Below are 144179 nucleotides of genomic sequence, written 5' to 3' on the forward strand. Positions count from 1 at the left end.
TTCTTGGTTGTCCTTTGCTTGATTTTAACTATGTTCTAATATTCATTTTTTGTTTATAACCAAAAAAATCGAAATTTTGATGTAAATCAAAAATTGTTATTTTTTAATTAAAGGCTATCTTAGATTTTTCTATATTTATCTCGTTTATGTTGTATTGTAAAATAAATTGTTTAGCATGAAGAAAATTTTAGATTGTTAAAAAGAGTGAAAATTTTTGCTACATATAATGGTATAAATTTATATATGTATCTACAATAATATTTGATTAGTTTTTGATGTAATTAAAAAAATCTATCCTCTCTTTTTATGTAAAAAAGCAATAATTACATATCCAGGATCCTCAAGTCTGTGATTTTTTTTCCATATTAATGAAAAAATCGAAATTTTGTAAATAATTTACATTTTAATATTTACTGTCAAAAATTTGTAATTCAGTTGGTTTTTATGCAAATTCCCCACTTACAGTTAAAAAATCACAGACACTGTTGATTAAACTCAAATCTAATATATAAACTGCTATTATGATAATGAATTTATATTTTATTAGAAAAGTAATTGTTTAACTATTAGTTTTTATCAAATTGATATTTTTGATAATGTGTAATGACTTAGAAATATATATGATGATCGTTGGAAGCTTAATATTTTTAGGATATTTTAGATATTTCATGTGTTTATTGAATGATAATTTTAATAACCTTTCAAATGAAGAGTTAAAACGTACAAATAATTGATCTAGATACTATAATATGCGGCTTCCGGTTATGATAGATCGTATTAGTTATTTAAACCATAACTCAAATTTTAATAATGATATGGAATGTAAATGTGATACGATTGTATAACTTTTATTCAACAATCTTTTTGTTGGTTTGTTTGTAATCATAGAAATCTCCCCACAAAATATTATTAAATATCACTGTACAAAATATTTTTTTAAAATCTTTATCTTTATACAAATTATTTTTGATTTTACCTCAAAAACTTTTTAAAGAAGATTTAAGTTAATTCAATAAAATATATTACAATGTATAATGTTGATTTTAAACATATTTAAAAATTTATATCTAAGGGTGAAATGAATTGTAATGACACCAAAAGTTCTTTTAGAGATTATATAATTTATATTATAAGACTATTTTCATTTTTTTGCCGATATTTTTGAGTCAGAAACCATAGAATATAGGTTTTTGGAGCAATATGTGCTTATTTCCACAAATATAGAAGCTTGATAACCACATAGGTGTAAGAGTTTATGTTAAAATTACTAAAATATGTATATAAAAATTTTTTACACGTTCGGCGTAGTATAATACTATCCCAATGAATATTGAAAATATCTAAAAAAGGTCCTTTCTAATTTAAACTTTTATTGTGCACAATTTTCACTTAACCTACAAACAAAAACCTCGTTTATTATTTAATGGGATGCAGCGCAAGAATTTACCGAGTTGACCCTGTATCATGGTGGTAAAGATTTGTTTTTGCTATATAATGACATTTTTACAATAATTTAACTTTATTATTAAGATTTATAGAAATATAATTACTTTAATATTCCACATGTTTAGTATATATTGTATGTATCGAGAAAAAATGATTATTAAAAAGCAGATGTACGGTTTTAAAAAAAAATTTTTTTGACACAAGGTATTTTATCTCTATTTAAGCTTAGAATCTGAATTATGTTGGGAATGGGGCTAAAGATATTATTAACATAGTTTTTTGAAGTTATCGATAATTTAAATTGCTTCAGTTATTGTTAACTTTGGTCACGTTTATTAAATTTAAATTTACTGTTAAACTGCGTCACATTGTATCATATTTATTTTATAATACTCTGATTTTAAACATTAAATAAAACTTTTACAGATATTCGACGGTGAAAACTAATAATTTCCAAGAAAAATTATTTAGACATCTAATGACTATATATATTCTTATCAGAGAAACATTGTTATAAATAAATCGGCGGAACTGATAACCGGGACTCAACTTTAATCATAAATATTATTTTACAAAAAATCTCTTTTTTAATTCGAAGAAAAATCATTGATTAAATATTTTTTTAAAATTACAAGAGAATGTTCTGAATTTTTTTATAATAACATATAGATGCTAGAAACCAACATAGATTTATAATGTTTTATTCTTTAAATATTCTGACCTATGCTCTATTGTCTATCTTTTTATATCAAAGAAATTTTTTTTAGAATTTTCAATAATTAAATTTATATTTAAAAACAGATAAAATCGATGGTAAATTAGGCACAAAAAAATTACTATCAGTAAAAGCTTTACGATTTATGAATATCAACAATTTCATTGACAAATATGATATAAAAATTCATAATGTTAATACTAATTTATTAATCTAGATGCGACGTAGAATTATATATATAAAGGATTTCGTTGAAGTTATTATAATTATTTTGATTTATGCACAATAATTTTTCTATTCGGAAATGTATCTTTACATTAAGTTATTACAGATAAATAAAAATATGAAGAAAACCCTTATTTTCATTCGCTTTCGTGATACTTAAAATTTTAAAGATGATACAGAAAAACATTTGATTGCCATTATTTTTTCATACTATGTATTTTTAGTACTAATATATACCTTCACTATAGAAAATCGAATAAAAATTAATAATATCTTTAAATGGGATTTAACTCTTGCACATATTTATATCGAACGACTTGATGCGGCTTTGCGCTGCGATCCTTAAGTTGTGACAATGCATGTATTACCTCATGCCTATAAAATTAACATCCAACGGCACAGAACTTTATACCAAACAATATTTAGATATATTTCGGCAATATAATATAAAAATTTTAAAAATAAATTACTGGCGGACATTTTAGTAGTAGACAAATTTAAGATATAAATTAATTCTAGATTTAACGAAGCATGTTATAAAAATTGACCGTGATAGAGACGGTAGGGATATAAACACGACTGTTGGCAAATATAATGTCTCTCTGATACTTCAAATTCAAGTGAGATTTTGCGGGATCACTCGTAACGGAAAACAAACCTCAAAAATCCTCACACACTACAGATCATTGATATAGACAATTATTAAAGTAATATTGTATTGAAACCATAATAATGATGCATCCTAGATGAGCACAGATGACATGGACTTATTACTGATCAGAAATGATGGTATGAATACAAAGTGTTGATAAATTTTCAAATATTTTATATTTTGCCCCTAATTTTATGAACAATAATAATAAACATATTAACATAGTGAGAATGAGATAGAACCATCGAATAAACAGATACATAGAAAGAATATTGTAAATGAGACACGAAGACTTGAGTTGATATCCTTCTTTAAGAATATGGAGTAAAATAAAGATTGAGTGGATTGTAAATAGAGCCAGTTACAATTTGATAGATTTGCACTACGATTTTATTAAAGATCGTGAATAAATTAGCTATGTGAAATAGGGACAGATTGTTTTAGGTGTATTCGGAAGTAAAACATTGTCTTTGGTAAAAATTTACCTAATGAAGCAGGACAAAGACAAAAGCATTAATTAGTACATCTAAAATGTAAAGTCTTTATCGCAATTGTTTAAACTTAACAAGAAGAAGTAATTGAGATTATTACAGGTGTGATAAGAGACGAATTTGGAAGAGTAAATCATTTTTTGAAAATAAGTTGATCTTTAGATGAAAAAATTATTAAAAAGTTGATAATTAATAAAGAAGAATGTTTAGAAGAAATAAAAAGAAAAGAGGAGATGTAACACTTACTCAAGAAACTTGAAATTTTAAAAATCGAAACAAATTAACAAGCAATTAAATGCTACAATTGTAAAAAATTTGAAACTGTCGTATGAAAACAAATTACAATCAACAAAGAAGTAAGAAGGAGAAAAATTAAGCACTGAACTATCAGACATCATTAAAAAAAAGAAAATTCAGTTTATTTTTATGGACAAGAGATTTATATTATTTTTGCCACTGGATCAACTTACAACTTTATCAGTAACGCAGTGGCTGCAAAGTTTAATCTACCATTTTAATGAAATTCCGAAGAGCAGTATTTGAGGCCTGCCTTGATGAGCCTTTCATTTTAAACAACTATACATTCATGAATTGACGTTCAAAGACCAAGTAAATCGTTATAAATTTTTTATTTTACCTAAAGTGAGAATTGAGAAGAATTGATCGGAAAAATGGAATGAGAGAGATGATGGAAAAGAAGATGGTGGTTTTGTATCGAAATTAAGACGGAACCGAGTAAAAAAGTAGTAGAGCCCGTATATACATTGTCAAATAACATGAAAAGGGCGTTGAAAAAGCGATTCAAAAGATTTTAAGCAAGGAATACATTCAGGAGTCTAAGTCTACGTGGCTTAATAATCTTCGGCCGATAATAAAACCAGATGGTTCTATTCGAGTGACTACAAATTAGTAGCGTTAAATAAAATAATTGAACTTGACAGGTTTTCCCTCCCCAGAATAGACGAGATTTTATACAATTTGCGTGGAATGAAATTTTTCTCAAAGTTAGACCTGGTAGATGTTTTTTTCAAATTATGTTGGTGGAAAGAGATAGATTCAAGACAGCATTTAGATTCAAACATAGACTGTATGAATGGAAGGTGATGCCACAAGGATTCAAAAATTCACCTGCAATATTCCAAAGGTCCATGGATTTTGCACTTAAAGAAGAAATAGGAAAGAGTTGTTTTGTTATGTGAATGATATATTAATTTTTGGCAGAGATGAAAAGGAAATCATGAGGCATATAAAAGAATTAGAGAAGCTTAATATAGAAACAAGCTTAAAATAAATGAAGACAAATCTAGTTTTAGACAGCGTGAAATTGACTTTTAGGACACCATATAGAAGAATAAGATACTCCCGTTAGTTAATAAATCACAAGGAATAGAAGATATAAAATCGCCAAGGGATAAGCAACAGCTACAGGAATTTTTAGGAACTATTAACTATTATAGAAAATTTATTAAAGACTGCTCCGGTATATGTAGTCCGCTGTACAAATTATTAAAGACAAGAAACAGTTCATTTGAACAGAGGAAGAAGAGAAAATTTTTAAAGAGATTATAGAGATTTTCAAAACGAACATTGGATTATTTAAACCAGATTATACTAAAAATTTTATTTTGACAACTGACGCTTCTAAGTATGGAGTCGCGGCAGTACTTAGCCAGATTATTGATAGAGAGGAGATACCCATTGCGTTTACTTCTAGGAAACAAAAAGGTCATGAAATTAATTGCGTATTACCGAGAAAGAGTGTTTGGCAATATTATCGGGCATTGAAAATTTTAATCACTTTTCATATGGAGCGAACTTTGAGATAATTACAGATCATAAAAGATTAGAAGTACTAATAAAGGAGAAATAATTTTCCCGAGAACTCAAAGATGGTTAGATAGAATGTCTAGATTTTGCTTTAAGGTGACGTACAGACAAGGCAAAGACAATTCCCACGTAGATTGTTTGAGCAGAAATTTTGATGTTCGTTGAAGATGAGGAAATAATGGATGATAGTAAACAACTGGAAGAAGACAAAGAAAACAGAAAGGATATAGAAATCAAGAAGTATGGGGTTGAAGAAAAAGAAATTGTGCGAGCTATTCATTTAGAACTATTATATATTAGGAAACATTCATTAGAGTATGAAATTACAAAAAGAGGACTCAAAATTAATAATGTAGAAAAACCAGTTAAGGAAGTAGTAAATGAATGTGAGATATGTTGTCAATATAATTCAAAAAAGAAAAAAAAGTTTATTTTTGTTACGGCGTTTGAAAGAGGAGAAAAGGTTGCGGTGGATATAATAGGCCCAATAGGGAAGCAATATATTATATCGGCTATTGATTATTTTACTAGAGAAGGTTTTGCAAAAGTTCTTAGTTCAAGAAACGATGAAAAGGTAGTAAGATTTGTAAAAGAAGTCAACGAAAAGGTTAAAGTAAAAACGCTTATATTAGATCAGTCAAAAGAAAATTATTGTAAAAGGATGTCAATTTTTGTAAGCATCATAATATTGAGTTACATTATACGTCTCCCCATTATCACCAATCCAATGGTAGAGTAGATAGATGAAATCGAACACTACAAGATCTAATTTTTAAGAATAAGGAAGACAGTTTTTATAAAACGAAGTTAAAAAGAGCTATAGAGATTTACAACAACACATTTCATACTGGAATCTTAATGACTCCCTAAGAAGCAACCTTGTTAATTGTACAAGAAAACTAAGACAGATTCAAATGGAAAATATTATATATATTAAAAAGAATGGATAAGATGAACAAGAACATTTTTTTAGCCAGGGAAGGTTGTATTAATCAGACAAGAAGGAAATAGAGGAATATGTTGCCCTAAGTTTAAGGCTTGAGGATGTGTTTATAAATCTTTAAAAAATAATGCGTATATAATTGAGATAAAAAAAAAGACACGCTTCTCAGTTAAAGAGTTTAGTTGATGAGCCAACTTTGTAGAGGAAGATGTTGATATATTTTTAAATATTTTAAATGTAACCCCTAATTTTAGGATTAGAACAATTAAAACATTAACACAAAGTAATAAAAATCTAAGTCTTGATGTCGTAATATAAGCGTATTCTACGAAAATATAAAAAGAATGAAAGTAATTGCAAATAATTAAGCATTACACTCTTACTTGTTGATAGTTATTAACTAAGCATCTAAAAATAAAAACTATATTATATTTAAATAATTATACAAAATAAATAAACCATGTTGAATGTAAAAAACATGTTTGATCCCTAGATATATTTTATCATCTAATATATTTATTATAAATTGATCTTTTTTGTTTAAACAGTAGAATTTACCCCACTAAATGATTTATTTTAAATTTTTTTTATCATTCATAAAAGGTTCTTTGTTTCAAGAATCAATCGACAATTTTGATTTATCTTTATTTGACAATAAAGTAAAAATTGAAAAAAATGTCGATCAAGAACCCTTAACGTATTCCCATCGATTGCCCAACTCCCATATTGATATAAAAAGTCATGAAGGCATCAAGTCCGAGTTTCCTACTAAAGTATGTGTGTCTAATAATGAGAACAAGCATATAGTAGAAAATGAAGGTTGTGCGTTAACAAGGCTATTGGATTATAAATCATGTGCGAACATTTTATGTGATTTCGAACATCAACTTTTGAACATTGTATCAGGAAAAGGGGACAAACTAATTAGTAGTCCTTCATCTGCCGAATGTAAAATGTATGAAAACTTGACATTTCCGTTGAGCGATTTAAAGATATTTATTAATAATCTTTTACGTAATATTTCAATAATTCCAAAACAAGAAATTGATGATAGTAAAAATAATGATCTTATTCAATGGCTAGATTTATTAAAAAATTTAATTTTATTTATTAGCAGATATGATGATATTAATCCAGATTCTCATAAAGTTCCTGCAGATACATTACTTAAAGTTAAAAGAAATAATAAAATTTTGGAAATATTGGAAATTATTAATGTACAATATATAATTAGTAAAATCGAGAGTATCGCCGACAAAAATAAGATTGAATCTCTGTTTATTATTAAAAATGAAATTGACGTTTTATATTTAAATATAAATATTTATAAAAAGAGATTGAATTTGATATATATTTTCTTAGTTGGACAGTTAATTTTTTAGTAATAAAATAATTGTATATTTGGTTTTTTATATTTTTAATCTCTATAAATATTGTATTTGGCTTAGATAAAAATTCAAAATCATAATTTAAACTCTTTTCTCTCATAGTTTAGCGAGTAAAGAGCTTATGTTGTCAAATAATGCAATATTTTAATGTATATTCGCAGTGATTTGACCTGAAACATCTTTTCAACTTTTTCACATGTCAGTAAAATCTTCGTTAAAAATTCTCTTCAAAGCTTAGAACAGGCTAGATCTTTCATGGTTAACGGCTCTCCAAGATGATATAATCAGTTATCGTACACGGACCCAATTTTGGTAGAAAATTCGTTTTGCGATTCTATACATATTCAAAGTTAAATCTTCGGCCATGAGCACTTGTCATTTTATCTGATGTTGTAAAAATATCTATGAAAGAGTATTATTTTTATAAAATTCATACTAAAATTTTTCTTCTAGTATTAAATTACATTATAAATTTATTTTTGAAATGATTTTTGCTTTAAGCATTGAAAACATAAATTATCATCATTGAAGTATGACAAGACGGTAAGCTCACCTCTGCTACTTGCAAGACTAAAACATATTCCGTAGAAAATCTAATAAAACAGTGGAACACCTAGCGTTCAGATGCGAAAAAAGTTAGGATCAGATTACACAGGAAACACAATGATGGCTTAACATGCATTCACATGTTACTGCGCAAAAATACAAACTAAAGCCGACAAAGAAACTCAAGGGTCATTTTATCCAGGAAGTAATTGCAAAATTGACTTGAAATGAGAACAGATCATTTATTAAGACAGATATAAAGATTAAACACCACAGACCAGCTCTTGTAGTTAGATTCAGAAAAAAAGAAAGAAATGCATATAATTAAAATCGGGATCACCTCAATCGATAATTTTAAGCTACGGAACTTAAGAAGCTTAAAAAATGATATTCTTGCCAATAAATTGTCAATGATGTTTGGATTTAATGTAATATTGTTCAGCATGCATTAAAATCGAACGGCGAATTACGAAATATCATGAAATGCAACGAAGAAGGCTTGATATACCAATATTCATCGAGGAGTATATCCGGTCTCTTGCTCCATAGAAGACTCTTGAAAGTTTATCTGTAGAATATATATAGATCAGGAGATCTCAGGAATGATTAGTAAAGACGAAGACAGAGAGTCTAATCATCTCTATTCATAAAAGGTGCATATGAGACTGTTAATCTAAGAATGGAAAAAATGCTTCATTTGATGTATTTAAGTTGAAGCATGAATTAAAAAATATTCAAAATGCACACCTTAGCGACGGGTAAGAACATAAATACGACTTGTTGTCAAGACACAACGCTTACTAGGCAAATACATCCAAAAAATCTACTTTAAGTACAATTTTGGATGATACTATAAATATTTTAAACCACACACATACAGCATTATCTATCAATTATAATCAGTTTAGAGGCATATATACAGGCATAATCATTAGATGGCAAAAACAATACAATGTATTATGAATGCATAGGATTGACACTTACTATGAAATATTACACGAGAACATAATGAGAGAATGCATGCCGAACACCAAGCTAATAATGAAGGAAATGCGCGCATTTTGTGAAAAAATATAAAAATGAAATGTATGTGCTAAAAATATCGAAATTTCATTTTTTTCAGATTTTTTTTCTTAATTATATTAGCTATACGTTAATGATGATAAAAAAAAAGTTTTAGCCGACAATGATTTTTCTAGTATAATTAAAAACTTTGTTGTTTGTATTTGGTGTTTTCGCTACAATCCCGCATCTTTTTTTTACTTAGGCTGTCATTCCTACAAGCTATCATATTCTTAATCCTGTAATGAGACACGCTTCAAAAATTTATGTGAAAGGTGGTTTTTTATATGATTTCTTTTTTGCAGTTCTAATTATGTTTTAATTTATTATGATGTACTTATAGAGCCAAAAAATTCATTTTAATGGCTCTGAGCTAGATTTATAATTCATATTTTTCAGATTATAATAACATATGAAAATTTTTATTTTCTCTATTGCATACATCTCAGACTGCAAAACTAATAAGGCATTGTTGTAATATTTAAAATAATCTTTATATTTAATTGTTTAAAACGTGGAGATGTTTAGTCATTATCAATATCCATACAAAAAAGATATAATTCATCATAAGCGGTAAATTGGAAAAAGACATTAACTAGACAAAAAGTATATCATGTTTTTATCATATGAAAGAATTTAATATTCACAATAGGATTATAAATAAATACAGAGAGTTAATTGTGTAATTAACACAATTTCTGTAAAATTTTAAAAAATATAAAATTGAAAGATTACAGAAGTAATTTGCACATTTTGAATTTTTTAAAATTAAACACTAAAATTTATTCATAGGTAGCCATATTAGGAGAAAATGGATCTTCTTTTTTCGTACACTTAAGTGTTAGTTCAACTAGAGTTGGTGATACGGCAGGAGTTTCGTCGTTTCCTGTATTTCCGTCTTCGGCAGGAGTTTCGTCGTTTCCTGTATTTCCGTCTTCGGCAGGAGTTTCGTCATTTCTTGTATTTCCGTCTTCGGCAGGAGTTTCGTCGTTTCCGGTATTTCCATCTTCGGCAGCAGTTTCGTCATTTCCTGTATTTCCATCTTCGGCAGCAGTTTCGTCATTTCCTGTATTTCCATCTTCGGCAGCAGTTTCGTCGTTTCCTGTATTTCCATCTTCGGCATGAGTTTCGTCGTTTCCGGTATTTCCATCTTCAGCGGGAGTTTCGTCGTCTTGCGCATCTCCATCACCATTTTCTCTAGGGTTTATATTAATATTAATATCAGATTTCCCATTTATATTTTTCGTAGAAATAATAAAACCTATTTTAAAAATTGCACTTAATTTTACTAAAAGCGATACCTTCATTGTGGGGTCCTCCAAAAAAAACCATTTATACTTTGGTACCCAAACAATAAAAAAAATAAAAATTTTAAAAAATAATTAGTAACACTAGTAATATTAATTTATAGAGTTTAAATCATTTGTTTATTTTTTTATATAAATAAATGTCATTTAATCAATATTTATTTTGACACATCAAAACAAAAAATTTTGAGCTAAAATTATTTTAGTCGTAGGTTATTACTCAAGTTCTATATCATATTTTACTTGCATATTTGTGTACAAAACAAACTTTAAATATATTAATTTTTGGGATCTAACAATATACAGAAAATACCTGCTACTTACACTATATAGAAGCTTATGTTAAGATCAGAATTGAGAAATTGTTACTGGAAAGTTATACTTTTGTAAGGCGCAAAAAATATAAGTGAAAAGATGCAGACAGTAGTTCTTTGCTTGAACTTAATAAGGTAAATGTCACAGATATGTCGAATAAAAAATGAAGAAACGACTCAAAAAATTGAGTGTAAAACATTACGTCATGATGTTTTTGACACATTTTCGATTGATTTTTTCATAATGATACAAACAAAATTTTTCAATACAAGAATATAAGCGGTTTTTGTAAATAACTAAAAGATACAAAAATATATAATCTTTCTTTTTCAAAATTATGTAGCGGTTATCGTGGACATTATCAAAAAAGCATAAAGCACGATATTCTTAACATAGAAGAAAAGCGTATGTATAATTACATTATGACAAATATTCTATCGGCGATACAGCAAATAGTTTTTATGTGCCATCTTTTTATTCATAGTTCTTTTAATGCCTAGAGTTTGCTTATTTACAAATACAACTAGTGTAAGCCACGTGGAATTTTATATGAAATAATTACCAATCTCGCAGTCCTTTTGTTAGTCAGTCTATTTATAAATAATTGCAGTAATGATCTTATATAATGAACTTAAAAATAGTTATAGATAATGAGATTTCTTTAGAGATATATCCCACTAAAGCCATTTGAGTATGGTTTTAAAAATATATGTCTCAAAAGTAACATTTATAAATGAACAAATATATTCATAAACAATAAGTTCTTACTAAAAATGAATATGGCGAGATTAAAGACAATTCTACAGAAAAATTATGTATGAGACCCTTGATCGAGTAGCAACAATTAAAGATTTATAATAGTACGACATGAAAAAATGCAAGCAGAAACGAAGCTTTACTCTGCGATTTAAGTACAAAAAGCATGTATGTGCAAGGACAATAAGAACTTTGAATTTTAAAGAATCATAAAAGTCTGCGTCAAAACAAAAACAATGTCTGAAAAGAGGAAATTTACACACAATATGGCATGATACAGGAAGTAACCCACATGTTTATATGATATAAGTTAAAGTACATTTTTTAGAATTTCGCATTGTGCAGGACGTCGTGTAAGATGAATAACTGATACAGATGGATACCATGTTAAAACAAATAAAAAATTTAGACTTACTGCAAATGCAAATTTTATACCCAAAAAAAAATTTACATCACAAAAATTGATCATTTTATGCTTATTTGTTTTTACAAAAAAAAATTTCAAAAGTAAAATTTGGCCGCAAAAAATTGATATCAAGACGTAAAAAAACTGTTCGATATTTGTAAATAATACTTCAATGACTTCACATATCATAAAATTATTGTTCCACGATTAAATCTTATACTTTCTAAATTTAAGTACATACCTTTGAATTCTTTTATTAACTTTACAGTTCATAACGCTTGACAAAGATATATTAGAATTGTTTTAGTTGATATTTGATGAAAAATAAACATTAACAAATACTTTTCTAACCAAAAAAAATGTTTGTTCATTTGTACATGAAGTAGCATGTATGGTAAAGACTTTTCATTCGAACTAATAATGGTTTTTTAAATGATATAATTCTAAACATAAAAATTAGGTATTATGTATGCTTTTATCATCATATAATTGAATTTTTAAAAATCGAATAATTGTTTAATACAAAATTATGTAACCATAAAAAATTTTGACACAGGCCTTTCTCATAAAAACGTTTACAACATAAAATATTACTTAGAAATTATTAAGATTATAACCTTTTACATATATATATGGAGTCATTTTAACATATGCTTTTTTTAGAAAAATATCGTAAGATAACATGCCCAATTATACGTTAGATATAAAAAATAATACCAAATGGGAAGTTTTTATTATCACAAAATTCAATTTATAAGCAAGAAAAGAAGTCTTTTGGCAGTTCTGACTTGCCAGAGTTTTGATCTGAGGCAAAGAAAGAGTACAAATAAACAATGTTTATTTATAATTTTTAATCTTTATTAAAAAATCATTTGATATAAGTTTTTTTTAACTTAATTAAATAAATACATAACATTCGAACACAAAAGAAAAAGAACAACAAGTGGGATTCGCGGTCAAGAGACAAGAAACTTACATAAAGAGAGGTAAAAAATAGGGGCGATAACAAGAATGAAGAATGTATTTGCGGAAGTGACATTAAAGCATGCGTTAAGACGAGCAAGTGTCGAACTGCATGATCTTTTTTTCTGAGAAAAGTCAAGTCAGCTTAAAAAATTGGAATGAAATTATATGAAAAATCGAAAACATGTGTAAGAAAAAGAAGAGTAAGAAAAAAAATAAGAAAGAGGAAATAGAAAAGTTAGTTAAAGGGATGAAAAAGATCCAACAAATGAGACTAAAGAAAAACTGATTAGAATAGTAGCAATACCAAGAAAAATAATCAGTATTAAATAAGATAAGAGAGGCAGTTTTTTTTATATGAGAAAATAGGACATATAGCTTAAAACTATATGCATCGTAAAGAAACACGAGAAGAGAAAAAAAGGATAAAAATTCAAAGTTTTAGGAATCTGTAATAATGTAAATAATTAATTATTTATTTAGGTATAACAAAATATCTTACTTACTAATTACTTTTCACAAGCTATACTCACAATTTCTTCTGGCAACCCCGAGTTCCTCCTGGAATTCACATATTGGGTCCTCGAATACCCCTTCCTGTTCAGTATCAAGCCCATGTCCGATTGACATAGTTAGGCTTGCTAAAGTCATTTTAAGGACTCTAGTCTGCTTATATGCTTCCGTTCTGGGTTCTAATCGGAGCAAAAGTACTAACATATTATAATTATTTTACCGTTACAATGTTTATAATGTGGGAAGTTTCTTCATTATTGTATTTTTCAATGCAAAAAAGGTATAAACCGATTGTTTGCATAAAATCGAAACATTTTATTAACCAGAATAAAGTATATCATGTTTTGATCATATGAAAATGAACAAAAATTATCAATAGAATTTTCAATAAATACTGAGACTAAATGTAATGTTTATACAATGACAGTCGGCTTTTTAAACTTTTGTTTTTAAAAAAGTTGAAAGAAAATGATACACAAGGAATTTTCTCAATTTAAATTTATTTACAATACAACACTAAAATTTATTCATAGGTGGCCAGGAAAGGGGAAAATGGATCAATTCTTTTCCCACACTTGAGCGTTAGTTCAACTGGGGTTGGTATTTCGTCTTCAGCAGGAGTTTCATCATTTCCAGTATTTCCATCTTCGGCGGGAGTTTCATCATTTCCAGTATTTCCATCTTCAGCAGGAGTTTCGTCATTTCCGGTATTTCCATCTTCAGCAGGAGTTTCGTCAGCTTGGTCATCTCCATTTCCATTTTCTCTAGGCTTAATATTAATATTTACATCTGCTTTTCCGTTTACATTTTGCGTAGCAATAATAATACCTAATTTGATTAATAAATTGAATTTTACTAAAAATGATACATTCATTGGGGGTTCTTCAAAAAAAATCTTTTATAGTTTGGTACCAAAACAACAAAAAGAATAAATATTTATAAAATATTGTTAGTAATACTAAAGACTATTAAATACAATAGAATTTGGTGCTTTTTGTTTGTTTTTTAATAAACAAATCGCATTTTATTGATATTAATTTTGACACATTGACACATAATTTAAAGCTAAAATTGTGTTTAGTCGTGGTTTATTACTCAATTTTTTACATAATATTCCCATATTGTGTACAAAACAAAATTATTAAATTTTTTTTCGCCTAACAATATGCAAAAAATAGCTGCTCCTTATACATCACATAGAAGCTTACGTTAAGATCAGAATTGATATATTGTTACTGGAAAGTTATACTATCGTAAGTCGCCAAAAAGAAGAACTGAATAAGATGACGATAGTACTACTTGCCTTAAACTTAGCAACGTGAATTTTATTAGAAATGACAATAAAAATGAAGAGATGACTAAAATAAACGTAAAGCATTACGTCATGATGGTTTTGACACTTTTTTGTTGAATTTTTTCATAATAATACAAAAAAATACAGAAATTTAAGGGAGCCTGTAAAAAACTAACATATACAAAGCTATAATCTTTCTTGTATAAAACTACATAACAGTTATCGGGGACATTATCAAAAAAAAACATATAACACCACCTTCCTGGCATAGATTGAAAATCAATGCCAAAGGTACTTCAATACAAATATTATATCATAGATGCAGAAAATAGTCTTTTACTGAAGCATATTTTTTCATAGCGCTAAATAATACCTAGAGTCTATTTATTTAGGACGACAACCAGTTTTATTTTTGTGAAAGTAAGTATAAAAAATTTAACCAAAAGGCAAGGCTTAAGCTAGACAGTCTAAAGATTTAAAAATTGCGAGATGTGATATATATATGATAAAATAAGTAAGGTTATAAATAATTTGTAATGTCTTAAGACATGTAAATCACTAAAAACTAATTTGAATATTACGTTAGGAATATAATACCTAAAAGTAACATAATATAATACAAATATATTTATAACTAATAAGCACAGAATAAGGTGAGTGTAGCTAGATCAAAGACAATCCTACACAAAAAATAAAATATGAGACTCAAACCGAAGTAGAAACAATTAAATATTCATCTTTAGTACGACATGGTAAAATGCAAGCTTTTATGAGGCTTTCTCTGCGATTTGAGCATAGAAAACATGATGTGAAAGGGAAATAAGAACGTTAATCGTAAAGAATCATTTGGTCTGCAGCTAAACGCCAACAATTTTTGGAAATATAAATGGATATTTTCACATAAGATGGTACGATACAGAATATACTCACGTGTTATATGATATATCTTAAAGTTCATATTTTATTTAGAAATTCGCACTGTGCAAGAATTCGTGTAGAATGAATGCCTTATAACAAACATATCAACTACTTTTACTTTAATGTGAATTTATAACCCAAAAAAATATTTTAAATTCAACAAAACAAATTCTTCTTTGCTTATTTGTTTATAAAAATAATAAAAAATTTCAAAAGTAAAATTAAACTGCAAAGATTGTTAGCGAGAAGTTTACAATAAATTGATCGATATTTGAATCTACTCCAATGACTTTCACACATTATCGAAATATTGTTTCTACTAATAACTCATATACCTTTCTTGGTTTTAGTACAAACATGAAATTCTTTAATCATTTTTACAATTCATACACTTAAAATTGACACATCAGAATTGTTTAATTTGACATTTGATGAAATTGAAATATAATCAAATATCTCCCTAATCAAAAAAAATTATTTATCGATTATTTACATGAACTAACTTGTATGATATCAACTATTTATTCGAACTAAAAAATGGTTTATAAAAAGGTTTTTTTATTTATTAATAAATCAGCTTTAAAATTTTTTAACTATATTATTTATATTTAGATGTTAAATGAATTTTTTCCCAAAATTATATAACCAAAAAAATTTTCTAAAATGACTTTCCCCTTTTAACACCTAAACATAAGATAAAACAATAAGAATTTTCAATTACAAATTTTTTATATATACGTAGTGTTATTCTTGAAATTATACGTTTTTAAAAAAAAAATAGTCGCAAGGTAACATGCCATTATACAATTAAATGTAAAAAGTTATAAAAAATGTCTCAGAGGAATTATTGTGTGAATTAAGTTCTGATATGAGTTTTAAATGGGTTTAAATTACAAATATATATCTAACATTTCTGGATCTCTGGTAAAAAATCATTTAATAATTTATTGATTAATTTTTATTAGCCAAAATACAGCCGTAGATACACATGTTATGTTTTTAGTAACATCAAATAATTGTATTGTTGTGTAAATAAGCTAACACTTCTATTTATTTAAGTAGACACATTAAAAAAAAAATTTAATATCAACTTTTGTCATCAAAAACGCTAGCATACCACATAGGTCTCGCTAAAGTATTTAGATCATTTTTTATCAATACAATTACATGCAAGGTCAATAAAAGGGACTGTGCTGCTTATAAAGTGTTTAATGTGGCTTATAGTGAAGTTTACGATATATAAATTTGAAATTACCGCGCCATTATTATAGTTTTACTCATTTTCTAAGGTAGATCTTCTGGTGTGATTTTCTTACTAAAGATCTCGAAAAAGGACCACGCAGTTCTTTTTACAAATACAGCATTTGTGGTGCTGATTTGATTTTACTATGCAAAATTATTACCTAGGTCAATTTGAAATCTCAAGGTGTTATATATACTAACGATAGAACTTAATTGCCGTTTCGCCTTTTTCTTTATCTGCTTAATTTTTTCTTGTGTATTATATAATTCAATGTATACTTAACCCTCTTTATAGATATGAACGAATTTTTAAGAGTTGATTTCTGTTTTTTAGAATGTATATTTTAAAATGAATCTAATTTAAATAATTAAAATATTATAATGATGTCAAGTAAAAAAACGCTATCGAAGTTCTACAGCTAATATAACTATTAATCTAAATAAATTGCACTGTTTTGTGGGTATTGTTTCAATTTTTTAATTTTTTTTTAAAAAATTTTTACTTTTTTGGGAAAAAGAAATAAACTGTCTAGGCTAGCCTCATATATTCATATTGTAAATAGAGTAAGCATAATAATAAATTATTTTATCTTTATTAAGTCTTTTTAAGAAATGTAGATAAAGCAAAGATTATATGTGTTAGTACGATGATATCATTCATGAAAGTGTATAAATTATGGCGCTAAGTGTATCTTTTGTAAATTTATTTGAATCCAGTATATATATCATAAATAAATAATTCTTATGCGACCAAAGAATGGGTGGTTTGTGGGATCTTATTGCTCCTGTTAGTTATATTAGTAGGTTTCAATGTTAAAGTTATAGAGAACAGTTGAAAGAAGTCCATATATATCAATACTATGAATTACTATGTAGGGTTCGCCCAATCATTTACTAGCAATAAAAAAATTTGGAGATTAAGCGTGCATCACCGATAATATGATTGTGACAGATGAGTTGAGTAAAAATAATACAACTAAGAATTATAAGATCGGTATATTTTATAAAGGCGCGACAAAATAGGCAGATTCTGGGCAAACGTAGAAAGCATGTTGAAATAGCTGACGTCGAAGAATAACAGATTTTATAGCGGTCAGATCTAAGAGAGGCAATATTTTTTAAGAGTGTCTAAAACCATAAGCCATGAAGTATACTAAAGTTTTAGTATAATAATCAAGAAATTATATTAGCCGGCTATCTAAATTCAAATTGAGAATATATCGAAAAATTGTAAGATTTTTCCGATAAATAATAAAAAGGCGAAAGAAGCTATTTTGTCTGGCTATTACATATTTTTAAATGTAAGTTAGGTCTTATGAAATTAGAGAAGAAATACGAGTAAGTCTTTTGGTTCCTGTATTCTTCACAATAGGATACCGTAAAGAGTTTTAGATAATAATATGCGTCAGGAATTGTAAGTTATACAAAATGTGTGTAAATATGATAAAGTTGAAAAGATAGCAAGTAATAACAAAACAGAACTCTATATTAAACATGATGATTGGAGTAAATTTATAGCGATAGCGCGCAGAAGGTAAACGAAGTACATAGGAGCAATGATAAGACTTATAAAATAATTTGAACATTAAGAGATGGCATTCAAAAATCATGAAAATGTTAATTTAGTAAAAGCTATACGAAACGATAAAAAAATTGGATTAAAATTCGCACACTGGAGTCAAAAGCATGCGAGTTAAAACCACAATAGATAAGATAGGAGTTTTACGAAGGTTAATAATCCATGGGTAACGTACACAGTATAATTTAGAGAAAAACTTAATATTAATCATATAGTGGAAATTATTAAAATAAAACCTCCTAATGTTGTATAAAAATAAATTAAAGGAAAATGTTCGATATAGTGGAATAATCAAAACTAGTTTGGTTTTTTCTTATATCGTAAAACATTGGAATGTCAATTTTTTAAAAAAAGACACAGAATTTGATAGACAAGGCGATTGAAACATTCTGAAGAAGATCGGTGAAAGAGAGTAAGATCATATTTTTTAAAAACATTCCTCAAGTTATGTTTTGACATAAATAATCTGTAATATATTTTATTAATAATATGTATGTGATGTTAACACATTTCAATTTTAACTTACAAGAACTCTTTTTTAGCTTTTTTGCATTTTGACATAAAATTTTTTTTTGCTTAAAATGATCTAATAACAAAAATAAATCAGACATTTTTATGATTTTTAAATCGTTCCAAAAAACTTATAATTTTTATATTTAATTATATGTGTTGAGAATATATAATTAAAATATCACCCTACTTACAATTATCTTTAACATGGTGGAGAATAAAATTATTGAACCCAACAAAAAACAAAAAAAGAGGTTGTAAGTTCCGTCGAGGCATGAGACGTAAGAAAATGCAGTTTAGGTTAGAATGGGATGGTTGGTTGTCTAATAGAAGAGAAGGGAAGACTTGCATCAGTCGAAGGACCCGGATAGGTGAAGACGTAGAGTAGCTATGAAGAGCTATGGAGAAAACAGTATTGACTGTAATAAAATCTGGCATAAGAGATGCACAGATTGAGTATAGTGGTAATCCTACTATATACATTTAAAGCTATCGTGGCAAGATAGCTGAACCGCCAGTGTATAAAAATCCAGAGAGATTTAAAAGAGAAGAAAATCAAAAATAAACTATGTTGTGGTAGAAAAATAAAATAGGCGGAAAAAATTAGATTTCATTGATGGGAAGACATGTGTAAAGAATAATCACATGCCCATGACTTTATGTATTTAACAGGAAAAGAAGTACCGTAAATACCAATACAAGAAGGGATAGTAAGACGCGAAAGGGTAAAACGCAGCCCATGGTCAATTAACTTAAAAAAATGCACTTTTATTTTGAAAGCCAAGTAGTAGGCGTTAGAAGTTGTAAAGATAATTAAATCACTCAGCTCTAAATTTAGCGCGGGGATGTTGAGAATATATATTTAATAAATTTAACCCCACTAACAATTATCTTTAACATTATTTAAACCATTTATTTGTTATGGGTTATAAATCCCACATTGTAAAAATTTATAAGAGAGATTAAAATTTAATTGTGTGTAATATAAATTAGTATAAAATCAAAGCATATTTCCAAATATCCATAGTCTATTTATTAAAATGTTAGATTTAATTTTACTGTAACAGTTTTCTTAAAAAGATCGTCTATTTTAATTGTTATATTGATTTCCACATAAACGCTTTTTGAATAAAGTTTATGATCACTTTATAGAAGAAACGTTCAATAAATTTTACAGTAATTTAATAGTAAGCTTTATATGTCAATTCCTGATATTATTTAGTAAAATAGCTAATTTTTACATAGATAGTTCTATTTAATGTATAAAAAATCCTAAAATTTTATAATTGATATAAACAATTGGCGTGTTTTATAAACAAACGCATGTGCAAACCATATTGCGGGACATGTTTAAAAATGGCAAAAGACCGAACTTTTGCAAATACCATCATATTGAACTATAAAAGAAGTAATATATTATCAATACACTATTAAAATTTATTCAGCTGTAGCTAGATAAGGAGAAAATTCACAATTTCTTTTTAGATTTTTAAGTTTTAGTTCAGCAGGAGTTGGTTTCTCAGCATCGCCATCTTCAGCAGGGGTATCACCGTCTTCAGCCGGAGTATCACCGTCTTCAGCCGGAGTATCACCGTCTTCAGCCGGAGTATCACCGTCTTCAGCCGGGGTATCGCCATCTTCAGCAGGAGTATCGCCATCTTCGGCAGGAGTATCACCATCTTCGGCTGGAGTATCTTCGCCCTCAGCCGGGGTATCGCCATCTTCAGCTGGAGTATCTCCGCCCTCAGCAGGAGTATCACCATCTTCAGCAGGAGTGTCACCGTCTGCTCTAGGTTTAATACCACTTTTCGCCATTATTTTTCGAGCATTTTGCTTATTTTGTGTAGCAATAACAAAAACAATTTTAGATAATAAACTAAATAACATCACAAAAGATACATTCATTGGGGTATACCTCAAAAAACCTTTTATACTCGAGTTTAAAAACAATAAACAAATACAATAAATTTAAATTATTGTTTTTTATCTAAATAATACTAATTTTAATGTGATTTTTTTTTGTTTGTTTATATTTTTTAATCATGGCATATCAATTATTAATCGTGATTCAATAAATACAAATAGTAGAGATAAACGCTTAAATATCTGAAATTTTTTTACTAATAGATTTTATGGGTTTATTTTTTTTAACAAAACGCAATCAATAGACATTAAAAATTTGAAAAAAATATATTAAAAGTTAAAATTTTATAATTAAAAATCTAAAAAAGGAGATTTTGTTTTATACATTAATCTTTTTAGTTTTTATATTTTTGTTTGTTTCGTAAACAAACGCAATCAATAAACATTAAAATTTGATAAGATTACATTAACTTTTAAATTTTTGATTTTTAAAAATCTAAGACGGAGTTTTTTGCTTTGAGTATAGTTTAATATTTTTTAAATTTTTGGTTTTAATGATATTAATAAAGAAAGTTTCTGCCTTTATTATTATTATTTATTAAGATATATCAAAGTTTAAAAGTTAATATTTAAAATATTGAAAATGTACTTCTGTTTTATATATCATTTATTAATTTTATAAAAATATAAAGAAATTCAATATGATAAGCCGTGTAATATTAAACTTGTGCAATGCATTCTCAGATGAAATATAAATATAAATATAAGTAAAACTGCTAAACAAGATATTAAGTGTAAATTTGCCAAAAACCTCTACATCTTACATATTATCTTGATGTTTTTACACATCATTGTTTATATCTAAATAAACAAAGAACTTATTTACTTCACATTATTTTTATTATAAAAAGAATCGAAACTTATGTAAACCTTCTTTATAAAGTAATAATGTTTTATATTTTCAGTCAATTTACTATATATATTAGATTGCTAATGTATTAACTAATATAATAAAACAACATATAAAGAACTCTTTTTCGAATTTTGTATTAAGATGCAAGACATGATACATATAATATAATTTTGGGAAGGAAAAAGCTTCAGACAGTCAATATATGTATCAAAAAATTTTATTTGGTTTTTTTCCTACCAAAAAGCAAAATAAAATAAATTAAATCTGTTGAAAATATTTATCTCTGATTTTCTCATTCATATTCATTTTTACTTCTAATTTTTTTTTCGTTTTATCATTGCAATATTTATCAATAAAAAATCATATTTTAGCCAATTAATATTTTATGTTTTAAACGCAATAGTATAGTTAGTTTGTAAATATTGTAAGACTTTCAAACAGTTTGGCGATCATTATGAACTTTTAAATTTTAGAAAATGAAAATCATAAGATTCTCTATAAGTTTTAAGATAGGAAATCATCTTAGAGTGCGAAATTTACGCTGTTAAAAATGCTAGCAGGAAATTAGACAGAGATCATATGATGACTTGATCAATATTAAGTTAAATGTTTAAAGTTCAGGTTTGAGCATTAAGCAAAATTACACTTAAATCAAGCTCATATATTTTGGCTTCTGAAAATATATATTTAGTTTGATATTGAAATTTGAAATGATAACATTGCTTGTTGTTGATGAATTATATGTATAGCAAATATAAATACTTAGAGTTTATTATATCAAAGATTATCAATTTTAGATAGAGGAACGAAAGACAAGGTGTGAAATGCATACAGTCTTATAATTTACTTGGAATTACATATATTAAAGATTATCAATATTAGATAGAGAAGCGAAGGACCAGATGTGAAATGCCTACATGGCATTTATCCTCATATTAAAAATAATGAAATGAAGATACTTCGTCTAGAATAAACAAGTCCATGTCATTTCATAGTGCCTTGAGTATAATACGTGAAATGACTAACATATTTAAAATTACGACGCTGAAACGAAAAAGACCTTTGAATTAATTTTTTTTTGTGATTTTTATTGTAAATAATATCACCATAAATTTAATTCTTCTTCAAGCCTCTTCCCCGGGCGATAAATTAAATTTGACATTACACCAAGTTAATATATAACACGTTATTTAAAAAATGGTCTCTACGTTCAATTATAGAATATAAAAATGTTAATTTTCATTTGTGACCTCCAGTGGTACTACTTTTCATATTAATAAATGTAGATATTCCCTAATCATCTTTTTTTAAGATATAACACACTTGTATATGTCGCCTAATAAGAATAAATCTTAAATACGCATACTTATTTTGTACATAACACACTTCTCTCACATATATTTACATACATTTTAACACATTTTTTATATTATAACTCACTTTTTATTTTAGTACTTTATCTTCTACCACTTTATAATATATACTTTCTCCCGCTGTTCTACTCTTCCTAGTTATTTCTATAACTTCTCCACTCTCAGCTCCATAAAACCTACACACAGGATCTTTCTTCAATATCTTAGGCATTTCTCCAATAGTCATTTTTTTTTCTTTCAACACGTTTCTAGTTTCTTCTTCACTCAGTATTCTATGTTTAGGCACACTTACATGTTTAGTAATATTAAATAATAATTCTTCATCTTTAAATATTTCTATCTTTAAATCGCTTATATGTACAATATTCTGACTTGTAGCACTCATCTTCTGATTTATTACGATTATAAGATGTGTTATATTCATGTTCTTGTAGTAATCTATACATTTCTCGATAGCGCTTTTACCAATTTTGTCTTCGTCTATAAAATGAATGGCTACTAAAGTTTGGTTATTTTTGCAGACGAAGTTTATAGAAGAGACGTCTTTATCGCAATTTGGGAAAAGGGAAATGAAAGATGGATATGGGAGAGGGAGTTGGTCAGAAGTGTAACCCCTTTGAGAAATCATTTCTAGAAGAGTGTTTCTACATAACCAGAATTTTCTCTTTTTTTCTATAGACATTCAAAAAAATGGGGATTAAATAAAACATATTTTAATTCTATTAGTTATAGTTTATATTACAATATATCATATGTGTAATTATAACATATTCTACACATGTCTTTAATACATTTGTATGCGTAATCACATTCTATTAACATTTACATCCCTTTTTTCCGTATGGGCACTAGACAGTCAAAGATCAAGTCCCCTTACGATATCCTACAAGTCACACCATTCCATTCTCTCTCCCAAATCAAGTCTTCATATCTTACTCTCTTCAGATCTAACAAGTCCTCTGACTACAATGTAGCCTACCAGACCATACTAGACAGTCCTCCTCCTCTTCATCTCTATTCTGATCTCACTGACGATATTATAGACAAGATCAACCAGTTTGCTAAGACCAGTGTGCCTAAAATGAATGAGAATAGAGAAATGTGTAAGAGTCTAAGTAAATTGAGAGTGAAATATTTCAAGAATGATAAAGAGAAGAATGAATTCTATTATCATCTCAATCGACTACTTAAGAAGCATAAAAGTCTAAATAATGATGTTAGTACTAGTAATGTATGTGTCAATACTAATATTATTAGTAAGTTTTGTGGACCTCTGTTGAAATGTAGAGATTGTAATAAAGATTTTAAGAGTCTCAATACACTCAGAGATCATTACAATAGTAAGAAGCACAAGGAGAAGAGTAAGGAGTCTCATATATTCCTTGTAGAAGAAATAAGACATGAAGTAGTAGTAGAAATCAAGACAGAGAAGAAGGAGACAGAGACAAGTGTCCCAGTAGAGAAGCCCTCGTCTGATTATAAATTAGACCATTTAGTATTCCGCACATGTCACCATTGTAAGGGGGAATTTAAGACGAGGACAGAACTACTTCAACATTTGAGATCCAAACACAACAGAAACTAATTAAAATGAAAATTATATGTATTATATGATATGTATTATTATAGTTTAGTTCTACTCCTTGTACTTCTTGTTATTTTTTTTTACACTAATGCTGATTTTAGCCGAATTTTATTCGTTTTATTTTTTTTTGTTTTCTCTCCTTTATGCTAATTCAAAATTTTATTTTTTTAAATATTAAAAAACTTTGTTTGTTTTATTTTATTTTTTTAAATATTTGACTTTGTTTGTTTTATTTTACTTAGATTTACACTAAATATTTGACTTAGATTTATTTGACTTTGTTTTTTGAGTTTATTTTTAGTTTTTTTTTACACCCTCCCTTTTAAATTATGAAGAGTCTACATTTGATTATGTCTTTATCTGTTGTTATTCCTCTTCTTTCTTTTTACCAATCTCGTTCTTCTTCTTTCTTCTCTTTAGTCTCTCTTATTAATACTAGTCCTTTACTCCATCTCCTTCACAGTGTTCTTCTCTGTTCTCTTATTTATTCCCTCTCTCAATCTTTCATTTTATTTTTTTATAAAGATATCAGATCTCAAGAAGTTTCTATTATTAATGATAATATTTATCTCTTCTTGACTGACATTTTATTAGTCTTGACTTTATTCAATAGAGATATTAATTATAGAAATTTAATCTTCTTCTTTTTAATCTTGTGTTTCAGGACTATTCAGTGGATTAATACTCTTAGATCTGATAATATTTATTCTAATTCATTAGTGTCACTAATGAGTTTTTTACTTGCTTATTATTTCTTAGATAAGATTGATTTACATTTCTTGTTTAGTTTCGAGTTTGTTACTATTTTTATATCAAGTATTAAGAATTTGTTTTATATTAAGATACAAGATAGAGATAATAAGTCTGTATATAAGTTTATATTAGAAATAGGTTATTTAGTATGTCTAGTGATAGTTTATTGTATATTCTTTTTGTTTTTAAGTTTTAAATATAAGATACCTTTAAATTTGTTTAGACCTGGTATTAATGTATTAGAGAAGCTTGTAATGAAAGTGAGGATGTTTTTAAGATATTTGAAGATTTGTAGAATGATAGATGAGATATCAGAGAGAGAAGAAGAAGGGGAGTGTATAATATGTCAAGATGAGAAGCCTAGTAAGAAGTTGAGATGTGGACATGTATTCCATGGGGAGTGTGTTAAGCAGTGGTGTGAGAGACAACATTTCTGTCCGATTTGTAAAGTGGATTTAACTAGTGATATTAATTATGAAATTGTAGATGATGATATTACAGATGATATTGTAGAAGATGATATTGTAGAAATATTAGAAGAATAAACTTAATATAAAATATATTATTAAATATGTAATATATTATATATATAGTATAATATTTATATATAGTATAATATTTATATTAGTGTAGTATAATTAAATATGTAATATATTATATATATAGTATTTTATTTTATTCTATACTGTTTATTATACCCCAGTTTATATGTTTAATACTCTGAGTAAACTAAATGGTCATTTTCTAGATAAGATGTATAGTTCATTTCTTAGAGTCATGGACTTAAAAGAAGCCCGCCTTGTCTTGGAAGTTTCTAAAGGAGACTCAGTACACAAGAAATATAAAGAATTAATGAGGATAAATCACCCAGACACAGGTGGGTCATCTTACATAACAAGTAAGATCAATGAAGCATACAAACTTCTAAAAAATAGTAACTAGTCTTTATTTCACTATGTAGTAGAGATATATGGAATATCCTAGTCCTACTAATATTACTGTGTAGATAATGTGCATCTTCATGATCTGAGACTCCTTTTCTTTTTATTTACATTTTCATCTACCAATAAGAATTTGTTTGTCAGATTCGGCATCAAAAAAATATCCGCATAAACTAGCATTAAATTTGATGTATTATATTAAATTTGATGTATTATATTTTCCCCCTTCTTTTTTAGATGAGTTCTTGTGTTTTCTGTTCTTTGATTGGTTCTTCTAGTGTCCTCTATGAGTCCCCTCATTCCTTCGTCCTCCTGGATAGATTTCCTCTCTCCAGTGGTCATCTTCTTGTCATCCCCAAAGTGCATCATCCTTCTCTCCATGAGTATGAAGATCATGAAGTCTCTGATATTCTGTCTGTGTGTATTAAGATGGTGAAGAAGTATAAGTTTAAGAAGTATAATATTCTCCAGAATACAGGGAATTATCAGAGTGTCTTCCATGTGCATTTTCATGTAGTCCCGTGTCATGAGACAGAGAGGCTTAAGATTGAGTGGAGTAGTAAGAAGATGACAGATGCAGAATATTCTGAGTACCATCAACAATATCAACAATGTCAACAATAAATAAAATAATATATATTAAATATATATTAAATATGTTTAATTAATATATAACTGTCTTGATCTTATTTACCCTTCTTATGTCCTTCTTAATTGTTAATGACTTGTCTCTTTCTGTCTCTGATCAAGATCATACACTTATAAATCCCCTGAAGCACATGATCTCCGCCTACAGCCCAGACTTGGACTTCTGTGGCTACACGATAGCCCACCCCAGTGAGAAGAGAGTGAACATAGTAGTCCAGTATAAAGAAGAAGAGAAGCAGACAGTAGAGAATGTAATAAAGAAGATAGAAGAAGGAATAGATAATTTACAAGGAGTCATACAGACCATATACAATAAACTCTAAAATATATAAACAATATTAATATAATATTAATTTAATACAATACAATATATATAAACAATACATTATTACAAATATATTTTATATTACAACTTATATTACAAATATAATACATTATTATTTTAAGTTAAACTTTATTCTTCTTAAATAAATTAGTGTAAAACTCTAACTTACTCCCTTGTAATATCTCCCCTTCTGCTTTCCCTACTTGTCCCGGCCTACTATTTATTACTGCATAGAGATACCCTTTCTCATACATTTCTTTAAGATCTTCTTCATCTTGGATCTTTATTCCTTCACTACTTATCTTCACCACACTGCTCTTAGTAATAGTATTAGTCCTTACATAATCATTATTAGTAGGATGATACATAACTTCAATAATCTTAGAAGAATTTATAATATTCCCAGATTTATAAAGAAACTCCCCTTCATTGAGTCTGAGAGCTTTATACTTCTTATTCCCGCCTCTGGCCCTTTTCTCTACTACTTTAGTAGAGCCGACTTTAGTGGCAGCCATCTGGCTGCCCCTTCTATTATTACGCTTCTTCCTGTGGAGGACAGATTTACCACCAGATTTCTTCCTTTTGTGTTCTCCTCTGTGATTTATTCCTAAGAAAATTATCAAAAGATTTCACTTACCCATTTGTGGGGTAAAAAAAAGAGAGAAATATAAAAAAAAAATATTTGATGTAAAATGTATTTGATATAATAGGTAAAATTTATATATTTGATATAATACTATATATTATAAGATGTTTTATTATATAAAAAAGTATAAAATTTTGGGCGATACCGGGATTTGAACCCGGGACCTCCTGCACCCTAAGCAGACATCATACCACTAGACTATATCACCTCATGAAACAAAAAGATATCTAAAATATATCTATATAATATATGTATACTACTATTATATTTATATAAAATAACTTAATTATATTACATAACTTATTTAATAAGTTTATTGGGGATTATCAAATAATGTTGTCTCATCTGATATACTATCTTCTAATAATAAATTCCTTGTCACACTCTGGAATCTTTTATACTCAATATTGGGAACAGGGAGAATCTTCTTCTTCTCTTCTAAACATACCAATCTACCACCAGTAACAGTCAAGGGATATTTAACCCCTTGTAAAATATTATAACTTAATTTCTTATATAATATAAATATATCTTCATCAATCTTATAATACACTACATCTTCATAAAAAGTCGCCCATTGGACTCTACCCGGTAAATATACCACTTCTTTATCTACTATATCAAATATACCAGTATATTTGATAATATGTAAATTATTAGAAAATATAAATAAATATTCATTATTATCTGAACATATATAAGAAACATCACTAATATAAAAATTAAATATCTCGTCACCTTTATAATTATAAATTCTTATAAACTTATCATAAATTATAACTAACTTATCTGTTATATCTACAATAATATCTCCTGATATTGGTTTTGACCACTTAAAAGTGCCATGGAAAAATATGGATTTATTATTGTAAATTAAGATGGTAGAATTGAGGAATTTGCCCATGTGGCAATTATTAAAATCATTGAATTCTATATTTTGAAGAGATCTGTCGTGAAATCGCAACTCGATTTTGTTGTAATCGGGAGCAGAGATTGATAGGAGATAACCTACGTTAGAATAGAAAAAAAGGGTGTCTGGGGGATTAGAAATGGGGAAAATTGAAATATAAGGAATTGAGTCAGTGTATTCTTCTGATTCGTCACTTAAGAGTGTTTTTCTGTATAAAAGTTTGTGATTATTTTTATCTGACTTATTAATATCGTAGATATTATTTTTAGTTTTATCGTATTTATTATTATCTGTATTATTATTGTTAAATAAATTTTTTAAATTTTTTTCTGTACTATTTTTATCAGACTTATTATTAATATTTAGATTTCTATCGGAGTTAATTTTCTTTTTAGGCTTCTTCACCTCTTCTAATTCATCCTCGTAGTATTCATCATCATATTCGTCGTAGTAATTTTCATCATTAAAATTATATTCCTCATCTTCTGTAATTTTAACTATTCTATTTTGTATTTTATTTTCTTCAAAAACTACATTCTCCATTTCTTCATACTCATCCATTAAAACATTCTCTATTTTCTCTTTACTTTTTTCATAAAACCCAACTATCCAATTATTTTTTTCATCATATAAAAAATCAATATAACTTTTTTCTATACTACGTATCTCTCGTTTATTATTAAAATCATAAACAATTATACTATCATACAACATTATAAACAATACACCACCATTATTAGTAAACTGATACTTTAATATTTTAGTATTTGTTTGTAAATACGAACTTAACGAATTATGTGTTAAACAATATAAAAAATTCTTTTCTGAGATGAAAATGTAATATTTATATACGAAAATCGGGTTAATAAGATCATAAACTATTTTTGACGGGTAACTTGTTACTTTACCAGACATGTCGCTTATTAATATTTGCTCGCCGTTACTAATAAGATTGAGAATAGGTAGAGTATGAGAAAAAGATTTGAAAATTGATAAATTAGAAGAATATTTAAATTTTATGATTGTGCCGTCAGTGTACCCGCAATAAATAAAATTATCGAGGACGAAAAGAGAAGAGAGAACATTTTTAGAAGAATGTAAGATATGTTGAGAAAAAGAATTTAGACAGAGTTTTATAAGGGAACCATTTTGATTACCGAAGAGTAAAGTAGAAGGATTTAAAAGGGAGAAACAAGTGACAGTTGGAGATCTGATGACATGGGACTCTTTAAGAGAAGAAGAGTTTAAGAATTGGAGTTTGGAATCAGTGAGTTTTATGATAAAAAGATCAGTGTATAAGACTTTCATTTAGAGGGTAAGAAAATATGACTAGTGAGAATCATAAGTGAAGTTTGTTAATTTGTTTAAATGTAAAACTTGTTATTTTGTTTAAAAGTAAAACTTGTTTTTTTGTTTAAAAGCAAAACTTGTTAATTTGTTTAAATGTAAAGTTAAAAGTAAAGTGTGTTAATTAGTTTAAAAGTAAAGTGTGTTATTTTGTTTATTTTTTTAACTATTGGGAAAACAAGAATCAAGTATATTTTTTTTGTCAAAGTATTGTAAAATGGACAAATTTCTAATAGTAAGTTTCATTAGTTAAATGTTTACCAATTAGTTGATTTGTCTGATTATTGGTCATGATATTATTTTCAGTAATAACTTCCTGTTTCTTATGAAACAACTCAGAAAATTATCAGTACGTCAAGTACAAAAAAGAACTAAACAAGAACATAGACGAGAAGTGTACAACATTGTAAGAAATAATAAGAAATATATTGAAGATCCCAATTATGAATATTTTATAAATGAATTATTAAAAGGACTACTTGAAGATGTAGAATATAAAACAGTAAATGAAGTAGTAAAAAGTTTACAGAAGATAAAACAAAAGAATAAGAAAATGTAAGGGAGATTAGCTCAGTGGGAGAGCATTAGACTGAAGATCTAAGGGTCCCGGGTTCAATCCCCGGATCTCCCAAATATTTTTATATTTTTTTAGGAGAAAAATGTTTTTGTAATTGTAAGTAAAAAGCAACTAAGTACAATAAAATTGGTATTGGAATATTTCGATCATCTTGTAGTAATTTATCAATATAATTAGATTTTATAAATATAAAATTGTACCTTTCAATTAAAAAAACATCTAGAGATTTTTAATGTGCAAACTCGTATAACAATATTTAAAACATCTAAACTTTTCTGCGTTTTTTATAAGCTTCAATAAATTAATTTAATAAATTAATTCAATAATTAATTCAATAATTTAATATTGTGATATCTAAGCATATGTCAGAACTTTTTGACTTGGTCCTGGAAAATTTAATTTCTCAAAAAAAAATAGACGATGAAGATTTATATAAACGAAATATTTACTTTTAATAAAGTTGAACCATTAAAATAATATAAAATTAGGCTTTAATATAATGTATAATTCAAAAGTCAGAAGTGATATTTTTTAAAAAAAATATAGATAATATGAAAATACAAATTTATCATGGATCATCTTTGAAATAATAAATGAGAAAAGAATTATTTAAAGGTCACGTTATCTGCGTCCAGTCTAATTACTTAAAAGTTATGGCTGTGCCACCAAATGTTTTTATCTCCGCAAGGCAGATAGAACAACTCGTATACTTAAAATAGTAACGAAAAATATAAAATCGACTTCATAGAACCTATAATTTTGGCCATAAAGAAGCTAGCATTTATTGTAAACGCATCTTAAGTAATAAAAAGCCTTTATCTTCTTTGGGTGAAATAGTGATGCATGTTAGTATCTACTGGGTACAACTTGGTTAGAGCCATAAAAATTAGTTCTAAGTTGGTGTCCCTTAAGTTGATTCTGAGATATGACGAAGTAGAGCAATATTGTCCTCGTGAACTTTATCCTGTAACACAGACGCCGAACCAGTGAACAATACAATAAAATGCCGAATGGTGGTGTATGAATCGAGTATGAGAAACGAGATGATGGTGAAGGCTAGTACGACGATGTCTCATTTAAAATTATCAGACCAATTTACAATTTATGTCTGCCATGAGGTTTCTTAGACGCGATTTGAGGTATAGATGTAAAATTATTTTTTAAAGCCCAATAGATACGGAGGATTTGATTCTTCTTATATTAAATGGAGGAGTTTTAGTGAGTAATAATATCACAGTACCAGTTGGATAAGGATCACATCCATCCTTTTGATCTATTTATAAGAGGTTTCCTACCTCTTGCTTTATTGATCTAAGGGAACAATTTTTTATTTTTTCACAGAATATGAATAATTATATAGACGAGAGGAACAATGTTACATCGTAGATCATTTAATTAACATTGTAATAGAATTTCTATATATGTTAAGATACATAATATAGGTTTATTTATAAATTTTTCATTATGTGTCAAGTATGGGCTAAAAAGTCATAGAAGATACTTTTGCACTAGATACATGAGATTGTGGAAAATATTCGAGCTGAAATAAGAGAGATGTTTAAAAAATATAAATATACAAGATATTCATAATAAGCATGAGGTTTGTTATTTAACAATAAGAAAAGAGAAATAATAATATATGAAGGTGGAACATGACCAGGATCGATTTACTATAGTCAAGTATGAAGGGTAAAAAAATATGATTTTTTACAAATTAACTGACACTAATATATAAAATTCAAAACATGGTAGGTATATGAAATGACATGGGACGGATTAGTGACTAAGTATTACATAAAGATATCAAGGGCCTCAAATCAACATTTCAAGGCAAACCACTTTTTAATTGACCAAAGAAGGAATTATATTCTGTCTCTCGAATTAAAGAAGAGGTTACGACCAGGAAAGCCGAGAGGATAGTTTGGTATAGCTGATAAGGTTTTTTGCCGAAGAAGTAGGTAGAGGAAGGAACTAAATAAGACAAGGAATACCGAAGAATTCATAAACTACGAAGAGCAAAATCCGATCCGCGACATAGGAATATATATGACAATAACATCTAAAAAACCATTTAAAATAAATATTTTTATAGCAAAAATGTCGTTCAAGAAGTATTATTTTGAAACATAATTTTTTAAAAATCAGAGTAAGTCATTATAGTAAGATAAGAAATATTAAAAGAATTAGCGCGGCAACTATATTGGGATATATAAACAATACTGTATTGCAGACTATATTTCTTACAAGATACAAACACATTTGTACCAAAAAAAATGTCTTTTTATTGTAATCAATTATAAAAATGTGAAATACATTACAACAAGTTATTAATTTTATGGTTTATGTATACATGAAGATAATAAATGAATAAACAATCATATATATAAAAGAATTTTATTTAATTTTTTACCCCTCTTTTTTGTGACTTTGAAATTTCTAAACGATACATTTTGTGCCTCTTCCGTTAATATATTATCAAATATAGATTTATTGCTTTAATTTGACTATTCTAAGTGTGTATGTTATTAGTTAATACTTTTTTGATTTAATTATTATTTTTGTAAAACTCAGTTCCAAAATATCGTCAAAATCGTTTTTTAGAATTTATTTAACCCTTCCACGAAAAATCCAAAAAACAATTAACCAAAGAAAAAGCTGAATGTAAGTGTCAAAAATTGAGCTTAGAAGTTCCCAAAATTATCTCATTGAGATTATTTAATGTTTTAAAACAACATAACTTCTTATATGTTGCTAAAAAGTTTTTTAAAAATCATGTTTTCTTTTTTTAAATTCATTATCCTTAAATGGAAACTTAACGAAAATTACCAATTAGGGACATATTAAAAAACTAAACTTTTAGATCCCGTTTTCAAAACGGGAAAGCATACGCTAGTCATATATATAAAAGAATTTTATTTAATTTTTTACCCCTAAAACTCAAAAAAAGAGAAAATTTAAAATGATATAATTTTTGTTTTAAAACAAAATTAAATGCTTTCACTGTATTTTATAGACAATTTTAGACCAGATACGTTATTTACATTTTATTTATAAATCATTTTCGAAATGCTTAGAAATATGATTTTCTCCCTTTTAATTTCTTCCTTTTAGAGAATGAAAACAAAAACAATATGAAACAAAATGTAGAAAAAATTTGTTACTAATGTGTGAAATTAACTCAATTGGATTAAAATTTGTTACTGAATTAACGTTACCACTGCTATGTTGATTCAATAATAATACTTAACTTCTAAAAATCACATTTGCTCCTTTTTAATTCTTCCTACCAGAAATGGAAAATCAAAAATCAAAAATCAAAAATCAAAACAAGAAACAAACACTAAAAAGATGATTTACAAACATTAGAAATTTATCAACTGAATAACAAACTCAATTAATTTTTATTTAGACTAATATCAATGCTATTTATTAAAAAATCATAGTCTCATTTTTGTTTTCTTCTTTCCCAAAATGGAATTTCAAAAACTATAAATAAATTTTTTTTCTTTACCCCTCATTATGTTTATGAAAAATCAAGCAAACAACGATTTGAATAAACAACCCAAAGCAACTGTTACTATCTCTCAGGAGATATGTAGTAATACAAAAAATAACAATGTTATTTTCTATGAGGCCAACACCTCTGTATATAATCAAAAAAATAAAAAAACAAATGCTGGAGAAACAAAAAAAAGGAATTCTATATTCAGTTTCTCTAGCGACAACAAAACACCAAGCAAACCAATAAACAACAAAAAAGAATTAGATGACTTAAAAGATAACAGAATAATAGAAGCTCTTACGGAAAGATTAGATTTAGCATGTAGAATCACAAGCAGAAACCATGCTGAACATTATTGTGGAGATCTGAAAGAAGAATGTGCCTTTTGTGGTGCATTACATTTTGCTGGAGAAGCAAGCAGCAATGGATTATACAAAAGCTGCTGTCATTTTGGGAAAGTTAAATTACAAAGAACAAGAGACTTCCCAGATGACATTAAGAATTTATATATAGGAAAAAATAAAGATGCAAAAAACTTCAGAGATAATATTAGATCCTACAATGCTGCTCTTTCTTTTGCTTCTCTTGGTGCTCAAATAGAAACTGTATCCAATGGACCGTATGTATTTAAAATACATGGTCAAGTGTATCATAACACTATAATGTAAATAATATGGACTCTAATGCACCAAAGAAGTATGCTCAATTATATGTAGTAGATAGTGATATGGCAAATGTTCAAAGAATGATGAATCCATCTAATAGAAATTGTGATATATATATCATGAGCAAATTAGATGGATTTATAAGATCTGCCAATCCATATTCCAATGCATACAAGAATATGTCTGAAGTAATAAAGGAGCAAAAGGAGATGGGAAAAGAAGTTAAAGACATTTCTATGGTCTTTAATAAGAATTTAGAAAGAGATCAGAGAAGATATAATGCTCCCTCTACAAGTGAAATCGCAATGATTTTTACTGATCCAAATGGAGAACCACCATTTGAAAGGGACATTAAAGTATATAGCAAGGGTCTTAGTTCTGATAATTTACATTTGGATATTTTAAGTCCACATTTAGATCCAATGACGTATACTTTGTTCTATCCACATGGCGAAGCTGGATGGAACGCAAATTTAAGGATTGAGTCTTATCATGGGGAATCACAGAAGATATCTTTACTACAATATAAAGTAGCACAAATATCTATAAGAAAAGATAAGTTCAATCCTTTACTCTATGGAGGAAAGTTATTTCAACAATGGATTGTAGATTCATATCTACAAGTCGAAGCAAATAACTTAAACTTCATAAAGTTAAATCAGAAGAAGTTGAGGGTAGATCTTTACAAAGGCTTAGTAGATTATGTGAACAATGGAATAGAAAGTAATGCTAAGCCTGTAATTTTACCATCAAGCTTCCAGGGATCTCCAAGAAATATGAGGGAAAGATACCACGATGCAATGTCTATCGTAAGAAATTTCGGCAAGCCCGATCTTTTCATTACTATGACTTGCAATCCAAATTGGAAGGAGATAAAGGAGAATCTATTTGAGGGACAAACTGCAGTTGATAGGCCTGATTTGGTAGCAAAGGTCTTCAACTTGAAATTAAAAAGCATGATGGGGGAGATTTTGTCAGGAAGAGTATTTGGGGAAGTTGTGGCTCATGTCTATTCTATTGAGTTCCAAAAACGTGGACTTCCCCATGCTCACATATTGATAATGTTAAAGGATAAGATTCGGGATGAAGAAAGAATAGATAAGTTTGTAAGTGCAGAAATACCATCGCCCATGGAAAATGAAGTGTTACACACCTGTGTAACAAAACATATGATTCATGGACCATGTGGACTAAATAACTTGACAAGTCCATGTATGGAAAATGGTCTCTGCACCAAGGAATATCCTAAGGAATATAATAACGAAACAAAGATTAATAATGACGGATATCCTGAGTACCGAAGAATAAGGGGTGTCGAGTACAATGTAAGAGGCAACATTGTTACTAATGCTAACGTGGTCCCTTATAATGCTTATCTACTTGAAAAATACAATTGTCATATCAATGTAGAAGTTTGTACTTCTATCAAGTCAGTAAAGTATATTTTCAAGTATATTTACAAGGGATTTGATTGTGCTGAAATGAGAATAACTGACAACAATGAAATTGATCATTTTGTGAATTCCAGATATGTCTCAGCACCAGAGGCTACCTGGAGATTAGTGGAATACAAGATGCATGGAAGATCTCATAAGATCCATAGACTTCCTGTGCATCTTCCACAAGAACAATTGATCACTTTCGAAGAAGGCAGAGAAGAGGAAGCCGTTAGATTGTCCGATCTTAGACAGACTCCTCTTTTAGCCTACTTCAAATTGAATGAAGTTGATGAAGGAGCACATCGATTTTCGTATAGTGAGATACCCTATCACTATACATATAAAAGGGGAGAATGGATTAGGAGAAAGAATAAGTATAGTAAGATAATTACTAGACTTTATTCTGTATCTCCAATAGAGAAGGAAAGATTTAGCCTCAGAGTTCTATTGATCAATGTAAAGGGGGCTAAGTCATATGAGGATTTGAGAACTGTAAATGGTGTAGTTTACAGTTCTTTCGCAGAGGCGGTGGAAGAAAGAGGACTTCTTCAAGATGATAAAGAATGGGAAAGGGCTTTGGATGAGGCCGTATCGACCGAGTCCCCATCAATAATAAGAGCATTGTTTGGATATATTTGTGCTTTTAATAAGCCTAAAAATACCAAAGAACTCTTTGAGAAGTATCTTGGAGATATGTCTGAAGATCTAGATCAGAATAGTAGAGACGAAATATTAAGTAGATTAAAAGATATAGTTAATGCTCATGGATGGAGCTTAAATGCTCTGGGTTTAGATGAGCCGATTAACTATATCAAGAATGAAAGAGCCGTCTCTGGCATTGAACATGATCTAGATCAGATGATATCCTCTTTGAACGAAAAACAGAGAAATGCATTTAATACAATAACAGATAGTATAGATGAAAAAGGCAATTTATTCTTTTTAGATGGACCAGCTGGATCAGGAAAGACATATCTATACAATGTCCTGATTGAATATCTAAATAAGAATAAAAAATCTTCAATACAGATGGCCACTACAGGAATTGCTGCAGATCTATTAAAAGATGGAAGAACAATGCATAGTTGTATGAAACTTCCTGTTCCTTTGACAGAGACCAGCGTATCTAGACTAAAGCAAAATACTCCAGAAGCAGAGAGAATAATAAAGGCCTCTTTATTGCTAATAGATGAAGTTTCGATGATGTCAAAACATGCATTGAACGCAATAGATGAGGTGCTTAAAAGACTCTGTGACAATGATGATGTCTTTGGAGGGAAAACTCTATTGTTGGGTGGTGACTTTAGACAGACATCAACCATTGTAATGAAGGGTACTCCAAATGATATCATCGAGAACTCATTAATTAGTTCAAGACTTTGGGTACATGTCTGTGTACTAAAGCTTGAAACGAACATGAGATCATATAATCAATTGGAGTTTAATAAGTGGTTGTTAGATATAGGCGAGGGGCGTACTAGAGATAGTAAAGGATGTGTGGAGATACCCAAAGAATATCTTGAAGAAGGGGACATAGTCGATAGCATTTTTGGAACAATCAAAATTGAAGCAGGTGATGATTCTTTGTTTGATAAGATTATCTTAACGAGCAAAAATGAACATGCAAATGAATTGAATGCCAAAGTGTTAAACCTACTTAATGGATCTTCGAGGGTATATGTGAGTTCTGATGCTATAGAATCAGAGGATATCGAAGAACAACTGAGATTTCCTCTTGAGTTCTTGAACATGCAACAGCCATCAGGACTTCCTCCACATAAGTTAGTATTGAAGATAGGGGCAATAGTGATGTTGTTACGCAATATTGATCCTAAGAATGGATTATTAAATGGGACCAGATTGAAGATAAAAGGTCTTAAAGATAATTACATCTTAGGTGAAATAATAACAGGAAGGGGAAGGGGCACCCTTGCTGTTATACCAAAGATAGACATGATGCCAAGTGACACTCTTCTTCCGTTTGTACTTAAAAGAAGACAGTTTCCTGTGGTATTGTCATATGCGATGACAATACATAAAGCACAGGGACAGTCTTTTGACAAAGTGGGAGTGTATTTGCCTGAGGATGTATTTTCTCATGGTCAATTATACGTAGCTTTGTCAAGAGTGAAGAAGAGTGAAAACTTGAGAGTCAAGTTGGGGACAAGAGGAAGCAATACTAAAAATGTAGTTCTACGTGAACTAATTGGCCCATAAGAGCCAAGAGATGAAGAAATGCGCCGTGAGCGTACAAGCACTATGCCATTTTTCTTCCAATAAGGATGAGATAAAAGATGATAAAATGCGCCGTGAGCGTACAAAAACTATGCCATTTTTTTAAAGAATAAATATAATGTGATAAAATTAAAACATGTACCCATGCAAACACAAACAACCCGTTCTCAGAACGGGTGTGCATACGCTAGTGTCTCTATATGTTATTATGTAATTTTTAGATTGTGTACGTATAATATAAAAACTAAATGGCATAGCTAAAAAAATCGTAAAAAAAATAGATTTAAATTGCTAAAAAATTGACTATATTGTGCCGGATATATTAGGTATATATTATATTCTTCAGAAATTTTGAAAAAAAAACTAAGAATCACATTGATTAACTACCTTTGACAAAAATAACAAAAAAAACTACCTTGATGGTCCATTGACAGTTAAACTTTAAATTTTTCGTAGACGAAAACAAAAATATTCCCCAATGCTGACCTGTGATCAGTGTCACTAAGTACCATGAAGAAGATTAAAGGAGGTTTAAATACTAGTCGAATATTTATTTTCTATCTAAAAAGACCTTTGAGAGCGCCTCGCTTGACTATCAGAAAGAGATCTGAAGTGTCGTCACGGAATAGAATTTACACTATCAAGCCTATTTCCTCTATATTATTTTTTGCAGAAATTACTTATCGATAAAAATTAACCTCTGAATAGATTTAATTGTAAAAATACATTTAAAATATAGAAATTAAAAATATTATTAATTTTGTTGGTTTTTGTATAAAAATAATTTATTCAAATAATTTTTCATGGTACCTACATATTTATAATAAGTTGGAAACCTTTTGCTTGTCTAGTGGCAAAGTTGCCTAAAGGTTGATTTTACAATCTTAATTAAACTTCCGTATCAGAAAATTTATTATTTAAGATACAAATATCGAGAGCAATATAGTTTACTGAAGATATATTGGAGAACATGTATATAATTAGATAAGACGGGCAAATGAAAATAAATTTTAGAAACAAACTATAATTTCCGTGGTCAAATGCTTTATTACATTGCTAAACCACTAGACCTGCTACTATGGATATGTACAAATCTTGTCTTTTACAACAAACGATTCGAGAAGAAATTTTCACATAAGGTGGCATCCCAAGCCTTTCTCGATTTGGTAAAACAAAAGTCTCAATATGTAAAACCCAGGAGGTTTGCCTTTTTATTGCCCTACGTAATTATACTTATCACTTTTATTTCTCGAGATGCGTTTTTAATAGATTTAATTCTGCTGTGACTAAATGCGCAGAATTTTACTAAAACACTTAAAGATTCGCCAAAGATAATTTTATAATTAAAGCGTAATACATTCTTAGTTTCAATTGAAACATCTTTGATAGCATTACCATTTGATTGTGTGCAAACATAATGGGTTTGTCGCCAAAACTTGCACCTTGATCTCATTATTCATATAATTAGACATATTCTAATCGGAAGATATCAATGAAGATAAACAATAGAGAAATGAATCTCAGCACAACATGTGGTTCAGGCACTCTGGTTCTTATTGTATGTAACATTTGAAAAATTTAATTAGGAAATATTAATGAAGATAATAAAAGAGAAATGGATCTTAGTACAACATGTGGTGCAATCAGCTCATCTTTTGCTGGCGTATTAAAACATAACGAATTTTATAAGTTAAATATATTCTATTGTCGCCCGTTTTTTATGAAAGTCTTAAATTTGCTCTTGTATATCTAATTTTTTGACTGTCATAAGTTGCATTTTTATTGTTAAAAGTAATTACCATCAAACCCTTCTATATTTATCATATTCAGATAGTGGACACTTTATTGATATCATTAATTCTTGAACCCGATGTTTATGTTTGTGACGGCAACTTGCCACTTGACACCTTAATACAGGGAGCTTTTTTAAAAAAGTCTGATTCTAGAGCCGAAAAATAATGTTTAACGACTTCATATAAAAACACTTTTTTATTAAAACGATTTATTAATTTTAATTTTCTGGATGTAGATATTTCCCCATAAAAATAATCTTTTTTGTACTTTCATTTTTATGATTAGTCACGATATACCATAAAAAAGGTTTATCAATTTTGAGCTCCTCATGTAATTCTCCTCCTCGCCTGGTACAGTGGTCAACAAAGTTATTGTTTGTGGTCCCAAATTCATTAACTTTAATATATAACTTCTGTTTGACCTTTATGTTATCAAAATCAACTCCAGGTATCAAATTTAGACTATTTAGTATACCCTCAAGTTCCAGGTCTCTAGTATAATCACTAAAATTCAATTCATCTTCATATTCAAATTTCGGAAATGTCAACTTTAAATGTTTCCATTCCATTTTAGACATTAGATCGTTTAATTCATCATTGTTAGAAATGCTACTTGATACTTCTTTCCAGTAGGAAATATCTTTAGGCATAACAGCTAAAAATGATAGCCCTCCGTAAGTATAATGATTGTTTATAACAATTTTTTTCTCGTCTTCATATGTTTCATATTCGTCCCAATTATAAATCATATCGTGTTCAATTGTACCCGTAAATGAGTTAAAAACATCTTTACATGTATAAAATTTTCGACTAAAATTAATATCTAAGTGTAAAACATTCATCAATAAAAGACAAGTATTTGGGGAGATAGTTTCGCAAGCTTTTTTTATATTATTGTCCGTAGATAAGCAAACAAATTCATTTAATCTTGATATTGCTTGATCTATATTTTTTGAATCGAAAGGAATAAATTTTACATCGTAAAATTTATTCAACTGAGTCTCAAATTTTTCTTCCATAGTAAATTTATTATCATAAAGTAAAAAATTTTGAACTCGTAAATTTCCTTCAATTTTATATCGTGGATCGGTAAGGTGCTTATTTTTATACGAATAATCGTTTAAGTACTTCTTATTATCTGAAATTAGCTTATCATAAAGTACGTATGAATTTTCATTATATTCAGTGATTTTGTTTGTAAATCCCAAATTTTTAAGAAATATACTCTGCATAGGTTCGTCTGCACCATTGGCAATGATTCCCAATGCTTGAGAAAATGAATATGGTGATATGGCTTGATTGGATACTAAATCTGGGTCCCGTGATAACATAATATTAAAAAACTTAAAAGATAAGTTCATCATTTCTTTAATAAAATTCTTCATGGGGTTAAATTTTTTTTTTTTATTTATATGAAAAAAATCAAACAAAATAATAAACCGCCTTTAAAAACAAATAATAATATTATTTAGATCGAAAATTTTATCCTTTTTTTGACAGGTAATTTGATATATTAAAAATTTAATTAATTTTTTGGGCATTTATATTATCATCTAGAATAGTTTTTTTATCAAAGTATATACAGAAAAAAAATTTTAATCTAAAGGATTAAACACAACAAATAATTATACGGTGAACTATTTATGATGATCTAAAATAAGCTTTTGAGCAATATGACGTCGTAACAAAAAATACAAATTTTGAACTTTTTGTCACGCAGATTTAATGAAAAAACAAATGCCCAAGGAGCACTTATAGATTCCTTTATGGGCGTTATTCTTTAAAAATTTCTAACCACAAAAATGATGTATAAAAAAGTGGGACAAGACATGGATAAAAATTGTTAAAAATCTAAATGAAAAGAACAAATACATAACTGAATAGTATAAATGTTTCTAAAGATATCTTTGTTGTACGCTAAACTGTTATTAGAAAACTCGAGTTTATTTATTTACTGCCTTTATAGCCCAAATGTCACCTGTCAAATATCTTGAGTCGAATGTCATTGATAAATAATTGGATGACATTTGACATGTTATACTCCAACATTCTTTATTTAAAAATCAATACTGATAAATTAATTCGTTTTAAATTTTTTACTAGTTAAAATGTTTTTTATCTTAAAACTGTTATTTTTCTGAAATAAAGTAAATGTTAAAAAAGGAGTAAATCAGATTTAAAACAATTTAATACATATTTTACGTCCATAAATTGTTTTACAATAAAATGAAATTTACAAAAAGTTGCATCAATTTAATCTATAAATGTTCTTATAAAAAACAGGATTAGAAAATAAATTTCAAAATATAACAAATATCAATTTTTTATCCTTATTAATAATAATGTGGCGTAATTTTTGTCTCTTTCTTGCTCCTTTTTTTAATTTTAATTTGTTGAGGCAAAAGCTAAAAAATAAACGACCAAAAGGAGAGGAGGGGAGAAATGCTTCCTCTAGAATAAAATGTTTAAATGAGACTATACAATTAACTCTGACACAAATAAAAGCAATTCCTGATTATTTGCGAAAAATACGTTGAGACGATTTATGAATTACTTTATAACTCAATATTGCATTTATATTATGATCTATCTGTTTAATTTATAATACAACGATAATGCTTATTTTTTATATCCTGCCTTTACTTAATAAAAACAGCTAGCAATGTTAAAACAATAATAAATAAAATTTTGTGACAAATTTAAACATTAGGCTTAATAATATCATTTAATTTTTCAATTTTTTTTTATAAATTGTAAAATTGCTTTTCTGTTAAAACTATATGTAAATTTCAAATTTGGTCTAATTATCTGACTGATGTATTTTCAAACCATCTTCATATATAATTTACATTTCTTTGGTTTGTAGCTTGTTCTGAAAATAGAAAAAGATAAATAAAAAATTAATATACTTTATTCACAAGTAATTTTTGGATGTAATTTTACTATATATAATTAGAATGACTTCGAAGTTTCTTTTAATAAAGCATATATTTAGAAACTAAGCAACATAGATGTATAAAAATGAATTATTTTGTTCCTCGTATTAACAAAGTCTTCGCGTTTATATTGGTTTAATAATTATTGTAATTTTTTCTTTTTATTTAATAAAGCTTATGTCAAAATTTATCTTTTATTAAAATTCGTTATTTCTATAAACAAATAATAAATAATATTTCATCTTTGAGGTTCCTCAACATTCTTTAAGTATTTATAGGATAGGTTTATTTAAAAAAGTAAAATAATATTTCAAAAACAAATTTCAATCTATTTGTAAAATAAATAATTTTTAACATACTAATAAATACAAAACAGTTTTAGAATATAAAAATTGATCAAAAAACTTCTTTATTATACTTCTTATTATGCAAAAAAGAAAAGTCATGAACTTATAAGTGACTAATGTAAACATTAATAAATTAAAATACAAAAAAATAAGGTTTTGCAATTTAGTTTGTTACTGTTGTCCCATCACTTGCGGCAACTATCATTTGACTGAAACATAATAATATGAACATTTCATCTTAAACATGATTTTACAGGTCATAAATATAACTTTTTGAAGAAATGAAAAAAGAAAAGATGTCTCTTAATAAAAAAAATTTATATCAAGTAATAAGCCTCGAATCGCCCGACCTTGTCCTAGGTAACAGTACTGGGCTTAGTATTTTTCTTCTAAGAATATGTTGTAGACTGTATTTCTACAACATTTATTTTATTTCACTCCCTGTCAAATCTATCATTGAATTTTCTAGAATTTTATTTGCTATAAATAAAATTCTAGAAAGGAAGGGTACAGAAGGAAGATGGAGAGACAAACACAAGGAGTGTTTAGACATAGTAACAAGACAGCTATGAGAGAGTCCAAAGGGACGTTTAAAAATAAAAGGCAATATATTAATTCTATTTTAGAGTGGTACTTTATCACCGGGAGAGCTTCCCCGGGATACCACAACTTGAATTCAAGAGCGAGTGTAGGAGTGCCAAGTGCGAGTACAAAATTACTTTTGAATGATAATAAAATTAATCATGGTGAAGTAAACCAAAAGAAAATAAAATTAAGTTACACTATTCCAGGAACGGAATTTAAAATTGAAGAAGAACTGAATATTATAGAAGATATTCAAAAATTTGATATGTATGAATGGTTTAAAACATTTGAGAAGATTACCACAAGAAACAAGTGGAATTCGGAGCAATATGAGCTCATACTAAGGGATTTGATTTCGGACAAATCCTTAGACGATAAAATATTTAAAGGAGATTTAATGAAAATACAAGAAAAAATCTTTAGTTATGTATACAGCGTGAAGAAAGCTGAAGGATGGATTAAGAAACTTGCTAATGCAAAACAAGTTGATTTTGTAACCATCAAGGAATACTATGAGTACATTAATAAGTACGTTAAATATTATAGTCTTGCATATAAGATAAGCAAGGACGAGTACAACAGAAAATTATGGGAGTACTTTAAGAACGGGTTAGGTGAAAACACTAGAAGAAAATTAATTGATAATATCAATGTTCACAACCTTGAGGAATATATGAATAAATTGTTAACGATGGAAGAAGAAATACTTAATTTAAATAATCCGAGAAATGATTCAAGAAAGTTCGAAACATCTGAACGAACACATAAGAACAATTCCTTTTCAATACAAAAGAAGTGGTGCAGATACCACAAGCACAACGGACATAATTCTGTTGATTGTTTCATGAATAAAGAAAAAGGAAATCAAAACCATAGGGATTTACCAAGAAGAAATGAAATGAATGTCATGGAAGAAGAAAAAGACAACATTAGAGAAATGGTTGTTAGAGCGAATATTAAGGAAAGTAACGTGAACATTTTGTTAGACAGTGGAGCAAGCAGAAGCTTTATATCTGAAGGATTAGCTAAAAGATTAAATTTAAAGCTTAGAGAAAACAAATCTATAAGAACGGTTATAGCCAATGGAGAAGTAATTACCACTAATATGTCAACCGAATTAGACTTTAAATTTGAAGGAGTAAACAAGAGTTACTCTATTGAACCATATGTCTTTGATAGATGCATGTATGATGTGATTCTAGGCAGCGATTTCTTGTTTAACAACAATTGCATTTTAGATTATAAAAATAAGGTAGTTATTGTGAACGAGAAGATTGTCAAAATCATTGGGTATGAAGAGGTAGCGGAAAAAACATTGGACGAAATAATGATTGAAAGACTATGCGTAGTGGAAGATGAAAAAATTGAAAATGAAGATCATAATAAAGTAAATAATTATACAGCCAAAACGAAAGATAGTAATGTGAAATTGGGTAGGAATAAACATAAGAAAGAAAGAAATACAGTATTTGGAAAACAAAATTGGGTTAAAAAGAATAAAAATAAGAAAGTAGTAACAGAATGTAAAACTGGTAAAATTATTAAAGATAAAACAAAAGATCAGGTTAACCCTGTAGTAAAATATCGAGATAAGATTTCAAAAATAAGATTTTATGATCCTTATAAAGGTAAGGTAATTTTTAATGCATCAGATCGGCCAAGAAAGAAAAAGACCAAGATAAAAATGTGTAAGCAGAAAAATAAGGTCGAAGTTCTATTCTATGCGAGGAACTTCTCGACAAACAAACTTAATAAAAAATTTATAAGTCCATACAGGGCGAATCTAAAGGAAAAAACTAAATTAAGGTATAAAGTATATAAATTATCAGGATGGTTTCACAGGAAACAGTTAAAGCTTTGAGAGGGGGCAGGATGTTGTAGACTGTATTTCTACAACATTTATTTTATTTCACTCCCTGTCAAATCTATCATTGAATTTTCTAGAATTTTATTTGCTATAAATAAAATTCTAGAAAGGAAGGGTACAGAAGGAAGATGGAGAGACAAACACAAGGAGTGTTTAGACATAGTAACAAGACAGCTATGAGAGAGTCCAAAGGGACGTTTAAAAATAAAAGGCAATATATTAATTCTATTTTAGAGTGGTACTTTATCACCGGGAGAGCTTCCCCGGGATACCACAGAATAAAAAAGGATTTATATTTTTATATACTTATCGTGGGGAAAAATTCAAAGATGCAAAACAGCAGAAGGAATTGAGTTTTACTTTACGAATAAATGATGCTTATCTTATGAAAACTTGTCGAAAAATTTTTAAATGATTTTTCTGGCATAAATCTACCTTACTGGCATTTAAAAATGATAAGAAAATAATAAAAAGACAAAAAAATTATTAAACAATTGATCTAGAATTTTTTTTACAAATGTAGAAAAAAAAGATGAATAATATTATAATATGAAACTAATTATTTTTTAATTTTCTCGACCTAGATATTTTCCTACGACGATAGGCAAATTACTATTTACTTTTACGTCGTGTCTTATTATATAAAAGAAAAAAGGCCTATTAATTATAATTGGTTGAGCATCCAGATAAGAACAATTCTCAATGTTTTGATTGACATAAGTACTATTTGTAGTTCCATATTCATTAACTTTGATAAAAACTTTCTGTTTTATAATTGTTTTTGTAATATCAACCTCTTCTATTACTGTTACGTCATTCATAATGTCGTTGCGTCCTAAATAAGGGAGATAATCGCTAAAATTTAGTTCATTTTCATATTCAAATTTTGGAAATGTCAATTTTGCTTCTTTTAATGTCATTAATGATAAAAAAAATCCAATCTATCTGAGCTAGAAATATTCTTTGCTACATCATTCCAATATTTAGCATCTTTAGGCATAATAGCTATGAAACTATAATCTTCATTACTATAGGGGATTTTTATAACAATCTTTTCGTCATCTTCATATGTGTTATATTCACCTGTATTAGTAAACATATCATGATTTGTTTTTTTGGGTAAAGGTTGTAAAATCCTCTTTACAATTTTCGTATTTATAAAGCCATTCAAAATCTAAATGTAAAACATTCAGTAATAAAACCGAAATATCGGAAGAAAGAGATTGTATCGCCTTTTTTATAGTATTATCCGTATTTAAAGCCACTAATTTATTGAACTTCTCTAGTGCTTCTTCTGTATTATTGGGATCAAATGGTATTATTGTTGCATTGTATACACGATTTGTTATAGACTTAAATATATTTGTTACTTCAAAGTTTTCGTCATAAAGTAAAAAATTTTTCACTAACAATTACCGTGCATGCTAAATTCCTTTCTTTCATTAGATGATTCGGCAGTTCTTTCATTTTCTACACATTTCTTTTTTGTTGAAATTAGCAAAGAATAATACTTTTTTGATTCAAGATTAAAATGGAATACGTCTTCATGAAACCCCATTTTATGAAGCCAAACATTCTTCATATTTTCGTTTGTACCGTTGGCAACAATGCCCATTGCTTGAGAGAATGAATATGGAGATATGGCTTGATTGGTTGCTAATTTTTTATCTTGTGATATCATGATATCAAAAAACCTAAAAGTTAATTTCGTAAATTCTAGCAAAAAGATTTCTCATGGGTATAATTTTTTTTGTGAGAAAAAATAATAAGCTAAAAAACTGTGTTTTATAAAGACACACATAAAAATAGTAGGAATCCGTGTAATTATTTTTTTTTATTTTGACATGCGTAATGAAAGGAAGTTATGTTTCAGATTACACGTCAAAATATTTAATATTTTTAGTAATAAAATGTTCTGTTTTTATTTTTAAAAATTGAAAAACATATGATTAGTGTCATATTTGAAATTAGTTTGGGGCGTGAAGGTTTAAACTACTTCCCCCTTAAAAAAAGTGTTCACTCTATTTTTTCGACACCAAAAATGAAGTGCAAAAAAAGGAGGAGCAAGCACTAGCGCACAAATTACTGCCATCTTTAAGTATTAAAAAAGCAATAAATATTTTTGCATATTAAATCTAATTTGAATGACCCGAACCTTATTAAACTATATATTCAAATAAATTCGCTTATTCGTTATTTTGGGGGATTCTACTAAATATTGTTAAGATTGAAGACTTTTTTATAATTAATATATGTCAGGGGACAAGCCCAGATGCATACTGAGATTTGCCCTGCCAAAGGAATGACGTGTTTTTTTACGGGCTTTTGATGTGACCAATAATATGGTTGAGATGGCGAAAAATACGTCAACCCCCAATTATGTTATAAAGGCCTAAAACTACCAGGTTTGGGCAAATAAATTTTTGTTGCAAAACATGCCAAAACTATCATGCTCAATTATTTATCCAAAAGCCCCCGAGGGGATGAAACTGAAAAGAAATTGAGATAAAAAACTCTGCAATATCAAGTTCTAATAAAAAATTTACTTATAAGAATCATTCAAGGCAGTCAGGCAGAATCCAGCCTCACAATATATCTGACTAGTATTCCTTTTTAAAAACTTGTTGATTCTAGAAGAAGATTGATGGAATTATACTATTCTATCAAAAACTGCATGTTAAAATGAAAAAATTTACTATATTTATCAAAACATAATCATTAAATCATAGTTATAACATAAAAAAAAAAAATATTTTTTGTATATAAAACTATGTTAATTCGCTATTTTTCTTTCCTTTGCTCCTCGTTTTTTTGCACTTCTTTTTTGGTGTCAAAAAAATAAATTAAACACCCACTGGGGGGAGTAGTTTGGTAGTTCCCTTTAAATTTCTAAAACACAGACCTTTCTAGATTTAATGTAAATATTTTATCATATTTAGCGACAATAAAACATTTTTGATTACAAACCATTGAAATTATAAATTAGGCAATCTACACAAAAACCAATTAGATTGTACAGAAGATTTGTAATAGTTAATGTAAGATTCCAATATTTTATTTTTTCAAATTATTTGCAATATTGTTTAATTTATAGGACTTAAAAATAGAGTCATTTGAGTCAAATGCGAACAATATCATATTAGTCTGTTTTTAAAATTATATATGCTTATTTTACTATCAACAAATAAATACAGACATTGGACATTGCAATTAAATATTTTTGATCCCAAGATAGATAATATATATGATAGCGCTATAATTACTGCATTAATTAAGTAGATCAAAGCGATTTTAGTATTATATATAAAAATCGAATTCATCTAGTAGTGAATAGATTGTATTCTGAGGTTTATTTTTTACTAAAAAATAGTCAAACAAAAAATATTTTATTAATGAAATAGACTTAGTACTATACTTTTATTTTAGTACTAGTCAGGGCCAATAGCTAAAGATCATATACTGCGCGCTGATTCCCATCGTTTGCTTGTCTAGTAAGTTGATATAAATTGTATTTGAAAGAGTCTTTATTTCCCCTCAAGCCTCAATATAATTTTTTTTTAATCTACTGTTCTTGAGCGCAAATATGTCGAATGGAAATAAAAACAAAGATAATTAACGTATAATCAAAAATGAAAAACAAAGTATTTCATGTGTAAATGATTTAAGGGATTAAATCTTGATTTTTTTGACAATGAAGATGGTTGTTTGTCGTTTGTCTCGAAGTATTAGGATAGATTTTACCCAATTAAATTTTTGTTAAAATATAAATAAAATGATATTAAAAGATTTCCGATCTAACTTTTGAAGGCAACAATAATTATGAAAGTTGCCGCGAAAAGAATATCTACCGTATCTAGTCTATAAATTCGTTTAATAATAATAAATTAAAGTACTTAAATATATTTTTTTAAATTATAGCCAACACATTTGTCCTATATTAATGGATTATTTTAATATTTTCTCTTTTATATTAATAAAATTAACTTTAAAAAGCTTACTATTATGAAAAATAATTATCAATTGTGTAAATTTTTTTTATGACTTTACCAATAACATCTAAAAACTTGATATGTGTTCTTTTCCCAAAACGATTTTTCATAAATTGAAATATATAATGAAAATCTTTCTACAAAAGGATCAAAAAATTCTTGAAATTTTACATTTATAAATATCATTAAGGATCGAGTGTAAATTTATATAAATATATTTACTATACTAAATAAATTAGAGAAAAAATAAATCAAAAAATCAAAATGAAAATTTTGTCACATAATATATAGCATCTATATGTATTTTTATTTAACTCTTTTAATAAAAAAAAAATCAACAAAAAAGCGCCGTAGAATGTGTTTTATTAGGAGACGCAATTATGAGAAGCTAACTCTAGATAAATATAGTTAGATTGAATTAAAAGTTTGTTTATTATTGTTCTAGGCTGTTTGACATCTCTGTCGGGGATCTGGTCCCTGGTTTTGTAGCACTTCGTTAGTCTTAAGTTCCAAAAAGATTGATTATCATATTTGTTTCTCATGACTTCGTTGAGGTTGGAGCTAAAACGACTAACTAGTTAATTTTTGCGGCGGAACGGCCGGATGATCTATTACAAAAAAGTGAAAATTTGCTTCAATAAAAAAAGTACTTTGCGGTATTTATAATATCACATTAAGCAAAGCTAAATATGGGATTAATGTTAAAATTTACTATTAGCATGAAAAGTAAAACAGTTAAAATTTATTTTTTTTTGTTGGCATTATATAAAATTATAAAATTAGACAATATTTCAATTATATTTATATTTATTACGATGGTGTCAGATATTGTCCCATAAAAATCGGTATGTTACACTTATTTTCAACATCTTTTTTCACAATGAACCATAGAAAAGGCTGATTGAATGAAAGATTAATACCCGACTTGTTCAATAAATTCGAAGCGTTTACATTAGGGATTTTATTGGCGATGTTTCCATTCATATTCATATCAATAATCATTTCATGCAGAATATACCAGGAAATACTAGATGACCCCGTTATTATATTATCTAATTTTAAGTTATTTACTAAGCAAATCAACCCTAAGCTTTTGATATAATCTTGATAATCATAAGCATGAAAATCTTTGAATTTGGGGAAACATAAATTTACATTTTTACATGTCATTTTACCCAATAAATCATCTAATTTTTGAGAAGAGAAAATGTTTTTAAGCGCCGTTTCCCAATAAACTAAATCCTTTGGCATCACAGCCACAAAACTTAAATCAGAATTCAGGTAAGGCATTTCTATAGAAATAATTTCCGAATCTTCATATGTATCGAATTCAGATGTTTGATACATCATCTCTTGTTTAACTGGACCTTTAAAAGTAGTAAAGTCCTCGATTCCGGATTTGTTAAATTTGTGAACCCATTCAATGTCCAAATGCATTATATTCAATACCAATAAATTAGTGCCTCTGGGAAATATATTATAAGTCTCATTTTTATAACCATTTGTAACATCAGCAACTAATTTATTAATCTCCTGCTTTATATTTTTGGGATCAAAGGCGATGAATTTTACATTATAAAATTCCTTGGTAACCTTTACAAATTTTTTTTTGATTTCTGCATCATTTTGATAAAGTAAAAAGTTTTCAACTTTTAAATTTTCTGTGCAATTCGAGATTAATATTTTAAAATACTTATTTGATTTCTCGTTAAACTCTTCAATGTTGTATTTAAATCCCAATTTTTCTATGATTTCGGTTTGTATATCTTTATTTACACCATTCAGAAGAATACTTACTGCTTGAGAAAATGAATAGGGAGATACAACACTATTCCAAAAGAAATCTCTATCTTCTGATACCATATAATTAAATAACTTAAATGAAAATTTTACAAATTCTTCAATAAACATTTTCATGGGGATAAAAATAATTGTTTATTTATAAGAAATTAAATTAATTTATATTGATATTTAATTAATCCTTTAAAAAATATAATATTTTTCGATATACTAATTATAACTGACGCCTTATCCTCCCTTCCTTCATAAAACAAAAAGAATTTAAAAAATAATACTGAGTCTTTATTGTCTAATTAAACGCGGATTATATCATAATTGTAAACAATGACGCCATGTAAATTATCTGTAATACAATAATACAGGATAATTACATAATACTTACGTATATCGATACAATTAGATTAAAATTATAATTCTGCAACATTATTAAATTTGATTCAATTTTGTGATAATAAATATTACAATGCAAACTCAATTACATTAAACGGATATAGACTAGAAAATATAATTTACAACATTTTGTAAATGACAAGAAATGACCGTTCTATCATATAGCTAGCTTAAAATAAAATTTATTTTATAGACCAGTGGGTTAAAAATATAAGCAGGGCAGAGTTATAGATAAAATATAAATCTTTTTGACGTAATTAAATGTTTATGATAACGCAATTTAATATTTTTAATAAACCTCAAACAATGATCAAAAAAACAATATCGATACAAGTTATTTCTAATTAATAAAACATACTTCCAAAAACATAACATGTTTGATGGTTTTAATATCTATCGGCCAATCACATTAAGATATTTTCAATGTTGCAACTAAAAAAGCATATACTATTTTGGAAAAAAATTTATTTTAATGACACTACAATGCCATACAACTTTAAAAACGTGGGGATTTTGTGGATTTATAAGAATGTTTTCTTTATATCAGAGGCGTAAATCTTAGCTGAGAAGTTATAAAAATACTTTATTTTATATTTGTATTGTCAAAGGAGCTATCTCTTTATCGTTATTTTATGCGCGTCAACAAAACACTATTGTTTGTCACAAGTTGAACTTAGGCATGCCAACTTTAGATTTGCTTTTAAAAATGTCTTCTGCGTAAAGAATTCGTGAAGATATCGAAAAATGTTCGAAAATAAAAGTATAGCGCTTTTGTTTATTTCGATTTTCTTTATATTGTTTTACCATTAATTATGACATCTACCTCACAATGAATAATATTCAGTATGTATTATAATCTATTAGCATATTATTTATTGTTTGGGCGAGCAAGTTTTTACACTAAAAATAGAATCTCTTGGGATATTCGACATTGTATTGCGTATTTTTTTGAACAAAAAAGAGGTTCTTATGTAAAAAAATCTATATATTGGTCGCATAAATATAATTTTTTTTTGGAAATATACAATTATAAAATTAATTACAGAAATATGTCACTGTTTTTTTCGATATAAATTATCGACAAAAATTTATTACGTAATAAAAACAATAAACAAACAAAACTCAAAATACAAATATAGTTAAATAAGATAAAGAGTATATAACGATTTTCTGTCAGAATTATATTTTATTAATTATTTTAGCTATAAAAAAAATTATTTTTTTATCCCACCATGAATTTTTTATTATTAGTAAATTTTATTTTTATAATTAGGACCTATTGTGTGTCGGAATCGGAGTTCGTGTTCAAAATAACATCTTTAATGGATTTAAAAAAACATGAACAACAGAAAATATTAAAAAACATATACCTTTGTTTCGATAAACAAGTTGATGAAAAGACTCTTTTATTTGTTGCCGCTGGATTACATAACACTTCTAATTTTACTGTGTTCTCTTTGCGCTGTGACTGTGACGAGTATCATAGCAGAGGATTATTGCAAATATGTTTCAAGGATAACTATCAAAGACTTACTGATTTATCACGTAAAATTAATTATGTTAAAAATCCAGAAATGCTTAACTCTACTGATAAAAATGTGATTCGTGATTGTGTAAGATTCTTTGAATGCAAATTGTCTGGTTGTTATACCTTTGAAAAATACGTAGGGGCAATGGGACTAGGTGATTATGACAGGATAAGGTGTAGACGTGACATCGCAAACTTTGAAAATATTTACATCAAGCTATGCAATGCTTTTTCAATAAATTTGTATAATTGTTTTTGTTTTCCAATTAATATTTTTTTTAACACTAATGCCTACATTGTAAAACATAAGAAATAAAATCTTAATAGCAACATAAAATGATTATATTTGTATATGAGAGATTATTTTATCGTCTTTGAATAAACAAAGTAGAATTTTACTTATTTTATGTGAAAAAATTGATTCTATAATATTACAATACTTCCCATAAAAATGATTTTTTTGTTATGTGTCTATTAAAATTTTATATATTTTCGTATATGTTAATATATTTTATATTTTTAGATTGCCTTGCATTGCACAATTTAAAAATGTATTATTATTATATGAAAGCTTATAAAGTATTTTTTGATAAAATACTGCTTTAATTCGTTTTAGCTGTACGTTGTAAGTGGCTATTTATAATTAATTCTTGCATATCATACTGCTAAACTATAAAATGCTAATATTTTTTTTTGAATTTTCCAGTTTTTTGCGAGTAATTTAAAAAAAAAACATTGAATAAATATCGTTATACTCGTGAATGTAATTTTTCGCAAGGCCGGAAGTGTAAGTTTACTATTCGATAGAATTATATCTGTTAAACTTTGTAGGCATCAACCTCTGCCGTATTTATTAGACCTTTTAGCAAGAGATTCTTACGTCTTGTATATATTTATATATATGTCTTATTTTGTATTATTACAGTAGAACTTGTATTATTTGGATAAAATACAGGGAAAGATATATTTGTATTTGCATACGATAATCCTAGTTCGTTTGGATCTTTTAGCCCATTTTATATTTGTTTACCACAATTTGCGGCCTGCTTATTTCAAAATTATGTCAGATAGAAAATTCAACAGCCTCTCTCGTTTAATTCTGTTAGTTTTCTGTGTTATGTGGAAAATACAAACGATAATATGCCAGCTAACAGTTTTTTATAATCAATCTAGTGCTCTATACATCTAAAGCAGCTTATCCTACATTGTATTTTTTACATGATGCATTCCAAGATAGATGTAAATTTTTTCATTGGGCAACAAAAGTTTTATGATTCATCTTAATAATTTCCTTGGACGATCCCATGGTTCTAGAAGAACCAACACATTAAGATAATTATAAATCAAATTTATACGTTAAATTTGTATCTGTTAATCTACATCAACCAACTCTTTCGGTTACTAAGCAACAAACTTCTTCCTTTTTGTGTGATATTTTACATTTTATCTTTGAGATCTTTCATTAATACAACAAGATAAGAAAATTCTTTTCGTTCTTTTAACTGTTAGAATAGCAATCCTATATATAGTATTTCCGAGTAATAAATTTTTTAGGTAAAAAAAGATTATATTGTATATTATATTAAACTTTATGCATTCGTTTATAAAAATCGTTAATTTAGGTTAAACATGGTCTATTTCTAACCATATCTTAAAGTTATAATTCTAAATCCTCAATATTTCATCAAAAATACGATGGTTTCAAGTAAAAAATAAAGAATCTTTGGCTTTTTTATAATAGCACAATAATTCTATAATTCAAAAATTAAGCATCATTTACAATAGAAATACACAATAATTTGTATATATTTTTTTATTTTGTTTAAGGTATTTCTGCTAGATAGAAAAGTTTAATGAATTGCTTAACGTTACATCGTTCAATGGAGGCATTTATTGTTTCTATATTTTGATTGTGTTGATCTCTAGATGCTATATATTTGCAGCAATCAAAGTAGAAATGATTCAGTATTAAAAAAATATTGTAAGTTATATCGGTTAAATCATCATACATTGTATTAAACAATCAATTAATTCTAATACATAACAAAACTGATGTAGGATCGTGATTTAACTTTAATCATCAATACCATTTTAATAATAAATGTACAACAACCTCGATATTTAATCTGTCTAAATATTACAACAAAGCATGTTTACTGTAAGTATTATGAAGTTTTTAGTTTTTTTCTCAGTTATATAATTTGTTTTAAGACTTATTACTAGTTATCTATAACATAATAAGTTTATGCCCTATTTTAAATTCTAAGCTTCAAGATATAGAAAATATTAAAAAAATTTAATTTATAAGTCTTAACGCTAAATTTTTGTTTAAAATAAATTAAAGATATAAATATGCCTTTAAAGTCTCTTACAAATCAATCAAACAATTGAAACAACTAAAAATAAAATTTAATATTTCTTTTTATGTAGGTTCTCGTTTTTCACCCGTTTATCAACGGGTAGTGCACAAAAGTTTTATTTAATATTCTTTGAATCCGTGAAACCGCTTAGCGCTGCAATGACCTTTAGATATTTTCGGGACCTTTGATGGTCTAAAGCTACACAAGTATGTTTAATGACAATGTATATAAACAGAAACAAATCGAATTGTATATGTATAAATGAAGATTCCGACAACCCCCCATTTACTAATATCTATTTCGCATATTTTTTTTTATAAAAACTTATAAGCAGCTGATAAGAAGTATGTCAAAAAATAATAAATGTACATTAAAAACAAATATTTGGCAAGCGAAAAGGCTAAATATCAAAAAATCAAATTTATATTGCAAAAAAATTAAAATGATCATTATTTGGTCGTATTATTACTAACCTCAAATATTGATAATAACTTGATTATTATTCTTTTTCCTAGACATAATAAGAAGAACCAATTGTAATCTTTTAGTTCATTTTATTATTTAGATATATTATATGTACATATAAAGTATTTGTGTTTTTCGGACAAGTTTTTGGTATCATCTCTAAACTTCAAGAGCAGCATCAAATGTTCCAGGTTCATCTCAGAATAATTTAAAGAGATTTTATTACTCAGTATAAGACATTAAGCTTACCATATACAGAATGCCGAAAATTGATGAATTTTAGATCTAAAATCATGTAGATCTAGAAAAAAAATTTAAAATATAAAACAAACTAACATCATATTTTTTTTTGCTAAAAAAAAGTATGTAGATAAGAAACAGGGCAAATTGTTGACTATCAGTAAAAGCAAATGTTTTTTTAGAATGTCTCATGTCTAGATCCAAGAACTATGATGGTAGGTTAAAATCGTAATGAATGTACAAAATTGTTGTGAAAAAACTAAAGTTTTAATACGAAATTAAAGTCGCTATTTGGAGTGCAATGTGCAGTTTTGTCGCAAAAACCCCCAAAACTTAGAAGTCAATAAGATTGAATATAATGGGCCATTTAGATATTTCTTGATATTAAAATTAAAAACGAAACAATCTGCATAATTTTTTTTGCACATGTGTTAGAAATTTTGTATAAGTTAAATAATAAATTTAATTATCTTGAAAACATTCATAATTACTGTCTAATAAAGCAATATGTTTTCAATCATGAAGTTTTTCCTTATAAATCTGTAAGGTTTGAGATAAAGACGTTGTAGTTCTTGGAGGATCAAATTATAAAAATTTGTTATTGTAAAAATATACGTCTAGAAATTATATTAATCGATAAGCCGTTAATTAAACGTTTTATGAGTATTGTCGAAATAATAAGGTAAAAATGATTTATTAATAGATATAATTAAACCGTAGAAAGTATTATTTAGAACTTGTGAATATCTCATCTGTTATGTGATACTTTTGACCTGATTTTGATTATTGATTTATAAAAAATAAATCCTTTTTCGAACAACAATAAAATTAATAAAAAAATAAAAGTAAAAGCTAGTGTTTTATTCATTTGTATTGGTTGTATATTTTTTTAAGCACTTTATAATATTACTTATTTAGTTTTTTAAAATATATATATATGTCCTTTTTGCATCCCATTATTATGAAATTATTGTTATTAGTAAAATTGCTAAAAATAGTCAAATCTATTGATGTACCAGGACCTATATTTGTGTCCAAAATAACATATATTATAGGATTGGAAACATACGAACAAAGGAAAATATTGAAAAATATATATTTATGTTTCAATGAAAAAGTTGACGAGAAAACACTTTTATTTGTCGCTGCAAGTTTACATAATACATCTAATTTTACTGTGTTTTCTTTGCCTCGTATGTGGGATAAGTATAAAAGTAGAGGATTATTGCAAATATGTTTTAAGCGTAATTATCAAAAACTTACTGATTTATCGAGCACATTTAATTATGTAAAAACACCAAATATGTTAAATAGTACTGATAAAATAGTGATTGGCGATTGTATAAGATTTTTTGAATATAAATTATCTAATTGCTATACTTTTGAAAATTACGTAGAATCTATGGGACTAGGTGAGTATGAAAACATAAAGTGTAGAAGTGATATATTAAACTTTAAAGGAATCTATATAAAACTATGTGAAGCTTTTTTGGTGAAATTGTATAATTAAATACTATTTATGATGTATATGAATATTATTCTTATGTGATGACTTTGGATGTATAGTAACTAATTTAGAGAGCGAGCATACCAAAGAGCTCTAATTAGGACACAGAATTGAAGCATATATACAAACAAGAGTCTTTTAAATAATTTTAGAATATTTGACCATATCAGTCAGACATGGGCTTGATACTGATCTGGAAGAAGTATTTGAGAGTCCATTGTGTGGGTTCCAGAAGGAACTCCGGGAACTGTCTAAGAGACTGTAAGCGTATCTTGTGAAGAGTAATTATCAAGTAAGATTTTATCTTATACCTAAATAAAGTATTTTTGTTTTTCCTTTAAAAGTTTATCTAAAGACAATTTTGTTAGTAAAAATTTTGCCATATTAAATCATAAGAGAGTTTTAATTAAAGTTCAACTGTATTTTTACATAATGAGAACCTCAATAAACGACAATTTAGCAAATAATTTAGGTCTATTGACAGACAAGTTTTTTAAATTATACGATCAAATTAGATCTTAATGATTACATTTTTTGTACTATGTGAATTTCTTTTCTTCTAACATTATAAAGAAGTTTTTATGTTCCTGAATCGTTAAAAACAATGAAGATATCGGTATTTTTTATGTATATAGATTCGTCTTCACGTTTTATGGTTCTTATTCTCTCTTTTTTAATTATAGCGTCTTATTTTTTAAAAATAGTTTTTTTTTACTGTTCCGTTAAGAAATCAATTTAACTCGTTATTTATTATTTTTTAGACTCCATTTTTATTGACATTTTTTATAAATTTTTTTTTGCAAGAAAACTAATACTATGGGCTAATATAGACGGTTAGATAGGTTGCTTTTTCATCAGCTTCACTTTTGAGCCTTTACATATTTTTCATTGAGATTTGACTACATAATAACTTAGTTCCAAAAAAAATAATAAATTTTTTCATTTATTTTTTCAGTTACAGAAAAAAAGAATTAAATTTATGCTAATTATTATTTTAATCCAATTATACATTAGCAGTACGTTTTTTATATGAATTTTACAATTACTTAGTTTATGCGAGTTAAACGACATTAAATACCCATATATGAGAAAAAACATCATGTATGTTTGTGTCTACATCACAAAAGTAGATGTTATTACAATCGCATGCCAAATGTTTCCTATTGATATTTCAGTGCGTTAAGAAACAAACAATAATATACTGTAGAAATATGTTTACAAATACAAAAGCAATAACCTTTTGTAAAATCGCGGAACAAATTTTAATCAAACACATTATATGAAAAATTTGTCAAAGAATAGTACGACGATATTGTAAAAACCATAAGAAAGATTCGCAATATAGTCCACATTAACAATTATATATATATATAAATATTAAAAAAGTTAATTTTTTATAAAACTATCATAAAAATAGTAAACTCTTTATGATAGGGACATATCATATAACAAAATTTAAATCATCTTTAAATATTTATTGAGTAGGTACTACACAGCTTTTTAAAAATATTCTCGAAATTTGATATGGCGATACTATATTTTTTTGACTCGTCTATAACTAGACCCATAGATTCTACATAATTTTTAATAGTAAAACATCCAAATAATTTATCATCAAAAAAATTTTATACAATCTTTAATAGTCTTTTTAGAAATACTACAAAGTTGGTTTGGAATTTTAAGATAATTACGTTTTCCAGATAAAATAGTAAGTTTTTTATAATTCTCCTCAGATCCTATTTTTAACAATCCTCTACATCGATATTCATCAATTTCGCCATTTGAAAACACAGTAAAGTTGGAAGTGTTATGTAAACTAGCAGCAAGAAATAGTAAAGTTCTCTGGTCTACTTTACCTTTAAAACACTTATAAATTATCTCTAAGATTTTTTGTTGATTTCTTGTTCTTAATCCAACAAGAGATGTTATTACAAAAATAAAATCAGATTTTGACACATGAATAGATTGTATTGATAGAAAAAATTTGAAAATAATTATAAATTTCATAAAGGGTGATTTTCGAAAATATCAAAAAGAAAATTATCGATCAAATATGTTATAAAGTTAAAATTTATTCAAAATTTATCGGTATGTTTTTTTATCTATGTATTTTTTTTGATGAGTTTTTTGTTTCTAAAAATATTTTTTTTACCGATAAATTAAATTATCAAAAAAAAAATCGTTTTTTATCAGTATTTAAACTAAATTATGTTAATAATTCATACTCCATTGAACTTTTCCTCTGTTTTCTATAGATTAGTTCTATACTCAAATTTAATATTTAGGAAGGGTTTATTAATATACAAGCACTTTCAAAAATGCATAATTACATATTAGATACCACAGAAAAAATTTTAATTGATCATATTATTAATCCTCTTAGTCGGTATTTTCGTGTGAAGTCAACGTTCAATCTAAAAATTTTTGCATCTTTCAGCAAAATATCAATGCTTTCTGTTTGACAAAAATTTCTACCCCATAAAAAATATTTGTTAGTTACTAAAAAATGACTTATATCGATTTGTTTATATAAATTTGACATGAGATATAATGGATGATAAATGATTAAAATCAAATATAATTTTATATTTGATGGGTAAACACGGATGTTATTTTTTATTTAAAATCTACAATTGAGATTGTATGCTTTCAAATTCTAAATTTTATTGTATAAAACTACAGTTCTATGCCTTTTCACTATTTATAACTCGTTTCAACCTAAAGAAATTATTATCAGATTTTTAATTGACTTACCGGGCACTGTAAACTTTGTTTTAATTAGTAGAATAAATCTCAATTATGCAAAGAAGTGTCAAAGTATAGTCACAATATTTTTTTTCAAGATAATACTAGGGAATTTTATTTATTGCAGTTGGTCGTGAAAGATCCCTAAATGTTTAAACAAAAGTTCTCTATATTGATTTAAAAGCTTAACAAAATATCATATTAATGCACAGTAAATGTATGGAATGTAAACCTTTCCTCTAAAATAATTCTGCTTCTTGTTATTTGTAATAATTTTTAGTTGAAATCATAAAAAAAACGAGAGTCAAATTGAGAGTATATTTGCAAATGTTACTTTTTTCAGAAGCGTAAGTACCAATTAGAGTCACAAAATAGTTTCAGTATTTTTTAGACAAATATACCTTAAAATTTAGCAGTCAAATCATTCTACATAAAAATTTGGGCTAAAAACAGCTTTAGTGTAAAAAAACTATTATTTTTCTATATTTAAATTCTCTTGGAACATGTTTTGTTTAATCAATATTAAAAAATGATTCAACAATAACAAGCATCTTTATTCATTTTATAAATGTCATCCAAACCAATTAAATTACAAATCTAGTTCTCCAAAACACATTATACATGATTAAACAAACATTCATTTTTTTTTATATAAATTTTAGTAGGTAAACAAAACAAATGCAAATATTTTTATTAATTTCGTTCATTTTCACAAAAACACAGATAAATTTCCCAGTTGAAGACAATAAACACTACGCCATAGTATTTTTCGAATCACCTATTTTTATACACGATTACTCAATAATGTATAGCAAACTAGATGGAAAAGAAGAAAATTTCGTGTGTGAAGTTAGAGAAGCAGTTGGAAAAACTTGTAGTGAGATTAAAGTACCACTATCATTAATACAAAATCCGAGAGTAGAAAGGATGTATGGTATAAAAATTACGTATGAAAAAGAAGGTAAACAAGATACAATGTATGCTGAATCTTTTAGGTATAATGAAAAAACAAGAACATGGTCTGTTAGTAGAGCATTTGAAGATGACCCTTGGTATATAAAAAATTTATATTATATAGTAGGTGGGTCTGCATTTTTAGCTGTTGCTCTTGGTGGATATCTTTTAATAAGAAAGAAGAGACAAGATAATATTGAAACAATGTAAATAAAGCAAAAAATTTTACACATCAAAAATATATTTTTTTATTTAAAAATGTTAAATTTAGTTTCTCTATTGAATTTTTACACATCAAAAATATATAATTTAGTTTCTACATTAATTTTTTCAAATAATATTAAACTTTCTGTATACGCTAAATGAGACATGATAAACTTATTATAAAAATTACCAATATGTTTCTAGCCATAATTTTTTTTATTATTATAACAATTATATTCATTATTTAGTTGTAATTAAAAAATATAAAAAGATATAATTGGCACTTTAAATACCAAATGTTTCTTTTTTTCATCATATTTTCGTAGGATATCTAATATTTATTTGTTTTAAACTTTTTTCAAAACACATATAATATATTTGAATCAGCAAATTCAGGCTTACATAAATTTACATGAACGCATAGAATTTTTCCATTCAAATCGCAGTAATGTCATTTTAAATTTAAATATCGAAAATATTAGAGTTGATTTAATGCAAAGAGTATTTGCAACAAAACTTATAATAAAATTCTTTTATATATGAGATAGTATAAGTAATTTAATATTCGAACATTATAAAATTACAAAATTTTTATTAATATCAAATTATTTTATTATAAATTCATTACAAATTCTTCTAGACATTCTTTATCTTTAAAATCCTTATTTATATTATGTAAAATATTATACGCTTCTTCTGAGTCATAACAATGCAGAAGATAAAAACTTCTAAATATTTCAAATATTTTATCTTGACTCTTAAGCACAAATGTGTTAAGGCCGAATCTCTTGAAATCCACTAGGAATTTCTTAAAGAAGTCATCTTCTTGGATTTCTTTATTTAGTATTACACATAGTGTGTACAATATTATCTTAATATTATGACTCTCTTCTTGTTTATATAAGAATATATAACATTGATATGACTCATAGTATTTCTTATTATTAAATAAATAGTCCGCATATTTATTTATATTATTTCTAAATATCTCATCATGACTTCCAGACAAGTTTAGAGATTTAAAAATCTCTAAACTGTCTTCAAGCCTGTTATTTTTTATTAAAAATATTATATTGAAATCTGGCTGGTCTGTCTCTATGAATTTATTATTAATAAAGTCTATCTCGAGACATCTTCTTTTATAAATATCTGGATTTATAATTTTGATCTTCTCTAGAATATTTTTATAATCTTCTCCTCTAAATAAATCCAAGTAGAAGTTCAGATTATTGTCAAGAAGATTCTTGACTTTCTGATTTTTATGAAAATCCAGGATTTTTATGAAAATATCATAAATCTTTTCTGTGTCCTTATCTTTCGTATACACAGAAAGAATATGAATTAGTAAATTAATCTTAATTTCTTTACTCTTTATTTCTTCAAGTGACTCGGTCATCTTTTTTATTCTTTCTTGTTTGTCTTTGATTTTTAACATATTTTCATAAATCGTATCTTCGTCTATTTCATTTATTACTGTATTGATTATTTGTATTTCTTCTTCTTGGTCATTTGTCTCAATATTCTTCTTTAAGAAATTGTCTATTAGATTTTTATTATTTTTCTGATATACTTTACTACTCAGTAGGAATTCCTCGATATATTGAGGAATATCCAATTTCTCATATTTCTTTAGATCAGAAATAAATTTTTTTATATTTTTTGGATTCTTAATTAATTCATTTACTCTCGTTTCAAATTCCATTTGTAATTTGTCTTTTTTTGATAATTTCTCGACTTGTTTTTGTGGAGTGGTGAATTTCTTCTTTATTTCTTTCTTTTCTTCTTCTAGATCATTGAAAAATCGAGACATGAGGGTAAGAAAATATTTTCTTTTTTGTCAAATATAAAACAAATTGAACTTGTTTCAAGGAAAATATCTTTAACTATAATTTTTTACAATACTATATACATTTTTTAATATTGTCATTACTATATAAAATATCTTTTACTATAATTTTTTACAATACTATATGATTTTATAATATCTGTAATGTTTTCTTCGTAGTATACATTACTATTAGATACTATTTATAGTTGATATTTTTATGTTTTCTTCATTATACCCTTCTATGCTTCCACCTCTAGAATATCTCACATTATTTCTTAACACTAAAATCCGTATACTCCTCAAAACTGGAGATATTTACTCTGGTATATTACAGGGAATTGATAGTCATATAAACATTCTACTATCAGAATATGAAGAATCAAAGGAAGACACTGTCTTGTTTATAAGAGGGGAAAATATCTGCTTGATTGGCAATGAAGCATAAATAAAAAATAAATGTTTTTTTTTTCATGGAGATTATGCAAAAAAAAATTTATTTATATTTTTAGAAATGAGTTTGTTTGTTAAAACAAACAAAGTGTTTTAAAGAAGCATTCACCCAAAATAAACTAAAATAAAATTAAACTAAAATTATTTATTACTACCCAAAATAAACTAAAATAAAATAAAATTATTTATTACTATAATATATATATCATATATATAAAATTATTTATTTCTATAAAATACACTGCAATATTATAATTTTATGCTTACAATACACATGTACAGTAAAATATCATATAATCCAATTTATATGTTAAGATTTAGTTTATATTTTCTTTCTTTTTTTTACCCCTTAAATGACTAGAATCCTTACAGAAAGAAAGATTTCTATCCCTGGAGAATGTCAAGTCGACTTAACCAAAAAGTGTTTTACTTTCACTGGTCCCAAGGGCAAATTAGTCCACGACTGTTCCAAATATCTCATGTATTTCACAGTCGAAGATTCAGAAATAGTCATCAGATTATGGCACGCCAAGAGGAAACAAATAGCCTTAGCTACTACAGTCACATCTCTATTAAGAAATTCTATTACTGCTGTTACTAAAGGCTTCTCTTATGTCATGAAAGCAGTGCATAAACATTTCTCTATAAATTTCGAGATAAAAGAAAATGGGAAAGTTTTACTAATTAAGAATTTTATGGGAGAAAAGGCGCCTAGAGAATTTAGAATGAAAGGACAAGCAGTAGTGAAAATGTTGCCTGAGAGGAAAGGGTGTATTAGTATTGAGGGGCCGTCTTTACCAGATGTGTCACAGACAGCGGGGGATATTACTAATGCTTGTAGGGCTAAGAAATTAGACGCGAGATTATTTTTAGATGGAATTTATGTAGTAGAAAAGACTACTATGGTTGAATAAACTTAATTTATTTAATCATCTTAGACATGTAGTTTATGCATTATATATAGTTTATTTATGCAGCTTACATGTAGTGTATTATTTTATGCAGTATAAAATATAGTTTATGTATTATAAAATATAGTTTATTTATGCAGTATTTACAAGTATTATAAAATATAGTTTATTTATGCAGCTTACGTATTTGTTTTAAATTTATGCAGTATATATAAGTTTTATTTGATATTACATTTTTATGCATTATAATATTATGATTAAATTATGTTTATTAGTTTGTCTCGGTTTGTTTTCTTTGTACTTTCTTTTTATTCTCATTCTCTTCTTCTTCTATTAATCCTCTATGCTTCTCAATAATCTTCATCTCATTCTCTTTATCTTTTTCTTTATTACTCAATATTCTATTTTTAATAAACATACTCTCTCTTTTACTTCTTATACATGATATCCTTGGTATAGCTTCTAGTGTCTTATTTACTACTTCTCTATCATAAATATTTGGTACTTGTAGTTTATGCTCAAATTCATATATTTTATCTTGTAGAAGTTCTTTCCCGCGTATTTTTCTGGAGATTTTTGTCCATTTGATTTTTCGTGGATTTTTACGCTTTTTAAATGCTTTTGAGCATTTTGATCTGCAGAATCTGAAGACAGTGGAGTCATTTCTGACGAAAACAGTGCCATGGCCGGGATAAATGTTACTTGAACAAAAGAAGCATTTTTCTATTCTCATTTTAACGGTAAGAAAAAAAAAATAAAATTTAAGAATTATGGATAATATTTAATAAGCATGAAATAATATTATGCATATTACATACAGAGACATAATATTATGCATAATTATATAATACATACAGAGATATGATATTATGCATAAATAAAAAATAAAAGAAGAGACAAATTAGATCAATTATAAGTCTGTATCTTTTTTATTTGTTTATGTCAGTGAACTTACTCTTAAAGAATGTCAATCTGTCAATTATCTTCATTCCTTTCAAAATTATAGTACTGTTCTTGACTTCACTAATTATCTTAATATTCCTCCCAAATACTAAGACACTGTTCTCTTCATATTTGTCTATAAGGATAATATAATTATATTCTGGGTATCTTCTCTTTCTATAAATTTCTATAAAAGACTGGGCGAATTTAATGTAGAAAACTAAATTATTAATCTTCTTACATTTTAATTTGTAAATTAAAATGTCATCTACCTTACTCACATTGGCTATACTGTCCTTAATATTATATACAATCTCATAAATACTACTAATAGTACTAGTACTTATATTATCCTTGAAATTATCTAATAATAAATAAGATCTAAGGCCCTTAGAAAGGAGACAATAATAACTCATAAGTAGAAAACAGTCTAAAGAAGACATTTTATAAGTGTGCCCTTTCTTTCTTATGAACTGTGTACTGAGATCTAATTTTCTATATATATATTTTCTGGATGTGTGGTCAAGATTCGAGTATCTCTCATTTGACTTGAGGAGACTCACCCCCTTTTTGGCCAGGAAACTTTTGATCTTCAGATCTTCTAAATCTTTCCTCTTCTTATAAATCAACTTATTATTAGAAATAAAGAATATGTCATGCTTGAGACTCTGGTATAAATTAGAATATTTCAAGAGAGGGAGATTTACATCTTTCTCTGTATGAATACCATCCTTGTCATGATATTCTATATTCCTTATCTCTATACATATCGTATTGTACATATCATTACACTCTGGGCATATTTCATTATTTATCTCATTCTCCTCTTCACTGTCTTCTTCTTTAATAGTCTGGTAAGGATATATCTTATAATAATTATAAACCACTATGAGAGCCCAAAGGGAACTCTCATCTAGAGAATTAGTCTGCTTTAATAATCTGAACATATTAAATATTAAATCTAGTCTATTTATATTACAAGTACATTTTACACTACTGAAAATAATTCTCTTATTATTTTCATCTTCTTTATTAAGAGTGTCTTTACTTGTTAAATATATGTAATCTCCTTCTAAATCATCAAGTATACTATTTGATATATCTGATCTAGATTTATTTATATCTGATCTAGATTTATTAAGATCTGATCTAGATTTATTTAAATCTTGTTTAGATTTATTTAAATCTTGTATATTCTTATTAGTGTCTAATCTTATATTTTGATCATCTATAAATACAATTTCATGTTTAATAACTTCTTTCTTAAGAAAACTTGTCAACATCCGCAAACTACATATAGAAATAACATCACACTCAACATATATCTTAATTGTACTTATCTTCTTGAGATAAGATAATAATTTCCGGGGGTCATTTGTAGTGAACATGGCCCTTGGTTTTAAGTTTTATAATATTTTTGATTTTCCCGCCAAAAAAATTCCCGCATGATTTGTGAGAAAAAATTGTCTATTTATAGTTTTAAAAATGACTTTGTTTGTTTAAACAAACAAAGTCATTTTTGCATTAATATTTATGCAAATTTAATCTGTAAAATGTCATAAGATATTAGACAGCGTGTGTTTGAGTTCAAGAAAGGCGCATGATATTTCATAGATAAGCTTTATCTGTGAAATGTCATACAAAATAGACAGAATGTATTTAAGTTCAAGAAAGACGCAAGATATTTCATAGATAAGATTAATCTGTCAAATATATAAGATATTAGCCAAAATTCTTTAAGTTTATAAAGGCGAAAATATTTCATATATAAGATTAATCTTTGAAATTTTATAAGATATTAGACAGAATGCATTCTAAATAAAACTTTGGCGATTTATATTTGGGCAAATTGAATCTTAGAAAAGATAAAGAAATTACACAATATTTTTGCAATTTTGATCAAGAATCTGTTAAGACACTTAAAGAGATATAATGTTTTATAGATCTCAAAATATATTTTAATCATAAAATTGTTCTTATGTAGATTTCTTTCATATATGAAGTTTATAAATTTGAAATCATAATTTTTAGTCGAATTTAATGACTTACAATGTGTCATCTGAGTGTACTAATTTATAATCATAAAATAAAGTAAACTCTAAAAATAATAAATGCATAAATTTAAAATGCATGAATTTAAAATGCATGAATTTAAAATGCATAAATTTGAAATGCATAAATTCCCATGGCCAAAGTTGTAAATAAAAAGAAGTCAAAAAGTAAAAAATATAAAATGGCTATGAAAATGTTAATTGATGATAGAGATAAAGGCTAAAATCAGCTTTAGTGTAAAAAAACTGGGGGGGTCAAAATTTTTAAAAAATTGCCCCTTTTTTTAAAAAACGAAGGGAATGCTGAGTAAAGAAGAAATTGAAGATTTTTATGAACATCTGCTAAGAAAGAAATATAAACAGAAATGTTCAATTTGTGGCTGGGATACATCTAGAGTATCTAACGAAACATTTTATTTGAGATGTAAATTTCCCAAATGCGGCCAAAGATTTTCAATTTGGAATAATACTCTATTTTCAAATAGTAAGATAGATCATATTCTTATGCTGAAAATTGTAAATCTATGGACAATGGGACTTAAAATAGCGCATATTTCTAAAATTTTGGACTGTAATATGCAAAATGTAAGTGCTACACTTGAGAAATTATATAAATTAAAAATTTATGAAAAATATATAAATAAAACAAAACAAATAGGAGGCGAAAATATCATAGTGGAGATCGACGAAAGTAAAATAGGTAAGAATAAATACCACAGGGGAAAATTAGTTAAAGGATTTTGGTGTTTTGGGATGGTAGAAAGAACAACAGAAAAGAAGATAATATTTGTCATAATAAATAAAAGAAACAAGGATACATTGCTGCCGATCTTATTTAAGCATGTAAATTTGAAATCTATCATTCATTCCGATATGTGGAAGGCCTATATAACGTTAAAAAGCCATTACGCGGACCATAGAACTGTAAATCACAGTCAAACATTTAGAGACAGAGAGACAGGTGTGCATACAAACACCATCGAAGGAAATTGGAGGTCTTTAAAAGCCTCTATACCCAATAGGTGTAGAACATATGAATTTGCTGAAATATATTTAGTTCTATATATGATTAAAAGAAATGAGAGCGAAGACATCTTCAAAGCATTATTAAAATTATGTTTTTGATATATTTTATTTATTTTAAAGTTAATTTTCATGCATTTTTATATCTTAATTATATTTTATTTTTTTTCTGAAGTTTTCTCTTCCCTTCGTTTTTTAAAAAAAGGGGCAATTTTTTAAAAATTTTGACCCCCCCAGTTTTTTTACACTAAAGCTGATTTTAGCCGAGATAAATTATTAAAGAGAATTGAAGAGATGGAAATTTATTATCTCGATAAGATTAAGTTTTATAAAGACCAGGAGATTTCTAAGATTCAAGGGATCCAAGAAGACAATGAAGAAATAAATCTAAGATATTTGGAACTTCTCAAAAAGACCCAAGAAAAACAGCCCAAATAAATTTACAAATATGCATTTTTTATATACTTATTATCATATATGTATTTATTATCATATATGTATTTATTATCATATATGTATTTATTATACATATTAAATACAATACATAAATATTTAATAATATACATATTAAATATATTAAATTAGTTTTTTTCTGTTTAGAAAAATATGTCACTTTTTTTTGATATTATCATTTACAATAAACTCCTTTAAAAAAAGGAAAAAAAATAAATTCATTTTGAATATTTAAATTTCTAAAAAAGAGGGGTTAGAAAATGGTAAGTGTAACTAACAGCGATTATAATTTACAGTTTAAAGAAGACAGTGAAGATGAATTTTTAGAAAAAGGGAATAATGAGAACGAAGTCAATTCTCTGAAGCTTAGTAAGTTCGTCGAGGAGGATTTTTACTCTCCCCACTTGAATCATAAAAATGACGATGATGGGAAATATCGTATAATAAATAAAAAGAAGAAAGATAAAAAAAGAAAAAAGAGAAATGATGAGAACAGAAGGCTGAGTACCAGGAAAATTGTAAATTTGCCTGCTTCTCAGCCTTACACAAGATTTATTGACGGGGAACATAGACTGTGTTTTAAATATAATACAAAGATAAGTGACGCAGTACTGAGTTCCATGCCTAAGACGGATCTGGAAGATAATGAATTCTGTATCAGATTTGATATTGAGAATGTGGATATTTGTAAGTTAAATGAGAAATTTAAAGCTGACAATTGTGTCTACCCAAGGGCGAATTTGCCCTATGAAATGTATGTAGGAAATAGGTGGGAATACGAGACTGAGTGTAACAGGCTGGCCTGGGCATTCGTCTCTTTAAATCCTGTACTTTTATATGGGAAAAAGGGACTAATACAAAGGGCTGTAGATTCTTATAGAAATATTAATAAACAAAATAGGAACAGGATCTTGACTAGTAATGATAAATTCCCTTCTGATTTCGACAAGAGGCGACATGCTTCTTTACCTCCTTCTTCTGTCACTATAAATTGGGTCACTAAAGGAATAAAAAAGAAGTGTAAAATCTTAGTGAACATTGACTGTGTGAACTATGAGAAGATTGACGAAGAGTTCAAGTCTAAATATTCCGTCTTTATGGATGATTTTGATGATCGATCTTTTGGTCTCAGTAAATACGAGAGTAAAAATAAAGACAACGAGTTGGCAGTCAAGATCGCCTTTCTTAATGTGGAAAATATGTCATTCTGGAATGCCATCAAGACACTGGACAAGACTACTGTACTAAAGCGGGCTATTGAAGCTTATAAAGCGAAGAAGGAAGAGTGTGTGTCATCTGAAGATGACACAGATGCATCTGATCTGGTAAGTAAAGCATTGGAAGAAAATAGTGATGATGTGGAGAACTTCCTTCTGATGGGTGATGAATTATAAAATATTGTATTATGCAATAATAAAAATTCTTAATTATTTATATTTAAATAAGATTACCCTTAATTTATTTACAGGCATTTTTAAATTATTATTGTCAAGAAAATTTACAATATATTAGATATTATAAATATGAGTATATACTATAAAAAAATTGCATCTTAATTTATTTAATTTTATTTTTTTTTATTAGATTTATAGTTATTCTGCTTTGGATATTTTATAAAAAAAAGGGGGCTTGTTTTAAAAAGAAATTTTATTTTGGGGGCAAATGAGTAGAAAATATGTTGAAGCCGATCCCCGATCCTGTAAAAATATAAATTTGGTTGTGCTTGAAACATTTAAAATTTACTATCATTTTCCATATTTACTTTTTTTCCATATTTGCTTTTTTTCCTTTTTTTTCCTTTTATTTTTTTTCACCCTCAAATGAAAATGAGTGACGACGAATTGATCGAATATCGTGAAGATCTACAAAATTTTAAGAAAACTCAACCTAAAATCAAGTCATCAGCCCAATTCAAAGATTTTTTACTACGTGACGAACTCATGGAATCTATAAAAGATGCCGCCTTTGAACACCCCAGTGAAGTCCAACAAATGGCCATACCAAAAGCAATTCTAGGCCAGGACATTTTATGTCAAGCAAAAAGTGGTACTGGTAAAACAGCCGTCTTTGTTTTGTCAACTTTACAACAACTAAAAGTTGTAGACAAAGAAACTGTCATTTTAGTAATTGTCCATACTAAAGAAATGGCAGAACAAGTCAAGATGGAATATTTAAGATTTGGTAAGAAAATGGAAAATGTCACTGTAGGAGCAGTTTATGGCGGGAATGATATCGAAGAAGATATCAAATTATTAAGCTCGTCTTCTCCTTCTGTACTAGTTGGTACTCCAGGGAGACTGGCAGAAATTGTAAGACGCCGTGCTTTGAATTTAAAACATGTCAAATATTTCGTAATGGACGAATGTGACAAAGTAATAGGAGATCTTGAAATGAGAAATGATACACAAGAAATATTTGTCAATACTCCGAGGAATAAACAGACACTAATGTTTACTGCCACTTTGAACGAATATACTACTGTAGAATGTAAAAGATTCCTTGATAATCCATTTATCGTCAAAGTCGACGACGAGTCAAAATTAACTCTTTACGGGTTAAAACAGTCTTATTTGGAAGTAGACCAGAAGGAAAAACTTAACAGACTCGCCGACTTACTAAATTCCACTACATACAATCAGGCAATCATTTTTACTGCTAGTAAAATTATGCCTGTTAAAATATGCGATTTTTTGAAAAATAAAGGACTAGTCGTCATGGACTTGCACGCAGGACTAAAATCTACAGAAAGAAAAGAGAGACTTGTTAAATTTAAGAAATATGAATATAGAATTATGGTCACTACTGACTTAATGTCTAGGGGGATTGATGTACAAGATGTGAATTTTGTGATAAATTATGATATGCCAGATTCGCCTGAAACTTATCTACATAGAGTCGGACGAGCTGGGAGATTTGAGACTGAAGGGCAAGCTGTGTCATTTATTTGTAGTGAGGAAGATAGTATAAAACTTAATGAGATACAAAGCAGATTTGAAATATCAATAAGTAAAATTGAATAAAAAATATTGAATTTTGACATATCATCATCATCATCATCATCATCATCATCATATATATAAAAGAATTTTATTTAATTTTTTACCCCTAAAACTCAAAAAAAGAGAAAATTTAAAATGATAAAATTTTTGTTTTAAAACAAAATTAAATGCTTTCACTGTATTTTATAGACAATTTTAGATCAGATACGTTATTTACATTTTATTTATAAATCATTTTCGAAATGCTTAGAAATATGATTTTCTCCTTTTTAATTTCTTCCTTTTAGAGAATGAAAACAAAAATAATATGAAACAAAATGTAGAAAAAATTTGTTACTAATGTGTGAAATTAACTCAATTGGATTAAAATTTGTTACTGAATTAACTTTACCACTGCTATGTTGATTCAATAATAATACTTAACTTCTAAAAATCACATTTGCTCCTTTTTAATTCTTCCTACCAGAAATGGAAAATCAAAAATCAAAACAAGAAACAAACATTAAAAAGATGATTTACAAACATTAGAAATTTATCAACTGAATAACAAACTCAATTAATTTTTATTTAGACTAATATCAATTCTATTTATTAAAAAATCATAGTCTCATTTTTGTTTTCTTCTTTCCCAAAATGGAATTTCAAAAACTATAAATACTTTTTTTTTCTTTACCCCCATTATGTTTACGAAAAATCAAACAAATTGCGATTTTAGTGAACAACCAAAAGCAACTATCACTATCTCTCAGGAGATAAGTTATAATACAGAAAATGACAATGTTATTTTCTATGGGGCCAATGCCTCTGTACATAACACAAAAAATAAAAAAACAAATGTCGGAGAAACAAAAAAAAGGAATTTTATATTCAGTTTCTCTGGCGAAAACAAAATACCATCCAACCCAACAAACAACACAGAAAAAACAGCTAGATTAACTGATAACACAAATATGGAAACTTTGACGGAGATTCTAGATATAGCTTGCAGAAAAAGAAAGAGAAACCATGCCGAACATTATTGTGGAGATCTCAAAGAAGAATGTGGCTTTTGTGGTGCATTACATTTTGCAGGAGAAGCAAGCAGTAATGGATTATACAAAAGCTGCTGTCATTTTGGGAAAGTTAAATTACAAAGAACAAGAGACTTTCCAGATGACATAAGGAATTTATTCATTGGAAAAGATAAAGATGCAAAAAACTTCAGAGAAAATATTAGATCTTACAATGCTGCTCTTTCTTTTGCTTCTCTTGGTGCTCAAATTGAGTCCATAAGTAATGGACCATATGTTTTTAAAATACATGGTCAAGTGTATCATAACACTTATAATGTAAATAATATGGACTCTAATGCACCAAAGAAGTATGCTCAATTATATGTAGTAGATAGTGATATGGCCAATGCTCAAAGAATGATGAATCTATCTAACAGAAATTGTGATATTAATATCATGAGCAAATTAGATGGATTCATAAGATCAGCAAACCCATATTCCGATGCATACAAGAATATGTCTGAAGTAATAAAGGAGCAAAAGGAGATGGGAAAAGAAGTTAAAGACATTTCTATGGTCTTTAATAAGAATTTAGATAGAGATCAGAGAAGGTATAATGCTCCCTCTACAAGTGAAATCGCAATGATTTTTACTGATCCAAATGGAGAACCACCATTTGAAAGGGACATTAAAGTATATAGCAAGGGTCTTAATTCTGATAATTTACACTTGGATATTTTAAGTCCCCATCTAGATCCAATGACATATACTCTCTTCTATCCACACGGGGAAGCTGGATGGAATGCAAATTTGAGGGCCGAATCTTATCATGGAGAGGCACAGAAGATATCTTTGTTACAATACAAAGTAGCACAGATATCCATAAGAAATGATAGATTCAACCCTTTGCTTTATGGAGGAAAGTTATTTCAACAATGGATTGTAGATTCATATCTACAAGTAGAAGCAAATAATTTAAACTTCATAAAATCAAATCAAAAGAAGTTGAGGGTAGATCTTTACAAAGGTTTGGTAGATTATGTAAATAATGGGTCAGAAAGTTCTGCCAAGCCCGTGATCTTACCATCAAGTTTTCAAGGATCTCCAAGAAATATGAGAGAGAGATACCATGATGCAATGTCAATTGTAAGAAATTTCGGCAAGCCCGATCTTTTTATAACTATGACTTGCAATCCCAAATGGAAGGAGATTAATGAGAATCTATTTGAGGGACAGACAGCAGTTGATAGACCAGATTTGGTAGCAAAGGTCTTTAACTTAAAGTTGAAAAGTATGATGGAAGAGATTTTGGCAGGAAGAGTGTTTGGGGAAGTCGTGGCTCATGTCTATTCTATTGAGTTTCAAAAACGTGGACTTCCTCATGCACATATATTGATAATGTTAAAGGACAAGATTCGGGATGAAAATATGATAGATAAGTTTGTAAGTGCAGAAATACCATCGCCCATGGAAAATGAAGTGTTACACGCCTGTGTAACAAAACATATGATTCATGGACCATGTGGACTAAGTAACTTGACAAGTCCATGTATGGAAAATGGTCTCTGCACTAAGGAATATCCTAAGGAACATAATACTGAAACAAGGATCAATAAAGACGGATATCCTGAGTACAGACGATCTAGAGGGGCCGAGTACAATGTAAGGGGCAACATTGTTACTAATGCTAACGTGGTCCCTTATAATGCTTATCTACTTGAAAAATACAATTGTCATATCAATGTAGAAGTTTGTACTTCTATCAAGTCAGTAAAGTATATTTTCAAATATATTTACAAGGGATTTGATTGTGCTGAAATGAGAATAACTGACAACAATGAAATTGATCATTTTGTGAATTCCAGATATGTCTCAGCACCAGAGGCTACCTGGAGATTAATGGAATACAAGATGCATGGAAGATCTCATAAGATCCATAGACTTCCTGTGCATCTTCCACAAGAACAATTGATCACTTTCGAAGAAGGCAGAGAAGAGGAAGCCGTTAGATTGTCCGATCTTAGACAGACTCCTCTTTTAGCCTACTTCAAATTGAATGAAGTTGATGAAGGAGCACATCGATTTTCGTATAGTGAGATACCCTATCACTATACATATAAAAGGGGAGAATGGATTAGTAGAAAGAATAAGTATAGTAAGATAATTACTAGACTTTATTCTGTATCTCCAATAGAGAAGGAAAGATTTAGCCTCAGAGTTCTATTGATCAATGTAAAGGGGGCTAAGTCATATGAGGATTTGAGAACTGTAAATGGTGTAGTTTACAGTTCTTTCGCAGAGGCGGTGGAAGAAAGAGGACTTCTTCAAGATGATAAAGAATGGGAAAGGGCTTTGGATGAGGCTGTATCAACCGAGTCCCCATCAATAATAAGAGCATTGTTTGGATATATTTGTGCTTTCAATGAGCCTAAAAATACCAAAGAACTCTTTGAGAAGTATCTTGGAGATATGTCTGAAGATCTAGATCAGAATAGTAGAGACGAAATATTAAGTAGATTAAAAGATATAGTTAATGCTCATGGATGGAGCTTAAATGCTCTGGGTTTAGATGAGCCGATTAACTATATCAAGAATGAAAGAGCCGTCTTTGATAATGAACAAGATCTAGATCAGATGATATCCTCTTTGAATGAAAACCAGAGAAATGCCTTTGATATAATTACAGATAATATAGATAAAAGAGGCAATTTATTCTTTTTAGATGGACCAGCTGGATCAGGAAAGACATATTTATATAATGTCCTGATCGAGTATCTAAGTAAGAGTAAAAAATCTTCAATACAGATGGCAACCACAGGTATTGCTGCAGATTTATTAAAGGATGGAAGAACAATGCATAGTTGTATGAAACTTCCTGTTCCTTTGACAGAGACCAGCGTATCTAGACTAAAGCAAAATACTCCAGAAGCAGAGAGAATAATAAAGGCCTCTTTATTGCTAATAGATGAAGTTTCGATGATGTCAAAACATGCATTGAACGCAATAGATGAGGTGCTTAAAAGACTCTGTGACAATGATGATATCTTTGGAGGGAAAACTCTATTGTTGGGTGGTGACTTTAGACAGACATCAACCATTGTAATGAAGGGTACTCCAAATGATATCATCGAGAACTCATTAATTAGTTCAAGACTTTGGGTACATGTCTGTGTACTAAAGCTTGAAACGAACATGAGATCTTATAATCAATTGGAGTTTAATAAGTGGTTGTTAGATATAGGTGAGGGGCGTACTAGAGATAGTAAAGGATGTGTGGAGATACCCAAAGAATATCTTGAAGAAGGGGACATAGTCGATAGCATTTTTGGAACAATCAAAATTGAAGCAGGTGATGATTCTTTGTTTGATAAGATTATCTTAACGAGCAAAAATGAACATGCAAATGAATTGAATGCCAAAGTGTTAAACCTACTTAATGGATCTTCTAGGGTATATGTGAGTTCTGATGCTATAGAATCAGAGGATATCGAAGAACAACTGAGATTTCCTCTTGAGTTCTTGAACATGCAACAGCCATCAGGACTACCTCCACATAAGTTAATATTGAAGACAGGGGCAATAGTGATGTTGTTACGCAATATTGATCCTAAGAATGGATTATTAAATGGGACCAGATTGAAGATAAAAGGTCTTAAAGATAATTACATCTTAGGTGAAATAATAACAGGAAGGGGAAGGGGCACCCTTGCTGTTATACCAAAGATAGACATGATGCCAAGTGACACTCTTCTTCCGTTTGTACTTAAAAGAAGACAGTTTCCTGTGGTATTGTCATATGCGATGACAATACATAAAGCACAGGGACAGTCTTTTGACAAAGTGGGAGTGTATTTGCCTGAGGATGTATTTTCTCATGGTCAATTATACGTAGCATTGTCAAGAGTGAAGAAGAGTGAAAACTTGAGAGTCAAGTTGGGGGGAAACGGGGGCAATGTCAAAAATGTAGTTCTACGTGAACTAATTGGCCCATAAGAGCCAAGAGATGGAGAAATGCGCCGTGAGCGTACAAGCACTATGCCATTTTTCTTCCAATAAGGATGAGATAAAAGATGATAAAATGCGCCGTGAGCGTACAAAAACTATGCCATTTTTTTAAAGAATAAATATAATGTGAAAAAATTAAAACATGTAACCATGCAAACACAAACAACCCGTTCTCAGAACGGGTGTGCATACGCTAGTCATATATATAAAAGAATTTTATTTAATTTTTACCCCTAAAACTCAAAAAAAGAGAAAATTTAAAATGATATAATTTTTGTTTTAAAACAAAATTAAATGCTTTCACTGTATTTTATAGACAATTTTAGACCAGATACGTTATTTACATTTTATTTATAAATCATTTTCGAAATGCTTAGAAATATGATTTTCTCCCTTTTAATTTCTTCCTTTTAGAAAAAGAAAACAAAAACAATATGAAACAAAATGTAGAAAAAATTGGTTGCTAATGTGTGAAATCAACTTAATTGAATTTATATTTGTTTCTGAATTAACTCTAAAACTGCAATGTCGGTTCAATAATATACTTAACTTCTAAAAATCACATTTGCTCCTTTTTAATTCTTCCTACCAGAAATGGAAAATCAAAAATCAAAAATCAAAACAAGAAACAAACACTAAAAAGATGATTTACAAACATTAGAAATTTATCAACTGAATAACAAACTCAATTAATTTTTATTTAGACTAATATCAATGCTATTTATTAAAAAATCATAGTCTCATTTTTGTTTTCTTCTTTCCCAAAATGGAATTTCAAAAACTATAAATAAATTTTTTTTCTTTACCCCTCATTATGTTTATGAAAAATCAAGCAAACAACGATTTGAATAAACAACCCAAAGCAACTGTTACTATCTCTCAGGAGATATGTAGTAATACAGAAAATAACAATGTTATTTTCTATGAGGCCAACACCTCTGTATATAATCAAAAAAATAAAAAAACAAATGCTGGAGAAACAAAAAAAAGGAATTCTATATTCAGTTTCTCTAGCGACAACAAAACACCAAGCAAACCAATAAACAACAAAAAAGAATTAGATGACTTAAAAGATAACAGAATAATAGAAGCTCTTACGGAAAGATTAGATTTAGCATGTAGAATCACAAGCAGAAACCATGCTGAACATTATTGTGGAGATCTGAAAGAAGAATGTGCCTTTTGTGGTGCATTACATTTTGCTGGAGAAGCAAGCAGCAATGGATTATACAAAAGCTGCTGTCATTTTGGGAAAGTTAAATTACAAAGAACAAGAGACTTCCCAGATGACATTAAGAATTTATATATAGGAAAAAATAAAGATGCAAAAAACTTCAGAGATAATATTAGATCCTACAATGCTGCTCTTTCTTTTGCTTCTCTTGGTGCTCAAATAGAAACTGTATCCAATGGACCGTATGTATTTAAAATACATGGTCAAGTGTATCATAACACTTATAATGTAAATAATATGGACTCTAATGCACCAAAGAAGTATGCTCAATTATATGTAGTAGATAGTGATATGGCAAATGTTCAAAGAATGATGAATCCATCTAATAGAAATTGTGATATATATATCATGAGCAAATTAGATGGATTTATAAGATCTGCCAATCCATATTCCAATGCATACAAGAATATGTCTGAAGTAATAAAGGAGCAAAAGGAGATGGGAAAAGAAGTTAAAGACATTTCTATGGTCTTTAATAAGAATTTAGAAAGAGATCAGAGAAGATATAATGCTCCCTCTACAAGTGAAATCGCAATGATTTTTACTGATCCAAATGGTGAACCACCATTTGAAAGGGACATTAAAGTATATAGCAAGGGTCTTAGTTCTGATAATTTACATTTGGATATTTTAAGTCCACATTTAGATCCAATGACGTATACTTTGTTCTATCCACATGGCGAAGCTGGATGGAACGCAAATTTAAGGATTGAGTCTTATCATGGGGAATCACAGAAGATATCTTTACTACAATATAAAGTAGCACAAATATCTATAAGAAAAGATAAGTTCAATCCTTTACTCTATGGAGGAAAGTTATTTCAACAATGGATTGTAGATTCATATCTACAAGTCGAAGCAAATAACTTAAACTTCATAAAGTTAAATCAGAAGAAGTTGAGGGTAGATCTTTACAAAGGCTTAGTAGATTATGTGAACAATGGAATAGAAAGTAATGCTAAGCCTGTAATTTTACCATCAAGCTTCCAGGGATCTCCAAGAAATATGAGGGAAAGATACCACGATGCAATGTCTATCGTAAGAAATTTCGGCAAGCCCGATCTTTTCATTACTATGACTTGCAATCCAAATTGGAAGGAGATAAAGGAGAATCTATTTGAGGGACAAACTGCAGTTGATAGGCCTGATTTGGTAGCAAAGGTCTTCAACTTGAAATTAAAAAGCATGATGGGGGAGATTTTGTCAGGAAGAGTATTTGGGGAAGTTGTGGCTCATGTCTATTCTATTGAGTTCCAAAAACGTGGACTTCCCCATGCTCACATATTGATAATGTTAAAGGATAAGATTCGGGATGAAGAAAGAATAGATAAGTTTGTAAGTGCAGAAATACCATCGCCCATGGAAAATGAAGTGTTACACACCTGTGTAACAAAACATATGATTCATGGACCATGTGGACTAAATAACTTGACAAGTCCATGTATGGAAAATGGTCTCTGCACCAAGGAATATCCTAAGGAACATAATACTGAAACAAGGATCAATAAAGACGGATATCCTGAGTACAGACGATCTAGAGGGGCCGAGTACAATGTAAGGGGCAACATTGTTACTAATGCTAACGTGGTCCCTTATAATGCTTATCTACTTGAAAAATACAATTGTCATATCAATGTAGAAGTTTGTACTTCTATCAAGTCAGTAAAGTATATTTTCAAGTATATTTACAAGGGATTTGATTGTGTTGAAATGAGAATAACTGACAACAATGAAATTGATCATTTTGTGAATTCCAGATATGTCTCAGCACCAGAGGCTACCTGGAGATTAATGGAATACAAGATGCATGGAAGATCTCATAAGATCCATAGACTTCCTGTGCATCTTCCACAAGAACAATTGATCACTTTCGAAGAAGGCAGAGAAGAGGAAGCCGTTAGATTGTCCGATCTTAGACAGACTCCTCTTTTAGCCTACTTCAAATTGAATGAAGTTGATGAAGGAGCACATCGATTTTCGTATAGTGAGATACCCTATCACTATACATATAAAAGGGGAGAATGGATTAGGAGAAAGAATAAGTATAGTAAGATAATTACTAGACTTTATTCTGTATCTCCTACAGAGAAGGAAAGATTTGGCCTCAGAGTCCTATTGATTAATGTAAAGGGGGCTAAGTCATATGAGGATTTGAGAACTGTAAATGGTGTAGTTTACAGTTCTTTCGCAGAGGCGGTGGAAGAAAGAGGACTTCTTCAAGATGATAAAGAATGGGAAAGGGCTTTGGATGAGGCCGTATCGACCGAGTCCCCATCAATAATAAGAGCATTGTTTGGATATATTTGTGCTTTCAATAAGCCTAAAAATACCAAAGAACTCTTTGAGAAGTATCTTGGAGATATGTCTGAAGATCTAGATCAGAATAGTAGAGACGAAATATTAAGTAGATTAAAAGATATAGTTAATGCTCATGGATGGAGCTTAAATGCTCTGGGTTTAGATGAGCCGATTAACTATATCAAGAATGAAAGAGCCGTCTCTGGCATTGAACATGATCTAGATCAGATGATATCCTCTTTGAACGAAAAACAGAGAAATGCATTTAATACAATAACAGATAGTATAGATGAAAAAGGCAATTTATTCTTTTTAGATGGACCAGCTGGATCAGGAAAGACATATCTATACAATGTCCTGATTGAATATCTAAATAAGAATAAAAAATCTTCAATACAGATGGCCACTACAGGAATTGCTGCAGATCTATTAAAAGATGGAAGAACAATGCATAGTTGTATGAAACTTCCTGTTCCTTTGACAGAGACCAGCGTATCTAGACTAAAGCAAAATACTCCAGAAGCAGAGAGAATAATAAAGGCCTCTTTATTGCTAATAGATGAAGTTTCGATGATGTCAAAACATGCATTGAACGCAATAGATGAGGTGCTTAAAAGACTCTGTGACAATGATGATATCTTTGGAGGGAAAACTCTATTGTTGGGTGGTGACTTTAGACAGACATCAACCATTGTAATGAAGGGTACTCCAAATGATATCATCGAAAACTCATTAATTAGTTCAAGACTTTGGGTACATGTCTGTGTACTAAAGCTTGAAACGAACATGAGATCATATAATCAATTGGAGTTTAATAAGTGGTTGTTAGATATAGGCGAGGGGCGTACTAGAGATAGTAAAGGATGTGTGGAGATACCCAAAGAATATCTTGAAGAAGGGGACATAGTCGATAGCATTTTTGGAACAATCAAAATTGAAGCAGGTGATGATTCTTTGTTTGATAAGATTATCTTAACGAGCAAAAATGAACATGCAAATGAATTGAATGCCAAAGTGTTAAACCTACTTAATGGATCTTCTAGGGTATATGTGAGTTCTGATGCTATAGAATCAGAGGATATCGAAGAACAACTGAGATTTCCTCTTGAGTTCTTGAACATGCAACAGCCATCAGGACTTCCCCCACATAAGTTAGTATTGAAGATAGGGGCAATAGTGATGTTGTTACGCAATATTGATCCTAAGAATGGATTATTAAATGGGACCAGATTGAAGATAAAAGGTCTTAAAGATAATTACATCTTAGGTGAAATAATAACAGGAAGGGGAAGGGGCACCCTTGCTGTTATACCAAAGATAGACATGATGCCAAGTGACACTCTTCTTCCGTTTGTACTTAAAAGAAGACAGTTTCCTGTGGTATTGTCATATGCGATGACAATACATAAAGCACAGGGACAGTCTTTTGACAAAGTGGGAGTGTATTTGCCTGAGGATGTATTTTCTCATGGTCAATTATACGTAGCTTTGTCAAGAGTGAAGAAGAGTGAAAACTTGAGAGTCAAGTTGGGGACAAGAGGAAGCAATACTAAAAATGTAGTTCTACGTGAACTAATTGGCCCATAAGAGCCAAGAGATGAAGAAATGCGCCGTGAGCGTACAAGCACTATGCCATTTTTCTTCCAATAAGGATGAGATAAAAGATGATAAAATGCGCCGTGAGCGTACAAAAACTATGCCATTTTTTTAAAGAATAAATATAATGTGATAAAATTAAAACATGTACCCATGCAAACACAAACAACCCGTTCTCAGAACGGGTGTGCATACGCTAGTCATCATATATATAAAAGAATTTTATTTAATTTTTTACCCCTCTTTTTAGTGATTTTGTAAAATCTAAACTTCTTATTATAGCTTTTTGTGTCATTGTAATATCAAATATAAACTCATTGAAGGATTTTGACTATCATAGGCGCGTGTACTGTATGTTAATACATTTTTATTTTAATTCTTTGTTTTGTAAAACTCAGTTCCAAAATATCGTCAGAATCGTTTTTTAGAATTTATTTAACCCTTCACGAAAAATTGTAAAAACATCTGACAAATAAAGATTTTGAATATAAGTGTCAAAAAGTGAGCTTAGAAGTTCCCAAAATTATCTCATTGAGATTATTAAATGTTTTAAAACAACATTACTCCTTATATGTTACTAAAAAGTTTTTTAAAAATCATGCTTTCTCCTTTTCAAATTCATTCATTCCAAAATGGAAACGCAACAAAATTTACCGAGGAGGGACATATTATAAAACAAAACGATTTAAGCCCGTTTTCAAAACGGGAAAGCATACGCTAGTCATCATATATATAAAAGAATTTTATTTAATTTTTTACCCCTATTTTTTGTGATTTTTAAATTTCTAAACGGCCCTTTTGATATTTATTATGTTATTGTAATATCAAATATAGATTTATTGCCTTAATCTGAATATTCTAAGTGTGTATGTTATTAGTTAATACTTTTTAATTTTGATTATTATTTTTGTAAAACTCAGTTCCAAAATATCGTCAGAATCGTTTTTTAGAATTTATTTAACCCTTCTAGAAAAAATCCACAAAAACATTAACCAAAAAAGATTTTGAATATAAGTGTCAAAAATGAGCTTTAGGTGCTTTAAAATTATCTCATTGAGATTATTAAATGTTTTAAAACAACACTACTTTTTATATGTTACTAAAAAGTATTTTTCAAAATCATGTAAAAACTCTGTCAAATATAATCAGCCAAAAATGGATACTTTACAAAATTTACCGAGACGGGACATATTATAAAACAAACACATTTATCCCGTTTTCAAAACGGGAAAGCATACGCTAGTTATTATATAATATAATTTTAGTGCGTGTAGTATCATATATGTAAAAGATCAGTTAATTGAAAATATAAACAAGACTTATACATCTATTTCAAATATGTAATGTTTAAAAAAGAACAGTGCTAGTAATTTTCATTCTTTTTGCAGCTTATTCTGCGAAGAAGAATAAACTAAAATGGGGCCTATACGCAGTACAGAAACATATGAAAAAACTAAGAGCAGATCTTCGTATTGTACAAGATAGACTCATATACAGAGGAAAATGAAGCAGTAAAGTAAACACTCTCGAGACTATAAGGTAAGGGAGTATGTAAAGCATACTAGCTACTTTACTTTAAAAAATAAATATTTTGTTAAATAGAATAAACTGATAGTTTATGCAAGAAATTTTCTGTATTTAAGCTTTTTTATGACGTGTAACAAACAAACAAACTCAAAAATATATTCATAAAAATTATTTTTAACATTTCAATATACATTAGTATTTCTTACGCATAGTAAAATTTCAAAGTCTAAATTGTTAGGACAGAATTTTTCTCAGTTAAATCCTGCATAAGATTAAAAATATATAATCTTAAATTGGATATTTTGCAATAATCAAGTGTTTGTGGATTATTTAAATATTTGTTTTATTTTGATGACATAGAGCACATGTATTGTGGTCTTTAAAAATTTTATAAAAAACATCTAAATTTTTAGTCTATTAGTTAAAGCATCATAGAATGGGCTTATACTGATTTAATTGATCATTAAAATAAGACAAAATCATATATAAGAAAATGAATCTACTATATAAAAACAGGAGCGTATGTACTAGAAAACAGAATCTTTATATTAAACCTTTAAAACATCTCACAAATATATAAAACGTTGATATTTGACAGCTTAATGTTCATCAAACACTCCATTAGTTAAAACATATATAAATTATACTAGTAAAATTTATTTCTATAAAAATTATTTATATTTGTCAGTTTTTTATGTCTATATTCAAATTTACCTTTTCTCTTTTTCTTTATAGGGGTAAGGAAAATAAAAAAAAGTTTTAAGAAATTAATTATGAGGCTTTAAGTCAACGGAAAAAGTAAAATTTTTTAAATTATCTGAAAATTTTGAATAAATAATAAATTTATTTTATTTTTGTTTATTAATATAAATCATTTTTTGACAGTTTTTTGAAGATGTGATTAACTTGATAGTCAAAATGTGACATCAACTCTGATTTTACAATCTTTTCGAAATGAAAAGAACTTTTCATATTATACTCTTTACCAATAATCATAAAAACAAAATTTTTTAGATAAAATGTCTGCACATGTTTAAATCTCTTAAAAAATTTCTATTTTGTCTTTTAGAAAATATCGTAAAATTTTAATTTTAATTAATGTCAAATTTTGCATTTAATTAATTAAATATTTACAAAAAAAATAATTCTTCATATTTTTGTTCATAAAATAGTATTACTTACTTTTCATATTTACAATATTTTTTTTTGTTTTTGTTTATATTATTCACATATATTATAAATTATTATTGTTTACATTAACTTTTTTTTATTTAAATAAAAAAATTAATACCCAAACTAATATGAAAAAAATTCAAACAATTACAAAAAAAGAAAAATTATCTAAAAAAAATATTAAAGACAAAACATGTACACTAAAAGACAAAAGTAATCTACTCAAAAAAGAAAAATTATTTAAAAAAAATAATATACGTACTTATTTTTATGACGAGACTTTTAACAATATGAATAATAATATTCTTGATTATACAGTAAAAAACTTTAATGCTGAAACTAGCAGAATACCAAGATGTAGTACGGGATTTGATAATAAAATTCCAGGATATTTTAATAGTTATTATGGAACATTGTTAAAAAATATAGAAGTTTTAGGTGATAAATATGATTATGATTTGTATAATAATTTTAAAGGGGAATGGTGTTATTTAAATGTGGTTAAAAAGAAAGAAAATGAGATGTATTTGGACTTTTTTGAAAAAAAATAAAAAAGTGTTTTGTTTAAGTATAATTTGTTTATTTTCGGTGACACGTTTGAAATGTTTTGTAAACAAACATTAGCTTTATTAAAGTTTATTATATACTTTTTAGGTTTTTATTTTAAAGTAAAAAGAAAAAATTTCGTTTGTTAAATTTATTATTTAGAACAATTATAAAGTCTTAATAACAATTAAAGTATATCTTGAGTTGTTAACTAGGATATTAAATTATATAATAAGAAAAATAGATAAAAAATACATAAAAATTTTACAATTACAAACATATGTTATTAAAATTTGATAAACAAATGTAGTTATTTTGTTAAATGTAAGAAACAACAAGTTAATTAATATTTAACAAAACGTATCTCCAAAATAATATCAATAATCTACCTAATTTGTTCTAGGATTTATAAAATATAATTGATAAAATATGGATATATTAAAAACTGTATGTATCTTGTACATTAAAAATTTTATATTTATTTATCAGGATTTAATGTAAAAATAAAAGTTCTAGTTTAATTTTATAAACGACAATTTTGTTGATTCTCAGTAAAAAAAAAAGAGTTCTTATTTATGAATCTGTTTTAAAACTTCATAAATTGAACATAATTGCTTAGGGTCGCTTTAATTAGTTTATTTTCCATTTTATTTCTCATACATTCAATCTGTAGGTTTTTTTCTTGCGGCCAAGAATTCTCAGCTAATGTGATAGTACTAATAATATAACCATATAACAGTATTAAATAAAATATTTCTTCATACTTTTGAATCATCAAATGACAAAAAAATCGAAGCAACTAAAATTATCAAAATAAAAAATTCTAATCTCACAAATAATCTAGAATAAATAAATTTTTTTCTTGATAACTATAGAAAAATGTTTTCTTTGAATAAGTAGTTTTTAACGAATGATAATATTGATTAAATAAAAAAATGCAATAAAAATATTGCCCTCGATGCTTTGAAAAAAGGTACATTTCGTAGATTAAAAATATGAAAAGTTATTAAAAAAAATTTAATAATTACTATATAAATCATAAAATATCTCTCGTTTAATAGAAATGTGAAATCATTATTCAGAAGTATAAAAAATTTATGAAAATACTAGCGTATGCTTTCCCGTTTTGAAAACGGGATCTAAATGTTTGTTTTATAATATGTACCTCCTTTATCTTTTTGTGAATTTTCATTTTTTGATGAATGAATTTGAAAAGGAAAAAACATGATTTTGGAAAATACTTTTTAGTAACATATAAGAAGTAAAGTTTAGCTAAAAACATTTAATAACCTCAATGAGATAATTTTGGGAACTTCTAAGCTCATTTTTCGACACTTACATTCAATTTCTTCTTTTGTCAATTATTTTTGTGAATTTTTTCTAGAAGGGTTAAATAAATTCTAAAAAACGATTCTGACGATATTTTGGAACTGAGTTTTACAAAACAAAGAATTAAAATGGAAATGCATTAATATATAATATATGCACTAATAATTATCAAATTAAAACATTAAATCTACATATGATATTATATTAACGTAAAAGGCTCAAAATGTATCGTTTAGAAATTTCAAAATCACAAAAAAGAGGGGTAAAAAATTAAATAAAATTCTTTTATATATATGACTAGCGTATGCTTTCCCGTTTTGAAAACGGGATCTAATTGTTTAGTTTTTTAATATGTCCCTTTTCGGTAAATTTTGTTAAGTTTCCATTTTAGGATTATTAAATTCGACAAAGTGAAGACATGTTTATTAGAAATACTTTTTAGTGACATAGAAGAGGTAAAGAAGAGTTAAAACACTTATGAGTCTGATTGAAATAATTTTGGGGACTTTTAAGCTCAATTTTCGACACTTACATGTAAGATCTTTATTTGTCAGATCTTTTTACAATTTTTTCTAGAAGGGTTAAATAAATTCTAAAAAACGATTCTGACGATATTTTGGAACTGAGTTTAACAAAAATAATAATCAAAATAAAAATGTATTAACTGATAACTTACACACTTAGAATAGTCAAAGTAAAGCAATAAATCTATATTTGATATTATAATAACTTAATAAGATCAAAATAAATAGTTTAGAAATTTCAAAACCACAAAAAAGATGGGTAAAAAATTAAATAAAATTCTTTTATATATATGATAGGACAAGTTGTTGTTTATCTTTGATACAGAAGATATCAAATGGCATTGCAAAGTTTCTCATTACAAAGTTGTCCAAAGGAGCACACAGATGCAGATAGAGAACCTGTCTTGTCAGCAAAGACTTCCACAGACTTGTTTTTTCAATTTTTTTACCCCTTAGAATGAGAAGACAAGAAAATCAAAAAAAACTGTAACAAAGATATTGCATGTTAAACAAGTAGTTTATGTTTAAAAAGCAAGAATCATCTTGCGACAAGGGTTTATCAGATGTAAAACATGTTTAATATAATAATTAGAAAACTTAAAATAATATTTATACGAATTTTAGTTTAGATTCTAAAATAATTAAAAAAAACCAAAATATAAACATTACTATGTATATATAAAGGGTACAGACCTTTATTACATGGGTTTGAATCGTTTAAGTGCACATGTTTGAATTTCTATAGCGCCATATTTGAATTTCTATATTCCCATGTTTGAATTTCTATATTCCCATGTTTGAATTTCTATAGTGCCATAAAATTTAAATTTTTAAAATTTAGAAACAAGTATATTGAATAAAGTCTTCTCACTTTTGCCTTTTCTAATCAGCTAATCATGTTTATTCAAACAAGCAACACTCACAGCTATAATCTAAACTAAAAACATTATCAAGACTTGGCCAATTAAACTATTTGAAGAATGAAGACGAAAATCTCGCTTTGAGAACTGAGCAGAATTCTTCGATGGGATTTACTTGCGAAGAATAAGGAGGCAGAGATATGATATGCTTGTAAGAAAAATCAAGAGCGTAAGAAGACTTTATTTAATAAACTTGTTTATTTATTCTAAAAATTTAAATTTTATGGCACTATAACGATTAAAACCCCTGTAATATTTATTTTATCTTTTCTTCTCTGTTTAGTAAAAAAATATTAAAAATAAATTTTTATTTATGCAATCTAGAGTTTATTAAATAACTAAAAATGTCACACAACATCCTTCCTGTACCCTCTACAGTCATGTAGGGCCCTTGGATTTGAACCCTTGGGCCGTTATATCTCAATTACGGCCGAGCCATAGACGCAACAAATACGTCATCGTCGACAAACAAATGGCGAATATAAAATGTCTTACTGTTTAAAAATGTCATAATATTGAAACTGTACAAGTGACTAGCTTTCCATTAACTAATGACAGGTCTGACACTTGAAAAATAAGAGGATGAATTTCTAGCTCTTCACGATGCCAAAAAAGCATAAGAATTTATAAACATCAAATAAATACAGAGTATATAAACAAGCCGAGCGGCCATGGAGTTTGCTCGCACCACAAGAAATTTATGCATCTTTGATCACCATTAAAGGATTTTTTTGGACTGATTATATTGGATCAATCGGGCCAGAATAATTTGCTCACAAAAATTAAATGATTGTTTGAGAGCACTGCCCAATGTTGTGTTTAGCATCTACGATGTTAGTTACTTAGCAAAATGCTGTATGATATGTTACAAAACATGATCTCTATTGCTTGTTCATCATTTTAAGAGCAGTTAAAGAATATAATCTAATTTTATCGAACGGCGTGGAATATGCCAATATTGAGATAAATTTAGCTTATAGCACAAGGATTATATCTGAAGAACAATTTTGTTACTCTAGCAACAGTTTAACACACAAACATTGCGTTGTTTTGGAAATGAAAAAAAACGTTTAGCCAAAGACTTCCAAAATGTAAGTATTTTTAGCTGACGGAAGAGATCATATTGTTTATACAATAATAACCATGAAATGGCAGAATTGTCTAAAAAATAAAAAATTGGAGTAATATAGTATTATAAATGTTAATTACTTTATTTGAATTTTCCATCCCCTCTTTTGGAAATGATTTTAAATAGTTTAAGTAGCCAATCAAATACGTCTATTTGTCGAAAGATGATTGGCTGGACTTGATGGGCTACGACAGACTGATTTTCAGACTGAAAATAGGTAGAATCTGTGTAACTTCTAATATTTAACATTACACTCAGTTGTTTGAGTGATTTTCGGCAATCTTATTTATTTTAGAAAAAAAGGAAGATAATTTCAGTTTTTTGATTTTTATATTATTATAAAAGTCTATAGCTACAATTACATTGTCACCAATTTTTTTAATTTATAGGAGATATGGATCAATGAAAGACGGTTGTTTTTTGCGTGGTAATTTGAAACAACTGAACCAGTTTCTGTTTTTTTCTTAAAGAACACTAATCGCATTTTCATTTTTGATTTTCTGTAACAAGCATACATTTATTTTCTTCTATGCTTTCCTCTGAAGACTCGTTCTTATCCTGCGTAAGAACATAATTAAATCCTAATTTGTTTAGAAATAAGTTTGTGGAACCGGCTTGTCGCACTATTATTGACTAAATTATAGTTGTATACGACTTTATTTAGATGTTTTAGCCATTCGTTTTCATCTTCATTCTAGAATTGCCAACGACAAGCAACCCTCTTCCAAAAAACACGTTTTTGAAAAGTTTAAGATATTGTTTGGTTCGTCCTTTCTATTTGCCCGTTTGATTGTGCGGGACGCGACCTACTATGTTTTTGAACAATAACAAAGTCTGCACAAAGTTTATTTATATGGGAATTGCAGAAATCCTTTCCATTATCGCTTTGAAGGATCTTGGGAGGACCAGTCATATTTTTAAATAAAAATTTTAGGTTTTCTGTAACCTCTCTCCAGTTTTACTTTTTGACGTAAAAGCCCATACAAACTTAGAAAACACATCTTTTTACGTTAAATTCAAATTATACCCATCTTTAAACTAATAAAAACGTCATATTGATTAAATGATCATTATTTATTCCATCGGTTTAGAGGGCGTAAAATGGACTTAATGCTTTTTATTTTTTAACGTTTGCGATTGTCCACACACGATGGATTCGGAGACGTCTTTTCAAATAATGCCCTTTCGGATTAAAAAAACCTTATTGCATAATACTTTATATCTGTAAACGCCCCTGTGATGAAGCTGGTGGAAAGCTCTACATTCAACTTCCATAGCTTCAAGCTGTCTACAATGAAAAACCTTAAGATGGTTTCCATCGATCTCATCCCTTTAATATAGTGCCCCATATATAGATGGTAATTGACAGCTTTTTTGTCTAACAGTTTTTTATTGCTTTTCTAAAACAACTTCATGATCAATGCCTTGTAAGATTAATGTTAAATTATCATGATCAACAATGTAAAAAATATATATGTATTAAATTTAACCCTTAACTTACAATTATCTTTAACATGGTAAGAATAAAATTATTGAACCCAAACAAAACAAAAGAATAGGTTGTAAGTTCCGTCGAGACATTAGACGTAAAAAACACAGTTTAGGTTAGAATGGGGATGGTTAGTTGTCTAACGAAGAAGGTGATGGCATGAATCAGTTGAGGGACCCAGATAGGTGAAGACGTAAAGTAGCTATGAAGAGCTATAAAGAAACAGTTTTGACTGTGATAAGATCTGGCATAAGAGTTTTCAAGATTGAGTGTAGTGGATATCCCACTATTCATGTTTTAAACTATCGTGGTAAGATAGCTGAACCACCAGTGTTCAAATTTCAGAGAGATTATAAAGAGAAGAAATTAAAAAGAAACTGTGTTGTCGTTGAAAATCGTTATTGGCGGATAAAATACGGTTTCATTTTAGAGAGACATGTGCAAAGAAAACACACATGCCCATAGACTTTGAGTATTTTAACAGAGAAAGAAGTACCGTTAAGAACAATACAAGAAGGGTTAGTAAGACGGGTAGAGTAAAGCGCAGCCCATGGTCAATTAACTTCAAAGATGCTCTTTTATTTTGAGAGTCAAGTAGTAGGCGTAGGAAGTTGTAAAGATAATTCCATCGCCCAGTACTAAATTTAGCGCGGGGATGTTGAGAATACATATTTAATAATTTTTGCCCTTAACTTACACTAATCTTTAACAAACAGCATTTTTGGGAGGAAGAATAATTTCTTCCTGCAAATGGCATTATGCAAGTGTTTTTAGTATTCCATAGTCTAGTGGCATGCTTGAGAGTTTGCTGCGCATGTTCTGGGGCGAATCCTGTTTGAAGCGTTTATTTATCTAACTGAGGTATGTTTTAGACAGAGCTTTCTTATAGGAAAACTCGTGGGTCAATGCTTGCAAAGTGTGGAAATCCTGGGGATCCATGCTTGTACGGCGTGGAAATTCTAGACGTCAACGCTCGCGCGTCACAATAATTAAACTGAATTTTCTTCTATAGTTTAAAATCAAATTTTGTATAATAATGTGTAGTTATTTGGCATTTTGATTTCTAAAATGAATAGTATTTTTTGTCTCTTATTTGGCATTCTTTTTTGCACTTCCTTTTTGAGGGTTCGAAAAAATATAATAAACATTCCTGAATGGGGCGTGGGGCATCTCTACTCTTTTTTTCCAAAAAAAGTATATTTACCTTTTATGGAATATAAACTTTCAAACATATAAGAAAAAAGGTTATTACCCCATATATGAATGTTTTAAACATGATAATTTCGATTGTATTTGTACAAACGAATCAAATTATATTTAATAAACTATTGGGAAAAGTACAAAACAGGGATTATGTTTTTTTTGATGTGACAAAACGAAATACAAATATAACCATATTTGCTCTTTTTAAAATAGAATGTATAACGTTTCTGATGTCAGATAAAAAATATGATAGATTTTATGAGTCTAATTTAGGATCTTTTGATATTAAAATAGAAGAAAAATCTAGTAATGATATTATCAAAGAATTAGAAGAACATTTAGAAAAAATTTTAAACATCCCAAATGAGCATATTATTGTATTCTTGTATATGGCGTATGAATATAATAACTGTATAATAATGAAAAACTTCATAGAACGACTAAAAAAAGTAAACAATCAAAGAAAAAGTAAAAAAAAACTTTTCGAATTTCAATATGAAAATATTTGTGATATGTGCGATCAATTACAAGGAATAGTTTGGGAAATTAAAGATCTACACAATGAATCAAATCAAGAAATGTCATGGTCTTCAATTTATTATTATTTCCATACAACAAATAACCATTATTGTATTGGTTTGCGTATGGATGTCGGCAAATTCTGTTTTATTTTTGAATTTTGTATTGGAGACTTTTTTTGTTTGATTGATATAGAGTCATTAATTCAAAATACAGACGAAGCACAACAGTTTAAAAAACTGCTCAATATATACAATCTATGCCTTGATAAGTTTGAAATAAAGCGTATTAATTTTAATAAAATACCAATAAAATGCACATTAAGCAAAATAGAATATGTTGTTTGCAATAAAAACTTTACAATTATGATAGAAAATGAAAAAATAATATTTAACTATAGCTCTAGTAATATAGAATACTACACTGAAATTGATTTGGATAACCAAGTAGATACATTCTACATAAGCAAGAACTGCTTTAAAGATTTTCAATCTATATTCATGAGGATGTCTAACACAATGCATACTAACGGCATCAATTTCTTTTACAAAATTTTAGAATATAATAACAAAAGAGAATTTTTTCTTGAAAGAATTATAAACGCTCGAGGATCAGCTTTAAACATAATTTTTGCTCATCTGTTATTATACAAGGGTACAATAGACGATAATCATCTAGATATAATGATAGGAAAAAATAAAGATGCAGAATTCAACCCGAAAAATCTAACTAAAATGGTATCAGCAATTCTGGAAGGTTTTTATCTTGAACCGGATACATATTTAATAAAATTTTGTCTACTCTTAGAAGCCGAAAAATACATTAATGAAAATAACACATATGATGATTTGTTATTTAATTCAATAAAAGATTTTGCAAATGTCATTACTAGCAAAAACAAGAAAAATGAAAATAAAACTTGTAATATAGAAGAAGACATTAATTTAGTTAATGTTTTTGATGAGATAATAGATATACATATTAAATATCATCATTTATATGAAAATGAAGTTGTAAAAAATATTTGTACTATGGGGGCTCTGTCTACAGGATCGAATTTTATTAGAATTCATAATTATTTATCATCTAATAACTTTACTATTACTAAAGACGACATCATCAGTAATTACAATTTCAATGCAAGTAATATAGAGAAATCTAATTCAGTCATTATTGAAAAATTAAAAGAAAATATACATGAAGATGAAAAAGGTGAAGAAAAAATAAATGAAATTTTACAAAGATTGAAAAAATATAAATTGTATGAAAAGTTAAACAATATTTTGTTTGAAGGCTTAGTTAGTTATTTACAGGATAAATATAATAAGAAAGTTAGAATGAAGTTAAGAAAAAGAGGAATAAATTATATAAAAAAAACATATAATTTTAGTGACCCTAAACTACTTGCCATTATAGATATAGATGTAATACAAAAGTTTCAGACAAAACTAATTATAAAATTTATATCGGATTTAAAAGAACTTACTGCAAAAAATATAAAGAATATTTGTGTAAAATATTTAAATAAAGTAATAATAGAAAATTTTAAATGTGAATTTAGTGATGATTTTAATGAAAAGCAAAAATGGAAAAATATTGCAAAAATTTTAATGCAGAGGTTGGACGAAAAAACAATTTTTAACCACGTAAATAATAATTTACAATTATATAATGGCTTATTGGAAGTTTTAAAAAAAATTGAAAGAAATAAATAATTTTTAAAATATAGTTTTTTCTCTCATTAATTATTTATTCAAAAGGAGTTCTACATATACCTATGCAAAAACAATAAACTTTATCCCTAATATAGAGTGATAATGTTATTAAATAATATTACAACTGAATAGTTAGTTTTATAATCTACTCTAACAAAAAAAATGAGTTTTTCGTATTTTTTCTAAATAATTTTAAAGAAAAAAAAATTATGTTTTAAGTATTTTTTTTTTCTTTAAACTATGAATAATATTTGTATATTGGCGTGTTTACCGGGAAGTTTGCCTGTAGCAAGGAAGCATTCAATGATGCTAAGGTTTGGAGTGCCGTGAAAACCGGAGTTTAGATAGTTGGAAGAAAAATATTGGCTTATCTGAATTATAGAAGGAAGAGAGTTTGTAAGTGTTCAAGTGATGTATCATGTAGATGATATATTTTCTTTATTTATAGTTAGAGTAACCAATAGAAGCAAATGTGATATAACTAATCAATATAAGCTGCCCATCATTGATTGTTCCAGTGAAGAGCCTACGTTTTAGTTTTTATTAATAAATTATAGAACATGTAGTATAATCCATTATACCACATATATCATAAATAGATATAAATTTAAGATTTTAAAATTCAATAAATAAGTATTAAAATTGTTTCAAACTTTTTTACTATTTTTTGCAATTTTGATCAAAAGAAAATAAAATAAAAGGATACATGATCGTTTGGAACCCATATCGAAAATTTTAAATCACGGCCTATAAGAAAATGAAAACATCGGTAAGAACAAAATTTGTTATATCTGATAAGTTTTTTTTAATATGAAAATAAATAAAAATTTAATGCAGAACCAGCGTGTGCTTACCCGTCCTGTAGCCAATATAAATGCGGCTATTCTCCTTGAGATAATACAAGATTATATATTGACTAGTTTTTTTTTGTGATCATTGATCAATGAAGAGCATATGATGCCGCATTAGACAAATTACAGGAATGGCGCACAGGATTAGAAATTACGCCGTCAATTTCGCAAACTTTAACGATCTCGAGACACAATACCAAACAAATTAGGAGGGTTAAAAGGTTTCTCAAGGGAGATGTTTGGTCCAAACGTGAAATAAACCAGGGCGAACTCTATAAATACCTTTACAGTTTCTCTAGTCTTATCAAATAACAGAACAAAGTATAACTAATCCTTTTTATTATTCAAAACAAATTGCTAAGTCTCTTTTATAGAAATTTTTTTATTTTTCCCGATTTTAAAACTTCAATGAGGGTTCATTTTCTCAAGATGGGTTCAAGACGGTCATCTACTGACATCTACCGACTCAGAGCTATTATTGGTATCCCCCCCCAAGATACCACCTTTGTCACAGTTAATTTTCATACAAATCTTAGCTGCCCATCTGCTGACTTGACACACTTTATGTTTCAAAACATCAAGAGCAGGGGTCGGCAACGAAGCGTCCGCGGGCGCAGGTGCGCCCGTTTTCATTTTTCACATTGAGAAAGAATTTTAAAAATTTAGTATTTCATTTTTTTAAATAAATTTGGTCAATTACATTTTTAATGCTAAATATTGGGAGTACATTATAAGGAGTTGATGTACTTTTAGTTAAGAAAAAAGACCTTTCAACAAAAATTTTCTTACATATGATGATTATAACAATAAAATTATTTGGTATATGACCGTTTGAAACCCGCATTGGGAAATTGAACCCGCTTTGGGAAAATAAACCCACTTTGAAATTTTAAAGGACCCCCCCTTTAAAAAATGGCAAAATTGGCAAAAACAATGTTTGTTGAGGCAGATGAGGTTTTTAGTGATGAAAAGTATTTATGCATGGAATACAAAGAAAAGTTTATTTTGAAAACATTTGATGCTGAATCGGCGTGCGCCTTGCTAGTTTCTGTAACTAGTAGAAATACTGCTTTTTCCTTGAGGTTATACAAGAAAATGTATAACCTGTTTCTATTATGATCTCCAATCAATGGTTGCGTATGATGCCACATTAGCTAAGCAAAGGAAAGGAGCACAGTACTAAGAATCACTCATAAATGCTGTAACCTCTAGCGACTTTGAGTCACAATACCATATAATTTAGTTGGGTTTAGGCTCATTTCTATAAGAGATATTCGATCTAGATATAAACAAAGAAGAACACTATAAGTACCTTTTACAGTTCCACTCGGCTTTCTAAAATCCCCCAAATCCCCGGATAAATAGTCTTTTGTCATTATTTAAAGTAAATCATCAAATCCTTTTTTTATAATTTTTTTTTATTTCCCTTTTTTGAATTTTTCAAAGCGGGTTCATTTTCCCAAAGCGGGATCCAAACGGTCATGTACCAATTATTTATTTAAATTATAAAGTTCTTTAAAATTTATTTTGACAATAATTACGCCATAAAACATGCTAATGCAACATTCAAAAAATTTTAAAAATTTATAACAAAATTTTTTTGCCCCTTTATGGAACCTTCAAAAAAAAGAAATTATCAATTTAATAATTCATGGGAAGAAGATTTTTTCTTTATAGAATTTTAAGGTAGGCGTATTTATTTTTTGTGCAACAAAAGCTTTGCAATATGCAAAAAAAAGTAACTTAGAACGACACTTTAATGGTTTGCATATAAATATAAATATTGAATACTCACCGAAATCAGAACTGCGAAAAAGTAAGTTGATATCGTTAAAATCAGCAATTGTAAAACAGCAGAGATATTTTACAAAGCCAAAAGAGCTTTCGAAGGCAGCCACTGTAGCTTCAATAAAAGTTGCACATCTGTTGGCTAAGAAAAAAAGCCCCTGACTGATGCAGAAATTATGAAAAGGGCTATGATAACAGCGGCGGATTCTCTTTTTGAAGATTTTGAAAACAAGACAGAAGTTTTAAATGCTATATATATGTTGCAGTTATCAGATAGAACTGCATCAAGAAGAATAGAATTAATTACTAATAATTTAAAATCAGAATTAGATAAAGACTTGAGAAATTGTATGTATTTCTCTTTTTTGCTTGATGAATCTACCGATGTGATTGACACAGCACAGCTAATTTTTTCTATAAAAATGGTATTTAATGACTTTCCAACTAAAAAGCAATTTTTAAAATTCTACCTTTAACTGCTCGTACAACGGGAAAAGACATTTTTTCTTTATTTAAAAAATTTATTGTCGATAAAAATATACCACTTCAAAAACTTTCTTCTATTACTACTAATGGTGCACGAGCAATGGTCGGAAAAGAAAACGGATTTATTGGTTTATGTAGAAAAGATTCTTTGTTTCCAAAGTTTATTTCATATCACTGTATAATTCATCAACAAGTTTTATTTTCAAAAAGTTAATTTTAATCATATTTTTTTAATTGTTACTAAAATTACAAATTCGATAAGAGCCAAAGCAACTCAACATAGTCTGTTTAAGCTGCTTATGGAGGAGAAAAACGCAGATTTCAAAGATTTAGTTCTTCATACAGAAGTGAGATGGCTTAGCCGAGGCAAAGTTCTTGAACGCTCTGTTGAGCTGTTACCTCAAATAAAGAAATTTTTTGCAAAAAGAAATGCAACTTATTTAGAATTAGAAAACAAATTTGGTTATTAGATCTTGGATTTTTAGCGGATATCACAATGAAATTTCACGAACTAAATTTAAAATTACAACCAAATAATTCTGATATTGTAGATTGGTTAAGCTTAATTAATTCCTTTGCAAAAAAGCTAGAACTTTTTAAAATACATTTAATAAAGAAATCCTTGTCTTATTTTCGCAATACTAAGTAAATAATTGAAAAAATAAATTTAAGTATTTATGAATTCGATCCTACATCGTACATTGGCGCAATAGATTTATTACTGATTCAGTTTTCTAAAAGATTTTATGATTTTCGATCATTAGAGGAAGTAATTCCATTTTTTGTTAATCCTTTTAATGTTTTTGATTCTGATTTACCAGTAAAAATTTCTAATTTTTTTTCATATAGTTAACATAACGACGTAGAAATTGAAATTATTAATTTGAAAAATGATATTTTTCTAAAATCTCATTATTTAGACAAGGACTTTTGGAAATTAGTTTTAGATAATAATTTTTCCATTTTATGAAAATGTGCACTCAAAATATTTTCATATTGTGGAACCACATATAATTGTGAAGCTCTTTTTTCGAATATGACGTATTTAAAATCAAAATATCGAACACAACTTACGGACAAACATTTAGATAACTGTTTAAGAGCTGCCAATTGATCTTATATCTATAATTATGACCAAATTGCAAATGACATGCAGAATCAAGTTTCTCATTATACTGTATATTTTCTTAGTATTTCTCTACACGTAGTTAATTTTTTTTTATTTCTTCAGGATTTAATCGAAAACAAAATTTAAACCTCTTTTCAAAGTAATTATGAAGAAATTAGCTTCGCATTCTTGTCAAAACAATGTCTATTAAATCTATATAAACCCATTAAATTTATTTTTTTTCGATTCTTTTAATCACTTGAGCAAACTCTTTTAAAAAAATTTAATTATAATTTTCGTTTTTATAGAAAAAATATACTTGTTAAGGCATCTTTAAAAAAAATACTGAAAAAAATCATAATCGCATTATTCGCTACGAAATGTTTTTTAAAAAAATTTCTAGAGCATTTTTTTTTTATTATCTTCAAGATTTTTTTAAGCTTAAGCCCGTTTTTTTGTTTTAGGATTTTGAAATTGCCCATTTCGAACTTTATTTCAAAAAGGTTGCCGACCCCTGAAGTAGATAGTAAAATAAAGAAATAAAAAATAAAAAAAATGAAAATATAATTTGTAAATTTTGCGTTATTATGTTGTTTAATTATAACATTTTTTTTTGAGATTTTCTCCTTCTCGTTATGTTCGCTTCGAATTTCGAAAATCAGAAATATTTTTTAAAAATTGGTATTTATATATGTAAAAGAATGAGGGTAAGGACAGAGCAGGAGGAAGAAACCGAAAAAATTACAAAACAAACCTCTATAGCAAACATAGACAAATTAGACACAGAAGAGAAAGAACAGGGGCCAGAACACACTAGTGTGCCCACTCAATCCACTTCTGAGACTCTTGCAGCAGTACTTGTGAGTACCGAAGCGAGTGAAGAAGAGTGGCCTCAAAGAGTATTTCTATCAATCATAAATAGATTTGGTAGAATGCCAAGAGGAGGGTGGAATAAAGCTACCGAGTTCTTCTGTGGAAAATTTGGGTCTAACATGAGTTCACTAGAATTCAAGGGCAAAGCGAAGAAAGCACTCACAAGTAATAGTGGTAGACAAATGACAGCCCGGGAATTATTAGTGAACCCTACCAAAAGAAGAAAAGCCGAAGCTGGCTCGAAAGAAGGGAATAGTCTCTTTGAAACCGAGCTCTTCCTGAAAGCACAAAAATTGTTCTTGGAGAAACTCAGTTGTATTCAGAACAAATGTGTGGACCAGGTAGAAAGAACAAGGAAGATTTCTTCCTTGAAGGTTGATCTGTTGAAACTTGATGCTACAGTCAAGGCGGTAGATAGTCATGTTAGATACCACCCCCTTCTCATAACATGACAGAGATGGCAAGAATTTGCAAGCTGCACAGATCTGCTATCAGGAAATGGCCAGTAAGAAGCCTAAACCTTCGTCTTGGAAAGAAAGTATCTTGAAAAAGATTACTGAGATCAAAGACAAGGTAGTGCTTATCAAAAAGGCCAGGGCTTTTGATAAACTCTCAAATGAGGAAAAGCGTGAAGTCAAGAAGGTAATGCGTGAACTCAACATGCTTGCAAGCTTACACCGAGATACTTCTGAAGCTATTGCTATACTCAACGAGAGGAAAGCCATATACTCAAGGAAGCTAGAGGTCGCAGACCGACGCAGAGAGTATAGGCGTGAAAATCAAAACTTTGAGCTATATAGAAGCAATTTCTATAGAAAACTCAAGTGTGCCAATGAGGTTACTCTTAAAGTAAGTAAAGAAGACATTAGTTCATTCTGGTCTACCATGTGGAATAAGAAAGAGCAATCCGAAGACTGCAATAGTTTCGAGGAGTATCTTCTAGAATACATTCCTGATAGCCAAGATCAGATCACTTTCCCAACCTTGCAAGAATTTGTAGATATTTTAAATATTTACCAAATTGGAAGGCTGCAGGCTGTGATGGAATCTTCATTTTCTTTATTAAGAAGTGTGAAGCTCTACATCCATTCCTTTACAAGATTGTTAAGGAAGTATGCCTGGATGGGAAAGAACCAGAAGCTTGGTTCTACAAGGGGATTACTTATTTAATACCCAAAGGTACCCCCACTAGTGGTAATGACTTCAGGCCTATTACCTGTATGTCGAACCTCTACAAGCTTACAACGAAATGCACTACGAGAGTAATGCAGCTAATTGTAGAAAGTAGAGGGCTACTAGCAGAGAACCAACTAGGGACAGTTAGACAAGTCCAAGGAGCAAAAGAGCAAGCTATGGTTAATATAGCAGTCAATAAGGAGCATGGAAACAAGCTGAAGACTATGTGGATAGATGTAAAGAAAGCCTACGACTCCGTAGACCATTCTTATCTATTAACATGTATTAGCAAGTTGAATCTCCCTCAATGAATAAGTAAATTCTTAGAAGCCACGGTTAAAAGGTGGCACATTGAGATAAAATCAGGATCGGAAACGATACTGAATAAGAAGATTGAAAGAGGCATATTACAAGGTGATTCCTTGTCGCCGCTTTTGTTTGTACTATGTATGGACCCGTTGACAACTGAATTCAACTTACCCAAAAGTAGGAATACAGACTCACAAAAGTGTTTATGTAACAACCCATCTTCTTTTTATTGATGATCTTAAGTTCTTCGCAGAGAACGATGACGTTTTAAAACTGATGAAAGAGGAAACTAAAAAGGTTTTCTCTGCTGTAGGTTTAGAAATGAACAGGAGTAAGTCTGCAACTAACTGTAGTGAAGATGCAGTAGTACTAGAAGGGCATCAAGGATACAAATACCTTGGAATAACAGAAGATGCCTCTAGTGCTATCAAAAGAGAGACTTTTGAAAAAGTGAGATCCTACAGAGGGTTGAAAAACTGTGCAAGACTCAATTAAATGGTAAGAATATGAATTGAGCTATAAACGAGCATGCAATATAAGTAATAAACTATCATGTAGGATTATTAAAATTAGAACCAATAGATTTCAAAAGTCTCGATTTTGATATCCGACAGGTACTTATCAAGTACCAGGTCCATCTACAGCCAGCCTTCAAGGAAAGACTATACCTTCCTAGATCCGAAATAGGTAGAGGCCTCATAAGTATCGAAGATAGAAGCGAATGTATGCTTCTGAATATTTATAAAACGTTAGATGGGTCTAGAAATAGCTCACTAAGACGGGCAGCGATACTTAAAGTAGAGGCAGAGAGCAAATCCCACTTGTTTACAATAAACGAGTATCTAAGGATTAGGTATGGCTTTGTAGGAGAGATAACCCAGAAGATGCTAATAGAATCCCCAAAAAGGCGCCTTACAACAAAATTAACATAAGGACAAACCATGGAAAGTTGTTTAAAGCTAGGGACAATGATTTAGTAAGCATTAGGGACTCTTCTACCTGGCTGGTTAAAGAAAACAATCAGGCTAGATCCGAAGCAATTTACTGCTTCCTACAGGATAGAAATATCTTCTGTGGACAAGAGGGACAATGTCCCCATTGTGGATCTCATAGGAAGACCGTGGATCATTTAGCTACCAAGTGTGATCGAATGTTGGGTTTTGATTATATGAAAAGACACAACGAGGTAGTTAGATGCATTCATCTCTTACTATGTATTAAATATGGGTTTAAGAAGACAAAGAAAATACGTGGACACTCAGTACAAGAGATCATAGAAAATGATTGTGCTGAAATAAGAGTAGATACGAGAATATCCACTAATATAAAGGTAACCCATAATAAGCCTGATATTCTTGTTTTTGACAAGAAGAAGAAAGAAATTTTAATAGTTGAAGTTGGTATAACCAACCAGGATCGACTTACTATAGTTGAGAATGAAAAACTAAGAAAATATGACCTTCTTGCAAATGAACTGGGACTAATACATAAATCCCAGACAAGAATAGTTCCTTATGTAATGACATGGGATGGAGTGGTGACCAATATCACAGAAAGTACATCAGAGAGCTAGAAATCCAACCCTACCTGGAAGCATATATCCAGTCTATTGTGATGAAGAAGACTTTAGAGTCCATCTTTTTAAACGACGACGAGGATACGATCAGGAGGATGCAGGAGAAGAAGAAGTGGCTAGAGCTGTAAGCGCACTAGCGAATATGGTGACTGTTAAAGAAGTGGTGTCGGAAAAGGGGAATGAAGCTGCTAAAGTGAAGTTGGAAAACATTAATAATTCCACAGAAACCAAAGTCTGTGAAGAGCTGAATCCCATGAGCGATACCGGGGAAAGCTGTGCTATGAACATCTAATCTTAATGATAAATTAACTCAATAAATCTTTTATAATGCTTTCCCGTTTTGAAAAACGACATTGTTATGTTTTGTTTATTTAATATTTTTTTTGACAGAATAAAAGAACAAAAAACATTGTTCACCAAATTTGGTAACACTCTATACAATGACTTAGTTAGTTTAATGCATTAAGTTATAATCATATAAAAGAAAATAGTTGGCAAGTTTATTAAATGTTAACTCATTCTTTAGTGATAGAAATTACTTCGATTAGATACTATTCAAAATTTTAATATCATATTTATATTTTAAAGCAAATTCAAAAAATTATTTACTAAAATAGTTTTTACAATCAAATAATCAGTTAAAAGTTATTGCAAAATGAATTTTCGAGTGTATATTCTACTATCTTGTAATAATCAAACAAAGCCAATTTTATACCATCGATTTAAAGTCAAAATATCACAATTTTAGATATTATTAAAATATGTCAACAACAAAAATATAAAGAACTAATAAATTACCAAAAGAATACAAGAACCCAACGTAGGATCAATAAAAATGTAGAAAAATTTTTGTTTTTAAATCTTAATGGTAAAATATCAAATTAACATCATATTTACATATACTAGAATAATAAATTAATCAATAGAACAAAAAAAATTACACTGATATCGAAAGCAAAAATGAAATAATATGTAACATATCTGATTATAGATTTTAATCGTATGATGTAATAATAAAAATGAAATTAAACGAATTCTATTTCATAATAGACTACTATCACAAGTAGTTAACTATTTGTATCAAAAAAAAGTCATATAATTTAAATAAAATATTCTATAATTAACTTAAATCAATTGTATCAGATTATGAGAAAAAAACTAAGAATATTATGAGCCCATTTAGGCATACAATATTTCTAAATAAATTCCCTAAATAGAAAAAGACATTGCAAAGATAAATCTATACTTTTTTAAATAAACAAGAACTATGACTAAGAAAAACTTAATAAATTTTAGCATATTTGAAAGAAGAAGTGGTTTCGCTCAATGATTAAAACAACATATGATCGAATTACCAGCTCATACAAAAAAATTTTACTCAAAAGTATAAAAAATCAAGTGGGGGCTTTTTGACTCAATTAGATTCTTTTTTGTAAATTATAAGATTTAGACGTAGAAAATATATAAAATATAATTATATAACAAAAAATATAATTAATAGATTGGGTCTTCTATAAATTTAAATTGCGAACTTAAAGATGTTGGAATTTGTCAACTCTACTTACATTTTTAAAGTTTCGATTGCTTATCCACAGTATTAATTTAAATTGTCTATAAAATTTCATAAAAATCTTTATACAAAGAAATTGATTTTTAGCTGAAAACAAGGTAAATATTATTAAAATCCATTAATAAAAAAAAATTTTAGAATTAAGGGGAATTATCCGTATTTTATATTTAAGATGAAAACATTTTTAAGAAAAATATAATAATGTTAATAAACAAAAAAATTTTTAATTCGTGATATTAAAGTATATCTATATCTAAAAAATGTGAAGTTTATGTTAAAGTGATAATAACTCTAATTAGTTTTTGAGTTCCAGACACAAAAAAAGAAAATTATGTAAAATCATTACATAAGTTCTTTAAATTCAATTATATAAACTATACTCATCTCTTTAACTGTTTTCAAATATTTTTTCTAAGGAAGCCCAATAAAGAATGGAAAGAAACTAATAGTAAGTAAAATCATAAAGTAAAATATACTATAAGCATTTCTATAAATATAAATTTTTCTATCTACTCATTTACGCAATTTTTTTAACATGGAAAGTTATTTGATTACCTTAAGAAAAAAGAAAAGAAAAATTACTAAACTATTTTACTTAACAAATGGCAAGGAAAAGATTTGTTATGTTCTTCTAAATATAGAATTATATATCCACTACAAAAAGACAAATAATTTGGAGCTGGGATACTTACAGCCCCCGCATTTGAGGCGCTACGATTTTTTTTTCGAACCCCAAAAATGAAGTGTAAAAAAAGGAGGAGCAAAGAAGAGACAAAAATTACTAAGCACTTATTACATTAAAAATAGCAAATAAATATATGATTTTAACAAAAATTAATTTTAAATTTAGTTATAATAATCATTTGAAGTATTGTGTCTTTTTCGCCTTTCTTATTTTTTCAATTTTTTTTAATTGTTGGTTTATTATGAAAGTAGATTTTTGAAGAAAATCTACTTTAATAATAAAACAACAATTAAAATTATAAATATTAGTTATATAAGAAAATTTAAATAAATGTTCAACGATCTATACAGATCGTTAAATCAAAAAATTTAATTAAAATATGTTAAGTTATTTAGAATTTTATAGTTTTATGGCTATATTCTTTTTTTAAATTAAATTTCGTATAAGAATATATATTTATTTGGTATTTTTACTGTTTGAAGATGCAAGTAATTTGAGTACTAATGATTGCTTCTCCTTTATTTTGCACTTCGTTTTTGGGGTTCAAAAAAAAAATCGTAGCGCCTCAAATGCGGGGGCTGTAAGTTCTCTTTAGCCAATAATTTTATAAAAAGTATTTAGAAAATCAAAAAAAAATAAACGTAGAAAATTTATGAAAATTATGTATAACTTTAGTATTCAAACCTTTATGTTATACAAATTATTCTTCAAAGTCTTTTAATAATTAAAGTACAATAAAAATAATAGTAAATAATATTATAACATTTCACTATAATAAAAAAAAAAGGTTAGTTAATTTATGGTTAAGTATTTTATAAGAGAAATTTGGGTTTCCACATAGGGAGTGATTTAAATATTATGATAAAAATTTGTATAAAACAACACTTTGAGTCAAGCTAAACTATTTAAAACTAAAAATTTTTATAATAATATAGTGGAATATCAATAAATATGTATTATGTAATTGAATAAATGAGAAAATAAAGAACCTATTTATATAAAAGTTCAGTAACACTAATTTAATTTTCCTTATTTTACAAATGTCCCATCACACTATCATAAATAAACTAAAATATTAATAAAATAAATAAAATATTTGCTCAATAATTAGATGGTTTTACTGAAAAGATAATTGAAACGATTTACAAATATTATATAAGTTTTTAATAAACGATTAACTTTTTTTAAAACAAGACACAGAATAGTTCTAATTAAAATAAAAAAGTATAAATTTTAAAAAGTAATATTAATAAAGAAATATTTTAAAATTTCAAATTTTGTTATGTATAAAACGTTAGAACTAAAAGATAAAATAAATATTTAATGATGAGATATTTTATATCAATAACTAAAATAGAATTAATTCAACAAATAAAGCTGCTTTTGTACAATGTATTAAATTGATTTTCTACACTAAATGAAAGGTTTCATATAAAATTCTTAGATTTTATAAAATTCCATGCTTAATAGATATGAATATTAAGATACATCGACAATAATGCGAACTAATTGTATATTTATAACTCACATGCTTCAATACCATAATTTTTCTAGTTTAGTTCATTGACAGATCGATAAATTCAATTATATTTCAGTTATACACTAAACAAGATAAATAAATTTTTTTTATTAGAATGAGATGTCTCGCAGATTAATATTTGCAATTCTTGCTTTAAATTCATTCGTTTATCGAATCGGACGAGAATAATAAATAGAAGACTAAATATATTCTAATCATAACCCTTAAATAGTGTATTTATGATTACAAATAATTTTCAGAAATATCACATAAACACACAACTTTTCGGTATTATTACTAATTGTCTATAAATTATAACCTTCTTATGCATTATATTGCTCTAAAAAATATATTTCAAACATAAATTAAAATCACAAAAATGTTATTATAGATTATTGTTAAAGACAATTGTAAGTTAAGGGTTAAATTTATTAAATCTATATTCCCAACAATATTAAATTTTTTTGAATTTTGTTGTATTATTTAAAAATTTATATTTTCACCCCTTAATTTTATCATGAATAAAGATCTTAAAAATAAAAAATTTAATTAGCGAAATTATAAAAAATCAAAATATATTTGTTATATTTGTATAATTTCTATCCCCATTATGATATATAAAGACATTAATTATAAATTAATCTTACTAAACCAGAGGAGCTACCTCTTGTCAAATAGAGTTCTATAAAATTAATAGCTTTATTATTATATTTTCTATTGTAGCGTTGGCCATCTCATATAGGAGCCTGATCCCTGGCTTTATCGCCCTTCCTTGGTCGTTGGTGCCAAGGGCATTGATCGTTCTTTTGTTTCATGATCCGGTGAAGGTCAGGACAAAAAGAAATAAATATTTGATTTTTGGGATAAACCGGTCGAATGGTCTTTTTCCAAAAAATTGAAATTAATTAAATTATAAATAATTAATTTGTGGTATTTGTAATACCAAAAAACTCAATAAATTAATTTTTTTTGATCGATTATATCCATAGAAAGAACACAAAAAAGAATCTTCTACAAATAATATTATATACTAAAACTTGAGTAAAATTTGACAGTAAATAACATTAAATAGTTCAAAACATTTAAATTTGATCTTTACTTACTTTTTTCGAAAAGAAATGAAAAATATCGCCTTTTTATTTTTTTTTTCAAAAAAGTAATTTATGATTTTTTAAAAACACTTTATTCAACTCGATTTTAAACAAAAAAGGTTTAAATATCTTCTTAATTGTTAAATTTAAACTTTTTGAAAATTTTTATTAGCAGACTAAAGTTCTTGGAGCAAAATAATGATATTTTGTGTTACTTCTAAAAATTCATGTCTTTTTTGAATACGTATGTCAGATTTATTGACATATCATATAATAATTGATTTATAATACAATGATTAGACGAAAAAATGATGTATCGCTTAATAATCAATTCATACAAATTGATAAATCTTTTACACAAATTGAAATAATCAAATAGATAAGGAAACCTTTCTAAAGATAGCCTATGATATAAAATCATTGTATCAGTATTATAATTATATTTTAAATATGTAGGCTTGAGTTTTGCAAAGTAAGAAATCGTACTAGAAATTATATCTATATTTTCTATTATCAGGGATTTGGAAATTGTATCTATAGAAGAACTTTCCACTTCGCTTTTAATAGTGGGCAAAAACACATCATTTAATCTTTTTATATTATGACTGAACTTATTAATTATCATACAACACTTTCTATATTTTTTCCAAATATCTTTTGGAAATACTTTAACCTCATTTATTGAAACCTGATGATGTTCATTTATCCATATTCGAAATAAATTATCAAAAGTTACAAATCTGAGATAACAAGTCAATAATTTTTCATTTGTTTTAATCGTTTTTGTATTGAGATAATTTGTTTCCATAAGATAGACAAAACCAAGAAGTTCTTGTAAATAATTAAGTTCGTGCTTTTTGATTTTAGCCTCTGACTGAGTCGGTTTCTCTCTTTGTGAAGGTAATGCTTGTTCTTTTAAACTTTTCGCTGTGATTGATATATCAATTATATTTACACAACTGATTTTTACATTAGAATTACAATTGGGTTTTTGTTCGTATAATGGTTCAAAATTTTTACCTTGGTCGTGTTTTGAGCAAAATATTAATAAAATATATTGAAACATATATGGGTCAAAAAAAAAATTTATATAAGAAAAAAAAAACACAAAGTTCTACGAAATAGTGAAAAGAGATAAAATGCTATCTCCTTGTCAAAAGTCCATAAATCTTTTTTAACAAAACCTTAATTTTTATAACGAGATGAAAACAACATACAATCAAAATCATTCTCACACAAATACACAACGTCATTTAATAACAAAACCTATCTATCATATTACAATTGTCATAGCCTGATGCTATGTCAAGAATTTTTGATATTTAATTTTTATCAAAAATTTCATTAACCATATTTTACAAAAAATATTTAAATAAAAATTTCAAAAGAAGGGTAAGACGAAATGAGGAGAAATGAAATTAATCAAGAGAGGCCTAGACTAGGACAAGGGTCAAGATATAATGAGTTTAACAATTTAAAAAATAAAAGTTTTTTTTAGTATATTAGAGAACTATTTTAAAGACGGGTGTTATCCCCGTGGGCATGACAACAATTATTTGTAATCTCAGCTTACAGCTTTCTATTTTATACCTACTATTATTTTATCAAAAAATTTATCATAGCTTTTAGAAAATCCAAAATTCAGAACTGATTAAAAAAATCCTTCTCAAATATCAAAGTTTTAATACAACATCTATTTTTTCATATTTATATTTTATATATAAATTTATTTTTCTTTATTTCATTAATACACTTATTTGATCAAATCTTTTTTTATTGTAAATTTTATGTATAAATAAGAGAATCTTTTTATAGGTAAACAAAAAATTATTTTATTACTAAGCTAACATGTTGTATTAACAATACGTAAGAACTATATTTTTTTTAATGCATAAATTGAAAAAAAACTGAAACGGATTATTTTTTTTAGTGTTCACAAAATTGTCGCCGTTTAAATGGTATATATGTTATAACAATACAAAAAAGAGATTTTACTTCTTCATTATCTATGAAAAACAATTTTAAAAAAATGTTGCAGTTTAGAAATTCAATTTTTTTTCACAAATTATGGGCGATACAAAAGGTTGAGTTTCATAGTGATGAATATGGCCAATTTCGCAAAAAGCATTAGAAGGAATAAAAAATTCAATTTTTGCATTGAATTTAGATATGACTTTAAAAAAACTGCAAAAAAGAATTTACTGTGAGATTTAGCAGGGCTTGGAAAAAATTTAAGGCCTAGGACATAAAAAAGAAAAAATAGTTGAAGCATAAAAAACTCATATTTTAAAAGTCAAAGAGACGAAAAAAAATGTAAAAAAGCTAAGAACCTATAAGGTTGTCTAAAAACAAATACTAAAGTCAAGGGGGGGGGGGCAAATTCTAGATAATTTAAAAAAAGAGTGTCAATAAAGAGGTGTTTTCACAAAGATATGAACTCGTGGCTAAAACTTGTTATTTTTGAAGGACTAAGATAGGATAAAATGAAAGCGAATCCAAGAATTCTTTTTATAAAATTAAGGAAGCAATATAAACCATCATTACAAGAGAATAAAGGAATACAGGCAATGTTAATTTAAAAGTAGCTGCGACAAAACAACCATGAAAATATAAGGGGTGGTAAAAGCATGAATCGTTACTTAGATGCTTATATTGAAATTTTAGAGAGGATTTTGTTGTAGATAATAAAAAAATAATCTGTTTTAAGCAAGAGAAATGTAAAAATTGCACTATGATGAACCTAAGAAGGAACTTTGGAGGAACTATGGTATTATTAAAAGCAGATTAAATTACGAATTTAATTAAGGATTGTGTGATACATATAGAAAATCTAAGGAAAAGATATTTATGAAAGAACCATCATAAGGAGACGATGGTTGTGTCACCTAGAACGCCTAAGAAAGTATGAAATTGTAAGTAACATATTTGCCCATATTAAATAACAAAATCAAACATACGAGATCTAGTTCGTGCAACCAAGGCGAACGCATTATATCGACATTAAACATAATTTTTTTTTTACTGTTGGTATTATTTAAGTGCAATATAAGTATAAGCCCGAGTTTGAGTTAAATTGACAAGAGTACGATGGAATTTGGGGGACGTAAGTTGTAAAAACTCGCCACATATATTGCAGAAAATAATGGAGTTATATTTAAAGAGAATAAAAAACATTGAAAATTTAGCCTGAAGGCTTTTTTTGTATAGAAGTAATATTAACCGCCACATTGTTATTTTAGAAAAGTTCTACAAAATTTATTAAGATCAATATAAAAATTTTCCTCAAATAAATACAGTTTTGAAGAAAACGGTACAATAAATAGATTTAATTTTTTAAAAGAATTAATATTACGCTATCTATGATTTATAATTGGGGCTTTATAATATTTACACCGGGATTGGTTCTAATGAATGAAGTTTTTAAGACCAACTTGATATTCCAAAGACATAGACTTAATAAAAGAGTACGCAGCGAAGTGTATGACTGATATTCCATTGAAGACGAAAAGTTTTACATGGAAAAAAGAAATGAACATAGATTTTCTATTTATGACGAAATATAAGTGATTTCGAATAATTTCGATCGTGTAGTATGATAAAGAATTATTACCAAGAGCCGATGTTTGCAACATATTAAAAATATGGTTATTACAAAAGAATGAAAAAGGTTAAGAAAATACAATCAATGCTCTAAAAAGTTTCCACCAAAAGATGCGAAAAGGTATTTCTTAACAGAATAACGCAGTATTTGTCATTATGATATTTGAATATATGAACCTATAAAAGATTTGGTACAGCAATAATTCAGAATCCACAGTAGAGATTAGCAATAAGACGGATTTTTACAATGCGCGAGAAAAAAGACAATGAGGATAATATCCAAAATTTGAATTCATGTTTAAATGTAGGCAACATGAGCAGATTTTTTCGTGTAATTGTCTATGTGCAATTTATACGGCGGAGGTAGCAGTATAAAAGATGATGATAACGCCGAAAAGAAAAACAAATCAGTAAATAATAGTTGGGCATCATACAATGTCACCGTTCGGAGCGGACGCCAGGGAAAATGCTTATTTGAGAAGGGTAAAAAATTAAAAAAAAAATTACCCGTTCGGAGCGGACGCCAGGGAAAATGCTTAGTTAAAAAGGGTAAAAATTTAAAAAAAATTACCCGTTCGGAGCGGACGCCAGGGAAAATGCTTACTTGAGAAGGGTAAAAAATTAAAAAAAAATACCCGTTCGGAGCGGACGCAAGGGAAAATGCTTACTTGAGAAGGGTAAAAAATTTAAAAAAAATTGTTGTTTATTTGTAATTTGTATTTAAAATTTCTTTAATTTTAAGGGCATGAAAATAAAATTGAATAACAATGAAAGACAAGAAGTTTTTGTCTTTTTACAGACTGGTATTGTAATAGACATAATACAATTTAATAAAGTAAAATTATGCAAAGAAGTGATAATGATATTATAATAGAAGAAATAAGTACTAGAGATCTAAGGTTGCTTGGTAATGAATAAAGTACTAAAAATTTTGTTTATTTTATTTTTCTCCTTTTTTCATTATTCCCTCCCATCATTATAAAAAAATAGCAAAAATTTACCCCTCAAAAAATCGAGATAAAACTTTGGTTATCATTTAAGACGAACATTTATTTGTTCTTATTTTTTGGTTCGATCCTCACTGAAGAGATTTTTTTTAATTTTTTACTCCTGGCGTCCGCTCCGAACTGTGACGTACAATGAAAAAGATTCGAGATGTCATTTGATTAAGATTCCAAAAAATTTTGGTTGAGCTGTATGAATTTATGTCCTAGATGTAGAACATGGTTTATTACGAGGATATTGAAAGATACTAATGGCCGAAAAAGACGGACCAAAAATTTGAGACATTTTCAAAATGTGAGATTTGCTAAAAGTACATAAAAAAGACGAGTATATAAGTGCATTTATAAGTACCACAAGATATTTAGAAAAGATTGGTAGAAATAGAATTTAGTGTAGAGAGAGAGAGAAAGAAAGTAATAAATATTGTCGTCTATTATTTTTAAGAGTGTTGAAGGTGCATTAGATCAAAAGCAAGCTGTCAAGATTGTTAGATTTCTATAAGAATTGCGTATGCAGGAAACAAACCAGTGGGGATTGTAACTGATAATGAATTAAATTTCTATAATGTTGATGTGATGGAACAACTCGGGCACTTAAAAATTGATAAAAAATTGTTGTAGAGCCTCGGTAGAGAATCAAAGGATTATAAGAATCATAAGAACGATGAGAGATGATATTTTGAAAGTTTGAAGAAATGTTAGTGGGCAGGGTTTATGAAGCCATTGGGAAATGTGGCTATAATCACCATGTAGAAATATAATGTACTCCAAAAAGCATTGTGTGCGATAAAATGAGCATTAAAATGGTCGAGAATACCTTAGAAGAAAGTTATGCAAGGCGATTGCAAAAAAAATTAATAGAATTTTGTTAATAATTGATACAAGACTGCGGACGAAAAAATCATGAAGGATTTGTAAATATGATCGAGGGAAGGTTAAGACGCAGGAATTATAGTAAAGTGTGTCAAAAAGATATTCATATAATTGAGTTAGATAATGAAAGATACGTGAATAAAAGACACTTTGATCTGAAGGGGGTTGAGTATAGAAGTGTAGTTAAGAATTTAATAACAATACTTTAAAACTATGATGTTAAATTTTATTTTTTGTCAACCCCCAATTATGTAAACAAAAATATTTAAATTTAATAATTTGATCTCCTAAATTATATATTTTGAATTTTATGACTTAATCTTTATACAACATTTTTATTAATAAAATCAAGTTTAAATTTTTAATATAAATCCAATTGAATATATACGGCAGGTATTTTTTAACGGTTTATTATAAAAAAAGATCTTTTTTCATTTATCCCTTCATAAAAAACATACGGCTTAAAAATTAACCCGCAGAAAATGCATAATAATTTAAATGTAATAGCAACATAAATAATGAATTTCGCTAGATAAATATACATATAAGTAATTTAACCTTTGTAAGTTTGAGTGAGTTGCCTCCCTGGGCGCGCGGCTCGTATAGATAATTTATATTCTTATGATTTTTTTGCTCTTGTATTTTTCAGGCCTCGGGGAAAAGCTAGAGTTCATCCTTTTTAGTTTTATTTTTAATAAATGTCAAACCTATAATTTATTGAAAAGAACCCCAGTTGACTGTACAGCTTTCCACATTATGACTTTTTTACTAGAATAGACATTTTATTATTCGCCATTTGTTTGTTTACGTCGATTGCCGGACGTAAGTAAGACGTGACGCCCAAGGGGTAAACTCTTAGAGTCCTACTGGATCGAACTATGTACAGAAGAATGTCGTGTGACAATAAATACTTAGTAATTTTTGTCTCCTGCTTTTTGCACTTCATTTTGGGTAAAAAATAAAGCGAAAATTAACTGAAGGGGGATGGGTTGTTTCCGATTTTCTCCAAAAAATTTACCGTTTAGGTATTCTATTTTACATTCGGTTAATGACATGTATCCGTGGAAGTGGACATTTTTGTACCGCTCTTCTAAATGCTTATTTATATTAATATTTTTATTGATGGTCTCTCTTTTTCTCTTAAGCCAAACCCCTTCAAAAACAAACTTTGTTTATATTATGTTTTAATTTATTATTTGTTGTCAACACTAAACTACAAACATTGACATATTTACAAAAAAAAATACAATTATACAACTTCCATATGTTTAGTTGGGTGGCCCATCTTGATAGGCGCTGAGATGCTTAACATGTCTCTGGGCATTTGTGGCAGATGATGTTTATGTTATCTGCACATGTTATGTAGTAATGTACATCACAGTTGGTTTTTTAGTTACCATATAGTTATTTTTTTTTCTGCTCATATTCCGTTTTTGATAAAGAAAAATAAGATTCTAGCTATTTTATGGCTTTAGAAATTTTAAATTAGATTAAATATTTGAATAAAAAATAATCCTATTAAATTTTTAGGATCATAGTATTTTTCGTATAGTATTCATTTTATTAAATTTGTGCAAAAAATTAAATTTTAAAATTTTGTTTAAAACTAAAAAATTATATTTTTTTTCTTTTCAATTTGAAAATATCGACGTAAATTTTGTATTTTTTAAATAAAAATTTTAATAATAATGATTATATGAAACATTATTTTTCAATTAAATGTGATCTTTAGAGAATTAGAGTCATAATGTAAACATAGAACAATTCTGAATTTACGGCTAATGTAAGAAGTCTTTAAAATAAAGATACTGGCGCATCCCGACAGTATTAAGTTCTTTTTCCAACAATTACTCAGTTTTGGTTGAGACAATAAAGAAACTTTAATTATGAAGCAAAAAAAAATTGGAGGCAGGCTTTGTATAAAAAAGTAAAAAAATCAAGGTAAATAGGAGTTGAAGTTGTTCTTTCATTAAAGTGTACGAACAGCCAAAACGTTCATAATGTGCATTAAATATTTGTTTATTTCAACTGAAAACTTAAATTGTGCCTACTTTCAGAACGGTATATAAATATTCTAAATTAAAATTGCTTTATGTAATTACTCAAAATGAGAATTCAAAAACAATATATTTCGACTTATTACGATCACATTATTAAGATGAAACTAGTTTTATGAAAACATTATGTTTAACATAACATATTTAATATTGAAGAAACAGTATTTTTGTCATGGTTTAAATTGTTATAAAATTTATTTGGTAGCTAAATTTAAATTGTAATCAAGCTTTCATTTCAAGAAATACAGTGAAAGCTCAAAACGGCGAGATCCAGAAAACTAAGCTTTTATAAAATAAAGGCATAATTATATGGTGCCTAACAAATTCGCACGGCAAAGAAATGTTTAATTATAGCACAATGTAGATTTTCTTTTTCAAAATGTTTGTAAAATTAATTTTCTTTAATTCGCTTACGCAACTTATGATTTTTAGTATCAGTAAAAATCAATGATTGAATTACGAACAATTAAAAATTTTTATGACAAAAAATTACTTATATTGTTTCTATTAATCCCTATTTTGTACAATATAATTCTTTGGATAATATTAATACATCTACAATGATCTATTTTTCAAAAATTTGATTTACGAAATAAAGGCGGCGCTACAGTCCGATATGGACTTTCCAATTTATTAACGAGTTATACAAGTGCAGATTTCTATTTGAAGAAATGTTTTTTTGCAAACCATTTATCATGAAGTTGAAGTTTTACCGCTTTGTTTTAGTTTCATTCGGAATAAAGATTCTTGTGCAATAAACATTTTTGCTTTTTACATGATTTTTATAAAAAAATTTTACCCTTATGCTAATCCTGGGGACTCTTGACAAAAGGTCTAGAAGATTTCAAGGCACACATTAGCTGATATTTTAAAAATTAGACGGAATATACTAAAACAAAAAAGTTATTACGAATTTTTTGTGATAGTGGCATTTACACCGGACTTTTCGCACATTGACTGCTACGGGTTTAAATGTACTGGAAACAAAGAAGATTCTAATTCAAATGAATTTAGGTGAACTTGTTTTCTACTCCTATATACCTATAAATATCTGTTTGTTATTTTAAAAAAATTTTCTGCAAAAACAGTCTACTAAAAAAATAATAATATCCATTTGTCAGCTTCCAGTGTTTTAAGGGGCTAAAAATATTTTAAACCTTATTTAGCAATGAAAATTTCAATTATCAAAAAAAGGAGGGATAGAAAAAGTGACATAGACCGATGAAACGGCAATGTAAAGTAAAAATTTTTAATTATCATTGGAAGTATATGAAACAATTGTTTATTGTACTTGGTTAGTTAAAAAAAAATGTGCGAATATTGGAACTAAGTATCGAAATAGGACCAACTAGACATAACTTACGATGATACATTACTTTAATTTAAAACATAAATATCGCTATAATTTTCATATTGATAATCATAAATCTTATCTAAAGTTGTAGAATTAATGACGTTAACATTATGTTGTTATTTGTGATAAAGGCTTTAGAAAAAAAGCAGTAGAGGTTAGCAATCTAGTAGAATAAGTCTGGTAACATCTTAGTGTGATTTTATATTTTAAATGGATATTAAAAAGTGTGCAAACATGGATTTTTTGCAAGAATATAAATGACGAAGAAGATGTGCAATTTCCAGAAATATTATTTGTATCAGAAAAATCTACGCCTAAACAATTTAATCATTGTAAATTAAACTGATTTTTCGTTTTTGTTTTTTTATTTTTCTCTTATAAGGGACCCCTGAAGAAAAAAAAAGTCTGACATCGGACTTTTACACCCTTAAATTTCCAGCAACCAATCAGACCATATCCTACTAGCAATTTTGATATATTATTTATATTTTATAATTCACAGCAATAAAATAACAATGTATTATGAAGACAATAACTACGAGAGGAAATAAATAAATGATCAAAGTTTTATACTTTTTGCAATACAAGTGGCTTTTTAAACAATGTTCACATATTAGTAATACATTTTTATAAGAATATTACTATATATTATGTATAATATAAACTTAAGGAAAACGTAACAACTAAAAATATTAATAGAGGTTCAAACCGAATCTCTTTTTAGCGAAATAAAAATTAAAACAAACCATTTAAAGCATTTAGACCAAGAGACGATCCACTTATTTATAAAACAGACTGCCACGTGGCTCACAAAAGGAAATATAAGCTCGAGAGAGGAAGGCAATTTATGTGCACTACAGGACCGAAATATTTTCTTAGAGAAACAGACAAAATGCCCACACTGCCATGAATATGCAAAGACAGTAGATCATATGGCCACCCAATGTGATCGTATGCTTTCACATGATTACATGAGACGGCACAATGAGGCACTGCGATGCATCCACCTGCAGTTGTGTAAGACGTATGGTCTATCCCATGCCAAAAGAATTAGAAATAATTTAGTCCAGGAATGTGTAGCTAATGAGTATGTTGAGGTACGAGTCGACAGTAGGATACATTCAAGTATTAAAATAAAGTATAACAAGCCTGATATACTAATTGTAGACAAGTTGAGGAAAGAAGTGATCGTTGTAAGTTGGAATCACAAGTTTTAACAACCTATATGCAGTAGAAACAGAAAAGAAACTTAAATACGACTTGCTCGCAAATCATGTGGCTTCTCTCTACAAATACAAGCCGAAAATTATTCCTTATGTGATGACGTGGGATGGAATAGTAGGTCAAAGGGCAGTCTGGTGGCCAAAAATCCCTTAAAAGACATTTTAAAAAAATCACCCCAAAAATGAAAAGTCCAAGGGAAAAATTTAAAAATCATTTTAATAATTTTATCAAAAAATCCCCTTCAAAATTTCTTCTAAGCATAAATCTTACCAAAGAACTCTTTATTAATCGTTTTGTTCTATGCCTTATGGAAGTTTCACTTTTAACAGCGCTCCAATTACCTTCGATAGTATTAGTATGGCATGAATTATTATTATTATTAACAAATTTTTTTGCATGATTAACCGTCTTATTTTGTTGAAAAATTGAACACAACCTAAAATATGAAGAGAAGCAATCACTATGTATGATAGATTCTGGGTGAACATATTTAATTAAAAGTTCTTCTAGTGTAGTTGTTCTTCTATTATCAACAGAGGCATACACAATTTTCCTTTGAGGTGTTCTTTCTACCATTCCGAAAATCCAAACTCCTTCTACTCTATGGCCTCTATGGTCTTTTACTTTACCAAACTTACTTTCATTTATTTCCACAACAATTCCAGGTCCTTCAATTATACCTGTTTCAACGTAAAAGAATTTTCGGTGGAATTTACTGTTAAAGAAATGATTTTTCTTACACTTTTAATTCTAATTCCAAGAAATTCCGCAATAGCTTTATACTTTACATTAACAGACCATGATTTAATAATTAATAACATAGTATTAATTCCAAGCTTGTTATTGTAGAATGGAGTGTTTTTTAATAAAGACCATTTACTTCTACATTTAGACCAAGTACATCGAAAAATAAAATTTTCATTATATTTTTTACTTATAGAACCACATTTTATACATGATTTGCTTGTTTTTTCAATATATTTTAAAAAAATTTCAAAAAGTTTTTCCTCTTGACTTTTCATTTTTGGGGTGATTTTTTTAAAAATTCCTTTTAAGGGATTTTTGGCCCCCAGACTGCCATAGCCCCGGAATAGTAACTAATTTTCACCGTACGCATATCAAAGTGCTCAGATTAGAACCCAGAACGCAAGAATATATACAGTCAAGAGTCCTTAAAATGACTTTAGAAAGCCTAACTATGTCAGCCAGACATGGGCTTGATACAGATCAGGAAGGGGTCTCCGAGAGCCCAATGAGTGAATCTAAGAAGGAAGTTCTGGAACTGCCAGATGAGACTGTAAGCGTATCTTGTGAAAAGTAATTAATAAGCCGAATATTATATCCAATTAAATTATATAGTATATTATGTATAGTACCGATTTAGTAGGTTACATATTCAAATGTAGAAATCTATATATTAGTTAAAACATCCATTCGTATATTTTTTTATAAGGGACCAAAACAAACGAAAGGTTGTAATTTACTTTTTCATGCTGAATTTATGAAAGCATTAGATTACCTATTGATACAATTGACTGGCTTGAATATTTTTATTGTTTATGTATCAATATTTAAGCATAAAAATAACGAAACTAGAACGTAGAAGAATATATACGCTAATACATATGGGTAACAAATGGGAGATTCTTTTACTATTGTTTTAAAATTTATTTCAATTTTCTTATATCATCTACTTTATTATGTTGATTTACCATATATTACGTATCCTAGTAGAATTTAGCATATGTAAAATAAATGAATTTATTTAGTTATGCTATTTGTAAATTATAATACAAATAGAATAGATTCCGCGTTAGCGTCTCCTGCTTGTACGTGGCTTCTCTTCTCTATAGTCCTTTCCACACGGCTTCGTCTTCTCTCCTTCTGTAGTCTAAAGAAATGCATTCTAGCGTCTTCTTTAGCGCGTTCTTTTAATGTACACTTCTACCTTCTTGGGGATTTCAAGTCTTGTGGTACAAGATTTGTTAAAGTTAGTCACTATACGATCCCAAGTGATTACGTAGAGGATGTTTCTGTTTTAAACCTTATATTAGGCCCAGTTAGCATATGTAAATATTAATATTAATATATTGGGTTTTATTAATTTATTATAATTTGTTTTACATGTGATCTTAACAATAGAATATGTATTATTTCATAATTATTTACGATTTCTGAGTGTAAAAGATATTTTTACGCTAATAAGTGTTTAGTCTACAATATATATTGTTAGCATACTTTACTAAAATTAATTATTTCATTAGTTTATTAGTTATGGCGTAGCGGTGGTGCTAAAAATCTAATACGTAAATAAAAAGCGGCATTTGCCCCTCTTCGTTTGTATATATTACAATACAATATGTAGAAGAAATCAAATGATACGAATTGACGATAAGCACAATTTTTTAAAATAAATCCTAAAACTTATTTTTAGGTAAGTAATAGACTTTTTAGGAAACCTCACTAGACAATAAGCCTTAAAACTTACCTCACCACTATTTATCTGTGTAATTTTTGTATTTCAACTTTTTTTTGTAAAACAATTTAAAGTTCTACGAAAATATACAACTTTTACGGCTAAAAAAGAAAACAAAAAAAAATTAAAGTATAAAAAGACTGTCTTTTTTAACAATTAAATGAGAGGAAAAACACACATAGAAACATTAGTTGACATTGTAAAGCTTAACTTTGCTAAGATGTTATAGAATGAGTATTTTTAATAATCTAATCGAATCTTTATGAAAGTTCGTTAAAAGAACCCCCAAAGCTGATACTTTATATAGGATGCGTATCATTTCTGAAGTAATTTAACAATTAATTTTGATATGTTCTATCAACTACGTCTACTAGTAGGATATTTTTTATTTAAATTATAACTGTAGATAAAAACTTTTTTAAACCATGCAATTTGCGAAAAAATTTAAATCAAATCTTATAGTCAAACAGCTTTCTTCTTTCTCTAAAGTTATTTATTGCATTTAAGCCTGTAATATTTGTATGTAATCCAAGAATGATATTTGCAAAATTAAATGTTTATTTTTATGTTATTTAAAAACATTAAGAATTCATTTACTTAAATCGAAAATGTTTCTAATCTTTTTCATAAATTTGTGACCAAACTATGAAAATCTATAATTAATTTTAAGAGGAAAAAACGAAATAAACGATGTAGGAAGTGCCACATATGTCAAATATATTGTGTCCGTGTTTTGATATATTTGACATGTTGTTTCTTAAATATTTTATAATAAATAAACCCATGTTTTCATTCCAACAATTTGGCGAGAACGACAAGAAAGAGTTGATATTTAGAAATGAAGAGGATGATGACCCACAGCAGTTCGTGGAGGACATTTTAGAGGTGGGGAGGTTGCTGGAGTACAGCGAGGGGAAACTGATGCTCCTGTTCAAAATGTCTCTAAAGGATGAAGCGAGCGACTGGATTAATTCACTGCCAGTAGGACTTAGATTTGATAAGCTAATTGAATTATTTAAAGAAAGATTTTTTAGTAAAATGCAGTTAAAAATATGCATTGATAAACTTTCGGCGTTAGTATACCATGGAGGCTCGATTTTAAATTATTTGGATAAGATGGCGGGACTAGCACGCAAAGGTAATGTCCCGGAGAGTATATTAATTGCCTTTGCGTTAAAAGGACTACCCAAGGAGTTGGCAAATTTGGTGCTAGTAAATAATAAAGATACCTTATCGTGGAGGTACATTTACAGAGCTCTGAGTAATATGAAGTCAGCGAATGTCCAAAGATATACAGAAGTGGCTCGAGGAGAATCTAGGGAGGTAGATGCGATAAAAGAAAAGGTCTGGTGGAACAATAATGAGAAAACAGAAAAAAATGGAAAAATTAAGTGTTTTATTTGCGGGAAAAGGGGCCATATAGTTTCACAATGCAAATTCAATAGCTTCCATAAGAATGTTAGAGCTGTAGAAAAGGCCACAGAGAAGGAGGAACAAAATGAGGAAAATGATTCTTATAAGTTTATTTTTAACTATTCCGTGTCGAAGTCTAAGGACATTAGAACAACACTTAAAGCTGCGTCATTATTCAATTCAGGAGGAAAATTCAAAGTACTGATTGATACAGGAGCCGATTTAAATCTTATTAGACCAGAACTGTTACCGAATAAAACTGTTGTTAATATTTCGAAACAACAGCTTAGAGCAGCAAATGGTTCGAGGATAAAAATTATTGGTGAAACGGTAGTTAAAATTAAAATTGATGGGATGATATTTGAGGATAAATTCATTATAACAAGAGATATCACAATCCCATGCATCATAGGACATGGGCTACTCGATAAATACAGAATTAGTTTAAGATTTGGGGATAATAGAATGGAAATTGAATCTGGACAAATGGCAAAGGGTAAAGCCATAGGATACCATAAAATCATCACGAAGGATGATAACCCAATATTATCACAGTTATACAAGTTGGGTGCTGCAAAAGAGGACATAGCATCGAAAATAATAAAAGAATATCTTAGCTTAGGAATAATAAGACCTAGTGAAAGTTCATGGAGAAGCCCAATAATTATTGTTCCAAAAAAGAATGGAGACCATAGGCTATGCGTGGATTATAGAAGACTGAATGACGTGACGATTAGGGATGCATATCCAATGCCCCGTGTAGAAGAATTCATAAACGCATTAGAAGGTGCTACTTACTTTACCAAATTAGACGCTGAATCTGGCTATCACCAAATAGATATGGCGCCTTGTGATATTGAGAAGACAGCTTTTGCCTGTAGAGAAGGGTTATTCGAATTTACTAAAATGCCATTTGGGCTTGTTAACGGACCAGCTACATTTCAGCGGGTGATGAATGATATATTAAGGGAATTTTTGTTTAAGTTTGTTGTAGTATATATGGATGATATACTAATTTATAGTAAAACTGAAGAAGACCATAGGAGAGATGTTCAAATGGTATTGGAAAAGCTCAAATCGGTAGGATTGAAACTTAATCAGGAGAAATGCGAATTTAAGAAGACCGAGTTAAGAATTTTAGGTCATGTAATATCAAAGGAAGGAATAAGGGTAGATGAAGAGAGAGTGAGGAGTATTCAGAAGCTACCAATCCCTAAAAATAAGAAAAAGCTACAATCATTGTTGGGGTTGTATAATTACTGGGCAAAATTTATAAAAAACAGTCACAAGATAATTAGCCCATTATTTGATATAATCAGGCTCAAGAATGAGGACGCTGAGAACTTTTGGAAAAATGTAGAACAAAACGCTAAATATCGTAAGGATATTGAAGAGGTAAAACAGGCCATGAAGAGAACGGCCTTGTTGACTATCCCAAACTTGAAGGATAAGTTCATTTTGACAACAGATGCATCAAACGAGGGATGTGGCGCCACTTTGGCACAAGTAATTGGAGGAAAAGAAAAGATTGTTTCTTATTACAGCTCCCTGCACTCAAAGACGGAAAAGAATTACTCCACGACGGAACAAGAACTATTGGCGGTAATAAAATCCATTCAACATTTCAGAGAATACTTATTATTAGGTAAGTTTACATTAAAAACTGATCATCAAGCTCTGAAATATTTATTTAAGTCTAGAAACGTCAAAGCTAGGCTGGCTAGATGGTCATTGATTTTACAAGAATATGACTTTGATATTGAATACATAACAGGACCATCAAACCATACAGATCACCTGAGCAGAGAATTTAAAAAGGAGGGAGAGAATGTTTTGGAAATTCATTTAGTACAAAAGAAAGTTATAAAAAAAGAGAGAACATCGGTATTGTTAAAGTTTTATCATGATTTATTGGGCCACGGATCAAAACAAAACATGAAGTACAATATTGGTCAAAAATACACCTGGAAGCATATGAACAAAGATATAGAAGACTATGTAGACAACTGTGAAGTTTGTCAAAAGGAAAAACCTCAGAGAAAATTTAAAGATATTGTACCAGTGGTAGCAAATAAATTAGGAGAAATCTGGGAGTTAGACATGGTAGGCCCTCTGAAAGAGAGTGAGCAAGGATACAAGTTTTTATTAACAATGATAGACCATTTCTCAAAAATCGCAGAGGTAGTGCCGGTTTATACAAAGGATATGAATACGGTTGTTTATTTGATCGATAAACATATAGTCAGGAAACATGGAGTTCCGAAAGCCATACTAACTGATAATGGTAAAGAGTTCAGAAATAAAATCTGTGATGAATATGCAAGGATTAAGAATTTCATCTGGAAATATGGTTCCCCCTACAAACCTACGACCACGGGGCTTGTGGAGAGATTTAATAGAACAATGGGTTCAAAGTTAAGGAAAATTACGGAATTTGGGAAATTTGATTGGGCAAAATGCGTTCCTAAATTGGTCAAGGCCTATATGCAGTCTGACCATAGGGCTATAGGCTGCGCCCCAGTAGAACTTATTACAGGAATGGTGCTTAATAAATTGGACTTACAGGAAGGGATTAAGACATCAAAAGAAAAGAAAGAATATCAGGAACAGGCCATTAAAAATTTAGAAGCCTACAGACTTGAGTATAACACGGGTGGAAAGAAAAATGGTGAGAGTAAGGAAACCATAAAGGTTGGAGATAGGGTCTGGTACTATTTAATTCTCCCTATAAGAGGAAAACTTGAACCTAAATGGGAAGAAAAAGGAGTGGTAGTAGAACAAAAATTTCATTCATTTAAAGTTTTATTGGACAGTGGAAAAACAGTTACGGCAAGCCGAAATCATGTAAAGCTTTTAAAGGAGGGGTAGTGTAGGAAGTGCCACATATGTCAAATATATTGTGTCCGTGTTTTGATATATTTGACATGTTGTTTCTTAAATATTTTATAATAAATAAACCCATGTTTTCATTCCAACAAACGATATAAGGATAAACATTAAAAGTTTTTAATTCAAAAGATAATCATTACCTAACTGATGAGTTGCTAATAGTGATGCAAGACTCGCAACAAGCATAGGACACGAATTACTATAAAACGTTATGGCTGAATTATTGGTATCATCAATCATATTATAACTGCCATTTCGATGCATGTTTAAATGCTTTTCTATGCGACTAATTCTTTCTTCTTCTTTTTTGTCCATATGATCTTCATTAGTAATATTAGTATTATCCATCATATTGTTGTTGTTTTCTTGAGTGTTCATATTTAATTTTTTACTACTAATATCTTTTTCAGTTAAATTCTTATTATTGCATTCCCCACTGTTATTATAATTGCCTTCTTCCTCATGCCTAATTTCTTTTTCGATATCATCATTCATTTGTTTATTGTCATCGTTATCGGGTTTATCTACATCACTAATATCTTCTTTAGCAGTAGTATTATGGTTATTATTTTCTTCCATTTTATTATCATTGGTTTCTTCCGTATAACTTCTATCTTTTTCATTATTTATGTGTTTACTGTCATTGTTATTGGAAGTTTCCTCATCATTATTATCTTCTCCAGTATTAACAAATTTATCCATCATAGAATCGTCCATTTTTCTCTTTTCGTCAACAAATTGGTTTTGGGGACCAATGGTAGCGTATAAATCATCAATGATGCGTTTCTGAGCATCTTCACTAAAAATTTGATTAAAATAAGAATTTTTTGCATCGAATGTTTTTCTTACGTGTTTATCAAGAATATTTTTAACTGTAAGAAGTTTAAGTTTTCCCATTTTGAAATTTATACATAACAAGGTTTGAAATAATAGTTTAGTATGATTTGAAATTTCTTTGTGCAACCTAAGAAGCGATTTTTCTTTACTTGCCGCATATTTTGAGATATCGATATTATTTTCTAGACCTTCAATATATTTACTAGCATCCATATCTGCCAGATCAATTACATATTCTATCATCTGATTCGACTTTGACTTGTGAAAGATTTTAAAAGGAAAATTCATTTTTTCCAAAACAGCGTCAAATAGTGTTCTTGCTATCTCTTTATATTCATCTTTGTTATTCTGAAGATTATTTTGTAAAGAGTAAGGATTATCTAGTATCGTTTCACATTTCACTAAATCAATGTTTGTTGCCTCTGTTATGGCGATAAATATCGATAGCTGTAATTTTATAATGGTAGATATTGCAATTAAATACATCATAAGGGGTAAAATAATTTTATTTATTAGTAGGGGAATATTTACTGATTTTATACATCAAAATTACTTTTTTAGAACTTTCTTCGTTTGTTGTATTAGCAGTTTTTATCACTCATTCTAATAAAATCTTTGTATTTTTAATTTATCAAGATGATAAATTAAAAGAAATAATCAAACAATAAAATTATTATTTACTAATTTATTATTCAAATTATATGCATATTTGTTTGTTTTAAACATATTAAATGTATTTATAAATTCAGTAAATAAAAAATTAAAAATTTGGAGGTTTTAACCATAGAATATTCTATTTGCTTATTTGTCTACATATTTTTTATATGTATATTAAAAATTGTAAACACACAACGCAAATATTTTTTGTTTTATTTTATAATATTTTAAAGACTTATTTTATATTGTTACGTAAAATAAAGTAATAATATAAATCATTTTCGACATTATAATATAGCGTTGACTATATAAGAAACTATTATTGAATACATAAAATTATTTAATTCATACTTTAGTCCGTAAACTTAGATCATTTTATCTTTATTTAGAAAATTTTAGCATATTGCATGTATTATTTATGGAGCATTTTCACTTTATTCCCCCCCCCTACCAATATAAATTAAGAATTTTTAAAAAATAATCCTTTTTTTCGAAATTCGAAGCGGAAAAAATGTGAAGGAGCAAAAGTCAAAAAAATAAAGTTGTAATAAAATAGCATATTTACCAAAAATAAAACAATTGTTTTTTCGTTTTTTTCCAATTTTTTAAAAATTTCCTTTTTCAGTTATTGATCAAGATTTATCTTTATTATACATTACAATGTATAACAACAAAAATCTCTATATAAACATATTATATAAGGTTCATTTGCTGTTATAAATGAATATTTTTCAAGAATTAAAGAATTTATCAAACATGTAATATTTTACTTTTGAAGCTAAAATATAACATATCTTATTAAAATGACATTATATACGATTCAATAATTCTTTAAAGAGCATAATATAACATTATTTTTTATCTGTTTGTCTAGAAAACCCAATGAAAACCTTAAAAACAAGACTAATAAATATACTACCAAACTAAGAATAACCAAACCTAGAATCTGTTTTAAACAACATAAACTGTGTATAAACATGTTTATCTTTGGCAAAAATTAAATGTAATGACAAAAGAAAGCAATAGGTTAAAACATATTTTTACAAATTTAGACTTCTATTTAACTCATAGTTTATCAGAAAACATTATCAAATTGGTTTAAATAATATATTTTTTATAAACTATGTTCAAATTAGATATTTCTAAGACCATTTTTTTACTTATGTATATTTTTCTCTGTTCCTTTCCGCTCTAGAAGCTTTGACTTTTGAAAAACAGGGCTAAAAATAAAAAATTCTGTATATATATTGGTAAGGGGGGGATAAAGTGAAAATTAGCCCTTTAAATGCATATGAAATATAAATTATAAGATTTTATTTGCCATAAATATATTTTATTAACTCCAATACCCCTGCATTGCTTATGAAATTGGCTCTTTCAAACTTTAATATTTTGGGATATTTACGCGTAAGCTATATTTTTACTAGCCTTATCTTTAAGACGCCACTACCTTTAGAATTTGCATTTTGTACGTTTATCACACTTAGTCACATATTCTATCAGCATCTTCTCAATTTCATCTTTTGCTCTTTTGCATTAGACAGACTTTAAAATCTTTTTCATCATATGGACTAACGAATACTGAGAAACGATTGTATCGCTTGTGCCTTGCTATTTATACATGTTTCTAATGTAATCAAATGCAAAAGCAAATGTTTTGTTCGGATTTATGTGTTATGTTTAGTTTATTTATAAGAAATTCATTTGCGTTTAATAAAAATTTGCATCTTCATTCTCTGTTGTTATTATTAAAAATTTTATATTCGTAGCCTTCAATTCATAAAAATGTTATGAAAAGTAATTCCTAAAATAAAAAAAAAATTTAAAAAAGAGATACGTGAAGTATGACTATAAATCAAAAAAAGACATTATAATGATTTTACAAAAAGAGACCATTGATAAATTTAACAGGAAGATTATAATGTTAAAATTATAAAGGTTATAACCAAAATCGCTTACAAATCGCCAAACAAGAATACCTCTAAATAAAGTAAAATCCAACAATATCCGTAATTTCTATGATGGAGATAGCGAATTGCTGTATGAACGATATCCTGCATTTTTGTAAAACAGCTTAGAAAATAAAATAAAAATATTTAACTGATTATTTAAAGGTATCTAAAGCTTTAGTAAATGATTCGTGCATTTTTATTCCTTCAGTCTTGTTCAATATTTCTAGAATTATTGTTTCATCTAACATCATTTTAACATTTGCAAAATTTTTTCTTAATTTAACCTTTTCTACGTGACATATTTTCATTTCACTTTCGAATAAATTATTTTAAGTATTAGGTAATTCAATCGAGGCCTGTTTTCTTAATCTAACTTCTATATTATTTCTCAAAATTTGTATAAAATCATCTTCTATTTCATTTTTATAATCATTTATTGATTCTTCTTGTGTTTCATTTTTTTTTATAAATTCATTAAATATATTTTCGATGATTATTTTTCCTTTTTTTATTTGTTCATTTTCATAATATGTTCTAATATCTTCGTCGAAAATATCTTTAAGCTCTTCTTCCAAGGGATTTGATTTAATTATGTTTAAATCATAATCTAATGATGAGTTTTTTAACATTTCTCTTATTTTTTTTGTTTCTTGCTCTTTTAACTTTCTCTTTTTTTCATATTCTTCATCTTCATCTGTATTTTTTTGTAGATTATTTTTTATAATATTGGCCTTTTCCTCTATCTCATTTCCATCAAGTTGAAAGTTTTCACAAATTTCATTTCTTATGAAATCTTCCTTAATATATTCGTACACAAAACGCGAACTAGCCAATCCTGTAAATAATGATGTCATTTTGCAGACATTTTTCAAAACTTCGTTTTTATATTTTATAATATTGTTAATATGGTAATTTTCTGCTTCCTTTATGATTTTTACGATATTGATACATCTGCTTTTTCTATCTGCACGAGAAATCTTTTCATTATTTTTCCCCTGTATGCATTTATTTATATCTATTAATGATTTCCAAATATATTCGTTGTTTATGTTTTTTTTATTGATGTATTCTTCTGCTGCCAAAAGTAGGCAAATTTTTATTAAATAACAATCTAAAAATTGAAGCCCTGACAATCTATATGATAATTTATTTATAATTTTGTTTTTATTGTCTTCTTCATTGTTTGATCTGAATATTATTTCACCTGTTGTGTAATCCAATTCATCTTCCTCTACAATGTACATATGCTTAATAATAAAATTAAATATTAATTTTAAGGCAGATCTTTGCTTGTTCATTATTCTCATTATGAGAAATTTAACTTTGTTGTAATTTTTTAGTAATCTATAAAAAAATTCAACACATTTATAATCTTTTGTATTTGCTATAAAATTAATCTTTTCCAATATTTTCTTAATTTCATCAAAAAAATTATTGTTTATAAATTTTTTTTCACCATCGTCCTTGTTTGATTCATTTTTTAAATATACAGAATTTTTTGTATATCCATCAAAAAAGCTTATAGAGTCTAAGTGTACCTCTATTTTGAATTTTTTAGGCATTATCTTTTCGATTTTGTTTGGTGTAATTTCTAAACATCTAATTTCGCCCCTTGCCTCAATATGATATAAATCATTGACGTTAAAAATTTCATATAATTTTTTTAATATTTTTGCGTCATAATAACACATATTCTCTGCATCAATTTTAACTAAAATATTAAGTTCTTTATTTTCAAGTTCGTTTATATCAAATTCAAACAAATAACACATATTTTTAATTACAATGCATAATCTGAAATAGTAACTATTATCGTCTTCTTTTCTGCTGTAACTTAGCGTGGGTTCTGGGTCTTGCACCTTAGATTCGTTTTTTGAATTATACTTTCGCTTCTTCTCAAGAATATTGTGTAAGAAACAACCCCGAACGCAAATATTTTCATAATAAATTTCGGTTCCTTTCTTTTTAATTCTTCTTTCATCATTTATTTGATTTAACTTTTCTATAATTTTTTTCACAATTCTGTTACTTTGTCGATATTTAGATTGTCTATATAATAATACGATAGAGTCAATGTTTAAAGTCGATTTAATCTTCTTTATAAATTGTTCTATTTCTTCGATAATATTATAAGTGGATTTATTAGCATAATCAATAATTATATATCCAAATTCATTAGAAATAGTTTCATTAAAAATATTATTCACAAGCAAACAACATAATTTCTTATTATTTTCACTACAAGTAATTTGTATTTGGGTATATTTCTTATTTAGGTTGAAAACTGTATACTTCCTATTCTCAATTTGCTTTAGTATAATTCCATTTATTTTGTTATAAATATTTATATTTGATTTTACAAACCAAATTACAACAAAAAATTTGATTATATTCATTAGGGGAAAAATAAAATTAGTATTTTAATTGTTTTAAAAATTAAAAAAAATTTCTAATTTTAAAGAAATCGTAAAATTAACGAAAAATAAATTATCAAGGTTTTGAACTTAACATTTCAAAAATCTCATTTGGGTTGTACAAATCTTAATGGCTGTCAATAATTTTTTTAATTTTTTTGCAGAAATTTTAAAAAGAACAATATAGAAAGTAACTCGGCCAAAGTGAACTTTAGACAATATCTATTATAGACTTATAAGAAAAATTGAAAGGATTTTCATTTTATTCTAGAATCCGTGTAAAAATTATTATCATATTTTTTTTGTACGTGTTGTACTCAAAGCGGGGGTTCAAGGGCAGTCTGGTGGCCAAAAATCCCTTAAAAGGAATTTTTAAAAAAATCACCCCAAAAATGAAAAGTCCAAGGGAAAAATTTAAAAATCATTTTAATAATTTTATCAAAAAAATCCCCTTCAAAATTTCTTCTAAGCATAAATCTTACCAAAGAACTCTTTATTAATCTTTTTGTTCTATGCCTTATGGAAGTTTCACTTTTAACAGCGCTCCAATTACCTTCGATAGTATTAGTATGGCATGAATTATTATTATTAACAAATTCTTTTGCATGATTAACCGTCTTATGTTGTTGAAAAATTGAACACAACCTAGAATATGAAGAGAAGCAATCACTATGTATGATAGATTCTGGGTGAACATATTTAATTAAAAGTTCTTCTAGTGTAGTTGCTCTTCTATTATCAACAGAGGCAAACACAATTTTCCTTTGAGGTGTTCTTTCTACCATTCCAAAAATCCAAACTCCTTCTACCCTATGGCCTCTATGTTATTTTACTTTACCAAACTTACTTTCATCTATTTCCACAACAATCCCATGTCCTCCTATTATACCTGTTTCAACGTAAACAGAATTTTCGATGGAATTTACTGTTAAAGAAATGATTTTTCTTACACTTTTAATGCTAATTCCAAGAAATTCCGCCTTAGATTTATACTTTACATTAACAGACCATAATTTAATAATTAATAACATAGTATTAATTCGAAGCTTGTTATTGTAGAATGGAGTGTTTTTTAATAAAGACCATTTACTTCTACATTTAGACCAAGTACATCGAAAAATAAAATTTTCATTATATTTTTTACTTATAGAACCACATTTTATACATGATTTGCTTGTTTTTTCAATATATTTTAAAAAAAAATTTCGAAAAAGTTTTTCCTCTTGACTTTTCATTTTTGGGGGGATTTTTGGCCACCAGACTGCCATAGCTCCCATTCATTTTAATGTGATGAAGAAAACTCCAGAGTACATCTCTTTGGAACGACAACGAAGATATGATAAAGAGGATGCAGGAGAGGAAGAAGTAACTAGAGCTATAAGCGCACTAGCGAATATGGCTTATTAAAGAAGTGTGTCGGCAAAGGAGATTGATCTAAAAATTTAGAGTTGAAAAACATAAATAATTCTACAGAAACCAAAGTCTACGAAGAGCCGAATCTAGTGAGCGATACCAAGATAAACTGTGCTAATCTAACTTTAATGATAAATAAAGCTAATAAATTTTTTATATGTTGTCAACACTAAACACAAACATTGGCGTACTTACGAATGTAGTAACGACCATGCAACTTTCGTTTGATTGTGTGACACAACTTGACATGTCATCTGAAACGGTTGACATATTTTTGACATCTGTCCATGTGTTGTAGTAATGTACATCACAGTATTTAAGAAAAACAAAATCTCAATAAAGAATATTAGTTAATTCACATAAATATGTTTTTATTATTTTGTAGTCGAAATTATTAAAAGGATGTAGTTCATATATAGTTGTAGCAGATCAAATACATATTAATCATATTCTTACAAATGACAGTTTTAACTTTGTTGAAAAAATTATTTAAAAAAATTTACTTTAGAGGGTATGGAAAATAAGAATAACAAAATTGCCAGATATTATAGAGAAATTGAAATAGATGCCAGTACATCATAAAATTTGCGATCACATATGAAAGTATTTTGTATATAATATAGGATATATACTCGTTTTTGCCGTGTAAAATGTATATTATTTTTTAGTATAACATGTATATATATTAGAAATGTATATTCGGATCGAAGAAAATCTTATATAATCTTATTTTATATAAGAAAGCATAAAACCAATATTGTAAATTATTCTATTATTTGGTTAAATCGCTTAATGATCTTTCGTTCTGACTAATATGAAATGTTTCTTTATGCATAGAAAGAAAACAAAAATTAAAGGAATTTGAAAATATAAATGGTTTTCATAAAGGATAACAAAGTTTAAATAAGTGTGCTTGCAAAAGGGTGCACCTTGATTTGGGATATCGAAGGTCAAAGGTTTGATTCCCAGTGGGAATTAAATTAAAATTTATATTCGCTGTGTAGAAATAGATGCTGTTGGGCATACAGACGTCACTAAATATAATATTTCAAAATTTATAGACTAAACGAATATTATGAAAAGTATCTCTTGTAATGAATTGATCATTAATTTCTTAAATATATTCACAATTCGAATTCTGTTTACGTATAATTTGTTCTTCTGTGTTTCAAAATACCATAGCTGTATATATTATAGGGATCTAAAAGCCAATTATGGCACTCTTGATGTAGAAATTTATGAAGTTTGTTTTTATACAAACAAGATATAGTATTAGATGGAGATCTGTTCAATTATTCATTAATGACAAAGAAGTTTAATAAGTTTGCTTTTAGTGTTCTGTGTGAGAGAAAGACACATCTAAGATCTAGATGATTTATTTATATAATATCGACACTAGATTAAAACGATAAATCTACACTGAGTTTTTAAAATCTTCATTTTAATATATTTATTGATTTAATGAGCGATTAGAGGCTTGTATATAAAAAAATTCTTACCAAATCAAATCCCAATGGTTACGTCGGAGATAGTGCAGCGCAAGTATTCGGTAATAGTTAAGAGTTAGAAATTCCCTATATCAATTGGATAATTAACTCTCTTTCTTTTGAGTTCATGTATAATATTTCATCTTCCCTTCTACTCGCCAAGAATATGAAATTTTAAAGTAAATATAGGCTAAAAGTCAAAATTTTGTTTTTTGAACTTCCAAATTTTTAATATTCCAAGGATGACAAGTATATATATTCAAACATCAAGAATAAGAATAAAATCATGAAAAAATAAATTATCTAAAATTACATAATTTTGATTTTCTTTTTTCATTGATGACAAGTATATATACACATTTTTAAAAAATAAGAAGCTGATAAAAATCATGAAAAAATTTTTGTCTAAAATGTCATAATTTTAGAGTTTTGAAATTTTCATTTTATAAATGAGGAAAATTATATATACATATATATATTTACAATAAGACAGAAAAAAAAATCATGAAAAAATAATTAGTCTAAAATGAAATAATTTCTAATTTAAGAGATTTAAATTTTAGATTTTTCAAACTTGACAATATATATACAAATGTAATAAGATGAAGAAGAAAATCATGATAAATAACTGAGGAAAATAATTACCCCAAAATAATTCATCACAAAAGAATTTAGCTATATCACGAAGGCTTTAAAGTAATTATTCTTGACATTGCAAACGACCAATTAATTATTAAGAAGAGATGTATTTGTATATGTATATATATATTTAAGAAGAGATAATAATATCAACAAGACGAAAATAGTCCATCAATAAAATTCAGATAAAACAGTATTGTAAGTACAAAATTTTAAAAGTAGACTTAATATTTTTTACGATTGGGAAATTATAATTATATCTATCGCTTGCAAACAAAATAAAGTTAGTATATAAAATAGAGAAACATAAAAAATTAGTTTAATCAACAAACACTGTTAAATACATTGTTACATAAATATATATCTATATAATCGAACTTAGATGAACTAAGAAATTTGTATTTCGAACAGATTTCCATTAATACTCCAGAATTGAATAATCTATATGTGACGAGTCATTTGCATACTGAGACGTGCCCTGCCCAAAGGAATAGCCATTATTGACTGGCACATCGATAGACTGAAGAAATGATTGACAATAGATGGCAAAATGAGAGGGTATATATATATGTAATAAATACATATAAAGATTTATATAACAAATGTTTTTTGTGTTTTAAATATCTCCAATTAGTCATTAGCATTTTACTATAATAAGACACTTTTAGTGAAAGACCAGGAAAGATTGAACATTAAGGATCACAAAGCACAGAAAAATTGAATTTATTAAACAAAACAAAAAAGTTCCCTTTTTAGGACGTAAATCAACCTCAAAGTCTATATATAAAATAAATTAAAAATTATATGATACTAGAAATTCAAAATCTCAACAAAATTTATAAGCTTTTACGAAGATATGTGTAGATATAATAAACATGGCAAGTGCTTAATATAAATATACATTTATACTAAGATATAAAAATCTTGGTAATAAGTTCATATTTATTGCAACAACCAGATGTATCTTTGTTTTCTAGAATGAAATACCCAGAATCAATTACATCATATATTTTATTACAGACTTAACATAATAAACAAAAACGTATTTTAATGATATAAAATAAGATAATTTTGAGTTTCTGAGTTATGATAATATCGATTAATTAATATAGAAATAATATTTCATATGTAAAAAGAATAAACAAATCCTATTAAAGAACCCAATTGATAAAATTAAGTATTGTAAACAATCAAACTATTGTTTTTTTGCCAAGACAATAGCCAACCCCCCAAAAATTAAATAAAAGACAAATAAAAAAAAAATTTACGTATCTTATATATTCTAAAAATATAATGTCAGTGTAAATGTACTATTATTAATATTCTGTAGGACTGATTATAGAGATATTGACCATCAATAAATAATAGAAGAGAAATAATCAGTTATTTAAGATAGTAAATGAACAAAAGTTGAAAAATAAAGGAAATATAAAGTGGGAAACACGAGATTATAATTATTTATGATTTTGATTATAAATAAAATCATTTTTTACAACATATATACAATAGAGTAATATAATTCTGCAATTTAATATTTGATATGTTTAGATTTCATTAAGTTAACATTTTATTGTAAAATTATATAATCTTAACAATTGCAAAAAATCATTTTGGGATACTATATTTTTTGAATATTTCAGAGATAAAAGTGTTTTACATAAGATAAGGTGAATGATCATTTAAATATAACATTAATAAAAAAAAAGTAAATTGGTATATTTTGCATTACACCCCCTAATAGATATACTTTCTGTTTGCAAATAAATAGACCATCTAAATCATACATAATTTAAACAGATAAGAGGACGTTGTATACAATAGAAAAGAAAACAAATAAAAAGATTACAGTCTAAAAATAGTTATAAAACTGTACACTAAATCAAAATTATTGTTCACATTAGATGCTATACAATGGATTTAATAATTGCAGACATAAATTTTGACTACAACTTCCTGGGATTGATTTGGTTGTAAATTAAATTTTTATAAAAAATGCACATATTTTATTTATGTTCTATAAAAAAAGGAAAACGACATTATATTCACATTATCAGTTACTTTTAAAATAATTTGACAAATAATAAAGTATGCAGGAAACAAATTAACTTGTTTCGTTCTTATTTCTAATTTCTAAAAGCAAATTCCGTACACTAATTTTTTTGGCAGAAAAACAAATCCCTAGATGAAAGATTATCGAAATGTCGTTTCTTACAAAAAAAATTGGATAATATGTTGAAGCCATTTATAATAAAAACTGCGAAAATATATATATGCGAGAAATTAATATTTACAAAATAAAAGAATCAATTTCTTTGAAGAAACAGTTCAATATTTATTTTAGATGAATCAGTAGTTTACATTCCTCGTGTAAAGGACAAGGAACACATATATCATTATTAAAATAGCAATACTGTCATTGTTATTTGTTTTTTCCGTAAATCCGAACCTAATCCTCTATCGTATAACAAAACATAAGGTTACACATTTGATAATCTTTAAAAATTTTTAGATTGTAATTTAGTACTGTTTCTTTAATAAAGATGTATTGTTTTAATAAATATCAGTTGTAGATAAAATCTTGACAAGAAATAAATATGAAAATTACCTTATAAAACCTAGATGAAATACGCTTTATACGTATAATTCATGTCGAATTAATATGATCAACTTGTTATAAGCTAATATTAAGTAAAGCCGCACGATTCAATGTATCTGTGTAAAATCAAAAATAAGATAAATTCTTAGTAAAAAATACATTATGTAAAATATAATAATTTTAAGTATTTATATTTTTCAATTATTATTTGAAAATGACAAGAAACGTATCTACAATAAAAATATAATACAAGCGTTAAAATGATGCAAATCTAACACACTCTTAAAAATCGAAAACAACTTGCATTATAGATATAAAAATATGTATATATAAATTTTTAAGTTAATAAATTTGAATATAAAACTGCAACAGCAATATATATAGATTAAATAAAAAAAATATTAGTTAAAAACAAAATAACAAACCGTTTTCTATTACAATTTTATAATAAATAGTGTAATATAAGAAAATTTACATTTAGAGTATTAATAAACTGAAAATGAATGTTTCTTATATAAATTAGAAATGAATATTGTATGAATAATAAGTAATTTTGTATAAAGTAGCTTTTAATATTAAAATTTAAATTTATTTTTTTTGTAGAAGACACTGAATATGTAGAACATTTTGAAAATATTTATGAGATATGTATGCATGTCTAGTCCTTTACCTATAAGATTAACGTCCCTATAAAAAAAAACATGGTAACCAAGCCTTTAAAACAATGACTTTCTAATTTCGGGTTTTTTGAAAAAAATTTTTACGTTCCCCGCACGAAGAAGTTTATTTTGGAAATCATTAAAAAGTTTTATGTAACAATGAGCTTAAAAAAATGAAAAAATAGAACTTTACTATTAATGAACAACTTCACTAACAACTAGAAATGAAATGATGTTTAAATCGACCGTTTTTCAAAAAGAGGCCAGTTTTTTAAAAAAAAACATTACTGATGCAGTGTTTATTGATATTTCTTAATGGTGAATTAACGACTAGAAGGATTTATCTAGGAGCATCTTCTTTTCTTTTATACGATCCTATATCCCCAATTTCCAAAATTCGAATAACTGGTGGTCAAAGAAGTTTGTAGAAAGCAGTTTCGAATTATAGTAATGTTAGAAGTCGCGTAAAAGATTCATTAATGATAAGTTCATTCGTGTAAGTTAATTATGTACATGATTTTGCAATTTGAAATTTATTTAAATCTTAGTTTCTTATTAGCAGTGAATCTTGACGATGTAATATAAAGATAGATAAAAACATATGTTCTGAAACGAAAAATTTTACAATATGTACTTTCTGTAGTTTGTATGAGAATTTAAATCGGTATCTATCAATTAACTACCTACAATAAACGTATGAGGTTAAATTCAATCTTAACAAAAATCTATGTAATGGTTCTCTCTTATCTTACATGGAAAAAAATAAAAATTAAGAAGAGAGTAATATTATGTAACAAGAAGAAAATGTCTAGAAATATTTTCTAATGAAGGATCATTAACATTTACGGAAAATTTGTAACAATCGAAAAGCGAAATTATGAGATAAGAAATTTAGCATATAATAAAATTTGAAAGTTTGTGTAATAACTAAATGATGTTAATAGTAAAATTTTCTCAACCACATTAATAGCATGCTGACAAAGCTTCTATATCGGATTTTAAAAGGCTTTATTAGTTATCATACAATTTTAGATAATTGTTTAGTAATAAACAGATAGCAAATTATCATATAAACTGTTTACAGTTATAATTAAGATGAATCAGTAGAACAAAATATGTCAAATGTAAAGTTATAAATAATTAGAACATTATATAATTACCAAATTAAAGACTGTCATTCTATTATAATGAATAATTTTAATGAGTTTAATATATAAAAATATCATAAAAACGTATATATGATATAAATTTTTAAAAATAAATAAGAATGATTATTTTATATATATCAGTAAAAATCTAGAATTTAGTATAAAAATATATTTAGAAAAAACATGTTGGTCATTTAAGAGAAGGTGTCTAGTAATTTTGTTGAAGGTAATGAATTTTGCTTTTTTTTAGAGATAAAGATAATTAACAACGAAGTATAATACAATAAATAATAATAAAGGAATTAATCATCAGATCAAGGCTTATAGAATTCTAATATTCTTTATCGATGCTAGGTTCATATTAATCTTGTCTATTATATTTAATGAAATTAATCTTTTTGTAATATTTAAGTTTTTATATTTTGGGATCTGAAATTATCTTCATTTAAAGAAAATATTTGAAAAAAAAATATTTTAAATATATTATGATTAAACAAAAATGATATATAAAAAAGTAAATAAGATAGTTTATAGAGTATAATAAGGAAGATATATTTACATTTGAACAAAAATAAAAATAATATTAATATTAATATTGTTGTTTTGTATAAAATAAAAAAAAGGGTTAACTATCAAATACTCTAAGAAAGTAGAAGCGTACATCAAGATGATTAACATAGAAGGCAAACGAAACCATTCCAACAGACTACCGAAGAGATGTACATGTTCCGATTTGAAAAGGACTAAGAACCGAGAAGCTGCCCACAAACAGGAGTTGCTAACGCGGAACCTATTCAGAAGATACTAGAAATATTAAACACTATTAGCATATCCCAAATGATTCATTTTTTATAATAGAAAAATATTAGTAATTATGTTGTAATTGTTTGTAAAGATTGTTTATATATATTATAACTTCGGAATTTATTATGTTATTTTATGAAAAAAACAATATTTTTCATATTTAGATATAATTTAATCAAATAAACAAGAATTAAATATATGACAAATTAATAATTTTTTTCTTTATGGAGTATCTACACATCTTATATATCCGGCATGAAGTCTGATCCGAAGTTGAAGTGGTGAGTCTAAACTAACATATTGATTTATATTATTTGTTTGTTTTGCTGCTCATCGGAATTGTGAATCAGGGGTAAATTCCGTTTAAATAGTCAAATAGATTAACTGTCAAACCCCATGAGATGTAAACAAACAAACAAGAAACCGAAATTCTACTAAATACGTAGTACTTCATGTGACATGCACTTTTCTTCTTTTTAGTTTGTGAATGTCAAACATGTCCAATGTTTGTTTACAATGCTCTGAGATGTTTGACAGCACCAATAATCATTATTTAATTGGAAGCCGTATCGTCAGTATAGGTCTGCAACCTCACACATCTGAATAAATATTAATATTGTTATTTCGAATATTATTTCTTGCACAATTTAGTACATTTTTTTTTGGAGGTTGCCAACGTATGTATCTGAATAATTAATTTTTTAAGAAATTTAGATTTATTTGTCTTTTCGTATGAGTACGTAAGTATATAATTTGCTGTATATAAAATAATTATGAAACGCATTATGTGCAGAATCGCCATAAAAATAAAAAATTGAAGTAAAGTTAAACATATTAAATCGCCTTTGGACACAATACGTGAATTAAACGATATATTTATTTTTTTTGCAAGACAAAAACATATTTTTAAAAACAAGTAAATTAGATTCTTTCAAAAGGAAATTTAAACACAATCATTGCGTAATTTAATTACAAAAATGTCTGACACTATATACCAATCATTAAAGACATATAATTTAGTATAACAATATATTTGTTGAATAAAATAGGACATATTTATATACAAGAAAAAAGATTATAAATCTATCTTAAACAATTTAGGTATATGCATTAAAGTATTTAATAAAATGTTAAAAAACAAAACTTGATAAACTAAATACAAAGGTTTCATAGAAGTGTGTATTAACGATTACTTAATAAGGACGGTTTCAAAGTTTACTCTGTCAAATATTCACCAATAATACAACAAAAAATGAAAAATTTACAATATGTTTATCCATGCAAAATAAATAACCTTTAACTTACGCAGCTAAAAAATTATTACAATAAAAGAAAAAATTTAAAAAATAATTTTGTATATGAAGGGCAAGGAATATCTATGAAGCAAGTCCACAATCATAAAGTTATTAATAACGAAATATTTTTAGCCTTCTAACTTAAAAGTAGCAAGGTTTTATCTGTGAATAACAGAGAAATAAATGAAAAATAAGAAAGAGCATATTGGTTAAAGAAAAAAATATCTTTTAAATTTAAAACGAATTCTACATTCAATCTAAATTATATCATAGGTAATAACAAGATAATTGAAATTTGATCTTTCGCCTTTTCTTTTGGTATAAGTACGAAAGCAAACAAATAAAATTATTTTACGATCAAAAATAGAATGAGTAAGAAGTGATACAAATAATATTCATTTATTATAACTAGATAGTAAAGGGATTATAAAAAGATATACATATGATTCATACATGTTGCTTTTCAAGATAAATACAAAAGAATTTAAAATAAAGATATACGATCAAGATATTATATGAAATACAATTTTCTTTTATATTAAAATCTACCCAAGATAAACCAAAATAAATCCCAATATTGCATATAGTATATTTTAAATACAATTAAAACAAGTAATGAAATTTTTAATTATCTAGAACATATCAACGATTTTTTTAAAAAAAATTATACTAAAAAATCAACTATATATCTTTATATATGACCAATATGTACACGTTATTAAGTATAATAATTACTAATGGTAAAAAAACGAAAACAAATATTATATAAAAGTTTTAAACGAATTTCGATTAACCTTGTATATTACATTTTTTTGATTTATAGAATTCTAAACAAGTTTTAGTTTTAAAACATTGTAAACTTTTTAAATCGAAGTTGGTAAAAAACTAATGTCACTAATATTAATTTGTTGTTTACAATCATATTGACCACACAAAATTAGAAATTATGACCAAAAAATTCAAAAAGTAAAATCATTAATACTTTTATCATATTTATAAAAATATATTATTTTATTAATTTCAAATAAATAAGAACAAATCAATTCAAAAATCTATCGGTTAAATATTTGATAATCGCTCTTTTGTTGTATATAATACTTTCTAAATCCGTAAAGTATAATATTTTTATATAATAATTAGTATAAAATTTAAGTATGAAGATAGAAATATTATAAAAAGAATTCATTTACGAAAGAAAAAAAAATTCTAAATTCATTCAACAATTATCGTGAAATTATATATTCATTAAGAAAATCATTTATTTAATGTATAATTAGAAGAATTAAAGAAAATTATCAAAAATTAACAATATAAAATCAGACCTATTCATTGTAAAATCGTTCAGTAACGGTAAAAAATATTTTACTTAAAAACAACATTTATGTTAAAATTTTAAAAATCCTAGGGAAAACCTACTTATATACATATTCCATATTATAATATAATAAGAAATAATAAGTAAATTTTTAATTATGAATAATTAAATAAAAACAATAGCACATACAATTTAATACAAAGTTGTTGTAAATAAAACGTATTCGAGATTTTGAAAAAGGCGTCGCATATTCCAAAAAAAAAACCAAAAATACGGGGAGAGGGAATAGAAATGCATACAAATCGAATACAGTTAATAACAAAAATAGAATTAATTATGAAATGCTATATTTTATAAAAAATCAGATATATATAATAGTTACACGCAAAAGGAATATATATTTCAAAATTTATATATTTAAGCAGAAAATAATTTAAATTATAATAAAGAGTAATAACATAAAATAAAATGTTTAACACTAGCTTAATTTAAATTTAAAAACTTACTTATGACATGTTAATACAAGATAAATATTTTTCAATAATAATACTATATAATATTTCACCTGGACGTTTTCAAGATTATTTACAAAAAAAATAAAATAAAAGTCTAAAAGTTAGAATTGGATATATTAAATATTAACAATATGGTAATACTTCGAAACAAATAAGAATCTTAGAAAAAACACCTAAATAATATTTATATATCGTTAGTCTCAAAAATTTAAAAGTATTCTTAAGAAATTAAATTTTTAGAATATATAATAATTCATTTACACATATTTAAATAAAAAATAAAATTTTTTATTATTTAGCAAAAAACCGAAATATTATTAGTTAAAAGACTAAACTTAAAAAATTCCTCTTATAAAGTAAAAAATTTTGCTCTTTGTCTTATAATTATCAGATATTTAGAATTTTTGAATCAAAAATTCAAATAAAACCGTCATAGTCAATATTTTTGAAGTAAAATTGAAATTTGATTTTGAAATTATGTTTTGTCTATAATTCAATAAAATGCGTTAGATTAAATCTAAGTATCTTAAGGGCAAAATTTTTTTTTACTTTAATATAAATTTTATAATACACAAGGATTTATCTACAAGTAAAATAAACATAATGTCAATAAAAATCTTTAAAAAAAAATATATTTCAAAATGCAATTGTAATAAAGATAATTGAGGTTAATATTACAAAAATATTTTCAAAAGAAAATATATTTAGAGTAGTAGGATAACTTTTTTTTAAATAAACGTATTGGACTAAAACTCGTTTTGAAAATGCATATTTTCATCCAGAATAGATATAAAAAACATTCAAACTAAACGCTCAAATAATTTTAGATAAGTAGAAAGAAGGAATTTTTCATACAATTAAATTTTCACGACTAATTAAGCTAAAAGTTTCAACAACTAAACGAAAAAATATTTTCTTATCACTAAATACAATTTTTTATTTTAAAATTTCGCTTTTAATAATGTACATACGGCTGATTAAAATAAGTAATTGTTTTAGAACATATAACGATTTTTTTTTAAAAAATAATATATCAATCGAAAATTTAAAATGCAATATATTACACCTACATGTTAAACATGATTATATATACAACCTACATGAGAAACATATGATTCAATAATGAAAAATTTATAAAAA

At 27.5% G+C, this 144179-nt stretch overlaps 33 protein-coding genes and 2 non-coding genes across 35 annotated transcripts; 18 read left to right on the forward strand and 17 right to left on the reverse strand.

Annotated features, from left to right (window-relative positions):
• Positions 1-6865: 6865 nt before the first annotated feature.
• VNE69_12172 (uncharacterized protein) lies at positions 6866-7681 on the forward strand (the record flags this gene model as incomplete). The annotated part of the gene is made up of 1 exon (XM_065475260.1): positions 6866-7681. One exon carries the CDS (start codon positions 6866-6868, stop codon positions 7679-7681), a length of 816 nt encoding a protein of 271 aa, XP_065331332.1.
• A 2396-nt stretch (positions 7682-10077) lies between these two features.
• On the reverse strand, positions 10078-10602 carry VNE69_12173 (putative exported protein; the record flags this gene model as incomplete). Its single annotated transcript, XM_065475261.1, has 1 exon — positions 10078-10602. The coding sequence occupies one exon, from the start codon at positions 10600-10602 to the stop codon at positions 10078-10080; it is 525 nt and encodes a 174-aa protein (XP_065331333.1).
• Positions 10603-14078: 3476 nt separating this feature from the next.
• On the reverse strand, positions 14079-14429 carry VNE69_12174 (putative SP-containing protein; the record flags this gene model as incomplete). The annotated part of the gene is made up of 1 exon (XM_065475262.1): positions 14079-14429. One exon carries the CDS (start codon positions 14427-14429, stop codon positions 14079-14081), a length of 351 nt encoding a protein of 116 aa, XP_065331334.1.
• Positions 14430-20535: 6106 nt separating this feature from the next.
• On the reverse strand, positions 20536-21003 carry VNE69_12175 (putative SP-containing protein; the record flags this gene model as incomplete). The annotated part of the gene is made up of 1 exon (XM_065475263.1): positions 20536-21003. The coding sequence occupies one exon, from the start codon at positions 21001-21003 to the stop codon at positions 20536-20538; it is 468 nt and encodes a 155-aa protein (XP_065331335.1).
• A 2314-nt stretch (positions 21004-23317) lies between these two features.
• On the reverse strand, positions 23318-23929 carry VNE69_12176 (DNA-directed RNA polymerases I, II, and III subunit RPABC1; the record flags this gene model as incomplete). Its single annotated transcript, XM_065475264.1, has 1 exon — positions 23318-23929. One exon carries the CDS (start codon positions 23927-23929, stop codon positions 23318-23320), a length of 612 nt encoding a protein of 203 aa, XP_065331336.1.
• Positions 23930-24088: 159 nt separating this feature from the next.
• Positions 24089-24832, forward strand: VNE69_12177 (DnaJ-like protein; the record flags this gene model as incomplete). The annotated part of the gene is made up of 1 exon (XM_065475265.1): positions 24089-24832. One exon carries the CDS (start codon positions 24089-24091, stop codon positions 24830-24832), a length of 744 nt encoding a protein of 247 aa, XP_065331337.1.
• A 329-nt stretch (positions 24833-25161) lies between these two features.
• VNE69_12178 (E3 ubiquitin-protein ligase) lies at positions 25162-26130 on the forward strand (the record flags this gene model as incomplete). The annotated part of the gene is made up of 1 exon (XM_065475266.1): positions 25162-26130. One exon carries the CDS (start codon positions 25162-25164, stop codon positions 26128-26130), a length of 969 nt encoding a protein of 322 aa, XP_065331338.1.
• Positions 26131-26293: 163 nt separating this feature from the next.
• On the forward strand, positions 26294-26527 carry VNE69_12179 (DnaJ-like protein; the record flags this gene model as incomplete). The annotated part of the gene is made up of 1 exon (XM_065475267.1): positions 26294-26527. One exon carries the CDS (start codon positions 26294-26296, stop codon positions 26525-26527), a length of 234 nt encoding a protein of 77 aa, XP_065331339.1.
• Positions 26528-26763: 236 nt separating this feature from the next.
• On the forward strand, positions 26764-27150 carry VNE69_12180 (HIT family protein; the record flags this gene model as incomplete). Its single annotated transcript, XM_065475268.1, has 1 exon — positions 26764-27150. One exon carries the CDS (start codon positions 26764-26766, stop codon positions 27148-27150), a length of 387 nt encoding a protein of 128 aa, XP_065331340.1.
• A 77-nt stretch (positions 27151-27227) lies between these two features.
• Positions 27228-27497, forward strand: VNE69_12181 (DNA-directed RNA polymerases I and III subunit RPAC2; the record flags this gene model as incomplete). Its single annotated transcript, XM_065475269.1, has 1 exon — positions 27228-27497. The coding sequence occupies one exon, from the start codon at positions 27228-27230 to the stop codon at positions 27495-27497; it is 270 nt and encodes an 89-aa protein (XP_065331341.1).
• A 124-nt stretch (positions 27498-27621) lies between these two features.
• On the reverse strand, positions 27622-28014 carry VNE69_12182 (ribosomal protein eS8; the record flags this gene model as incomplete). Its single annotated transcript, XM_065475270.1, has 1 exon — positions 27622-28014. The coding sequence occupies one exon, from the start codon at positions 28012-28014 to the stop codon at positions 27622-27624; it is 393 nt and encodes a 130-aa protein (XP_065331342.1).
• Positions 28015-28281: 267 nt separating this feature from the next.
• VNE69_12906 lies at positions 28282-28353 on the reverse strand. The gene has a single exon. It is a non-coding gene; the product is annotated as a tRNA-Pro (tRNA).
• A 105-nt stretch (positions 28354-28458) lies between these two features.
• On the reverse strand, positions 28459-30363 carry VNE69_12183 (WD40 repeat domain-containing protein; the record flags this gene model as incomplete). The annotated part of the gene is made up of 1 exon (XM_065475271.1): positions 28459-30363. One exon carries the CDS (start codon positions 30361-30363, stop codon positions 28459-28461), a length of 1905 nt encoding a protein of 634 aa, XP_065331343.1.
• A 364-nt stretch (positions 30364-30727) lies between these two features.
• VNE69_12184 (uncharacterized protein) lies at positions 30728-30961 on the forward strand (the record flags this gene model as incomplete). Its single annotated transcript, XM_065475272.1, has 1 exon — positions 30728-30961. The coding sequence occupies one exon, from the start codon at positions 30728-30730 to the stop codon at positions 30959-30961; it is 234 nt and encodes a 77-aa protein (XP_065331344.1).
• VNE69_12907 lies at positions 30962-31033 on the forward strand. Its single transcript has one exon. It is a non-coding gene; the product is annotated as a tRNA-Phe (tRNA).
• Positions 31034-40831: 9798 nt separating this feature from the next.
• On the reverse strand, positions 40832-41998 carry VNE69_12185 (serpin-type proteinase inhibitor 12; the record flags this gene model as incomplete). The annotated part of the gene is made up of 1 exon (XM_065475273.1): positions 40832-41998. One exon carries the CDS (start codon positions 41996-41998, stop codon positions 40832-40834), a length of 1167 nt encoding a protein of 388 aa, XP_065331345.1.
• Positions 41999-46914: 4916 nt separating this feature from the next.
• VNE69_12186 (serpin-type proteinase inhibitor 13) lies at positions 46915-48029 on the reverse strand (the record flags this gene model as incomplete). The annotated part of the gene is made up of 4 exons (XM_065475274.1): positions 46915-47289; positions 47319-47431; positions 47493-47717; positions 47765-48029. 4 exons carry the CDS (start codon positions 48027-48029, stop codon positions 46915-46917), a joined length of 978 nt encoding a protein of 325 aa, XP_065331346.1.
• Positions 48030-51147: 3118 nt separating this feature from the next.
• Positions 51148-52254, reverse strand: VNE69_12187 (serpin-type proteinase inhibitor 14; the record flags this gene model as incomplete). The annotated part of the gene is made up of 1 exon (XM_065475275.1): positions 51148-52254. One exon carries the CDS (start codon positions 52252-52254, stop codon positions 51148-51150), a length of 1107 nt encoding a protein of 368 aa, XP_065331347.1.
• Positions 52255-53759: 1505 nt separating this feature from the next.
• On the forward strand, positions 53760-54371 carry VNE69_12188 (spore wall protein 25-like; the record flags this gene model as incomplete). The annotated part of the gene is made up of 1 exon (XM_065475276.1): positions 53760-54371. One exon carries the CDS (start codon positions 53760-53762, stop codon positions 54369-54371), a length of 612 nt encoding a protein of 203 aa, XP_065331348.1.
• A 3710-nt stretch (positions 54372-58081) lies between these two features.
• On the forward strand, positions 58082-58630 carry VNE69_12189 (spore wall protein 25-like; the record flags this gene model as incomplete). The annotated part of the gene is made up of 1 exon (XM_065475277.1): positions 58082-58630. One exon carries the CDS (start codon positions 58082-58084, stop codon positions 58628-58630), a length of 549 nt encoding a protein of 182 aa, XP_065331349.1.
• A 1611-nt stretch (positions 58631-60241) lies between these two features.
• Positions 60242-60634, reverse strand: VNE69_12190 (spore wall protein 2; the record flags this gene model as incomplete). Its single annotated transcript, XM_065475278.1, has 1 exon — positions 60242-60634. One exon carries the CDS (start codon positions 60632-60634, stop codon positions 60242-60244), a length of 393 nt encoding a protein of 130 aa, XP_065331350.1.
• Positions 60635-62050: 1416 nt separating this feature from the next.
• Positions 62051-62536, forward strand: VNE69_12191 (putative SP-containing membrane protein; the record flags this gene model as incomplete). Its single annotated transcript, XM_065475279.1, has 1 exon — positions 62051-62536. One exon carries the CDS (start codon positions 62051-62053, stop codon positions 62534-62536), a length of 486 nt encoding a protein of 161 aa, XP_065331351.1.
• Positions 62537-63143: 607 nt separating this feature from the next.
• VNE69_12192 (uncharacterized protein) lies at positions 63144-64340 on the reverse strand (the record flags this gene model as incomplete). The annotated part of the gene is made up of 1 exon (XM_065475280.1): positions 63144-64340. One exon carries the CDS (start codon positions 64338-64340, stop codon positions 63144-63146), a length of 1197 nt encoding a protein of 398 aa, XP_065331352.1.
• A 259-nt stretch (positions 64341-64599) lies between these two features.
• On the forward strand, positions 64600-64803 carry VNE69_12193 (Sm-like protein; the record flags this gene model as incomplete). Its single annotated transcript, XM_065475281.1, has 1 exon — positions 64600-64803. One exon carries the CDS (start codon positions 64600-64602, stop codon positions 64801-64803), a length of 204 nt encoding a protein of 67 aa, XP_065331353.1.
• A 358-nt stretch (positions 64804-65161) lies between these two features.
• On the forward strand, positions 65162-65722 carry VNE69_12194 (ribosomal protein uL6; the record flags this gene model as incomplete). Its single annotated transcript, XM_065475282.1, has 1 exon — positions 65162-65722. The coding sequence occupies one exon, from the start codon at positions 65162-65164 to the stop codon at positions 65720-65722; it is 561 nt and encodes a 186-aa protein (XP_065331354.1).
• Positions 65723-65990: 268 nt separating this feature from the next.
• VNE69_12195 (ribosome biogenesis protein RLP24) lies at positions 65991-66452 on the reverse strand (the record flags this gene model as incomplete). Its single annotated transcript, XM_065475283.1, has 1 exon — positions 65991-66452. The coding sequence occupies one exon, from the start codon at positions 66450-66452 to the stop codon at positions 65991-65993; it is 462 nt and encodes a 153-aa protein (XP_065331355.1).
• Positions 66453-66648: 196 nt separating this feature from the next.
• On the reverse strand, positions 66649-68049 carry VNE69_12196 (cell division control protein 45 (CDC45); the record flags this gene model as incomplete). The annotated part of the gene is made up of 1 exon (XM_065475284.1): positions 66649-68049. One exon carries the CDS (start codon positions 68047-68049, stop codon positions 66649-66651), a length of 1401 nt encoding a protein of 466 aa, XP_065331356.1.
• A 2399-nt stretch (positions 68050-70448) lies between these two features.
• VNE69_12197 (uncharacterized protein) lies at positions 70449-71582 on the forward strand (the record flags this gene model as incomplete). Its single annotated transcript, XM_065475285.1, has 1 exon — positions 70449-71582. One exon carries the CDS (start codon positions 70449-70451, stop codon positions 71580-71582), a length of 1134 nt encoding a protein of 377 aa, XP_065331357.1.
• Positions 71583-72014: 432 nt separating this feature from the next.
• VNE69_12198 (ATP-dependent RNA helicase) lies at positions 72015-73208 on the forward strand (the record flags this gene model as incomplete). Its single annotated transcript, XM_065475286.1, has 1 exon — positions 72015-73208. One exon carries the CDS (start codon positions 72015-72017, stop codon positions 73206-73208), a length of 1194 nt encoding a protein of 397 aa, XP_065331358.1.
• A 12932-nt stretch (positions 73209-86140) lies between these two features.
• Positions 86141-86563, forward strand: VNE69_12199 (uncharacterized protein; the record flags this gene model as incomplete). Its single annotated transcript, XM_065475287.1, has 1 exon — positions 86141-86563. The coding sequence occupies one exon, from the start codon at positions 86141-86143 to the stop codon at positions 86561-86563; it is 423 nt and encodes a 140-aa protein (XP_065331359.1).
• Positions 86564-93208: 6645 nt separating this feature from the next.
• Positions 93209-95386, forward strand: VNE69_12200 (uncharacterized protein; the record flags this gene model as incomplete). Its single annotated transcript, XM_065475288.1, has 1 exon — positions 93209-95386. One exon carries the CDS (start codon positions 93209-93211, stop codon positions 95384-95386), a length of 2178 nt encoding a protein of 725 aa, XP_065331360.1.
• Positions 95387-100254: 4868 nt separating this feature from the next.
• VNE69_12201 (uncharacterized protein) lies at positions 100255-101979 on the forward strand (the record flags this gene model as incomplete). The annotated part of the gene is made up of 3 exons (XM_065475289.1): positions 100255-100902; positions 100958-101488; positions 101521-101979. The coding sequence occupies 3 exons, from the start codon at positions 100255-100257 to the stop codon at positions 101977-101979; spliced, it is 1638 nt and encodes a 545-aa protein (XP_065331361.1).
• Positions 101980-108635: 6656 nt separating this feature from the next.
• On the reverse strand, positions 108636-109484 carry VNE69_12202 (uncharacterized protein; the record flags this gene model as incomplete). The annotated part of the gene is made up of 1 exon (XM_065475290.1): positions 108636-109484. One exon carries the CDS (start codon positions 109482-109484, stop codon positions 108636-108638), a length of 849 nt encoding a protein of 282 aa, XP_065331362.1.
• A 15941-nt stretch (positions 109485-125425) lies between these two features.
• VNE69_12203 (putative SP-containing protein) lies at positions 125426-126634 on the reverse strand (the record flags this gene model as incomplete). The annotated part of the gene is made up of 1 exon (XM_065475291.1): positions 125426-126634. The coding sequence occupies one exon, from the start codon at positions 126632-126634 to the stop codon at positions 125426-125428; it is 1209 nt and encodes a 402-aa protein (XP_065331363.1).
• Positions 126635-129083: 2449 nt separating this feature from the next.
• VNE69_12204 (uncharacterized protein) lies at positions 129084-131150 on the reverse strand (the record flags this gene model as incomplete). Its single annotated transcript, XM_065475292.1, has 1 exon — positions 129084-131150. One exon carries the CDS (start codon positions 131148-131150, stop codon positions 129084-129086), a length of 2067 nt encoding a protein of 688 aa, XP_065331364.1.
• Between the last annotated feature and the right edge of the window lie 13029 nt (positions 131151-144179).

This window comes from Vairimorpha necatrix, chromosome 12, assembly GCF_036630325.1.
Source record: "Vairimorpha necatrix chromosome 12, complete sequence".
Classification (NCBI taxonomy): Eukaryota; Fungi; Microsporidia; family Nosematidae; genus Vairimorpha; species Vairimorpha necatrix.